Source organism: Tenrec ecaudatus, chromosome 9 (assembly GCF_050624435.1).
Source record: "Tenrec ecaudatus isolate mTenEca1 chromosome 9, mTenEca1.hap1, whole genome shotgun sequence".
NCBI lineage: Eukaryota > Metazoa > Chordata > Mammalia > Afrosoricida > Tenrecidae > Tenrec > Tenrec ecaudatus.
The window spans coordinates 57,434,501-57,562,436 of NC_134538.1; the positions used below are offsets into that span (position 1 = coordinate 57,434,501).

Sequence of the window (127,936 nt, forward strand, 5' to 3'; positions counted from 1 at the left end):
TCATATATTCTCATTGGACTTTGGCTTTATTCTGAGTAAGTTGGACGCTAACTGCAAGACCAGAGTTCAAAGCCACCAGGAGCTCTCTGTTCTCAAAGATCACAGATTCAGAAACTCTACAAAGCAGTTCTACTCTGCCCTACAAGGTCTCTATGAGTCAGAATCGACTCTATAGCAATGATTTTGGAGGCTGTTCAGTATCAAGTGCCACTCTTTGGTGTGGCATTTGGCCAGGAGCTCTCTGAGTATTGTGATAGGCAATAGTAGGAATAAGAGACTCATCAAGAGACCAGCGGTAGATTTGCTGATGTAAAATGATAGTAGATTGGGCCAGTATCGAGAGGAACCAGTGAGAAGAGGTTGGATTGTGTGTGCTTGTTGGAGATGGTGCCAACAGAATAGATGGGACGGGAAGAGAAAGAGAGACATCAAGGAAGCCTCCGGTATTGTAGCTTCGGCAGTTTCCAACTGCCATTCAGGGAAAGGAAGAGGGCTGCAGCAGTGCATGTTTGAGCGGGGAGAACTGTGGCTCAGTTTGAGAACATGGTAGACATGAGACACCATTTTGCTACTAAGTAAAGATGTCAAGGAGGCAATAATATCCAAACACATGGCTATTCAAGCAAGTTTAACTAGAAAGATAAACATCGGAGACATCAGTGAGGAGATAACATGAAGAAATGGCATCCAAAAATGCCTCCACAGGACTGACTACAAAGAGCCATGCCCAAGATCTCTTCTGGGAAACTTGGGAATGTTTGGAAGAGAATGAGGAAGGATGGCCAATGCCACAGGAGGAAATTAAGTGGGTTTCCTGACTGCTTTCCTCATTTGTGCGTCTCAGATTCCAAGAAAAAAAGTAAGTGGATGCTTTTGGAAATTTGAAAGTGCTGGATCAATACAGGTGTGCTTCTTACTCCTGGGATTACCTACACTTTGGTCCAGCCACACCGAGTTGTCCTTCCCTGCTATTGTCGATGAAGGAACCCTGGGATGTAGCAGTGGTTACTCATTGGGCTGCTTGTCAGAGTCAGCAGTTCTACATCACCAGCTAGTCTGTGGGAGGAAGACATGGCTTTCTACGCCCACAAAGTTTTAGTTACAGTCTCAGAAACACACAGGGGCAGTTCTATCCTGTCCTGCAGCATCACTATGATCCAGCATCAACTCAATGGCAGAGAGTTTGGGTTTTCCCTGAGTATTGTCAGATGAAGAAATGATCGCCTTGCATCTGAGTGAAAACTGTTCCCAACAATGAGTGTAATAACATTTTTTGGCATATTCTGAATCCTCATCTTCTCTCTGCTAGACGGCACCTTCCAAGAATCCTCATGGACACCTTTAAGCAATGGAGATGAGGGAACTGGCATTGAGTGCCAGACATTACCACTGAAGGCTGTATTTTTGCCTTCATTCAATCCTTACTACAATCTTCATGATGCAGGACTCATTTTTCCTACATAGCAATGTAAATTTGGTGCCCAGAGACAGTAAGTCACTTGACTAACTTTATAGTGAGCCCAGGATTTTCAGGATTCTTCCCATGTTTCACTTACTTCCTCTGCTAGAACCGTCTCATTCCTTAAAGAGTAGGCGCAAAGTATGTTATGATCCCATAAACTCCAAAAAGAGTTACTTTAATATACAAATAACTACATACAGTTTCTCGCTACTTCAGAATTTGAAAGCCAATTCACAAACCTTAATATTTCCTAGACCTACTCCTCCCACACTTTTACCAAGACTAATGCCTCCCAATCTGTGTTGGAAGAAGCAAGGCCAGAGTGCTCCTGAAAGGCAAGGATGGCAAGACTGTGTCTTATATACATGGAACATCTTGTCAGGAGAGGCCAGGCCCTGGAGAAGGACATCGTGCTTGGTACAGTGGAGGGGCAGCAGAAGAGGGGAAGGTCCTCAATGAGATGGATTGATACAGTGACTGCGTCAGTGGGCTCAGGCCTAGGGACAATTGTGAAGGTGGAACAGGACCTACAGCAGTTTGTTCAGTTATGCATTGGGTCACTATGCACCTCTCAATGGCACCCAACAACAGTGCCACCAAGCGAGGCAACTGACCTTCAGGTAAAGGAAACATTTAAGTACCAGTTGGAGAAGGGTAACTTCTGTTGATGTCCTAAAATGTTCAAAATAATGGAAGTTCTCTCTGGAAACAGGTTGCATACAATTGGATTGAGGCTTGCATGGGACATTGTGCCAAGGACTAGAGAGGAATGACTTGGAACAAAGGAGCCAGCAGGGTTTGAAAAAGGAATTTGAAGAGAGTGTGTGCGCAGCATGAAAAACTGACGAGGATTTGTGTTGTAGCCCAACCACTGAATGACTGATGACTACAGATGTCAACAACACTCTGGGGATTTGATACCTCCCAGAGTCCCATCTAAATATGCTCAACATTTATTTACTCACTCAAACTGCACCCATGTCTGTAAAGGAAGCACTCTCATCGTTCCCATTTCGCAGGAATGAAAACTGAGACCTAGAGTAGTCTGGTGACTTGCCAAGCCACTGAACTAAAGTAATTTCACTCCTGAGTGTGTGCGTATCTCAGTCTTTCACTAGCCCCCAGGCAATAGTCACTTTTCCTTAGCTTCCATGTGCTGTCGTCAAACTAAGACCAGAGTGCCAGCCTCACTGCATTATTTATTGTTAGGTTCCATCAAGCTGGTTCAAATTGATCATGAGTCCACGGATAATAGAAGAACGTATTGCCCAATCCCGTGCCATTTTCACCCGGATTGTTCTGGTTGAGAGAAGCACGTGAGACTTGGCTGAAACAGAGTCTCTCTTCAGTTTCTTTTTCCCAGTTTTCATGGGAAAACTGGCTTCTGCTTTTGCTTCAGCTGTTCTTGAAAACGAGAGGATGTGGGCCAGCAGCAGCATGTCTTACCTTTTCCCCTGGTGTTCACTCCTTGGGCTCGATGCTTCCTAAGCAAAGATTCCTGGAGTGTGTCAGAGGTAAAGGAATAGAACCCGAGGGAGGAAAAAGGGGCCTACCAGGATCCAGGACTTTCCAGTCAGGGCAGTGCCTGGGTAGGAAATACCAGGTGAGCCCTCAATGAGATGTCTCGGGGGTTATGTGTCCTGTAATGTGTACATTAAGGCCCTCTCTGGAATTTTTGCAGCTTCTGCTTTTCAAGTCCGCAGAAATTCAATGCACTACTCACCATTCAGAGGTTTATTTCTAAATGCCTAATACAAGGACATTCGGCTACTGATGCTTCAGGATAATGCTTTCATTTTAATCCATTTAGTGTTTATGAGAAATCCACCCAGGTTCTCAAAAACAGTGGATTTTTATCAATATCTTTTGGTTAAAAAGGATGAAAACTGATTAAACTTTTTGATGGAACACTTTAGAAAATGTTTTGGGTGAGTTGAGGGAAAGTAAGTATTAATCTGACCTAAACAGATCAGAATAAAGAAAGGCAAGGAGGAGTGTATATCTTCCGATAAAATCTACTGTCTAGGAAGGGGGTGGCAATCTTACTCCTAGAGATGTAAACACTTCTGGCGGTAGATGCTCATTTATTCAGCAAGCTTGCGTTTACTGATGCCTACTCTTCCAGGTGATCTTTGAGCTACAGTTTGTCACCAAGAAGCCTCCAGTATGGCCTTGATTGTGCTAAATTGTGATGCAAAGCCTAATGGAACACAGAGGGAGATGCAATATGGTTCTTAGAAGAATTCCAATGTGATCCCATTGGAAGAAGCGAGAGGTAAAGGTTTTATGGACTCAAAAGGGAGCACTGCTGTGATCCTGAGCAGAAGCAAGGAAATAAAAGGAGGCATAAGAACATGGTTCTTTCTTCCACATCAGGTGTGTGTGGTGAGGGGGGCGGGGGAGGGGGCTCTTAAAAAGATCTCTTCCCCCCAAAATAAATGAACCACTGAAAGCAGTAAATCACACATTTTCATAATCCTAAACGAACTGTTTTCACACCTGCCAGAAAGAAAGAATTATCACACATTCTTTATCGTGAAGGAAAAGTCCCAAGTCCTTGACTCATAGAACATTATTCCCATCTCAAAGGGGTACGAGTAGTTCACAGGATTAGTAATAAGAGTCCCCTTATTTATCAGGCATATAGACAGAGCTCCCTAGATTTTCTACTTAATCCACGTACACACAAAAAAAGTCCAATGAGATAGTTCATATCCCTGCTCCCAGTTTACAAACAGCGAAACCAAGGCTTAGAGAAATCAAGGACCTTGGTGAAGATCACACAGCATAAACTCTCTGGGCTCTTAATCTAGTCACATGCTCCACTGCCTCCAATAGGATCTGCATTAGCCACATCGGCATGTTTAAAGTTTTGACAGCCACTCACCTGGAGACAATGGTACCTCATTAGCAAGACATGACTGGGGGATACAGGCACTGTGGGCATTCCAGAACTACAGGGGACAGACAACCACTTCAGCCTTTTAATCCTCCTTTGGGCCATGTACCTTATGTTTATTGCTTCATCCATTTCTCACAAGGACCAGTTAGGATAAAGCATTTCCATTTTACAGACAGGAAAGAGAAATCTCAGAGAGAATTGAACGCTTGTTCAGGGTTCCATCACTAAGGGAAGGACTAGGAACTAAACCAGTGGACTCTGTACTAGCCTCCCCTTCTGGGCTTTAAGCTGTGAGTTAACCAGCGCAGGTTCATCACAATAGAATTTCTTTCACATCAAATTGAGTAGGAGGGGTGACCTATGTGATCCAGGAAGAATTTAGCCAAGATGCTGTTAGGGAGTCTTGCTTCCAGGGATAAAACAAGGCAAGGAATACCTGGGCCGTGCCACCAGCGATGTCCTCAGCTAAGCCAGGACCCTCCTTGGTGGCCACCATTTCCAGCCCACCTCAGTGCCTTGGCCTCCCTCTACTAGCCCCAAGAAACATTTGCTGCTTGTTACCCTTGCTCTCGACCCAGGCTGGTGTAAGAGTTTAAATGTGAGACTACTAATCAAAAGGTGTCTGGTGGAACTCACCCAGAGGCACCTGGGAAAATCGTACTGGTGATCTGCTTTGTAAAGGCCACAGTCTTGAAAACTCTACAGAGCATCGTTTTACTTTGCACACATGGGGTCGCCCTGAGTCAGAATCCATTTGCTGGCAACCAAGAATACCTCTGTGCTTTATTCTTCTCCCTGGAATGACTGTCTTCCTCTCTGTTCGGGCATCCTGTCGCCTTTAAGACCCTACTTGAGATTTTCTCTACAACGAATCTCCCACTCTCGACCAGCCCTCATTTGAGCTATCAGGATCAGATTTTCTCTGTCCCGCTCACCATGATGTTCCCCATCCTGACCTCTCCTGAAAGTCTTCAAGGGCCGAGGACCCATCTCAATCTAATTATTCCTCCACAACTCCCTTCCCTGTGCCTGGCAAAGACCCAGGACAGTTGTCCATGAAACTGAGCCCCCTATGCTCCAAGGAACCAAACTGGCCAGCATCTGGCTAATCAGAATAAGGGATCCTTTCCAAAATGAGAAAGGAGTCTGGTGGTGCTGTAGGTTAGCTTTGGCATGCTAATTGCAAGGTTCAAACCCACTCAGAAATATGTGAAGAGAGTGCACGCCTATAAACATTTACAGTCTCAGCAGTTTTATATAGGGTCGCTCTGAGGAAGAATCTGCTTGATAGCAAAGGATTTGGTTTGGGTCTTGACGTGAGATGAGAAAGCATTCCTGTTTTAATGGTGCAGAGAGCATCCTACAGATAGCTAAGTGTCAGACGTGCAAGATTTCCTTTGTCACCACCTCCCCAGCCACCCTTTCACGTACAGCCAGGCCAAGATGGAAGGCAGGATCCTAAACTCTGCCTTGAGCAGGTGGGAGGGAAGACAGACAAGAGGTATTCCATTGGTTGTCTGGGAAAATCGATTGCACCTTCCCGTTACTGGCGGAGGAGCAACTTTTCCCACCTTTGTCAAGTCCACAGTCCTATCCTGGGATTGGAGCCAGAACCTGGGCGCAAAGTTGCCCGAATCCAGGGAAGTCAAGCGGGGCTGGGAGCTAACCCTGCTTGAAAGTGCAGAGTTGTTTCAGGTGTCCCAACCTGCTCGTGTGCCCGACGTTGCGCGAGCCTGCCGGTGCCCACCCGAGTGGGTCGAGCCGCGGGGCGGCAGGGCTCCGTCGCGCGCCCCCCTTCCCCCGGCGGCCCGCACGTGCCCGCGCCCAGCCCCCTCCTCGCACGCTCCCGCGGCGCCGGCTCGGGCCCCCGAGGGTTCCACGCGGGGCTCTCAGCGAGCGGGGCAGAGGTTCCGCCGGCAGGTGCGGCGGCGGCGGCGGCGGCGCACCTCGCCGGCCCCCCGCATCCCGCGCGCGCGGGCCAGCCGGCCGCCCGCCGCGCCGCGATGCTGCACTGGAATGAGGAAGTGCCGTGGCGGCGAGGGGAGGGCCCGGGCGCCGCCGCCGGGGCCGGGAGCAGGCTGCGCGCGGGGGCGGCGGCGCGCGGAGCGGGCCCGGCTCGGGCGAGCGGGCTGCAGCCGGCGGCGGCGGCGCGAGCAGGTACGGTCCGCGCGCCTCCGCCGCCGCTCCGACGTCCTGGGGCGGGAGGCACGGGCGCGTGCCTGGCGCGGCGCGGCGGCAAACTTTCGCCGGCGGGGGCCCGACGCGGCGCCCCCCGCTCCCGCCAGGTGCCGTCGGGCGAGCGGCCGCTGAGGCGCCGGCGAGCGCCGCCCGTCCGCCGGCTTCCCGGCGCCGCCGCGCCCCTCCACCCCCCACACCCCCCCCAGCCCGCGCCGAGCACCGGGCGGGCGGCGGAGGTCGGGGGCGAGGCGGCGCGCGGGCGGGCTGCGGGACGGTCACGCGGCGCGGAGGAAGTGCGCTCCGCCCGAAGTTTGTTGGCGCGCGCGAAGCCGGGCGTGCGCTCGCGAGGAGCGCGCCCCGCGTGGGCAGGTGGCGGGCGGGCGGCCCTGGGGCGGGGCGGTCCCTGCGTCCCCGGCGCGCGGCCACCTGAGGGTCCCGGGCGGTGCGCGCGGCCCAGGTGCGGCCCGCGGGGGCACGGCGGCGCGCGGGGACTCCCGGGCCCAGGGTGAGAAAGTCCAGGTCGGAGCCCGCGGGGGGCGGGGGCGCGGGCAGGAGAAATGGGGAACAAAGCGAGTGAGCAACTTCAGGAAGTCATTGTGAAAGACGGCACCCGGGACGAGCACCCGGGCGCAGGGAGCAGGGCGCTCTGACAAGTGCCCGCGCCGCCCGCGCCGCCGGCTCGCCCGCGCCCTGGGGAGGCTGCGCGCGCTGGCGACGGCGGCGGCCGCCCCTCCGGCCCTGCGGAGCGGACCCGCGCGCGGACGGGACGCTCGGCTGCGGCTGCGGCGCGGCGGGCGAGGGACCCCTGGCTCCAAAGTTGCTCTGCACACCCCAGGATCACTTGTGGCCCCCAAAGCCCGACGCAAAAATCCACGTGAGTTTTTCCGCATTGCACTTCAAAAGGAAAACTTGGGCAAGTGGATTTAAAAAATAAATAAAGAGAGGGGAGCAAAGAAAGACAGAGTAGCGGTAGGATTTTTGACATCCTGGTTTCCCCAATGTCCACCCTCACCTTCTGGGCGACAGGGAGAGCCCGCACTTGTCGGATCCCCCACGGCTTTAGGCTTTGACCTAGGGTTCCCGGGCTGGCCGTGGGAACACCTGTGAATAGACCTCGCGGTTCCCTTGAAAGGGATGTCCCAACTGCAAGTCCGACAGAAATTTATATAGAAGTCAACGGTGAGGGCAGAGGAATCCGAACTTTTTCATATTGGGGAGGCGAGAACTTTTTGACTCAAGTAATTGGATTGGGTCATGAGTCTTAACGGAAATTCTACTAGATGGGCATTTTTCAGGATTGGAAAAGTTGCCAAACTTTTGCAGACTGCAGGTTGGCTATAGGACCCAACAGATCTCACACACACACAAATACACCCAGTAATGACGACTCCTCTCATTCGTGATTGTGTTTTTTAAGTGCATTTAAAACATTTGTCAAGCATCGCTGATGGTTTCAGATGGGAGTGTTAGGTTTTGTTTCTCCGATTTTAGCGAAGAGAGCGTTTCCCTAAGTTTGGCGTGGCCCGGCTTTCAAATGTAGTTTCCATTCTCTTTTGGGAGCTGGAGCCTCCAGCAAGAGGCTCTTTCAAAGCACTGTGCATTGCTGCAGTGTATTTCAGCTTTGAGTTATCTTTTCCTGGTGGAACGCTCGTTTTAAACTTTCAGCAACAAAATGGTGTTGAAGAAATAGTGTCTCCTTGGTAGGGAGTTGAAAATGTTTAATATGGATAATATTTAAACTTTCTGAGAAATTCAAATGTGTTTCAGGATTTGTTTACTTTGGTTATGAGTCTGAAGGAGAGGGAAAGCTGGGAGAGGTTCCCAGGCCTCCTGGGTTTCTTTCTTTGTTTAAAGGTGTTATTTATAATTGGTTGCCCATTTTTCCTTTGGGATTTAAAAGAATAACAAGTCCATTGTAGAATGGAACATTTGTATTAGCATGTATCAGATACGTTTCAGTAACAAATCAGATGATTTGGGTATTTGGTTTAAAATATGAATTTCACTGACAAATATTTCCAGTGACTTTAAAATACTGATCCTCAGTGGTCCCAGTGACAGAGATCCACCTGCTTGTATTGGCATCATGTCAGAGGTAGAACATAATGATCTGTACACAAAATATTACTGGGCACAAATTGCTTTTCAGATATAAATAATAATGGTACATTTTAATTTTATATGCGATTCTGGTTTGATATAACACCTCATTTCAAAATTTTAAGGGAACAAATGTGTACATTCTTCTTCTCCGTAGAAGACAATGCACCTTCTGGCTTTTGCAGTCGATCAGGGCTGATGACCAATCATTGTATTGAGTTAAATGGATCATATTTCCTTCCCCTTTATCTTCATGATGCTGGTTGGAGGCTGGAGTTTTAGAGACCTCGCCTTGCCTGTTTAACACAGCAGGGTTTTAATGAAAGTCTTGCTACCTTGCAAAGCACCTCGTCAAAAATCCAGGAGCCCCTTGACAGTAACTGCTCACTGTCCTGGTGTTCCAGGATGAGGCCACCAGGCTGGTCAGTAAAAGTTTGGATGTGCTGTGCTTAACTCTGGGGGGAGGTTTGTACCCAGTAGCTTAAAAAGAAGGCAAACTGCAGATATTCTTTCAGCATTTGACCTGTTAAAACTCCGATGGTATAAAACCCAGCTGTGTTGCCAGCGCCACCATGTTTCCTCCTTGACTTAGCATTTCAGATCAGAGATTTTTTTGCTTGAAAAAGATATATACGTATGTATATATGCATACACAGGTTTATTGATTTATGTGTTCTCTGTTACTTAATGTGCAGTGTATTAGTATAAGTATCAAACATTTTGAAATTATATAAATATGGTTACCTACTACATGTCATGCTGTGAAACCTCCCCCCACATTATATTTCCTGTAGTATCTATTAATGGGCACCTAACATTGAAATATATATTTACATGCATAATCTAGATTGCATAACCTTTATATGAATAAATGTATATTATAGGATGATGTGTAGATTAATAAATGTAGTAAGTTAATGAATAAGTACGTGTATGTGCATATGAACACACAGAGTACACACGCATGCACGAATCAGAGGGCATAGGGCAGTGTGGGAAAGAATTTTAACATCAAATAGCTCTCTGACGTAAAAAAAACCTTTAAAACAGGATGGATTTTTCTGTTTATGGTGGTGAATTTAGGCATAAATGATGTCCATGTTTTAATTGGCTGCCTAATATTATATGTTCATGTAAGATAATTGCAGTTAATTACTAATTTATCAAGGATAGTACCTTGTAGTAACTTTTTCCCCCCTCTGTGGTCTTGTATTTGTTAAATGAGTTTACTGTAAAATACGACCTAGTAATTGGTGCCTTGTTCCAGAAGAGAATCATATGAGTGAATCTAGCTCATAGAAAACAAACCCAAACCTTCCTGGATTCTCTGCTAATTGGTGCTCGCAGCTATTTCTAAAACTGAGGAATATTTCTGGCCATTCTGTCTCCTGGTCTTAGTGAAACAGCCACTGCGCCTCCTGCCCTGACTGTTCACCATCCCTCCCTGCCTAGTGCCCATGTGTTCGCCTTTGCAGAGACCTCAGAGATGGGGTTCTTCATGTGTGTACTGTAGTAGCGTTTTATTTCATGGGGAGAAGAAAAGCCAAGACAGAAAGCAACAAGTGACCCATCCTCTGAGGCTTTCAAAAGGAGAGGCATTAATTGAGTTCATATCTTGAGACATCATTATTTTGCTCAAAAAAAGGGCACGTGTAACCTTTTTGAGCTAGGTTTTAGAAAGGTTGAGCTTTGAACTAGCAGCTGCATATGTACACACACACACACACACACACACTCCTTTATTATAATACAGATGAGCAGTAAAATTAGAACAAGTTTCCTGAAGGATTTAGGCCACCCCAGATCCAGACTACATCAACAGTAGCAATGGTTTTTATGGTGGTGTTGACCAAACACTGGTTTCCTCCTGGAGACGCACAGCTTCACTGTGGGGATGTTCATTGCTTAGCTTTTTTTTTTTTTTTGTAGCTGTTGCTTTAATAGCTTTTGATGAACTTTTCAGTGTTTGATAATATTCTAAAAGAGGATCTTTAAGACAAGATGAAACATTACCATGCTGCTCGTTACATGTGAACTTCAGACAGCCTCCTTGGTGGGTACTCCAGAGAAGACCTGAAAGGAAAGGATCTGAGGTCTAATCTGTAAGCATCTGCCACACTGCTTCAGTTGACCACCCCCTCTTCTCCTGCTTGACTGTGATAAATAGTGGACGCCTGAGGTGTCTTCCATGACCACCTGGCGATAAACTGTTAACTAATGGTAAAGACCCAAAGTCACAGGTGTGGGGTGGTGTCTTCTCTGCTGTTACAGGCCGGGTCTGATTTCCTCTCGCCCTGGCCATTTCTCACTTTGGGGAACTCACGATTCCTGTTGACTAAAAGAGTACATTCTCCCACCACAAGCCTGACAAATCAGACGTCCAAATAATTTCTGAACTCACTCTGGTTAGAGCAGGAAGCACAGGCTTCTTTCCTGTCTCTATTTTCCTGCGAGAAAACTTATCTTCCCTCCTTTTTTGCATATTTGGCAAGTTGTTTGCTTGCACCCAGCCTGCAGGCAGCAGTAGGACTTTGGGGAGGCGTGAGCAGGCAGCTCTGCAGCTGGGTTCCTTCCCAAATGGCCTGAGACCAAGGGGATTCCAAGAAGCCCTGGGTCCAGCAGCCCCAATCCTGAAAGTTTGGGTTTGAGCAGGAAGCAAGTTGCAGTTCCCCTTCAGACTCAGGAGACACAAGGTCATTGGTAAGTGCCATGAAGTTCATTGCTGGGCTTGTGTGGATCCTAAGGGTCAGCGCTTGCGTCTCCTCTCTTCTTGGGGCTTTTCCGAGCTGCTCTGAGCCCTGTGGGGCAGCCTCCCAGCCAACCAGGAGGGCCCAGGCAGGCTGTCTGGGGGTGATGGAGAGCATCATTAGGCTCCATTTTCACGCTCTGCTTTCTGGTTGTCCCTATGCCCCACCTCCTGATAGCTTGTGGCGCGGGGCCGTGGCTTAACGAATTGCTTAAAACGGGCCTCAATTAGTGGAAAAGGTCTGTCTTCATATTTTCTCACTCGAGTGTGCAGTGATTCATTTTTCTTTAGCAATCAGCTCACTGCTAAAGGAAAACCTGACTCTCTTCCCACCAACCCCCCCCCAAAGTTTACCTTTAATGGGGGTGCAATTGGTGCAGAGCTTCTGGCGAATAATAGCAAAGCAGACGAAGGAGGAACCTAACGTTTTTGTCTGTTTTCTCCCTCTTTCTTTTAATTGTTCAGTCAGTCTTTCTGCTGCTTGGAGAGCATTTCTGAGATGAAAGAATCAACAAAGCTCAGGACTGCATAATGTGTTTTAAGATGACCTTTTCTACAGGGGGGCTGCAAACAGTTGGTCTATAAATCCCATAATCTTCCCCCCCCCCCCCGCCAATATCTTTAAATTACATTTTCCCCACAAATTTTTCAAAGTACCTTTGTATGTATTAATGTGGATTTTTTATCCTCCATTTAAAATATCACATATTAAAATCTATATATTAAAACATTTTCTGTTACCTTAGAACTCATTAAAGTGAACAGGATGGGTTGGCTCAGAGTCTATGCTAAAACTAGACGTGGAATTATGAACATTATTTACAGTTTCTGATAAATTTTTGGTCTTCAGTCAAGTCAGACAAATTTTGAATAAGCAAAATCTGACGATACCACATAAGATACTGTTCTAGACCTGATGGGGTAATGTTTAATTTAGAATCTTGAGGAGTAATGAAGTGAGGAATCGATCTTTTTATAAGCTTACTTCTCAGGCACTCTAAAATTTCCTCCAGAGTGTCTAATGGAAACTAGAGACAGTGACCCCATGGGGTGAGCCCCACTTTTAGTATGAAAAAGTGACCTTTTCCTCCTTTTTTGTCCCGAGAATATATATAGACCAGAAAATTTGGTGAAGTTGAAAGAGATTCAAGGGGTATGCATATTGATAAAATTGTGTATCCCACTTCATAAAATCAAAATTACACAGTTAATTATCTCAGGTTGTTAAAGATAAAACAGTGCATTACCATTGAAACATTTTCATTTAGAAATTTATGTACTTTTTCTGCATTCAGTTTTCTCAGTTTAGTATGTGACTATATGTTTATCTCAATTTACAGAATTTTCACTTCCAAAGCAGACACGCTAAAAAACATAATTTCCTCTGAAGTATATATAACAAAATAAAGTTTCAAAATTATCTAAGTACTCGGGATATTCTGATTATAGCATTTAAAATGAGTTTTCCTCTATTTTTCTCTCTGAGAGGCATGAGCATTTTCTGCCGGATTAATAAAGACTTACCAGATTTGGGCAGCCATAGAAATAGGGAACTTCTAAGCTTCTATGGGGTCTCCCCAGTGAAACCTCCCCTTCCCCTGGGTTTGCATGAGGATCATGTTGGCTGAAGGTTGAGAACTGCAGATGTTTCCCCAAGTAATTCTGAGGACTCTGGTTGGGTCTGATACCCACATTTCACATAGATTTTGCCACATGTTTCATGGTGTTGGGTATGAACCCCCTAAGGATGCACCCATGTGTGGGAGCCAGGGCCTCTGGTGCTGAGCTGTGCATGTGTCACAGAGTACATAGAAATCTAGAACTTTTCTGGCTAATTGATCCAACTAAAAAGATAATCCAGAAAATTAAGTGATAATCATTACAGTAATTATCTGGTTTATTGCCCTTACTAATCACAGTTGCCAAATAACGGACACAATTATTCTTTCCTTTAGCCTTCATAGACACTACTTAATTTGACTTCAGCTGATCCATTTGAATTTGGGGTGAACAGGGTGACATTCCAAAGTACTGAAGCGGTTAAGAGATGGAACCACAATCGAAGGAGCCTAACTTTTTAGTCCACCTTCTATGCACAACAAGCATGGTTTTAAACTATGAGCCGTATCAAAATGTTACTGTTTATGAAAAAGACAAATCTAATTTTAATTGATTATAGTTCATAATCCTTTAAGTGTTGTAAATAGAACTAAGTTAAGAAGACCAACGCTTGAGGGAGAAATTCTGATTAGCTCAGAAAGCTTATGACTTCCCCTAACATGCAGACTTCAACATGAGCTTAACCTGAATACCCCTTATATGAGTTTGGGGGAAAAAAATCATTCTTTTATATTTCAAACAGTAAAAGATAAATGTATAACTTCATTCAAATGATGACAATACAATGTGGTAATCTGCTTCCATGAAGTTTACTGCCATGAAAACCCTAAGGGGCAGTTCTACTCTGTCCTGTGTGAGTCTGAATCAACTCAATGGCATCAGGTTTGGGCTTTTTTTGTTCTATGTAAGGGGCATCTCATAGTGTTTCCTCTATATATTTATATTTTTAACAGTAACATTTGTCATACCACCAACTAGGAAAAAGTTTAAAGTACCCAGAACAGTATTCTCAATGGGAAAAGCAAACTTAATTTTTCAGTGAATTTTAATAAGTAGACACACATGGGTTTGTAAATAATTTAATATTCATATGAAGATTTGCATAATTTTAGTTACTTGGAAAATATACGCTTGCCAGAGAAAGTCACTCAAACCTTTCCTGTAACATACGTCAAATGACATTGGAGAAACAACAACATGCCAGGTATACTTTTTAAAGTCTTATGAAAAATATTTTAAGGTACAAAAATGGATTTTATGCCTTTTATTATTTTAATTGTAAGCTATGGAATGCCCACCAGAAATTATCTATTTGTACATTGCAATAATTTCACTGCTGAGAAGAAAGAGCACTACATTTGTTATTTATTTATGATAGCATATTGAGCTACTGAATAAAAATGTTAGTGGTCTAACTTTGTATTATCTCATAAGAATTAGGGGGAAAAACTTTGAAAATATTAAGAATACAACAAATGTTTCTTAGGCCCTTTTCTTCTTTATAATAATAAGTTCCAGAATATTAGCCCTTCTGATGACATCTTTCAGAAATCATGAATTGGGCACTCAGAAACCTCAGACTCACTGCCATCACGTCGACTCCCACTCGACTCCCACTCGCAGTGACCCTGGAGTCCAGGGTAGGACTGCCCCGGTGGGTGTCCAAAACTGCAACTGTTTCCAGGAGCAGAAAGCCTCATCTTTTTCCCCAAGGTGTTGCTGGTGGATTCAAACTGCTGGCCTTGTGGTTCGCAGGCCGACCGGTAGCCATATTTTGAGGACAGTATCTATGTATTTTTGTGGAGATACAGGTCTCATTTTGTTTGCATTATAACTCCTAGCCATGTGTGAGAATCTTCTAAAAATCATTTTTTGGCATTTGATGGCAGAAAAAGTGAATCTAAACTTAGATTTTCATTCAAGTTGTGAAATGTAAAAAAGCCATTTATATTTGAGGAAGTTACTTACCAAGTAACCTATGTTGATAGTGAGAACGGGGGAAAGTCTAGCAAAAGTGGATGTAAATCATGCACATGATTCTTTCCCATGGGGACCCACTAAATGGTGACCAGTCTTACTGTTAAAAGTTTGAATTCTGACAGTATAGTAGTTGAAACAATCTTAACTAGGAACTCTTCCTCCTCTGTATCTAATCACACAGAAGAGTGTCTGTCCACATGATGATTTACTTATAGATTCAGGGGCTCCCCCGGCCACCAGACAATCCTCACCTCTGGACGTATTGCCATGGTACATATGTGAACCCAGAGAAGTGTCCATGACTCCATTTTCTCTTTCTCGCATGTGTTAATCTGTTGCCAGGTTTAAAGTCTTTTTTTTTTTTAACACATCACTTTGAGACTGATGGCTCTATAATGGTGTTGGGGGAAAAATCCTTTGATTCATTTCATTCTGTATTCATGACTTCTTTATTAAGAATGCTTTAAGATAACGTGGTTAGTCGTATTTTATAAGGCGTCCTTAGTTCCCTTTGACTCTTCCTCTTTTGCATATCAGTTCCTGTCCATAGAAGAATTGCACATCTGAGCAAGGTTGCCCTCAAAAAGGTTCATAGTGGAACGAGCCAGCGGGGTTCTCTGGGGCTTAGTTAAGTATGGAGAGGCAGGTATGGATATCAAATTGGATTCCTTGCTTTCCTGTTTAAATCTTGTTTTCCATTGTTATTTGAACCAGCGCTGCTCTGTGAAATCATAAAAATGTATAGAGTGGCAGCTAATTTTTGAAAAATGAAAAGAATCAGAAATGGAATGAGAGTTGCCTAAGTTTCTATGTTCTTTCAACCTGTTTTGTCGAGTTGTTAGGAAAACCCATAAGGTCCCCTTGGCTGGATACAAAGACCTTGCATATTGCCTTCACTTTCTCTTTGAGCATTTCTTTTATAAGATACCGTGTATCTTATAAAAGTGATAGGACGGACTTGCAAAAATAAAATTACCAATATTAGGATGAAAGAACTTGTCTCTCAGCAAGCATAATGGGTTTTATTCAGGAAATCTGTGACCTAAGACATCTTAAATAGATTATAGGTTATTTCATGCCTGCCCCTCCCCCAATGCCTCCACTCCCTTCCAAACAAGCTTCGTAGGGTACAAAGGAAAGAGCCTAAATGTAATTCCTGTGCAACTTCACCTGTCAGAAGGTGGAAAAGACTAATGCTTCAAGTCTGACCAAATGGCCAGAATTTACCTGGATCATACTATAAGTAAGCTTGCCTTAATTCCAGGACAACACATAGGGCATGCTTAATTTCTAATTGCTATTGTTGTCACCGAGACAGTAGACGGTACCCATGCTTTTGTTTGTCGTCAACTTGGAATGAGTGATCCCTGCACTGGGACTGTGGAATTGCGGACGGAGTGGCAAGTGAAAAAGGCATTGCCACAGGACAAGTCGGACCCCTGCTCGGGCTCACGTCGCAGTCTGCTGTCTGAGCTCAGCTCTATTACATACCGAGCCTTGGGAAGGTTTTTCTCTCCACATATATAAGCCTCGGTTTTTTTTTTAATCTCTAAAATGGAAAGCTATGGTTTCTTCAAGGTTGTTGTGAGGATTAAAGGCATACACTTAATGAGTAGATCTTAAATGCAAGCTCCATCTATATGGGATACCATGCTAGAGACTGGAATGAAATTATGAGCAAAACAGAGGAGGTCCATGGCCTCATGTGGTTTAGCAGTTTGCTTGTAATATAGCAAACACAGAGTAGGTTGTTTACATAATGCTCACTAGTACATTTATATGTTCCTTTACTGTATTTTCCTAGCATACTTAAGGTACTCAAGAAGTTCTGGTGAACAGAAAAAAGAAACACCATTGTAGAGAAAATTGACTTTACAGTGTCTGGAGGGGAAAAACATTGGCTGGAATTTCTTTTAATGCTTATGTGAGAAGGTTGTTGATCAGAAAACTCACTTACTTTAAAGCTGGTGTGTGTGTGTGTGTGTGTGTGTGTGTGCTTGGCCCTTGCGGGTTGTTCTCTCTCCGCTGAGTACTGAGTGCTAACTCACAAGCTGGAAGCAGGCCTGCACAGAGGAGGTGGGACAGGCTCCCCCCACTTGGAAGAACAGTTGCCTAGGGCTGTTGGGTGTCCCCCCAGGAGATAGGCAGCTTCTCATCTCAGTGTCAGGAGAAAATAAGGGCATTGCATTCCGTTCTCAGTGTCCCCAAAGGATCAGCATGAAAAATGAGAAAGCTGAACCAATAACCCTGGTTTTCCATAAGATGGCCTTGTCAGACCATATATGCTGTGCCTTAAACTGCAACAAGCCCTGGTCTCTTAAGTGAAAGCTAAGCCTGGGGAGCTGGATAGAGAGCTAGAAGGCTGGAACTCTGAAACAAGGAAAGTCTCCGCTAACCCTCCCTGATCAGTAGAGGAGAGAGAGGTTGCTTGACAGATTGAAGAGGAGGAGATAAGGAATACACAGGCCTTAGAACGTCCAAATCATTGATTGATCCTCAGTCAGACGGGCAAATGGTGGATTGGGTCAGCAGGTTTAGCTTCTCTCCTGTCCACAACAGACAATCAGTGACAGCCCTTGTCAGCCTGTCCATCCCTTTTCTTTGCATCTGTTCCCACCTGTACACGATTCAGAACTGCTTGCTCCAAAGAAACAATAAAAACAACCATGTTTATAAGACTTAAACAGAGGAAGTATATTTACTAATACTGGAGGCCTGCAGGGGACACGTTTAGCTGTTGTCTGCAATCGGTTGGGTTGCCTGTGCAGTGTTGAAAATAGGACGCTTCTGTGGTATTGTTCTTTCTTACGGCTTCTCCCTTGACAAAGCTGCTGACGTTGGGTCTTCTTCAGACCGGCACTGTGGTGTTACAATGGTGGAAGCTTGGCTGCTGACAGAGATTGAACCCACCAGCAGCTGCACAGGAGAAAGGTCCCGCTGATGTGCTGTAAGCTTGCAGCCCAGGGAACCCTGTGGGCAGTCGTCGTCTTCCCTGTGGGGTCGTGGTACGTGGAATGGACTCACTGGACAGAGCAGTGGAGGTTTACAAAACATGCCTCTAATTCGCTCTTGTGACCGCTTTCTCTCACCAGTGGTAAGCTTCTTTATGACGGAGACTATGGTACACGTATGCTCCATTTTCTGCTTGATACTGTGTACTCACTCCATGGAGGACAAGAGGGCCCAGCAGAGCCTGTCCTTACATTCATAACTAGGGGAAAGAAGGCAGGGGTGGGAGATTAGTTCATTGCCCTTAAAATACTGCAGGGCTGTCTTTTGTAGTTCCTGTCTCGGAAGAGGCCGTGTGTCCTTCCTCTCAAGCACCGTTTCCCATAATTGGATATTTCCTTTCATCTTTCCATAAAAATAAAGCCATTTTACCCAGAGCCATTGCTTTTTCAACACAAGAGGTGCAAAGTTGGAGCTTGGGAAGAACTGTAAGGAGCTAGCGGAATTACCCCCACGGTAATAAATCTTCTAGGTGTAGAATTCGCAGACTCCATGCAGCATGGCAATGAGGCCAGAGTGGCCCCTTCATAAATTAGTGCGAATTGCACGATGGCAATGGCAGCCCATTGGCCGAGAGAGGGACCAGCCGAAATGAAGGTCAGACTATAGCTGGTGAAGAATGGGTATGAAAATGTGAGTAAGGTCAATTAGATAGCAATGCTCCTTGTAAGTGGGGGGAGGGCCGAGGGAAGGAGTGCCCACTTGGTACAGGAAAAGAAGATGTAGTAAAAAAAACAACAGGTACTTCTTTATTCACATCTGACATGCCTCTAGCCTGGTGTGTTCAGCTCTCTAATACTCTCTGCTGTCCTAAGTGTGCAGCGTCCTGCTGAGAAGAGAGTTGTTCTGGGAAGAGCAGCCGCCATGTACATTACCTGCCTTTCCCAGGTGTGTCCCAAGGGACCTTGGCATTAAACATGCAAGGTGGCTGCACAGGGTAAGGGGTTCCCACAGAGTATGGCCCAATCTGGGACCAGGCTGGGCATGGAGCTCTCGTGTCGTCCCTTGTGATTGATGTATTCTCTCATAGTACTCCATGAAACACCTATGTGGTAAGCGGAATTGCAATGTGCATGGATTCCTCTCTGTTACAGCAAATGGAAGGGTGGCCCCGGATCACCCTTGGAAGGGGTTCTCTCCAGTTGTGCTTCAGTAGCTAAGCCACCAGTGAGTGGAAAGCTGGGCTTTGGGAACTCTTTAGAGTGGGATCACTGAAGTAGAGCCAGCAGGGCCCTGGTAGCATTGGACTGCAAGCCAAAACATCGGCAGCTTCAAACTACCATCTGCTCCACAGGAGAAAAGTGTGAATTTCTACTCGGAAAGATTTACCATCCTCTGTCCTGTAAGCCCACTATGAATCAGAATCGACTCCATGACAGTGAATTTGGGTAGAGTGAGTGCAGAACCATTAAAATGCTGATACAGATGTTTATTTGTTAAATTAAAGACAGTTTTTATATGAAATAAAAATATTTTTATAATACTATAGTCTAATATAGTTGCATCCTATTTTTGTTAGGAATTACATGTATAGCATATTCAATATGTATATACATATACAGTTTATATTATGAATATATGTATCAGAATACATGTGTGTATTGATGTATATGTATATACGTGTATGTATATGTACATATGCACACACAAATATATATATATATATATATAGAGAGAGAGAGAGAAACCTTAATATTCCTAAGCTATGGAAAAGCAGCCCTGGTGGTGTAGTAGTTATACATTGGGCTGCAATCAGCAATTCAAAACCCACCACAGCTCCTTGGAAGAAAGATGTGCATGCTTTCCACTCTCATAGGATTATACCGTCTTGGAAACTCACAGGGACAGTTACACCCTGTTCTATGGGGCAGCTATGAGTTAGGGTTGACTTGACAGCAGGGAGAAGTGATGGAAATTGTAGACTGTTAAAAAATAAGCTTAAAGATGTATTATTTTTGTAATAGAAACATTTAAAGTCAGATTTTAAAGTTTTGTGTTGGAATGGTATATGTGCACAACAGGATTTGAGTTTATATACACTTTATACAGCAATTCAGGGACATTTTTAAACTGGGTTGTTCCATACCAGAGTACAATATTAATACTTACCGTCAAAAATCCAAAACTCTAGTTCTTAACTTTCATACTCAGGTTGCACGTTGACTGTGAACCATGAGTTTTCACATTTGAATCTACGCTTTATGATTGTTTCGACAGGCTCAGAGGAATTGTCACTTTTGTGTATGAGACCTAAGGCACGCTGCTCTGAAAGTAAGATTTGCTTCTGCATGTTTGTGTCTGTTGCTCAGCATAGTTAATCTGGCTGTAGAATGCTCATGCAACCTCGGTGGGGGAACTGAACCACGTGGGCCATGGGGCCTTTCTGTACTGTGGTCACAGGCTAGCTCACGCACTCACCACGGAGATTCACGTTGCCATTCAAAGTAGTTAACTGTCGCTCCCAAGGAGAGGAAAACCCTTCTTATTCAGTTTAAGTAATTATCATATCTTATTTGTAACTTATGCTGATATTATTAAAAGGAAAAATAAATATTTTCTTAAAAACCCCAAACCAAAAAAACAAAAACCAGCCTCCATTCCCACCTGGGCTGACTATCCAGTCTACCTGGAGAATCAAATCACCTGAAATCTCCACCTGTCTCAGGTTTCTTCTGAAAAAGGCCTCACAACAAAGATGCACACATTGGGACCAAAGAGGCAGAAGTACCCTCCTCCAGTAAAAAACGGCCTAGAGTGACCTGGTTTAGGTTTAGATAACGTTGCTCCTGGCGGTAGTGCCTCTTCCAAAAGGTATCTTTGGTGGGTTGTCAGCAGAGCACAGCCCATGAGCAGGTCTTGCTGAGGTTACTGTTTACTGGACACAAATCTTGCATCCATGGAACCGCCAGATGCCACCGACAATGGGAGCTGTTGAGTGGCAAGCCAGGACCCCAAGTGCCCAACTCAAGAGAACCCTTTATTCTCCACTAAAGCACAAGATTTCTCCCTCGTGTTTGTGGGAGCCTAGGTGGCAATCTATGGAGTACACACTGTTGCAACAGAAGAGCCTTATCTTCCCAGTTGTGCATTTGTTTTGTTTGTTTTTACACCAATCTGTGGAGCCAGCCATATGTCAGCAGGACAGGAAGGTTTGGACCCCTCTTCTCTCTCCAGCTTGTTTTGCTGTTGTAGGGAGCTTCACTTCTGCCTGTGCCAGAGGGCTGGTGAAGTGAGGCAAGGGCCTTGAAAGAGTGAGGGACAAAGACAGAAGCACCGGCGTGGCCCATCTGCCAGGCTCGAGGTGTATTCATTATTGATGGAAGTAGTGCGGTTGCCGCTCGGCTATGCAGCCCTGCCTGGGTAAATGAGACATTCTTCAGCAAATTGCTTCGTTTTTTGATTGCTGATTGTACGCGTGTCACCAAGCTGACTCAAGGTTCATCGATGCATGCTCAGTAAATTAGAAAGAACATAACTATGGATCAGCCAAGAGAATGAATTCTGTGCCTACAATGACCCAGGGCCATTTAATTTTCTGCTTAATTTTGTTGCAGTCAGTTTGCATTTTGGGTTATTATGCAGTAGGAAATTAACAATAAATAACAAATTTGGTCCTCCTGTGCTTGTAATGATATTTTTATAAATCTTTGTAATGCTGTTTTTAAAAGGATCAAGGTCTGTGCCAGTCTGATACTTTAGCAAGTGTGTGAGGAAGAAAATACATTATTCTTGCTAGATAACCTTGTTGTTAAATAGCATATGGTTTCTTTATCTTTTTCTCTCTTTCATATCTTATTAGTGTTTTTCTTTAAACTAAAGTCCCTTCCTCTCTTTCTCAGATACCCTGAGGACAATGGAAGCAGATGATGGTCAAGACATGTCCCAAATTTCAGGTGAGACACTTGGGAGAGAACTGTAATTGGAAGCCATGAGGACTGCCCCACCGGGCACCAGAGCTCCAAGTGCCCATGCTGCTCCGGTGCCTAAGTCAAGCTCCAGATGGGCTTTCTAGCCTCGCTGAACAGCCGCCCTCAGCAGTTGTCCCAATTGAAGACCTGAGCAGGAAAATCTTCGAGATTGTGATCAGTTCTGTTAAACCCACAGCAACTGGGGAAGGATAAAAATATGTCACTCATGGGAAAATGGTTGATTATCCGCCCAGACCCCAGAGGTAGCACTTAAAAGAGAGACAAGAGAAGTCATTTGAATAACATAGTGTTGGGGTATCATTCAGAATTTTGGGGGGCATAGAGACACCTCTTCCCTTTGGGATCTGTTTCTTCAAGCCATTGTCGGAAGAGTTCTGCTCATCAATAGAGACCTAGAGCAGCAGTTCTCAACCTGTGGGTCGTGACCCCTTTGAGGGTCAAACGACCCTTTCACAGGGGTCACCTGATTCATAACAGTAGCAAAATGACAGTACGAAACTGATTTTAAGGTTGGAGGGGGTCACCACAACGCGAGGAACTATTAATAAAGGGGAACGGCATTAGGAAGGTTGAGAACCACTGTGCTAGAGGTATGGTTGGCGTCCGTTTCAATGGGCCCTGAGGATTTCAAGATGTTATATTTTAGAGTTTCACAGACTCCTCGCCAACCCCAGAAGACTGGCCTCTATGTAAGAACAATCTGCACATGTCATCTGTGCCTGTTTCAGAGAAAACACACCATGCATGCCACCTCCATGCGTGTATCATAAAGCTCTGAAAAATGATGACAGTGAACGTCTAGTAGTATAGAAATATGCCCAAGGTATGTGTTCCTGTAGAGAACATCGCAGAAGGGTCTCCAAAGTATGACCAGTTATTTGAAAGGGGGAACAAAGTATATGTAGCTTTTTAGAGGCCCTGGTGCTTCTAAATCAACCTTTTGTGTGATGCATTTGAAGAGAATGCGACCGCTTTGGTGAAGAATGTCCAACAGTGACAAGTGATTCTTGAGCGAAGGTAGCATCTCTAGAATGCTTTGTCTCTGGAAAAGCGGACCAACCTTCTGATCTCGTCACTTAGTCCCAAGAGTACAAAAGCCACATTTCCTTCTGATCTTTTGCTTGCCCTAACTTTACTCTAACAATTAAATTAATCCGGGATTGGACCTGCTTAAAGTTGATGGTAACCAGGGGTGAGGAGAAGATTGAAGGAAGACCTTGTTACACATAACATCCTGAAGAAGAAATTTGTTTTTGCTTAAAAAAGAACTTGTAAGGTTTGATCTGAAATTGAGTTTGCACATACTTAGCAAAGGAATTAATTTTTCTAAAACATCAAAAATACTTTGATTTATGGCAAAATTTGGGTATTCTAAACAATACTTAGGATATTTAAGGAGTTGTGTCATTTTAATAAAGGGAAGATTGGAAGCCTACTTTTTCTGCTTTTGTGAATAGGATTGCTTTTTCTCCAACTAAAACCAGTCATCATGTTTTGTTTTTCCATTTCTAAAATTGGGGGAAGTGGGTAGTTATTTTGGGAATAAGAATGATACATCCAGATATATAGTAGCTTCGTATAGTAAATAGGAAATAATATTACTGAATCAGTTTTTCTCACAGAATTACTCAGTGTTGTTATTTTCTGTCCACAAAAGGAAAAATGTATTTTTCTATGTTGAATCATATGAAATTAGCATTTTCATAAGTGAAAAAATCTCCACGTATTGGCAGTTTCCCTACTTCCCTTCCTTTCTTCTTTTTACAATTTTTGGTTGTTTTAGCAGACTTTTAAAATAGTTTTATACGTGTATATTATTTTTCACTGTGGTTTCTATAGAAAGAGTTAACCTGTGGCAGTGGGAATAGGGACATCTGTACCAATATCCCCTCTCACCAATCAGGGGACATATGGCAGGGTTCTCTACCTCATGAACCTCTGTAGTTGTCCTTTGTTATGAATGACTTGAACCAGTTGACCCTAAATATATATTTGATGTTTTCTGAATTGTGTTTGTTGGAACCAGAAAATAAGAAATAATCCTCTAGTCTAGACATACATAACCTCAGTAAGAAAATACGATTTACATAGCATCAATGGAACTACTGTATATAGTTAATCATAGAATATGACATTGAATGCTTTATATTTACCAGATATTAATGTAAAAATTTGTGTCATTATAGTCTTATTACAGTTACATGAAAAAGACACAGCTGTCTACAGCAGAGGTCCTCAAACTATGGCCCACGGGCCACATGTGGCCCACCGAAGACATTTATCCAGCCTGCCAGGTGTTTTTGCCCAGTTTGGTTTTTTACTTCAAAATAAGATATATGCAGTGTGCATAGGAATTTGTTCATACTTTTCTTTTAAAACTATAGTCTGGCCCTCCAATGGGTCTGAGGGACAGTGAACTAGCCCTTGTTTTAAAAGTTTGAGGACTCCTGGTCTAGAGGGACACAGTACAGGGAGTGTAGATTCAGAAAATTTAATGACGTACCAGATATCCCAAAGCGAGAGATGATGACTGGGGTGTGATCCCTTAGTCTCGGGAGCACAGACTGTTCCACTTTTCTACAGAATTGATATTCTATACTCTGAATGTTTATTTACTACAGAAAGTATGTTCAGGCGAGCAAATGCATGATTTAAAAAGCGTGCATGTCAGGGAAGTGTAATCTACTTGAGAAACAATTTACTTGCAGTTGACAAACTGGTTATTTAATATCCTCATCTAAACCCCCCCCCCAAATCTCACAGGTAGTGTGTTACTTGAAATTTAGCCAAAATTGGTCACTTGGCATCAAGTTGATTTTGATCCCATGTGTGCAGGCACACTGTTTCATAGAGGTTTCCAGTGGATGGAATCTTTCAGATCAACAGACATTTCTCCTAAGATAGCTCTGGAAGGGTTCAAACTGCCAACCATTAAGTTACTAGTCAAGTGTTGTGTGAGTCTGGATTGACTAGAGAAACAACTCGAGAGACACTCATATGTGGGTAAGAGAGAACTTTATATCAAAGAGCAATTGTACATTAAGAAAGCATCCCAGCCCAGTCCAGATCAAGTCCATAAGTCTAAGATTACCCCATATGTCAATCCGAGTCCTTAAGTTCCTCACTAAATTCACAGTGATGCTGAATACAGGAAGATCCCAGGCCAGTGGGTGGAAGTCTTGTGGATCCATTAGTGGTGAAAGCATCTCAGCACTGGCATGGGTCTCCATGTGGCTCCTCCAGCTCCAGGGCTCTGCCTGCCTAAGTGTAACTCCATGTGGCTTGTCAGCAGGAAGACAAAGCAGAGAGTGTCTCCCATCTCCAGGGAGGAAGACAGGAGTTCCCAGAATCCTCAGGAGAAGGCCATGCCCACACGGAGGCATCATTGACTATGACCTGATTGACAGGTTAGACTCCACCCCTTTGCAAGGTGACAGGAGATTATATAACTGCCACAATTGCTTAACTGCATCACTGAGTTCCTACATCTGAAGTGTAGACACTAGGAAATGCAAATATGAATTGGGTACATTTATAACTTAGCTAGAATTTTTATAATTTTGTGAAATTTTATTGCATATTCCAAATTACTCCATTTAAATGCATGAGTTCTTACTCTTCAAGGTATAGTATTTATATACATTATTGTACTATTGTACATGCCCTTATAACTATACAACTTTTAAAATATAGGATCTTATAGTTTACAATGAATTTCCATGCAGTTATTTTCTATGTTCACATTCATACATATTCTTGTATTTTATTTGTATAACCACCCAGTGATAGAGACCAAAGTCATGTTTCCTTACCCACATGAAGAAAGTAGTGGCATATCTCCTGGTCCCTTACTGTAATTGACCAAGCCAGTAGTACATCAAATATCAAATAACTCCTAAGTTCCCTGTACTAATATTTGCGACATTTACTCAATTTCATATTTTATCTCATTTTCGCCTTATGAGTCATTGATATTGTGTGTGTGTTTTAATGACCAAATGGTTGTTTTAAAGAATTTTTAAGAGTTCACATGTAAAAGTATTTCTAGGTACCTTGAACGTTTCCATGAAGTGGTAAAATTTCATTGTGAGTCTCCAGCATGGAGAATGTCAGGGTCCTGGGGCACAAAGGCTCATGTGTGTGGTTAATGTCACAGCCACCATGACTCAAACTGCAGGGGCTTTTAGGCAAATCAGATGACTTCTTAAAAACTATCCCCAAGTTAAGGCCCAACTTTGTTGAATTAAAAGGAGTTCTTGGAAGGGAAGTATGTGAATATATATAGCTTTGTTATATTCCAGTTCTGACTTGCTATCACCATACACACTGAGACTAATTTTTATTCCCCCTTCTCCCCATGTGTTCCTTCTGCATAGTGAGCTCCTATTGATCCAGTCTAACCCATGGTATTTTAGCATCATGATCCCTACTGGTTTCATTATTCCTTTTTTTTTTTTTTTGCCACATAGAGAAAATAAAAGTTCTGAAATGTAGGATAAGGAAAAGTGGAGAGCTAGCATTCAATTCTGTGCAAGAGGTCCACCAGGCTGATGAGTTCTAAAGAAGCACATCTACCTGACTTGAGTTGAAAACCAGACACTCTTTCATGCGATGAATTGTGGGCTTTTTACGAACCTTCCTTTGTTCCATGATTGTTATTTAAAACACAATTTGTTATTTAAATTGATCCCACAGCACAATGGAGTGTTACAGAGTTATAATAGGGAAGGAAGATCCTAATAAGAATCCGAAGAAAAGCATCCCATGACAGTGTTTGAAACACAAAGGCACCCTGCAGACTCCCTAGAAGCATGCAGTGACTGTGTAAGCTTGTTAGTCCAGTGGTCTTCACTGTGGATTAGATGGAGGCGTCTTAAGGATTCTTCAAGAAGGCAAGTGGCCTAGATTTCTGAATCTTCCAGCTTCTACACTATGCAGTGATCCCTTTTAAATACAATGTCATCTTATAAACTTTGGTGTGAGATTATCCTCACACACAAAAAGAAGAGTCCTCTGACCTGCTCACCCACCAAGACCCCTCATGTGTGAGACCACTACTCTAGACCAGTCATTTATAAGAAAAACTGCAAAATGTTTCATATATGTTCTGTCTTCACCTGCATAGGTTTTCCCCATTTTAAAAATAATTTGTGAAAATAATACTATAATATCTAGGTGTCATTACTTTTAAAGTCTACTGTTTAAAGCAATGAAAATTGTTGCTGACATCATGCGCATTTACAGAAAGGTTAAATCGGTTTTTCTCTGGCCTTTTGTTTTTCCTTGGGAAATTCTTACAGTCCTGGCCCATCTTAACTATTCATCTTGTATTGGCTACCCAAATATACCCAATAATGCTCTTTCTGAAACTATGCCAATTGTGGTCATTACAGCTAAGCTAGAATATTAAATTGTGATGTATCTTTCCTAAAGAAATCAGTAGTATTCCCCGAAGTACAGCCCCAGTACCTAAGGACGTTCTATTTTAAATTGTTCCAGTAAAGACTGTTTTATATACTGGGGATGATTATACTGATCTCTTATAAATCCTCTAAAATGTTTGTGTGACTCTTCTGGGAGATTCAGTCAAATGAATAAGGACATTTTGCATTATATCTAGGCATGTTTACTAAACCCTTAAATACGTGCCTCGTTATTTGTACACTCTTAAAAGTGTGGGATTCCCATTTTGCTTGGTAATCAATTTGCCATCTTAGCCACAGACATGAGATTCCAGTCTAAAGATCCTTGTTTTGGATCTTAATCTGAACCGGTCTTCCACAAGCAGTTTGGATAGATTATTTTACATCCACTGAGCTCTTTATCAGCACTTTCTCACATGTAGTTTATTGCTCATGACAGTTTAAAGCGAGGTCTGAAAGATGGCGGCTACAGGAAGCAGTTTTCCACTACAGTGGGCATGCATATAATACCATTCATGGCTTTCCAATCTTTGATTCCTCTCGTCAAACTTAAGTCAAAATAGATGTATAAGTACCCCATGGAATCCTATTTGGTAAATTCTAAGTGGGATTTATTCTAAATCCTTTAAACTTTTTTGTGCTCGTTATACTTTAATCTAAAATTTATAAAGAACGTAAAACTTCACAAATGGGCCAATAAATGACATCACGGTAAGTGGAGAAAACGTCACTTGTTGAAGATTTCCTTTTACTTACATTCACAATCAACAGCTATGGAAGCAACAGTCAAGAAGTCAAATGAGCTATTGGGCAAATCTACTTCACAGTATCTATTTAGTGTGGCAAATAGCAAAGATGTCATTTTGAGGACTAAGGTACACCTGGCATCCAAGCCATGGTATTTTCAGTTGCCTGATATACATGCAAAAGTGGAACAATTAATAAAAAAGGCTGAAGAAGAATTGATACATTTGAATTGTGGTATTGGTGAAGAATACGGAACATACTATGAGGCTAGAAAAACAAGCAAATCTGTCTTGGAAGAAGGACAACCAGAATGCTGCTGAAAAGTGGGTCGATTGTGACTCCACCTCATGTACTTCATTTATATGATGAGGGACCAAAACCAAACTCACGGCCATGGAGTCGGTGCCAACTCACAGTGACCCTATAGGACCAGGTTTCATGTGAGTTTTCATGACTAACTCTCTGCAGGAGTAGAAAGCCCTGTATTTCTCCCTTGGAGCCACTGGTGGTTTTGAACTGCCAACCTTGCGGTTAGCAGCCCAGCATGTAATCACCACCCCACCTGGAAGTAGTGTCTGGAGAAAGCCATCCCGCTGGTTAGAGTGTCGGTGTGAGAGACGAGATCCTCCGTGAGATGGAGTGACACCATGGCGACACACGGACTCGGCATAAGAATGACGGTTACGGTGGTGTCGGTCATTCCGTGTTTTCTTATGTCGTGCCTGGACCAGCTAGCAGTCAAAATCACCTCCACCGCACATACAGCCTTTGAAATGCAAACAATAGTAGTATTTGTGTAGAGTTTGCTTTACTATTTCAGAGATAAACGTTGATGCTTGACGCTGGTGAACACTTTGACACGGGGGTAGGTTCCTGCCCATTCTCTCCCCAACGATTCTCCCTCCCAAGTCAAATCGAATTAGGAAGCAGCCAAAACATCCCCCCTGCTGGTATGCCCTCAGAATAATAAAGTCAGGGTATGGGAAAGCAGGCCTGAAAGAGAGAACGGACCTGCCTTCCAGGGGGTGGAAACTGCCAAACAGCTCAGGAGCCCTAAATAGGTTGCTGTCATTCAACCCAGCCATAGACATTTATACCATGGAGATTATCGAGAATACGTGAAAATTTGGCAGAACAGAAATTTGTCATTTTTAAATTGGTTAAAAAACAAACAAACATTCCGAATTAACAGAAGGGTTTAAAGACGTTCTAGTCAACTCATGCAATGGAGTATTACAGTCAGTTCCAATGTAACAAACAGGCATGAGAAGCTGTTTACAAGGCTTGATTAATTTTGAAACAGAAAAATGTGTCTTCACATGTTATCAATGATATATAAGTGTACACATGGAAACAAATATACCATAATTTTAAAATGTTAATCTCTAGGATTGGATTTTTATTTTCCTTTATCATGGCTTCTTCCTCTCTCTTCCCCACTCACTTCTTTCTCTCTCGAGCTCTTTTTGCCATTGATTGTTATTTTATAAACTGAAAATTCACACATTTTTCCTACTTATAAAATAACAGTCATTGTGCACTCCAATAGTGAAGTCTGGATTCAGTTCATTTGCTGCCGCCTCATGCAGCCTCCTTCTCTCTAACCAAACTTGGAGGAAACCCAGGCACCTGGAGCTTCCCTGGCTGCCTGCCCTGCTAGCAAGAGCTGACCATCAGAACTCAGGCTGCTGCTTATCTCCTCAGGAAAGGAAAGCCCTCCTATAAGTGATACTCCTGATGATGGCGACGAGCCCATGCCTGTCCCAGAAGACTTGTCCACCACTTCTGGAGGGCAGCAGAGCTCCAAGAACGAGAGAAGTGTTGGTAAGTCAGCTGATCCCGGTATCCTTTTTGCAAGCTAGTTCATGCACTTCTCCTATGACGGTGAGTGGCTCAGTGTCTAGAATCATTTTATCTGTTGTTTTCCCTCAACCATCACTTGAAGGAAACCAGAAATTAAAATCCGCAAGAAGGAGCCCCCTTTCTGAGAAAGGGGAAAGAGAACTCACTGCGGCGGAGAGACTCACGTCCTCCCAGCGATATAGCTGAGGCACACTTGCTGCTGCAGGAGCGCAAACATCTTTGTCAGTGTCCCCCTCTGACTGTATCTGCAGGGATAGCAAAAGTCAGGGGTTGGGTCGAGTGTTAACTGCATTTTACGTGTTGTGGCATTATACTATTTGTCTCTAGAACTTTAAGATAGTAGAGCTACATCTGACCATTTTATCTGACTCTAAACCATAAGAGTGCGGCTCACACATCATACTTGAATTGTGTGAATAGAAATCTTTTTTAATGTGAAAAAATATCTGGATTATATAATTTACCAACCATTTACATACCTTTATCAAAAAAATTAATGGTCACTGGGCATCAACAATCTTTCCAGTAGTTAACTTGCACATGCTGCAGTTTATGCTTAGAAAATTTAGGGGTCCCCTATTGATTACAAGCAAACAGAGGCCAGGAGACGAACTTCCGTGAATTAGCTTAAGATCAAATGGCACAATCGTAATAAGAATCTCTGTTTCTGAGTAGTTTGTATTCCACCAGACTACATTTCAATGAGCTGAGGAGGTCATCGAACTGTTAACCACACAGTCAGGAGTTCCGCCCCACCAGACAATTCACGGGAGACAGATGAGTCTTTCTGCCCCTGTACAGATTCCCAGCCTCGGAAACCCAGGGAGACAGTTCTACTGTGTTCTACAGGGTCACTCTGAGTTGGAATTGACTCAGTGGCAGTGAGTTTGAATATTAAGTAAAGAGTCAATCGTTCCTTAGAATATATCTTTTGCTTTTGCACTAAATAATATAAGGCAGAGGGTATACGACACAATAATTAGGCAAAGTGGACCATACATGGATCAGCTACATGAGCTCCGCAGTCAGAGAGAGCAATTATGTGTCAAATTCTCAGGGTTATGGGTGTCATTGCTATCACCTTTCTGTAGGACAATCTAGAGCAATAGCTAAATGCATATTTTATGTGTTTATATACATTAGAAACCAAGTTGCCTTTGTGTCTAATAATTTCATTTATAAATATAGAGAAAGACAGACAGACAGATAGATGGATAGATGTAAGTATTAGAATTAATTGTGCTGGCAAATAGGGATAGTGGCTAAAGCCATTCAGTATAGCCAGGGCAAGAACACAAATACGGGAACAATTGTTTCCAACTAGAAAATGAATGCTATTTATAGAAAGGTAAGTGGAAATGTAGGATACATTTTGAATCACGTAGGACATCGACATTAATCCTTTCAGGGTTTCCCAAAATTAGGATTTAGAAGAACATGCTTTCAAAGAAATGCGTATTTATCTATAAGATTGTCTTTAAGATTGAAAGTGATAGTTGTTTTATCCTACTGTGCAGGTTCCTTTCCAGAAAATAAAAATGGTAAGCTGAAGACAGACCCTATGTGAAAAAGTTTGCAAAGGTGTCCTGTGGACACAAACCAAGGAGCTCAGAAACCAGAATCAAAAAATTATATAGTCTGTGAACCATTGCAGGGAACTGTGACCCCAACTCCCAGAGTTACGCAGCTCTAGGCTCCTGACAGAAACTTGGTGACCTCTCACCAAAATCGCTGTACAGCATGAGGCCATCATGGCTGTGTGGGCACCCTTTAGAGAACTGAAAGTGAGGCGAATTCCTGGAGAGGAGCAAACAATACACAGCTCATTTTATGTAACTAAATTAGTAGTTTTTATAAAGGTCTTATAAGATATACTAAAAACATTGCCCCCTATGTACTTTAGATTGAAGATTACTTTGCCATAGAGATCAGTGAAGTATTCCTGAGTGGTTACCAGACTCTGTTCTTTGTTTAGCTCGTGCTCTAAATTCTAACATATACCAAGTGCAGGTGTTATTTTGGGGTTTGGGGTAGGTTTGCTATTTCCTGTGGGTGCCTCCTAATGTCCCCTTTTCATGTGTGACAAGATACTCAGCCTACTTTTCCTTTCAAGATCAAGTTTATAGACTGTGCACTTCAGAATCATGAAAAACGTGAGAATCTGGGTCCAGCCTCTTTGCTTGATTTGGAAGTAGTATACGTAGCCTCGGGAAAAGGCCAGGAAAGCCGTGTACGCATTTCCCAGAGCTCTGAACCCTATTTCTGAGGTTGTATTCCATCCAGCGGACTAGGCCGTCAGAGGGCTTAGGGGCACCCCCGCTAGCCTGTGCAGAAGCCCAGGTGACACCCCTGGCCTAGAGAGGGCAGAAACTTGAGGAGAGGGAATAAGAGAGCCCCAGGGACAGAATGGTAGAAAGAAGCCTCAAAGGAAGCCTCAATTGTCTTCCACAGTAGCCACATTTTAGAAACTGCCATGTGTGAGTATTTAAAAGGCGTGAACTAGCTGTAGTATTTAATAGCATGCTATTAATTAAAGTGCTTTTTAAAAACATAGTATTTCAATAAGGAACTATGCAAATCACCTTAGTAGAAAAAAAGATTGGTAAATTATGGGAAACCTATTTGAAGCCATGTTTCATCTGTACCATGGGAATCAGCCAGAAGTGCAAGAAAGTATAAAAGGACAGACAACAGGAAACCAGAAGAAACCCCTCCCTTGCCCAGAGGTTGTAAGAAACACAGGAGGAAGTGCAGTTGTTGAAATGTTAAGATGTGTAAATAGGGTGGAAGGAACATGGCCTGAAAGCAGACTGGAAGAAAATTTATCTTAGGACAGAACTGGTCGTGGCTCTCTGGGCAAGGCTCTCAGCTGCCCAGAGCCTTAAGTTTCCACATTTTCAAGTGGCAATGGCTATTCAAACACACACGTGCGTGCGCGCGCACACACACACACACCAACACCAACACCACACCACACCACCACCACACCACACCACACCACCCAGCCCCAAGGACAAGGAGCGGTGTTGAGTGCTGAAACATACTTTGCTGGAGACACCTAACAAAGCCATGGAGGGAAAGGGACAGGAAAGATGCATCGTATGTGAAACATCTTAAAGATAAAGAAGGGAAACAGAGACTGCGTGCCTTTGCTTAAAAGAAGGAAAAGAAAGAGTATACAACATTGTAGCGCTAAAAAATAACTTATTAAGTAAAAGAAACATTCATGGAATAAATAAATTTGAAAGAGAGCCCGAAAGAAAAAAAGAGGGAAAATTAGAATAGGAGAAGACCATCGAGGCCGTAGGCTAAGGGTGTTGGCCACTGCCAGATCCAAGCTAGCCACTCGCTACTACTATTGAGATTTCAAGGAGGGATAGTGTGATGGAAAAATACGGAAACATTTGGGGTGTTTGTTTGGAAATACCAAGAATGCTTTAGAAAATTGGTGAAGCCGGTCCCGGGCAGTTACTCTGGTACTGTCGCTCAGCTTTTGACAAATCTTATCTCAAGAAGCACTGCCCAATCGTAACAAGTCGCGTGGTGGAAAATGGCAGACTCAAATACCTGTGACAGGGAGGAAGGTTTAATGGTAGCAGCATATCAAGAAGGAGACATAAAATGGTTTCTCACCTCAGTGCTTCATCCAGTGTTGAAGGAACCCTATAGTTTTCGATAGAAATCATCTCCCATGTTACGCTCACGTTGTGTGTACATACACACCCATATGTACATATGCACTATAGTCTTTACTCTGTGGTTTGTGTGTGTGTGTGTGTGTGTGTGTGTTTAAACAAGCATAGACTACAGGAATGGTCTTGACTGAATCTTATTTCTTTGACACCACCTGTGTCCATATATATGAATATATTTATATATAAACTTCTGGTTTTTCTTGTTCCGAATAAGAAGCAACAAGGATTTAGAATGTAGAAGAATATACTTAACTGAGATGCAAAGGAGAGCTTTGGCAATGAGGGATTTTTATGATCAGAATGGTCTATTTAATGAGAATATAATTTTTTTCCTGAAATGGTTGTTTCAAAAAAAGAAATATCATCTCTGAAGTGGTGATAGATGAAAATGCTTAATGCAGAAGAGGTGCTTGGCGACCACTTAAGGCAAATCATAGTTTTATTCCATAAAATATAGTGCTCAGTTTAGAAAAGTGGGAAATAAATTAAGATTGATTCTGAAAATTATAGACTAAGAGATCTCAAAAGTGTCTAATTTGGGTATTACATCAGGATTGGTCTACAAAACAGACGTTCGTTGGAAAAAATCTTTACTTTTTGAAATTCATTATTCCTTACATTTATTTCTGTACATCATGAATTGTTAAGTCACTCACCGTTCTTCCTTGATTTGTACACATTTCTCTATCCAGAAGGAGGCCTAGCGGTGCTGGGGCTAGGCATTGGATTCAAGCTTAGCAGTTCAAGCCCAACTGCTCCCTGTAAAGACTCGCAGTGTCAGGCACCGTATGAAGGGTCCCTGTGCGTCTGACTTGACTTGATAGCAGTGGGTAGTTAGTGCTCACCACTAATGTCACTGGCATTCTGCTGACAGCAAACAGACCTGGAGGGACGTTCCCAACTTCAGGAAGCCAGAGATGGTGGACGGATGTCAGAAACAAGACAGGCTGTGGGTAGTGATGAGAGGCCACTCTGTGGATGCCGATGGTAGGGCAAGAGGACTGAAACAGAGGAGAGAGGCAGCACTGAAGGTTATAGTTCCAGGCTTAGAGACACAGCCCGAGTTAGAGTTTGATGACCACTCCTGGGAAGCCTTGTGCTGTAAGTCCCTGGGCTATGAACTCTGGTTTACAGTGACATCCTACTTGCCCTTTAATGTTAGGTAAATCCACCCTCACCTTTAAATGATAGCGGAGCCCTGGTGGTGTACTTGTTACACGCTGAGCTGTGATCCATGTAGTTGTCAAAACCACCAGCCACTCCGTGGAAGAAAGACTGGGTGGGCTTTCTACTCCCGTAAACAGTAACTGTCTCAGAAACCCACTAAGGGTCCCTGTGAGTCAACACTGGCTGATGGCAGTGAATGAGCGAGCTTAAGTGATTGCCCTAACCCCTCCTCGCAACAGTTTCTGCATCACAGTCAACTTTATCTGCTGCCTGCGCAGCTGTTCACTTACTGAGCCTTTCCCTGCATTAAAGTAGGTGAAATCAGAATGCCCTGCATCTGCTCTGACTTCCTACAAATCCAAGTCAAAGCCACATGTAGGAATAAATGTCATTAATAACCTGGAGCTGTCTATATATTTAAACAAACAAGCACCTATGGCAAAGCATACAATTACTGGAGTAGAAAGATGACTTACTCGAGCTTGTAGGGAGTGGTTGAGTCAGTGGAAGAACTGATACCGATATGGGGCCCGAGCAGGATTTAGCAAACGGCTTGACCACATGACAGATAATCCAGACGATTTTGTGTAGTAGTAGCTCCTGTGTAAAAGGAAATGTGATGCCTGCCAGGGCGTTGGACATAGGAAGATCATGCGTGATCTGTGTACCTCTCTACAGTCTAGAAAGGATTTCTAGGGGTCCAAACCAAATGGTTTATATGTTACTAATCCAAAGGTTGGCAGTTCAAACCCATTTAGCAGTGCTAGGGAAGAAATGGTCATTTGCTTGGTAAAGATTACAGCCAAGAAAACGTACGCTGCTCTATGGCACATGAGGTCTCCAAGAGCTAGCGTCAACTCAGTGTTACCAGAATGGTTCCGGTCTAGAACGTGCTTCCTTTTCTTTTACTTTAATGAAACACTCCCACGGGGTTTTATTGGGATCCTGTAGTTCAGGGTTAAGCAACATCCTGGGATTTGCTATAGTCACAAGACTGTCTGAGGAGTGGAGGAAAAAGCATTCTCAGCACTGAGTCTGCAGACCTGTTGGGTCCGTCACTTTTATTCTCCTTGAGCAAAAGCTGGGGGAAATCTAATTTATCACTGAAATCCAGGAAAATGTGCATAGAAGTATAAATCTTCAGAATTTAAACAGAAAATATTTGTTAAACCTAGAAGCAGTTCTTTTTGAAGTTCAACAGAAGCAATAGCTTTCATCAGTCCTGCGTTTCTAGAACTGAAACAGGAATGTGCATTTCTCAGAGTCCCTGGTGGTGCAGAAGTTGAGGCACTCAACTGAAAGGGTGGCGGTGCGAGTCTCTCCACGTATGCTGTAGAAGAAAGGGGTGGCGGTCTATTTTCAAAAATTCAGCCACCGAAAGCCCTTTATCTATAATACACCATTCTACTCCGGCACACCTGGGGATTCCTGAGGCCATGTGAGCTGAGTGGCAACTGATGGTGATATTTTTGCCATTGGTTAGCCAAACCTCACATTCTTTTCCATCTTGAGGCATACCAAGACATTACTGAAGAGTACTGAGGTTAGATGCACTGCTTGGACAAGCTGGCAAGGTAGTACTGCTCAGACAGCCTGGGAGAAGAGCAGAGAGGAACTCTTGCTGTGGGGTTGTGTTTAACTGGAGATTGGGCAGCAGCTTTTGGGTAGGATCTCAAGGCTGCTTATCTAATCAGCAGTTAGAGGAAGTCATTTTTATCTGTGAAATGCATCTCCTCTGAACAGATAAACCCCGTTTTTTTGCTAGGGAGAAGCATTATCTAGCAGCATCTGAGCACTGGCTGCGGCTGAGCTCCAGCCTGCTCAATTGTGAAGTACTTTATAACAAGAGCCTCAGCAGAGAACTTTGCTGAGCTCCAAGCCACTGACTTTTGTGTTTGGTTGGGGTTTTTCTTGTTTCTTGGTTTTTCTTTATTTAATTTCCTTAAAGAGGAAAAAAAAGAACCCTGAAAGCATATCATTTGGAATATTGTTCAATTCCCCTTTTCATTCCTGGATTGTTGAGTTATGATGTAGTGGATTTGATGAGAAAAATTTTAAATACTGTATTATTCACTTTGCTGGTTACTTAGTATCCCTCTCTTAGAATGCTTCAGGAAGATGACAGTACCATTACTATGAGCATTCCCAGCCCCAAATGAGCCCAGTGGTAAAGTCTTTCATTTTCTTAGATTTCATGAGACTTATTCTTTTGAATTAAAAACTATATTTGCGTTTCTATTTCATCTACTCTCTTAAATCTTTTAATTTTTGAAAAGGCTGTTATGTAGTAGGTACATTGCCTTCCCATTCCAAAATCCACTTTATTACCTCTGGTTTATAAAGGAGCCTTTTGGCACACTGAACATTCATTGTGCTGTTAACTTCAAGGTCTGCAGTTCATAACCACCCGCCACTCAGAGGGACAAAGATAGGACTCTCTACCCCTCAAAAGTATTACAGTCTCGGAAACTAACACATCCACCGTATCCTCGAGGGTCACTATGAGTAGTGGGCTTGAGTGGGTAGCAGTGGATTTGAGTTTTCTCATAAGTTAGGATAAACTACGTAGAAATCATGATCATCTTTGAAGACATCCTGATGCACAGCTATGTTAAAATCGATCATTGTGTGTGACATCTGAAGCCATCTTCCATTAGGTTTCAGTATGGACAGTAGGAGCAGACAGCAGAAACGTTTTTAAAATGTTCTTCAGGGAAAAGTGAAACTTGTGTATGCTTCTGTACGTGTGTGTGTTGGTATGTGTGGTAGCTGATTTGTGTTTGTGGTTATGAGTTGTGTGTATGTATTGTGTGGGGGGAGCGGTAGTTGTGGAAACACCACAGCTGTTAAAATGTAGGAACACCTATCTGGACCTGGAAGCATACTTTGCGGGTAGTTATGGCCCCTGTGTCTGTTCTTTGCTAGCTCATGGGCTCTGGCCAGTGACTTAACAACCACTGTCTAACTAGTGAGGTGGGGAAAGCTCCTTGCTCAGTCACTGGCAGGACATCTGGGACCTCGATGAGAGTGGGACACAAAGCATATGGTCATCAGTGGGAGCTGCTGTTCACATTATACCCATTATCATTGTGACATACTCAAGCTAAGAGAGTCGGAGACGTCTGACGTCTGGTTTGATAGGTGCCCATGTGTTGAAATCTACCTTTTAGGCAGGTGACTTCAGGTAGAAATACTGATGCACTGAACTGTAGAAAGTGCTTAAAACCCATAAGTGATAAAGCTGTATACAGTACCTATAGGATCTGTGAATCAACTTGGTCAGCAAATGTTACATCCTTCCTAGTTGTTGGTGATGTTGAGATACAGAGAATATTCCAGCCCAATTCTATGAGGGGTGGAGAAGATGGCAGAGGGGAATTCCTTTGCTAAGTGTGTTAGTGGTTCTGCCCAAAGGCAGAGAGGGACAAAGGGCGCGGCAGCATGTTATGGGTAGTAAGATTGAATTTAGGCAGGAGAACATTCAAGTCATTTTGATAGGGGGAGTAGCACTTTGCGATCCAGGCGTTACAAATGTAATACTCTGGTGGCAATTACCAGAAGAGATCAATGAGTCCTTCCGTCCAAAAAATAAATGACTGGGGCCTGACCCAGGAGATTCTAGTAGAATAGGAGGCAGATAGAATTGTTTCTCCACGGGGGCCGTGTGATTTGCACTTACGTAATGTGGTCCATGACAGAAATGGCTGTAATGTACCCCTGGATGATTGGGACAACCGTGACACTCTTGAACATATCATGAAATTTATAGAATGTTGAGGTTAACTTGAGCTTCAGTAGGCTGTGCGACACTGGTCCCTAGGCGGGAAGGGATCTGGAATGCAGAAAATGTAGATGGAGTGGGAACCCTTTCAAACTGTGAATGAGATCAGCTGAGGAGAAACAGTATAGAAAATGCCAGTAACTCCAAGGACCCTGGGGAATAAATTAATTGTCTTGAAAAGAGAGCAAGGAAGAAGACAGAAATGAGTTATTTAATTTTGAATTAGTTAAGAATAGGGCAGATAAGCCTAGAGAAAAAGGATTTTAAAGAAGGCAAGATCAGTCAAAAGTTAGAATTCTACAAATACAGTAAATGGGATGGTGCTGGAAAAGAGAGATCTTTTGACAATCGAGGGTGAGTCCCCCATAGGTGGATCCATAGAATTGCAGATGCAAAGAATTGCAGAAACAACAGCTGAAATGTAGAGGATTGGCATGTGACCTTGTGTGTGCGCAGTTGGGACGGGTGTGGTGGGCCACAGGGTGGCAGCAAGGATGGAAGGCAATTTATGGACCTAGTAGAGGCATTAAAATATGAAGGGTAGGAGAGAAGGAATTGGGTTGAAGGTCTGGTAAGCCTAGGGGAATAATTTCCAGATTGGCCTTTTCTGTCTAAGAGGGAGATGTTTAAATATGGGTGAAAGCCAGTAAGAATGGGTTACCAAAAAAAATAAGTTGAACATATGTGCGAGCCTAAGAGGAGAATATGGGGAGGAGGGAATCAATCCTGGAAGAGCAGACAGGAGGACCTTTGTTCTGTTTCCTGCAGGTGTCTTTGTGGCTTTCCGCGTCCTAACTTCAAATCTCTAGTCAGAATTCCGACATGACCGAAGTCTTCCTTGGCCACATGCTCTTTAATGGTAGCCTTGTCCGTCTCTATCTTGACAGTGCTTTATTTTCTTTACAGAAGCGCTTACTACCGTTTCTGTGTTGAAAAACTTGCCTCTGCTTTGCCCACTGTTGGATCCCCCGGACCTGCTATCCCCTTAGCATGTGGTAGATGGCTCGTAATGATCAAAGAGGAAATAGGATCAGACTATTGCTGTCTCAGTGACACAAGCGGAAACAGAGAGTGCAGGACAGTAGAGAGAACCTTACGTTGAGTAAGGAATTTAAGGGCAAATCCGATATTCATTCTACCAACTAAATTGCTGTTTCTCCTTGTGCACAACTGATATTTTGAGTAGATATAATTTTGATTTATGAGGAGTATCTCACTCATTGCCAGATGCTTAGCAGCCCACACTATTGCCCTTTGAATGCAAGTGACACTACTTCATCCCAGACAAGACACTTCAAATATATTTACGTATTTTCAATATCCCCAGATGACAACCTCCATTGAAGTGATGCCTCTTTAACTTTCATTCTCTCATCGTTCCTTCTATCCCATGCTTAAGAGCTTTGCAAATGTTGAAGGCCAGTATTTGCATGACTCTTTGAGATATTTTTAAATAGTCACTATTATGGCAGAACCTGAAGTATGGATTGAAAAATAATAGGGAAACCTCTAAAAAAAAAGTCACAAATCCTCCACCACGCATCTAGCTTTCGTTATGTGTGCCAAGAAACATGTGGGCTTTGAAAAGTTGTGTGTGTGTTTTTTTAATTCTGACAATTTCAAAATTATACTGTACATAATTAATGTACTTAAGGGGAATAAAGAAGACTCTTAAGTTACAGATGCTATCAGAGTAAATTGATAAATAATATTTTCTGTGGCTAGGTTTCTGGTCCCAGTTTCATGTTGAAAAGAGGAGCTTGTTCTGTGTGTCAAACAACCGACCGACATGTCGTTAACTTTCCTTCTACATGGGGTTTCAGAAAGAAATGGAAAGAAAAAAAAAAGCTTGTGCTGTGGTTGCCAGTTGCCACCTGTCCTCCTCTCTGGTTAGGACATTTTCTGATTTGGAAAGTATAAATATAGCCCTTCTCCCATTAAAAAAAACACACGCACAACCCTGTTTGTATGCAAAAGTAGAGCAGAGGCCTGCTAATTGCCTTGAAAGTTCCTCAGAATTAGTTGAATTAAATAAGGACCTTTTCGGTAGTGTGCAGGCCAGCTCAGGAAGTTGCCTCTGCTAAGTCGTTTGCAGGGAGCAGAGCGTGGTTGGCTCTAGAGTGCTGTACTCCACCTGATAAGCCCAGGTTTCTTCAAGGTTTTAACAAGGACTACATTTCACAGATCACTACCGATCTTTTTCAAAATTATGAGCCCCTTGCCTGTTAGGATTTATGTGGTAATAGAAACATATAGGGAACTCAAAAAGTGTGCTCAATGTAGTGGTGTGCCGAAGACGGCTAGAACCAGCTGATGGACAAATATTCAGAAAACCTGCAAGTGTTAAACTGTTGACTGTTGCTACCTTGAAATCAAGTGTGGTTGGAACTGGACAGTGGTATAAGCTACTTTTATTTTTCAGAGCTGGTTATGTGAACGTTATTGGTTAAATACAATGCTAATGGCTTGACAACTACAAACAAGTTTTAAAGAAGGAATAACGTTGTAGGTGGCAATGTCAGTCTGTGTGTGTGTTTGATGGAGGAGTGAGCCTATAGGGTGATGTATAGGGTAGAGCAGTAAAGGGGGAGTAGAGTTTGCCCAACAACAAAAGAATTGGTTCAAAATGATTCTTTGCTCTATCGTAGCTGAGAAATGCTGGCCTCAACCCATTAATAAAAAGATTGCTCCCTTGGCACATTTTAGTTTTGTTAAGTGAGTGTGATTCGAAGAGGCTTGGATATTTTATTTTGAATATATTATTATTACTGTTATTTTCATTGGAAGAACTGTAAAATGCAAAGCGGCCTTGTTTCTATTGAAGTTTCATTACAGTGGTTTTTCTGTTTCTGTTTGGTTTGTTTGGTTTTTCTAGAAAAAGTATAACCTCAAAATATCCTTCAAAACATGGGATTGAACTTGGTTCTAGAAAAAAAAAAGGTTTTTTACTTAGCTTTTAAAAATGTCTGACGACCACAGGAAGTGTGTAGTGTGTACAAATGCCGGGGTGGCTTCAGTTGCCCCTGTGGATGTGCTGGCTACATTGGGGCGCTTTCTCCTGAAGTTCTTAAAACAACCAGTTGTCAATGAGCTGATTTCTCTCTCCCAGAACACCTCTGAGCAGATTCATACTTCCAAACTTTAAGCTAAAGAGGCAAGTGGTTAACAGTTTGCACACCCATAGATAATGTGCCAACGGTAGGGAGGTTCTCAGAATGCTAGGTCTGGTTGGATGGCTGTGGACCTCTTTTCCTAAAGTGTCTTCCCCACCCATCCTGGGCTCTGAAGCACCTGCCATTTGCAGGAACTAGATTAACTGAAGAGTCGTTGCTGCCCCACTTTCGGCCGAGGGGCTCAGCCACAGAGATCTTCCCCGAGCAGGTCAGGGTGTGTCTTTGCAAGGCAAGCTGCCAGAAGAGGACTTCCGCTTCAGGGGATGTGGCTGCAGGCTGTTGATTTCCACTGAACTGGCTGGGGAATGCATCCAGTGACGAACACTCGGTGTCTTTCTCTAGCAGGCTGGGTGAGGGATAGAAGGCCGCCAGCAAAGGTCCTGCTGCAGTTACAGAACCCTGAGTAAATACAGCCATTCTCCTTTCAGCATGAAGGACCATCACACTTTAGTGAAAGCCTGCTGAATTGAGAATCGGACTTTTTATGATAGCCCTGGAGGTAGCTATATGATTATTTTTATTATTAGTCTTGGAATCAGGCAGGATTTGGACGGCTTTCTCAATATCTCTATGGTCTGCAGTTGAACACCGTGGCAATAAAAGTGAATCTGCCAGTGACCCAAAGCACATCTTTTGACCTCTGTTCCACCATACTGCTAAATAATAGCAACGAATGGTTAGCTGGCTTAGCTACTGTTTAATCTTAGCATTAGAGTTTAAGTAGTATTAAAATCAGGATTGTTGAAATTAGGATTCAACAGAGAATGCTGTGGTTTGAAGTGAAGTGGCTTTAATCCTGTGAAGATAATGGAGATAAATTTTGTCATACTTACTGCATTGACTATCATTTTTAAATTATTATAACTAATATGTAGTCTTAATGCTGATGTCTGTGCTTCACCTTATAGCTGAGGGTGTGAAAGATTCTCTTAAGGGTTTGTGTTTGTAAACTGTCTCTCCAATTTCAATAAGCTTTTTTTTAAAATAACTGATGGAATGTTTTCTGAAATCCTGTCATTATAGACAGCCAGCTCTGTTTATTCTTGCCCCAAACATGTTGTTCTGGGTTATTTCCATCCAAAGCTTAAGCAGAAATTCCAAGTTACAGTCACTATGAGACATGGAAACCCTGGATAGTCTTTGGAGGATATTTTAAAATGAATGTTAATCACTTTTTCTGAGAAATACTAGGGTAAATCAAAAAAGCATTTCTAAAAAGCCATAGACTACTTCACTAAACCAAAGATACCAAAACTTGAAGCTCTTGTTGCTTGACGTGCCCTTCATCTAAGTCTATGCATTTCTGAGGGTGGTTTTTCTAGCCCTCCTCCCAGGAACCTTGGTGGCATAGTGGTTATCTGTTGGGCTGCTAACCACTAGTTCAGGAGTGTGAAACCATCAGTCACTCCGAGGGAGAAATGTGAGGCTTTCTACTCCTAGAAAGAGTTAGAATATCAGCAACCCACTGGAGCAGCTCTACCCTGCCGGCACAGTTGATATGCGTTGGAACCGGCCCGGTGGTGGCTTGTGCTTTGGTTTGGAGCCCTCACCTTGAAGGACTCTGCACTTTCCAGTTGGTACCATATCACCAGTGCTTTTGACATCCTTGATGGACCCATATTGTGTTGCTTTTAAAATATTCTTTGAGTTTGGGGAACGGAGCACAGTTTTGAGGGGCAAGATGAGAGCTGCAGGGAAGGTAGGGGGAGGTTTTTCAGTGAAACCATTCTAGGACAGGTAGCCTTCTAACATGCCTGGTTGTAAAGGAAAACATTCTTTAACAACTTCCCTGGCCGTTTTCTTACCAAAGCAGTTGCGCGTTGTCTTAAATTTTTTTCCCTAAAAAGTTCCCACTATTGTCCTGTGTCTTCTGAGAAAATCTGTCAGGATGACCCCTTTGGAGTCTCCAAAACAGCCACCAGGAGTTTCTGAGCCTTCTCAGCTGGACGGCTCTCAAAGTACTCAATGACCAGCCTGTCTTCAATGACCAGACACAGCAGAAATCCCCCTCAGAAGCCATGGTTTTGACTGGACCTCGCTCTCTGAATGATATTGAGAAGCCCAAGATTTCTCCGCAGTTATAGTTCATTCCATAAAATCATCTTCACTAGCTTCTATCTTGCTGGTAAAAAATATATAGAAAGATCAACTCTTTGAACTAGCTGATCTTTGCTCATCACCCTTGTCACCTATCAGACTGAATATTTGCTAAGGCACGATGGTCCCTTAAAATTGAAAATGCCACATTTTAAAGCAATGAATTCACTCTGTAGGTTACTGTAATGGTAGACACTGTATCTAAGTGACCCTAGAGGACCCAGTAGAACTGCCCCTGTGGATTTCTGAGACTTTTTGAATATTTAGGGGTGAGTCATTCTTCTTCTGTGGCACAGCGTAACGTTGAACTGCTGACCTTGTGTTTACCAGCCAGTGCATGGCCCACTATGCCACCAGTACATCAGTCAAAAATATACCTTTGTCAAAATCCATACATATTGGATGAATCCCAATATAACCTATGAAATTTAGCTAGTAATATACTAATATTGACTCATCCATTTGAATAAATATGCTACCTGAATGGAATATAAATGTTAATCATAGGAGAAACTGGCGGGGAGTGGGGGTGGCAGGGGATCCAGAAAGGAACTCTATATTATTGCCACAATTTCTTTGTAAATCAAAAACAAACCATGTGGGCCCAACTTCAGTGGCTTTTACCCACTGACTGCTGCTGCTGAGTAGCTTATTGTGCCCCTGACAAAGTGTAGGACAGAGCAGAACTGTACCATGGGGTGTCCAAGCTATAAGTCTGTGCAGAAGCAGGCGCCTCCTTTGTCTTCCGTGTAAGGTATGGTGAGTTCACACTGCCAGCCTTTTGGTTAAAAGCCCGAGGCCTATCCCACTGCAAGAGCAGGGATCTTCGTAGCTGTCACAGCAGTATAATTCTTAGGTCTTACTCTACCAGTTTCTGGACTTCCGCCATCATTTCTTCCTTTATTGAGGATAACAGTCTTCCTTACCTTCCTTAAAACATGTGATCTATCTAAAAGCTGCAATTTTGTGTGGGGCAATATTTCTATAAAGTTTTGCAAAGTTTATAGAATGATTTTTACAATGATTTGGGAAGTTGTTGACTTGAATTTTGTTTAAAATGTAATATTAACCCTGACCTCAAAAATCCCCCATGGCAAAAAAGTATCCGTTTTTTAAGGTACCCTAATGAGACTAAGGAGTCCTAGTGGCTTGGTGGGTTAAGCCTTGGGCAGCTAACTGAATGGTTAATGGTTCGAACCCACCAGTTGTTCCCTGAGTGACGAATGCAGCTGCCTGCGCCTATAGAGAGTTATAGCTGTAGAAACCCAACCCTATGGAGCAGTTCTATTCTATCCTGCTGGGAATAGACATGATAGTGGGTTTGAATTCTTTTTTTAAAAAAATTCTTATTCATTCACTTATTTTTAAGCCATTATATTGGGGCCTCCTACAACGCTTATCACAATCCATACTTACATCCATTGTGTCAAGCACATTTGTAAATTTGTTGCCATCAACATTCTTAAAACATTTGCTTTCTACTTGAGCCCTTGGTATCAGCTCCTCATTTTCCCCTCCCTCCCACTTCCCCCTCCCTCAAGAACCCTGATAATTTTTTTAACATTTTATTAGGGACTCATACAACTCTTATCACAATCCATACATATACATACATCAATTATATAAAGCACATCCATACATTCCCTGCTCCAATCATTCTCAAAGCATTTGCTCTCCACTTAAGCCCCTTGCATCAGGTCCTCTTTTTTTTTCCCCTCCCTCCCCATTCCCTCCTCCCTCATGTGCCCTTGGTAATTTATACCTCGTTATTTTGTCATATCTTTCCCTATCCGGAGTCTCCCTTCCCCCCTTCTCTGCTGTCCCTCTCCCAGGGAAGAGGTCACATGTGGATCCTTGTAATCAGTTCCCCCTTTCCAACCCACTCACCCTCCACTCTCCCAGCATCGTCCCTCACACCCTTGGTCCTGAAGGTATCATCCACCCTGGATTCCCTGTACCTCCAGCCCTCATATGTACCAGTGCACAGCATCCGCCCTATCCAGCCCTGCAAGGTAGAATTCGGATCATGGTAGTTGTGGGGAGGAAGCATCCAGGATCTGGGGGAAAGCTGTGTTCTTCATTGGTATTACCTTGCACCCTAATTAACCCATCTCCTCTCCTAAACCCCTCTATGAGGGGATCTCCATTGACCGACACTTGGGCCTTGGGTCTCCACTCTGCACTAAATTATTATTATTTTGTCATATCTTACACCATCTGACGTCTCCCTTCAACCACCTTTCCGTTGTCCATCCCCCAGGGAGGAGGTTATATGTAGATCCTTGTAATCGGTTCCCCCTTTCGACCCCACCTTCCCTCCACCCTCCTGGTATCACCACTCTCAGCACTGGTCCTGAAGGGGATCATCTGTCCTGGATTCCCTGAGTTTCCAGTTCTTATCTGTACCAGTGTACATCCTCTGGTCTAGCCAGATGTGTAAGGTAGAATTGGAATCATGATAGTGGGTGGGGGTAGGAAGCATTTAGGAACTTGATGAATGTTGTATGTTTCATCCTTACTACACTGGACCCTGACTGGCTCATCTCCTCCCCACGACCCTTCTGTAAGGGGATGTCCAGTTGCCTACAGATGGGTCTTGGGTCCCCAAACTGCACTCCCCCTCATTCACAATGATTTGATCTTTTGTTCTTTGATGCCTGATAACTGATCCCTTCAGGATATCATGATCAAACAGGCTGGTGGACTTCTTCCATGTGGGCTTTGTTGCTTCTCAGCTAGATGGCTGCTTGTTTACCTTCAAGCCTTTAAGACCCCAGACTCTATATCTTTTGATAGCCGGGCACCATCAGCTTTCTTCACCACATTTGCTATGCACCCGTTTTGTCTTCAGCAATTGTGTTGGGAAGGTGAGCATCATGGAATGCCAGTTTAATGGAACAAAGTATTCTTGCATTGAGGGAGTACTTGAGTGAATGCGTTTGAATTCTAAATGAGAGCGCTATATTTCTGAGAGTCCTTGCCTGCAGCCATCTACTGATTTTAGAGATTGTACTGATTAACTCAGTTTGTTTGGAATAAACCCACACCTGTGTGAACTAGAATCGTAGTAGTAATAACAATATTTGATTTACCATCTTATGTGTGAAATAAAAGAAGCAATTAAATGCTAATTCTCAATTTTCCAGTAACTATATTTTAACAATGACATTAATTTTAATGCATTTATGGTACTTTGATCCAGAATACCCAAATAGCATTTAATTTAATTTAAAATTTTATAATGAGCTCTTTTACACTTTTTGGACTGTTTGGAAGAACCCAGGTGGTGTAGTAGCTACTTATGACAAGGTTAGCAGTTTGAGACCATCAGCTGCTTCACAGGAGAAGGCCAGGGGCAGGTGGAGCTTGAGTCAGGCTTTGGAGGGTCAAGGAGTCCCTGGATGGAGCAAATGGGGCACATGTGCCGCTACTAATCCAAAGATTAGAGGTTCACTGCCACCCAGAAGTGCCTCAGAAGAAAGGCCTGGCAGTCGGCTTACAAACAGATCACCCATTGGAAACCGTTGGGTGTACAGTTTTTCTCTAACATACAGGATGTCGCCATGAATTGGCGTCAACGCAATGGCCATTTTTAAGACCTTGGCTGAAGGATCAATTGATAGGACAGCTACTTTTGACCGCCTGCTGTGATCCAACAAGCCTGTGTGCAGGCACGGGGGTGAACAGGAATGATAACGTGCGCAGTGACACAGAGATTCCCTCTAGGCAGAGAGATGCTGTGGTAAAGGAGAAAGACAGAAGCAAAATTGACGATCAGTTATTTCCTGCTTGGTCTCGAACATGTTCAGCTTAATTAAAGATTTGGCTTGATGCATTGCCCTTCGTGACTGCTTGGATTGAAAGTACAGATGGCGAGAGAAGTCGTGAAGAGTGGCTTCTGTCGGAACGAAACAGAGGAAATGTAGATGAACTGCTGGTGCAGACAGCTTCTCACCTCAGCACCCACAGAACTAGCCATGTGCATGCTTTGTTTTTAACGAGGTTGCAGAAAGTATACTTGATGGGAAGTCACTGGAGATCCTCAGGCTAGCTGCTAAGACTTCACTTCTTCTTCAGCATCCTTGTCAGGTGATGGCCCAGACTGTCTGCGTCCCCTCTCACCCCCCCAAGATAACCCACTCTAGTTAGAGAGAGACACTTATAGTAGAAACGACTTAAATCTAGTTCCATCCCTGGAACCAAACACAGAATAACTGCTTTTCCTTTAAGTGAGGGTACTTCCGTTGAATACTAGGCCCTACATAGTTTTCTTCTTCTGGTGAAAATCCACTTCATATCATGGGCTACAATGAAATAAACCTCATAATGCATTTGCTTTACTGCTTCTCTGTTCCTACTCAACCCTGGGAATTCTGTACAGCTGTGGCATAACACCCGGAGCCAAGTGCCTTCTTGGCCCTGGAAGAAAATGCAGAACGAAGCAGAAAGCACTCGCTGCTTTCCAAGGAGCTGCCCTGTGTCCAGATAGCCTTTTGTCTTCAAGGAACAATGAAAAACACATGTCATAGTTAATTTAGTAATTTTGCAGGACTCATTGCTTTTGTCTCATAGAAGCCCAGGATATTGAACAAAGTTAAAACACTTTTAAGCTTCATATAATCTAGTTCTAGACAGCACAGATCTGAGTAGGTATAGAAGCTTCCTTGTTTGGATGCAGCGTTCTCTTATTACACCATATGCGCACACTGAAAATTGTGTTAGATCTCGCAGCCACAGCCCATGCTAACCGCCAGCTGAGAACTCGTGAGTCAGTTTCTCAGGAACAGCTACGGAGACATATCTGCTTCATCTTGTAGTTGCGCCTTTGATATTTGGATCTAAGGGTAGGATATGGCAAGTATCGTCGTCTTTTTGAATCAATCTGTACCTTTTCAGCCTGTTCAGATGGCTTTGGAACTGCTGTATGTGCCAGATGCAAATACAGTGATGAGTAAGACCTAATTCCTACCCTTGAGATCCTCATGCCCACAATACCTTCATGAGATGCCTGGCTTAAAACACATATCCTGTTCACGATCTTATATACAGCCTGCTAATCTGCTTACAAAAGAAAAGCAATGAAATTAGTCGACCTGACTTGCTAATGAATCTACTTTTTTTTCTTCTTCTCCTTTATGATATCTGGCCACTCTGTCATTAGTAGACAAAAACACAAAGCCACAAACCCCTCAGTGCCGTCAAGTTGATTTCTACTCATAGCGACCCTATAGGACAGGATAGACTGCCTTGTGGATTTCCAAGACTGAAACTCTGGACAGGAGGACACGACCTCAACTGTCTCCCTCAGAGCAGCTGGTGATTTCAAAAGTATGACTCTGTTGTCCACAGACTAGTATGTGACCACCATGTCACTAGGGCTCCCTTGATGATGTTTGGCCACTCTATCACTTATAGAAAGAAATGGTTAATAGTGGACCAAGCTTAAGGTCAAAGCCCTGCTCTTTAAACCATTGAACACTTTGCAGGTTCCTTAAAGGGGAGCCAAATGGCATCATGCATCTAAGCATAAGGAGAAAGTATGCGATTTTTCCTGTGGGCACACGCCTTTTATTCTACTTTATTACAGGTAACTCTCATCTTACTAGCAGTGTCTTTATTGATCAGGTTTTTAACTAAGTTGACTTGTTTCTTTTCCAAGTGGAAATACATCTGTAGACAAAGCTGCCCTTTCATAATTTCAGGATCTCGGTTTAAATGTTTGATTTTGTGTTTTGTAAATGAATCCAAGGGCAACTGATAGACCGAAGGTAGAGGGATTTCTTTGAAATGTTAAGTGAAAGGGAACCAAATAGAAAGGATGTTTAATGATAATAGGTATGTGAAGAACTCGCTTTGTGATGGCTTGTGTGTAGCCTTCCTGGTTGGTCCTTAGTGATGTGGGGCTGGTGCTATGCGGGGGGGGGGGGGGGTTTGCATCCCCATTTTCCGGACTCAACAGTAGCCATGCTTCCGTACCAGGATCTACAGAGAAAGGGCTGAGAGCCTGGATGATAGGGAGTTTTTACTATGACAAAAGCATGCAAAATGCCTTTTCTTTTTAAGTTTAGAAAACCAAAAAGTATCCCAAAATTTTCCTAGGTTTTGCTATGAATTTCCAAGAGAAGCTTGTCTTAGAGAAACATCTCTAGATTTCCCACTTGACATATTACCATTGTAACAGAGTGAAAGAAAAAAATTGTTTTTCATTTATCAGAAAACTAGATTATTGAAAGTCTAAATTTACTGCCTCTGATAATGACAGCTGGGTTTTCAGAACCCGTGGAAATGTGTCCTACCACAATAATCATTACAAATAGAAAGATGGCTGATTTAATAAACTCATATGTCCCACCAATTGATTATCAGGAAAATTCTTTACCTCAAAAAAGTAAAAAGTTTACATTGATCAAGAGTTACTTTTGGCTCATTCTTTGAGGCAAACTGCCTCTTTAGATGCCGCTTTCTTCTTGCTGTGCTTCTGAGGTGAGAGCATGAATGGCAGCACTTTGAAATCATGGAGTCAGTCATAGCAACTATAAAACTATGCCCTATTGAATAATAGGGAACAGGGCACTATTCTGCCGGAAGAATGAATAAAATTAATCACTAGATCAGTTACAGTCAAAATCGAACTTTTGAGAATAACCATGGAAAAATAAACAAATGCAATAGATAAACAGGTGCTTGATACAAAGGAGGTATGTATGGATATGATAAGATTTGTATGTATGGGTTGTGATAAGACTTGTATGAGCCTCCAATAAAATGATTAAAAATGGACATGTACTAGAGCTAACTGAAAGCTTGGAGAATTGATTCCACCCAGAAGTACCTCAGAAGAAAGGCCCGGTAACATAGGCGCATTTCTAAAACATCAGACATGAGAAACCCTACAGAGCACAGTTCTCCTCTGATACACATGGGTTCCCCGTGAGCTGCAGTTGACTCAAAGTCAACTAACCATGACAACAGCATCATATTGAAAAGATACCCAACATCTGCTCCTTGGTGACTTGCAGTCTGTGGAAGGATAATAGCATGTACTGGTACTGGTAATGAGGGCTAAATTAAATCCAGCTAATACAAGTGTGAGTAGACATTTCTTGATTGCTTGATTCTCTTGGTTGCTTAATTGATAAACATTATGTAACCGATCCCCAACACACACAACTGATAGGAAGGCAGGTTTTCTGATTCTGAATCTTTTGCTATTTTAATTCTTAGATGTTACCTTTTATTTTAAAAATTATATATTTATGATGTTGACATCAGAAGAGGTCCCTCAGTTGATCTCAGAATTTGCTTCTGGAAGATCTTAGCCTTGAAAGCTCTAAGGTTCTGCTGTGCCCACGTGGGGTTTTGGTGAGTCAGAATCAACATGGCAAACTGGTGATAACAAACAGTGAAGATATAAGTGGTTCATTGAGCAGCTTGGGCTCCATCCTCATCGAACCTATGTACAACTACCATTTGTCTGGCAGTGGGGTGGTGGCTGTTGCTGATAAACAAACAGGTTTTAGGGGTGTTTCCAAGGTAAGACTGATGCAGTAAGGAGGCCTAGTAATTTACATCCAGACATCAGCCGATGGATGACAGTCTACCTCTGGATATCAACCCTGTGGACCACAGTGGCCCGTTCCATTGCTCATGGTGTCAGAATGAATGAGTCGGGGACCAAGTCTACAGCAGAAACAATAATCGCATCTAAGTGACAGTTAATAGAAAAATTTGATCATAAACAATACTCTTCAGCTTAATTTGTAAGATATTTTCTGAGCATACCATGGGGAATCACGAGGATAGATGAGAGATACTCCCAAGTCTGCCAAAGGAGGGGAGAACATACAGAATGCTACAATACGGTTCCAGAAATATGCAAAAGGGAGGATTGGTTTTACCTCTAAGTGCATACACTTTGTAGGATTAATGGGAGAAAAGAAAATTCGTGTGGAAAAAAAATCATGGGCCTAGGAAGAGCAGGGATGGCCAAGGAAAATGTACATGTGGTCTGCACTGGGGTGCATGAGAGCAGAGTAGACATCCCCCGGAAGGAGGGCTGGAATCAGAGAAAGCCTTACCTGAGTGTTACTCCATGGCAGTCATAGCCAATTTATAAGCGGGGTGGAAGGCAGGGGTGGCAGAAAAGGGGTTGAAGACTGATGGCGTAAATTAAATGATTGCTAGTTTGTACCCATGTGCTCCCCATGAGTCAGAATCAACCTGACATCAACGAGTGACAACAAATAGTGAAGATCTACAGGGCAACTTTGAACCATTCATTCTATTGATTTTTATCAAGAAATATCATGCGTCACCATAATTGAACCGCTTTTGTATTTAAACTCTTAATTCCTATACATGAAAACAAAGAGTCTGTGAGAAACCAGAGCACTCTCTGCAAAGTTTCATTCAACACTTTGGGAACAAGACAGCTAGTTGTGTAAATCCATTCAGAAAGCTATTGGTTTAAAAATAGTAAAGTCCAGTATAAGAATGTATTAAAACAAATGAAATTACCCCTAAGTGAATGCAGGTGTCTACACAATGATAGGAGGACAAGGAGAAGCTGTGGGAAGTTGGGGTGGGAAGACAGTGGGGCTTGGGGACAGGTAGACCTAGGCTTGAAAACACTAGCTGCACAGCTGGGCCCTGTGGGACAATGGTCTAGCCCCACTTCTCCGGGGAGTCAGACGCTGATGCCGCTTGCTAAAGGACTGTGGTAGTGGCAGATCCAGGGTACCTGCTCAGGTGTAAGCACTCACTGGTTTCTTCCTTCTCCCCCTTAAGGAGGCAACCTTGCCCAGCTGTTAAGGCCCAGCTCTCTCAACTGACTTTCTCAAGTAAACCTTACAAATGTTCCCTTCTTACTGCAATGCCTCCCTTATTTGGTTTGCATGGAGTACGTGGCAGAGTGGCTCTTCAGGGCTCATCTTCATTTGGGAATTTTAGTGGGGGGAACAGGTTGTTTCTGAGCCCACCAGCAACTCATCCCTCGCTCCTTGCTTTCACAAAAGAATGTGATTGCAGGTAGAGGATCTTCAGGCAGGAGTTCTGCAGACAGGAGGATAAATGGAGCCTCGATACTGCATTACATCAAGAGAATCGCACGATGACCTTCAATCACGCACAGATAACTCTACCTCGTTCATACCCGTTAGAAATGTGCCGTTGAAGTGTGAAAATATTTATGCTGTTAGATTTCCCATCATTTTCTGTTCTCTCATTCCCTCTCATTTGCATTGGTTACTCATAAATGTAGATCTTTGGCTTGATTTGTACAACAGCTCCTTGTATTAATCTGTGAAAAGAAATTGCAAGCTGAGCTATTTGTACCACTTCTTCCTGGTTTGCCTGGCTTCGATAGTTACCTCAAAGGTGGGGCGACACAGTATACTCTGCCTGTGGGAGGAAGAAAGGCACAGAACGGGCTCCTGTTTACACATAGACCTCTTGCTTTAAAATATATATACATATATATACATTTAGCTGTGCTTTAGAGTATAAGAGGTTTGCCTATAATATAAAAACCCTAGTTTTTCAGAAAGTCACGTTTTATTCCCCTGAATAAATTATAGATACTAACCAATTATAAGCCATACATTTTAATTAAAGATCATTCAGATGTTTATCCCACCATAGTTGTTTATAAGGTATTTTTTTCTTTAAAAAAATTTATAAATCTATTCATAGAAAACACCCAACCATCAGCTCCTTGTAGCTTAGGGTCACAGGCAGAGGGAGTGGATTTACAGTGATACTCATTAGGTTTTTAATCTGTAAAGAAATCATTCTAACTTGAAGAGAAATCCTGTGTCTTAATAACCTTGATTTTAAAAGTTTTGCATGACTACACCTTAAGGTTGAAACACATTTTATTTCATCATTTCCCAGAAGGGGCACCACATTCACCCATTTCCTGTTTTTAATCTCAGAATGTTCTCTATTTCCCCTCCGTATCTCCTTTCCTGGCAGCAGGACCTGGAAGCAGTCTACTTCTGCTCCTCCCTGAGATCTATGTACTTTTTACAGAGCTGCGTCCAAATGGACATTTTCTTTGCACAGAATTTGACGTGGGAGGGACATTTTGCCATCTAAATCCTATATGAAGCCGGTCAGCGACCGGTGAGCCCTCAAGGCAGCAAACGCTGATTGCTGGGCTATGCCTAGTCTGCACTTGTGCTGTTCGCACAGCTCATGTTCAGAGCCCACAGATCAGCAAGGCAGCCTTTGGAGAGGATGCATTTTATTGTTACTAACTTGTCTAAACCACTTGATCTTACTCCGTTTACTCAGGTATATTGTAATTCTTTTGAAAAGGAAGCTTCCTAAAACATTAGACCCACCCCGATTCTTTAAAGAATATCCCAAATATATTGGAGCTTTTGCTGGGATAAACCAAGTTCATACCTGGAAATGGTAACTCTTGCATTATAGAGCAATGTTTTCTGGGAACACTTGGTAAATCACAACCCTCTTCATCAGGTAGGAATGCATTGCCAGTTTACTCACTTGCTCATCAATTCCTGTGTTCACTTGCCCGGCAAGCATTTCTTACATTTTCAGAGTAGCCCAGGAGTTCACATTCGCACATGCACAGAGCTGGATTCTACCCTTTGCACACAGCCCTGGTTTCAAATATGTCGTCTTGCAGCCAGAAGTCTACCTGCTCTTGCGGACCACATTTCACTTCAGCAAGTCGCTGGACACACAGTGCTCGTTGCCCGTACCCTAAACGACCCTGGCTTTGAATTCTCTTATGGTGTGGATAGTGTTTTCTGTTTCTTTCTCTGTTTGAATTTTCCACTTCTCATCTGCTGGTGATAAAGTGAAGAAAAAAATCTAAGTCAGGGTAAATAATTTCTGAGTGAATGTCTGAGGGACTCTCCCGGGAGTAAATTTTAGTTCAAGGATTTTTACTTCTCTTTTTTGTTGGCTGCCTCAGAGGTCAGTTTTACTTTCTCATTCTTGACCTCTTGCCGCCAAGTGAAGAAGATTGAGGCATTGCTTCTGAGTAAGTGTAATGTCACTTGCATGCATGAGATAAGCTAGTGATGCTGTTGATCTTCTCAGGTTGACATACTTAAATTTGAGCATTTCAGGGTGAGGCAGAGGGATTCATGTGTGGTAACCCCTGTGATCTTTATTCAGACCACTTCTACTAAAATTTCCATTTTGCTTTTATCCTTTCAGCCAGCAGCCTATACATAGAAATAATATACTAACAACATTCCTTTATTTGATGTGGAAGTATGCTGTTGGGATTTCTTTACCAGAAATAGTATTTTATTAGGCCCTCAACCATAGTACACCTTAAAATAATTAGTAATCTAAATGGCACAGTGTACAACTTTCTATGAGTACTGTGCAATGTATACTTTCCCCTTTACATACTTGTAGAATTTTTTAATACATTCCTGAAAATAAAATACTGCTCGAGCCAAGACAGCCGTCGTTGCGTTGGCTCTGACACAATGACCACATGTGTCTGTGGAGCCCTGTGCTCCCCAGGGCTTTCAAGGCGATCGCTAGGGTTCTTTCCTGTCGGGTGGACTCAGCATCCTTGGCCAGAACTGAGAGTGAGCGCCTGAACCATGCATCACGACAGAGGCTAAACAGAGGGTTCACCTATGAAGAATGCCAGCGATCTTGATTTTCAGTGTCGGGTTTGAACAACCTCTGGTGCCACACACCTCAAGTCAGAAACACACTTTGGGGCATAAGCAGTGTGTAATGCAGTGTGTAATTCGTCCAGAAGGGCCCTTATAAGGTCTCGGGGTGAGATAAGGAGGTGATCTGGTACCTGGGTAATACAGAAGTGACAGGTCTCAGTGTTCTCGTCTCAGTAGCCACCGGAGAGCGTCTCCTGGGGCAAATCTTGGATAAGCCTTCTAGATTCTTCAAGGAAAGAAGTATAATAGCCACATGCTCCTTCCCTACCAAGTAGATACATAAAATTGATTTCAGGAATCAGCTCTGATATCCAGCTCCTTTATAATCAGTGTGATCAGAGAGCAGGTGTGAGTGATTGAAACTAGAGTCTTTCAAGGATGCCATACAAGGTGGGGAGGCACCATAAGGAAGGTGTCATGTGTACGTTGTGGTCGGGCTCCCGCTGCAGGAGGTCTGACCAAATAAGAAAGGCGGACGGGGAGCAGCAGGAATGCTCTCCTCACATTTACAGCCTCCCCGGGCCAGGCCATGTCAGTTGAAGCTCTGTGCCAGCAGCAGAGTGTGTAAGTCTGCTTAGTTGTAGACCGTGCGTGCAAACCGAAGCTCATGGTTTAGTCTATATTCAATGTTAAGCTTCAGATATATAAATCTTTAGATTTGGGGTGTTTATGTAGCAAAGTTCCATTTGTTTGCTTTAAAAAAAATCAGAAAGAGAAAAATCCTTCAAAGGTACCACTAAAATTTGAAGTAATCAGTTATTTTCTATGAAACCAGTGATCATTCTTAGTATAAGTATTTCTCTTGGAAAATGAGGAAGAGGGAACATTGCATTCATTTTAGGACCCTGCACCTGTGTGGGAACTTTCCATCCAAACTCAGAGTCGTCACTAGATACGCCAGGCGGGAAGGCCCTCCTCAGCCAGGCAGCCACCTACTAGTGCTGCCAGTCTCTGAAAGGGGCAGATAAGGGTTGTTGTTTTTTGGGGGGAAGGGGTTGTCTAAATAACCTCCAAACAACCCTGGTAGGGCAGTCTTCAACTCAAGGCTCCACTCCTGGTTATCTTCACAAACAGAAAATACCAGTTAATGAGTTAATTCCAAATTACCCCCCTCCCTCTGTTTTGTTTTGTTTTTAAAGATTTCAGGCTCTTCAGTCTTTTGTCTCTTTTCCTCATTCTAAGGAAGGTATTTGGAGCATCCTAAAATTATCTACGTGAATATATTTGACTTTGTACCATATTTCCATCCTCCTTCAAATTGAGTTGTTGATTATAGTCAAGAAAGTGTTACCCTATTTACATTTGGACTTTTAAAAACAGGAGAAAATAACTGAATGGCCTCCTAGCAGTAAAAGGAATTTCTATTTCTAATAGCACTTGAGGGCAGACGAGCAAGGAGACACTTGGCTGGATGTCTTCCGCTAGCGCGATTACAAAGTAGACTTGCCCTCTCTGTGCGGCTGAAAACGAAGAGCTTGTGCTTTGGCAAGTTTGCTTTGGATGCAGACATGCGCATATGTGCACACTTTCCTACGGCACCAAAGGCAATTCCTGACTCTTGCTTCCCTTTCTGTCACTTCTCCATAATTCTTGGTATTTCAGTTAGACTGGTGTCTCCGGCTACTTCCTCTTTCCCTGCAGTCCTTTCATTATTCACCCTGTTCCTCTTCCAGGGCTTTTACAGCGCAGCCAGGGGGATGTGGAAACCCAGGCACAGCGTGACACACAGCAGCGGTGTCCCAACGCCTTCAGTTGGCTCCATCTCATGGAAGTGGGAGGGCGGGCATGGGCTGCAGGCAGGGATGTGGAGGGGAGGAGGAGGAAGATTAAAGCATGGAGTAGGACAAGAGCAGAAGGTGGAAGTTAAGACTTCTGGCAATGGAAGTTCTAACAGAAGCTTGGGAGCATGGGTTATGCAAAGGGTTAGTATTGTGGGCTCCTAAACACAGGTTTGCAGTTCAAAATATCCCGTGGTGCCTTGGAAGAAAAGCCTGGTGATCCACGCAGCAAACAGTGACACGCTGAAAACTATATAGAGCACAATTCTACTCTGACATGTGGCGAGTTTGCCTGAATCTGTGACAAATGCTTGGTCTGTAGCCATAGCGCAGATGCGTTTCCTCCCAGCCTCGTTTTCTCCTGTAGCAGGACCGCTGCCTGCTGGAGCCCAGCACACCCCAAACTTCTCAAGTTTAACTCCGGAACCTCCTTTCACCAAATGCCCACCTGACTCCCAACTTCCCTTTTTCTGTTTTGCCAAGGTTGTGATAGTCTGGGTTTATCTCCTGTGTCCATTCTCTCCCTTCCTCCAGGGCATCGACATCTAAGGTCGGAGCCTGCTCCCTAAATCAGCGTGCACCACATGATTCCATTAGGTAGTCGCTTTGGACAGTTTTCTCCTTCGCTGGGGAGTTGATTTCTATTAGAACCTGGCCACAGCCCATACGCTTGCATCTCCCTCGGTGCCACTGAGCAGGGAGAAGGACCACCCACCAAGCAGTCCTGCCACTCAGTCCATGGGACTGGATTTTCCTCTGCCTGTTTCTCTTTCCTTGGGGGCCAAACTGAGAAGTCCTCTCTTCTGAAAGGCCTTCCCGGATGCCCTCCTTCTAGGGACTCACGCTTGTCTCCCTGAGAATTGAAGAGTCCTCAGGGCATGCTGTATCAGTGCTCGTAGGACATGGGTGGTGTTTTGTCTTGAGTTGTGTGGTTATACAATCTCCTCCTATCCTTCATAGACTCTAAACTCCCTGAGGTCAGAGACGACAGTTGATTATATGTATCATTCCTTGATGTCTCTTACTGGGTTTTGCATGTACACTTGTGAAATTCCTGAAATAGAAACCACTCCTTAAGGCTCTACAATGTGGCTTATCCTAAGGGCCTTATTTTCATAAACCCTTTAACTGCCAGAACATAACATTCGTAAGAGTCAGTTCAGACCAGGTCACAGTAAGATGGCCCAATGGAAATGACCCAATAGATCCCATCCGGCTTTACAATTCTAATTGTGGTCACAGTGTTTCAATCAGACTGTGAAAACTTACACCCTGTGATTCTGACAAATATAGTGACCTTAGAATGGCAGAGGTGAGCTAAGGCCAGAGAGGAAGTGTAATTAAGAGCACAGTCTCATGAACGTAGATGCACATCTTTGTGCTGCCATGGTCTTAGTGGGTCACCTTGGAAAAGGCACATGCCCGCTGAACCTTAACTCTCACTTTTGAAGTGGAGTAATATTTCCTCACAGAGTTGCTTCCGTAATCAAAATGTGTATGTATTTTCTGGTTTATCATAGTACCTAACAACTAGTAAAAGCTCACATATGGATCAATACAGGAATAGCTATTTTGAACCCAAAGCTTGAGTTAGATATTATATGTTTATTTTTTTCTTGTGTGTGTGTGTGCGCGCGCATGCGCTTAAAGTGGAAAAAAAATGGTCTTAAACTGGCCTTTTCCATATGATTCTCAGTAAATGGTTGTTGACTCATAAAATTGGAACCGGGAAAGACAGTAAGCAACCTCTCTTATTTCCAAGAAATAGTGCTCAAGGGATGAGCAGGACTTTTTGAAATACACTAACACTAAGAAATAACTGATAACTTCTACGAAAAAAAATGTGGTATTTGAAGGTTATTACCAAGATGTGTGAGATGTAAACAGAAATGCCAGGAAGCTATGCCTTCTGAGTAATCAGTGGGTCTCAGATGACACTCACATGGCACAGAGAGAAGATGGGTCTAACAAAGGGCCAGTAGTGGAGTGCCAGGCGTTTTTGATCTCTGACTACATGGTCTCTTTCCACTCTCTTAACCAACTCCTGGAACCAGCCCGCCTTCTGTTCAGTTACATTTGAGGTAACGGAGATGTGGTGAGGTTGTATAACCCTCTGAGGACCACACCATCACCGAAAAGTGGAAGAAGGCAAGGACTAAGCTGCCCTTCCATCAATCCATTCCAATGATCATTTGACTAGGGATCAATAGTCAGTGCCTTAAACTGTTAATAACACCCCAAAGATTTGTGCGTATCAAACAACTAATCTGTGCCTAGCATTTATCAAGCAGAGGACTGAAAGCTAGAGCATAATTTTAAGAGAGAAAGACTACGGCCGTGGGGCGGAGAAGTGGAAGAAACCAAAGTACAGCGTTCAAATAAAAACCCGACTCAGAGGGTGAGGGAAGAGCGCGGTTTCATGGCGGAGATTACAAGTCACATGACAAAAACATAATGGGGATAAATTTTTCGATGGAAAACCAATTTGTCCTATAAATTTTCACTCAATCACAATAAAAAACGATTTTTAAAAAACAGAGTAGCAATGTAATGAGGGTAAGGGGGAAATGATCCCAATGATCAACATATAACCCCACCCCCAGGGGGACGAACAACAGTTAAAGTGGGTGAAGGGAGACAGCAGACAATGTAAGATATTTAAAATAAGAATTTATAATTTATCAAGGGTGCATGAAGGTGGGAGGGGTGGGGAGAGAGAGAAAAAATGAGCTGATAGCAAGGGCTCAAGTAGAAAGGAAATATTTTGAAAATGATGATGGCAACAAATGTACAAATGTGCTTGACACAATGAATGTATGTATGGATTGTGATGAAAGTTGTAAGAGCCCCCAATAAAATGATTTTTTAAACAAATTCCAGCAAGCCATGTATAATGGGTATATTACCATGATTTATTTACATTAAATGAAAAGGGACATTTACATATGCAATGAGGCTTTCTTCAAGGACTCCCAGGAGCTGTATCACACTGGAACTAGGAGGTCAGCCTGGGAGTGAGGAGCCAGAACTTCTTAAAACTTTGTATCTGCAGATACCCATTTGCTGCTTGACTTCAATTGATACGCTTATAAATGAAACCATTTTAAATGAAAAAGAAGACACATGAGAGAATTATAAAATGCAGAATATTTAGAGCTTATTTTACAAGGTGGACAAGGGGTTAATATTAGAATTCACAGAACATTAAAGATCCGTAACTACTGCCTTATATCTTTCAACAGCCTCTAGGTGAGTGTATTATCAAGATCTAGACTTAATAGAAAGTCACCTTGCTCTGAAACCTGCTAGATAATATTCCTTGTTAGATAGTAAACCTGCTAGATAGTATTCCTTGTTAGCAAATGGAAAGAATATTAATTCTGTTGTTACTTGAAAGTACTTAAAGACATAAGCCTGACTCGCTGTGTTCTTTATAGAGCCTTTAGACACAGAATGTACAATCCATTGAGTGTGATGCTAGCTTGTGTTCTCAGGAGGATGGAGAAGCAAGTCCAATGCTCAGCCTATGGAAACTGCTGGTTACCACTCAGCATCACCTTCCCTTATGTAAAACTCCCTGTGCGTAGTAGTCTGACCGTCATAAGCAGTCTATTTTACTAAGCGGCCTTTGGAACTATACATGTATAAAGACCATCTCTGTGTGTTAGCTGTGGCATGCATACACGTACATGTGTACACATACATGTGTGTGCCTCAAGCCAGATACACTCACCCTAATCCACATGCTTCGACTGTTAACTACCACTTGCAAGCCCATGCCTATCTTCCTTTGCAGACTGCTGACTCTAGCTAGGACAGAGGTGCTCATTAAAGGATAGTGAGCTCTCTAAAGTGAACTATATATATATATATATGTGTGTGTGTGTATATATACATGCATACACATATACATATATATATACACCATCAACATATGAATAGATTTGGGGCTCACACTTAATTCTAGTCCCAACATGGGAACAATTAGTTCCAATGATGTGATTCTACTCCACACTTGCTCTCATGAAGAGCTCATGAAGCTATGGATGCTATAGCAAAATGTGGTGAAGAAGCCACATGGTGGCCAGCCATCAGAATTTTGTCTGGGGTCTCAAAGGCTTGCATTCAAACAAGCAGCCATCTAAGTGAGGCATCAACTAAGTTCACATGGAATAAGCACACCAGCCTGTGTGACCCAAGGATTATAAGTAAAATCCGAATCTGAAGGAGGGAATGATAACATCGGAGTTTAAATTGTGACCACCTGGTTTGCTGAAGGTTATGGACGGTGGAAACTTAAAATCCATCGGCAATGTCTCCGACGTGGGATAAGCCTCTAAGCCCTTCTAGCCCTCGTCCCGGGGTGTGAATCGCCTTGCTGTCAGAGAATAATGGAAAATTGATTGTGGCAGATGTCACCAGGCTTAAATGTAATTCTTTCTCATTTGACCTCTCTTTTGACTCATTTTATAGCTACGTCAGTTTTTAATATTTCCTGCTTTTTGATTGAGGTTTTTCCGTGTTTTGTCTGGTCATTTTTGTTAGTTTGCTTGTTTGTTTGTTTCCTGTTTGTGTTTTGGAAGATTTTCTGTACATTAAAATCAAGATAGGTAGATCTCTAGAGAGGAACAGGGGCGTAGCAGAGGAGGATGGGGACCATGGGAAGCTAATAGCAATGGCTATGAGAAGAAAATGTTCTGAAATTGTGGTGAGAATTGCACAAATCAAATAATCTCAATAGGACTGAATAATTAAATTGTATGTTATGTATGAAGTATATGTCAAGAAAACTATTGTTTTAGAAGCAGGACAGATATGCCATGGGCTCATGGGCTTCTGCTCTTTATGACCATAGTGTTTGCCAAGCTGGATCCTAAGAACTACAATTGTCGGGGAGGTCACAGGGAGAAACGGGAAAGTCACAAGCAAAGGCTTTACCTTCCCTTGTATGTGAACATTACTAGAGGCACAGTTGATGCCTAAAATGCCCCTTGCCTTAAAAGCCAGTGTCCTGTTGGGAAGATATGAAATGTAATAAATAGCACAGCATCTGTGGACTGCAGGGCCCAGAGCTCCGTGTCACTACAGTAATTGGGCTGTTGGTTTCCCTCCTTAGTTTTGCTGAGTCACTTTTTCCTTGGAATTCCGACAGGGACCCCTTGAGCTTCTGGAAGGGCAGGACAGCAGGGGACCCACCCTGTGTGTGTCCTGGAGATTAGCTTATCTGTGGCCTCCCTGGAGTAGGGAGGAACTGGGCTTCAGGAATGGTCAGGGCTTAGACAGAGCTCCTGAGTGGGAGATGAGCGGGAATGCCTGGTTGTCGGTATCCCCTTGATCTGATGCCTCTGGAGATGAAGACAACGGAATCTGATTTAGAGTCTCCACCCATTTCTTCAAATCCGTCCTCTTTTAAAATCATGAGCAATATATCCTCACACATCACTCAACCTCATGAATGTGGTAGATGTAAATGTGGGAATGACATTTCAGAAAGTGTCAGAGGAAAAATATTTCCTTCTGTTTGAAATGGTTTATTTTGCCTGACTGCCAGGAGAGTTTTACCTGTTGCTTCAGTAAGACCACGGTGTCAAGAGAAACCCTATCTAAGACGTGCGAAATGACATCACTTAAAGCACTTGCCAAAGAAGTTGATAAAATACGCTGGCTTTCTGGTCCATGCAGTTGCCACTCCGATGACTATTGAGTTTGTGGTTCCCATCCATTCACTGGTACCACCCTCTGATGTGAATAGACAGTCACCAGTGCTGGGAGATACCATCTCTATCATTTTGAAAAATTTGGTTATTGTTAGTTGCCTGACTTTTTAACACCCATAGACATTGGAGCTTTAGTTGACAGGAGTATAGGTGTCTTCTTTTCCTATGACTTTCTCATCAGAAAAAATAGCGACTGTTGACCTGCTAAACACCAAGGGCCTTGTAAGCATTGTTATGAATATTGTATACAAACTTTGCAAAATAGACATGATTATTCCCATTCGATAGATCAGGAAACTGAGACCCAGAGTACTTGCACCTGACCGCATCCACATAAATGGCAAGCGACAGAGCCAAACATCAGACGATGTCCTCTGGCCTAAAGCTCATGCCGGAGAGTCGCCTCTTCTTATCTCCTAAGTAAACGGCACTGTTGTTGCCTGCTGACTTATGGATGCAACAGTGGGGGGTTGCTAGTAAGTAACAACACAGGCTGAGAGAAGCAGAGAGCCCATTTGGACAGAAAGTCAGTCCACATGTGCTCTGTTTGTGTCCAATGCCACACTGAGTGAATAAGTGGCAAGACTGGTACTCCACGTTTCTAACCTGCTACAAACGTACTGGGTTTCTGGGAACCACACTAGCAGCAGACATTGTACAAAAATTGTGAAAATGTTCTGTTGTGGTTATCTTCAGAGAGCAACGTTGGGAAGTGAATTCAAGCACTCATCCCACAAGGCATGATCTAAATGGAAGTCGAGCAAAGTCTGTGCCTTAGATGCGAGGCCTCTTGACCTCACAGATTTCGTCGAGAGACCTGTGTTCAGAACAGCATAGATCCCCAAGAATCTGGAAGTGAGAGCAAAGGCTACAGTAACCGAGAATGAGGCCCAATTTCTGGGTCAGCCTCCCCAAACAGAGTTAAGTGGCTTGGGAGGGTGTGCTTCCCATCAAAGCGTGGCGAGCACTACTTCCTGGTAAAGGACAGAGAAGAATCGAGAAGGAAAAGCAGCTGGACCTGTTTTCTAGACACGGAGCCCTGCTCACCCTCGGAGACAACATTCATGTGCTCATCAAGGTTAGCGACGAGATAAGTAGATGAAGAACAGAGTACAAGCAGCATGGTAGTTCTCAATGAGCTCTGGTTGTAGGTGTTTAGCCTTTTTCCATAAGGCTCATCCATTTGATTTTTAAGTAGCGTTCCCCACGGAGAAATTCATTGTCTGTGCACACCCATGGTGAAAGGATTTTGAAACAAGACTTGAGATTGTTTACCATCACAGTAATGCGGAGCCCTGGGAATCTTGGAAGTAGACATACTCTGATGAAAGTAGCATTAAAGATGATTGATACAATATAAGGAATAGGGTGAATGGAGAGCCTAAAAATTATAGGAGACCAACAAGCAAACCTTTTTGCCAGATGGTGCCAGGAAGTCCCTGGCAAAGAATAACTGGACAGCCAGTGCCACGGACTTCAGGGAGGTGCTGAGGGCTTAGAGATAAATTAACTACCAAAAGTGAAGAATGGAGGTGGGACTGGATGTACAGTTTGAAACATAAGGAATGAAGACAACATGATCATTAGCACCTGTGAGAAGGGAAAAATTGCTGTGTCCAGGGAAAAATGGTGATTTTAGATTTAAAAAAAATTTTTATTAGGGGCTCATACAACTCTTATCACAATCCATAAATACATCAATTGTGTAAAGCACATTTGTACACTCATTGACATCATTCTCAAAATATTTGTTGTCCACTTAAGCCCCTGGCATCAGCTCCTCATTTTTCCCCTCCTTCCCCGCTCACCCCTCCCTCACAAACCCTTGGTAATTTATAAATTATTATTTTGTCATATCTTGCACTGCCCGACATCTCCCTGCACCCACTTTTCTGTTGTCCGTCCCAGGATGTTACATATAGATCCTTGTAATACTTTCCCCCTTTCCATCCTACTCTCCTCCACCCTCCCGGTATCGCGACTCTTATCACTGGTGCTGAAGGGATCATCCGCCCTGGATTCCCTGTGTTTCCAGTTCCTGTCTGTACCAGAGCCCATCCTCTGGTCTAGCCAGATTTGTAAGGTAGAATTGGGTTCATGATAGTGGGGAGGAGGGGGAAAGGAAGCATTTAGGAGCTAGAGGAAAGTTGTATGTTTCACCGTTGCTACCCTGGTGATTTTGGATGTAGAACCACCTATTAGATTGTGGAAGGAAAATATGCCAAATGGCAAAAGTATGCCAAGGTAGGCCCCTACAGTTAGTGGTCTGGGTAGGTTTCTGCGTTACCTATATGGGGGTAGCCCCCCAAAAAGAGATTATTTTTTTAAAAGCTACATATTTTAATTTTCTTACAAAACAAACTTGTCACCTTAAAAGACTAACTACACTTAAAACGGTTGTCAAACCTGCAATTCCATTCTTAGAAATATTTTTCAAACTCGTCTGTTTGGGTGGCTGACAGCACCTCCCTCAATTTTTTCTTCACCTCTTCTACTTCATCAAATCGCTGTCCTTTCATGTGATAATACACACTTTTTATACTCAGGAGTTGGTGTATTTTTTAATGTGTGCGATACAAAAATAAAAGGGATTCCTACCCGTTCCGTTTTCCTGTGAAGGAGGAGAGCAACTTCATATCTACAGTTAGGCTTTGTCTTTTACAGTTTTATACCTTTCAGGGAATCAAATAGTGAAGGACACAAAAAGTTCATTTGAATGCTCTAGAATAAGAACTCTTTGTCTTGAAAAATATCTAACATGCATTGTCTGATTATCTGATACAGTTCTTTTATTTTTTTTTTTAATTAATTTTTTTTACATTTTATTAGGGGCTCATACAACTCTTATCACAATCCATACATATACATATACATACATCAATTGTATAAAGCACATCCGTACATTTTTTGCCTTAATCATTTTCTTTCTTTTTTTTAAAATCTTTTTATTGGGGCTCATAAGGCTCTTATCACAGTTCTTTAATGGTACTACAGTCTGACAAACTTAGGTATTCCAAGGCTTACCCTTTGCTTACTTGAGAGCTATACAAAACTACGCTTTCTAATGTTGAAATTATTTGAGACAGACTGTATTCCTTTGTAACCACAGAAGAGCCATGAGCGGCTGCATGTATCAGTACACGTGCAGTGTATCAGTACACATAAACAGCCCCCCACATGGGGTCCTCGTGATCATACACCAAACCAGGAACAGGGCCATTGCTTGTAAATCTGAAATGAGGTCTTAATTAACTTAAAATTAGACTCCTATTCAAGCACCATACTAGCATTGCTAACTTCATTACCCCCTCAGTTAACTGGTCTTCTGCTGTATAGCTTGTTGTACCTTTTTTTAATAAGGCAGTACCTTTTTAAACTTCTTTGCCTTCTCTCATATTACCAGAGCTGGTATTACCCCATGAAACACAGTGACAACTGAGGTTGAGAAGAATGAAGGCAGTAAGAAGTAATAACGGTTATAAAAATGACAATATGTTTCTGACTGTAGGGCTTTTAATCACCTCTGTATTTAGGAAAATTAATTTGTGAAAATGCTGTTTGATGCCATCTATGATATTTGCTTTTCCTATTAAATTTGATCTCTTAGGGAGCAAAATTAGTAAAGGAAGAAAGATTGTTTGCTAGGAATTAAACTAATTAACAGCTTTAAAAGTGCTTCTCAAAATCTATTTGGCCAATATCCCAATATTTTACTGTTTTCCATGGGAAATAAAAGGAATTTATTGACAAACAAGTTTAGAAAACACTGGTTTCAGCAAGGTTAAAGAGCTCAGTCTCCTGCAGGACACTTTAGACGCCACCTTTCCTCTGCTGATTCATTCATGCATGCAGCCAGTGTAATTGAAAAGTTAACTTATGAACTTAACTGTGACGGTTAGGATGATACGAAAATGTGTTCTCACATAGTTTCTTGAAAAATGCTGTGTGTGCCGCGTGTGTACTATCTGCTAAAGTCTTAAGAAAAGGGAACATGCTGGGAAACGCTGACCTATGAAACAGAAGGAGATTGTGAAGATTTAAGGCAACGATAACATTGATGACAGTAGATGATAAGGAATATTACTCATACAAAATGATAGCTCTTTTGAAATGAGGGAAAATGTATCTAATCTTGAAACAAGGTGAACGAAGAACCTGTTTCTCCTTCAGAACGCAACTTGTATGTGATCCTAAGGAGCCCTGATGGTAGGGTATTGGAAATACTTACCTGTAGTCAGAAGGTCGGTGGGTTTGAAGCCACCAGCTGCTCTGTGGGGGAAGATGCGGCAGTCGGCTTCCAAAGATGCACAGCCTTGTCAACCCTGGAAGGCACTTATATTTTGATCTATAGGATCATTGTTGACCTCATGGCAGTGAGCTCTTTTCCATCAAATGCAATTAACTTTAAAATATACCCTTCTGTGTAATAAGTGCTCTCTCAAGAGGTACTCTGCTGTGATGTTGAGTCCTCTGACATTGCCTGGATCAATTCTTCTGAATGGTTTTTCCCATTTCTAGAATGTTTTATGTTATTACGCTCTAAGACATTTAGCATGTCGTAAGGTGTTCAAAGACACTGTAAATGAGGTAATGCCATGAGCTCGGATCGGCGGCAGTCGCAATCCCTTTTCTGAGTATGTAATCACTGTGACAGCTTTTCTATTGCCTGGATGATGGCAACGGCAATAGCAGAACAGCAATAGCATAATCTTCGCTAAGTAACAATTTTGAAGCAGTAATTTAAAAAGAATAATGCTATCTTTTAAATTCGTACTATATATTTCTAATGATATCACAACCCCGCTTTCTTTCTGCCTTCTTTATTGCAGTGACATATGGGGCTGATGGCTTTAGGGGTTTTCACGCACTCATTCCAAACTCTTTCTCTCGTAAGTATATATATGCTTTGCACCCGGAAACAGCAGTGTGTCCGTTTGTGCTTGCTGCCATAGTAAGAATGTGATTGCATGCTTTCTCCATCCACTCCTTCCTTCACGCTTGAGAAAGGAGGTCAGTTACCTTCTGCTCATTCATTATCCCCCATCAGGGACGCCATGTATACACTATGATGCATAAGTACAATCGAACTTTCAGTGATGTGCCATAGAACCTACATTTTGTAGGGGTGGTGATAGTAAGAGTTGGCGTAGCATGAATGAATTTTTTAATAGAAATTGGTTGGGATGAGGCAAATAATATTTTTAAAATATTCTTAATAGCAGTTTTGTTACTAATGTTTTGATTACCTCCTTTTCATGGGGCACGATCATAAAATGGTCATACTTTTGTCACCATAAAACAACCCAACTTGATCTCAAGGTAATTTTTTGTCATTTTGGAGGCAGGGGGGGGGGCATGAAAGAGAGCGGTTATGCTTCTGTTGCTCTGGAGTATGAATTTCAGAACTGAGAGGAGACACTCAAGGCTGTCACTCTACAAGGCCTTACTGCATGAGCAGACAGACAGTTAATTCCTAGTACCTGGGGGATCTTCTCTGCTACATGCTGTTAGACCAGCAACAGATGTTAATTTCATTTTTCTCTTTGAGGCATTTAGAGCTGATAAATGTATGTGTTAATAGAAGGAAAACTCTAAATAATGGATTGGGATTTTTGTTGTTTTTCCATTCAAAGATAACTAGATAATTACAAGTTAGCAGTCCCCTTAAAACTGATTTTCAGAGCATCTTTAGTAATTTCTGTTATAGCTGAAGGTAACAAAGCAGATTATATTTGTTTATACAGACACCATTACTAATCCAGGCTCTAATTTAAAGGGGGTGGTGCACAGTTAAGGGCAGGTTTTTGGCACATTGTTATCAAAAATTATTTTGCATCTTCTCAGGATCTAGTAATATAGATCTCAGTTTGCTCACAAACTAGACTAACCACTTTTCCAGCAGATTAAAATTATATAAGTCAAAGTTATTGCACTTAGGAATAAGATATACATTCTAAGTCGTGTATAAATTACATCTGAGGAAGGTTGAGACTCAAGCATCTCATAAACTAGATCCTTTGATAACTTTAATATGTAAAAAAAAAGTCTACCTAGAAAGATAATGGGACTTGAAGCTTTTTTGAGTACATGATAAACATTTTGATACTCTCAGGATATTAATACAAATATCTACAGCATGAGCATATTAATGTCCATCCCCTCACACACCCTTCTCCTTCAGCATATTCAAGCTTAATTACAACAAGTGAGTGGCTGGCCTTAAAGACTTGACCACCCAAAACAGCAACCACCCAAATTGGTTCAGGTCTAGATCACCACCTTGCGGTAATGAGATGTTGTCTCTCTCACGCTTCTGATTTTCTCTCCTGAAAATTAAATGCTTATCTCTGTTGAGCCCCTTCTCCTTCTCTAGTTTCGTTCCCACCTTCTCCCCAGCACTGCACCATCACCGGCAGAATCTGTACAGCCTTGCCTTTGTCCTTCTTTTACATTCCTTCGCTTTCTCCCAGCTTCATGCCGCTCAAAGTCTTAAAACACCAATCTGAAGAAAATATTGCTAAGCTTGCATGTTGACAAAAAAAGAAAATCTACATTTTAAATTGTAGTAATTATAATAAATGATTCCATTAACCACTAGAGTGCTTAAATGTTTTATAAATCCTTTTTAAAAGCATACAAATTATCTATAAACTCCTCTTCACAAACATTTAATTTAATTACTACCATTCAACGTCTATCTTAAATATTTTTATTCTTCTTGATATTATCAATATCGCAGAGCTATTTCTGCCTCTCCCTTTTTCATTTAAAACGCCTTAGCACCTAGAGAGGCCCACTCTAAAAAGAGAAGGGGATGAAGAGGAAACGTAACCCATTTGTGTAAGGTGGGAACTGCCAATGCACATTATACCTCTGCATTACATCTTTAATTATTCAGGAGTGCATATGCTCCTTGGCAGACAGTTCAGGTCTCTTGGCTGCTATTGACCCTGGAGTCTCCTGATTCTTCCCTTCTAAACTGTTATATATGCTGTGGGCCACCTTACATTCAGGGACATGGAGTCGTTTTTAGGATTTTGCTACATTACTTGTAACATGGAAATCCTTTAAACGGTATAGCAAGAAGATTTGACTTTTTCCAAATTTTAAAGCGTATCTGGGAAGGCCAACTAGCTTTTGACTTGGAGTTTTAAAACATCCCTTGTCGAAATATACCCCATTTATTAAATAATAAAATCGGACCTGTCCATTATCTGTTGTTAGACAGTGGAAGCGCTTCAAGGCAGACTTGAGCCGAATGTTCAGGGAAAAGAAATGTATAACAAAGTCTTCATTTCGTGTTCTATATTTAATAAGTTCAACTCAGCATGTTACTGAGTTGAGCATTTTTCTAAGTACTGATGGCGGGGAGGCGGTCACAAAATATTTATAAGTGTATTCACTATAACCAGAGAAAGTATAACATTTAATTGAAACATTATCCTAAGCAAGCACTTCTTGGTCCAAGTAAATGAAGCAGATTGAGTGTTTTAAGAAGTGAGGAGGATTTTTTTAAATTTCTGTACAACTGATTTCTGTACAAAAAGTTTCTGTACAATTCATGGAGCTCCCATGTGTTTCAAGCTAGAACTACCCCCCACCACCCCAAATAGGATTTCCAGTGACTGTGGATTTTTTCCAGAGGTAGATTGCCAGGCCTTTCTTCTGAGGTGCCTTTGAGTGGACTGAGCCATTCATCTAAATAGCCCAGTGTTTAACCCAGGTACTCCAAAGAGAGGGCTGAAGACCATTAATTTGTGCTCAGTATCTTTCAACAGGGGGTACGTCTAGGGAATGGATAAAATGACAGTCAGTGCTCACTGGGGTCCCATTATCTTTTTCTTGGACCGTGTTCGTGTTCTGTGGTTGTCCTACTTTGCACTATCTAAGAAGTTACCCATTGGGCTGCCTACTGAAAGGGGGGCCATTCAAACCACTGGCTGCTCCATAGATTCAAGGTGTGGCCAGCTGCTCCCACGAAGATTCCCAGCTTCAGAAACCCTGAGAAGTCCTTCTCCTGTGTCCTGCGGGGTCACTCTGAGTCAGAATCAACTGCCCAGCAGCCAGGTTTTTTGTTTGAATTGTTTGTTGGAAAGGGAGAGCAGTCGTTACATGGCATTCCCAACAGAATAATGTGTGAACCATACATGTACCAACTGTGCGGTGAGCACCACGAGAGTTTATCTGAAAGTGCCAGGAAACGAGGAGCTTAAGTACATGTTGGCTATTGCTCCCCTTCCCTGAAGCAATCACCTGATGGCGTGCGCTAAAGTAATAGGTCTACAAAACAATCACACCCACGTACCTCACGTGTGTGTGCACTGCCCAGAGGGCCCAGCCAGTCCCCTTCTTTTTTCCACTGGGGAAAGCGGAGTAAATAACGGGGAAAGCCCTCAGGCTACGTGCCCTTTGCTTCGTACTAAATGGGAGCACTTAAGGCTGCCCTATGCCCGCGGTACTGGAGGACCCTCGCGGGGAGCTGCTTGAAGTGCTCTGTGGATAAACCGGCTCACTGGGAATTGCCTCCTTAATCTCTCCATGTGGGAATCTTCAAAGACCCTGCACTAACCCCCAGGGTCTTGCTCTGACCCCCACTAACCTTCCCTGGACCTTTTCTCCACTTTGAGAGCCAAGCAGGGAAAGCACTGATCCAATTTCCAGAAGAGGCTTCAGACATCAGGCTGTTGCCTTGCACAACCTCTTCAGCCCCGAGGCCTCAATCCCTGAGCCAAGTGAGACAGCCCCTCCACACTGCCTCTTACAGAGCCATCTCAGTCTCCCCTGAACTTCCTTTGAACTGCCGCCAGACTCTCCTTGTCCATAGGAGGTGTGTGCCCTGGCCTGCACAGAGGACGATGATTGAATTAACACGCCAACCCAAGATTACATGTGCCCTTTGTTTCTCTTTCTGCCACATCACTGGAACTTACTCTCACTTAAACCTTCAAAGCTTTCTTCACATTTTCATATGTTAAGCCAAGACATCCTGGGCTTGGGCTTTCAAAAGTGCATTTTAACTGAAGTGAATCTTCCCTGTGTGTCTTTGAGATTTCAGCTGCTGTGATTCAGTCTGCCTTTGCCTCTTCAGATGTCTTCAAGCCCTGGCTTGAATAAGCAGGTGACCTGATTCTCATTCTGGACAGAGACTCCTCTTATCTTGACCCTCTACCCTGGTGAAAGGAATGTCTTAATCATTTTTGTATAGCTAGTTCTGGTGGGTGCAGTGGTTAGGGCTGTGCTGTTACCTAAAAGTTCGTTGGTTGAAATCCACCAGCTTCATGGGAGAAAGATGGGAAAACCTGCTTCTATAACTATTATAGCCCATGAAACTCTAGTCTGTGTCATAAGACAGATATGCGTAGGAATTGATTCAAAAGCAATGGGTTTTCATTTGGGAGTGGGCGGGTATGGGGAAAAGATTACTCATATATTTGTGGACAGATGTAAAATGGATACCAAAAAAAAATTTTTTTTGCTCTTGATCTGATTCTAACAGTGACACTGGAAGTCGGTGCAACTGTCCCATCGAGTTTTCTAATCTTTACGGAAGCAGTTCTCCATCTTCCTCTGAAGAGCCACTGTCAGGTTCAAACTACCAACCTTCCATTTAGCAGCGGATGACTTTTAACTACTGGGCCACTAGGGCTTCTTCCCCACCACCCTCTTATTTGAAAACAGTTGAACACTTTGAATCTAATATGCTCCCAGAGGTGACAGTGTCACCCAGTTTGCTTACCAAATAGCTTTTGTCTCTGGTCATCATTCCTCTCTTACTTCTCATTCACATTTGTTAGTATCACAGTATAGTCTGGAATTTGTTCTCAGAGGACTACCAGGTCTTCAGCTCTGACATGTAACATCTGTCCTCTTAACTCCGACTTAAACATTGATGTTGTACTTGCTTCTAGTGAGTCACCTCTTGTGAAGTGTCAGCCCTGCCTACGGTGCTGTGAGGATACTGTCGGCACTCTTTTGTCCAGAACCATAAGATATCACAGAATGTTTCCAATTTTACTTTGAGTTGAACGCTGAACATATATATATTTATACCTCTCCATCTTTGTACAGGAGCCCTGGTGGCAGCCTGGTTAAGTACTTGGTTGCTAACTGAAATGTCAGTGGTCTGAACCCCCAAGCTGCTCCCCGGGAGAAAGCCACTTGACTGCTATAAAGATTACAGGCAGTTCCTGAGTTCCATCAAGCCCACAGTGGTGAGCCAGCCCCTCAGTCCTCAAGGACAAAGCCCATTATATTAAAAATTTGAGGTACATTTGAGGATAAGTCAAAAAGTATTGATTGCCACAGCATCTAGTTCATACATTAGAAATAAATCCCAGAGGATCTGATACCAAGGGCTCCAGTAGAAAGAAAAATGTTTTAGAACTGCTGATGGCAACATATGTACAAGTGTGCTTCATACAATTGATTGATAAGATTTGTAAGAGCCCCAATAAAATAAAAATAAAGCCCCCTGCCATTGAGGTGGTTCATTGAGGTGGTTCCAGCGATTCATAGCAGCTCTCTGAGTCCAGGTGTGCTTATAGGTTAGTCAGTGCAAAGCACGTTCGAACATGTCTCTGATCCATGGGGCTGCAGACAGGTTCTCTCAGTGATAGTCTAGCTTAGTTTCATGAGGGTACCTTCAAAAAAAAAGCTTGATAAAAGTTGTTGCAAAAAAAAAAATTCCCCCCCCCCTGAAACAGAGTGGGTGGCAGGCCAAATATGTCTGGAAACCTATATATTAAAGTTTAAACTTTAGATCTCTGAGACAAAACATGGACTTGAAGGTCAGGATAATGCTCCCAACTCAAGGCTAAATGGAAAAAGGCAACAATAGAAGTATATATTTATGTCATTTTCTATACTTATTTAATAAGGCTTTACTTTCTTCCAGGGGCAGGGAGGGTGAGAAGCAGGGAGTAGATTGTGGCTTCTGAGAACTTAAGGACCAGTGAAACCCAACGCAGAGGTCAGACAGGTTGACTCAGAAGGTTAAGGGGACTGTTTTTCAGAATTCTAGAGAGGTCATCTTTATGGATTTTTTAAGGGCACAAGAACATCACAGGGGCTTATTAGGAGGAAGTTTTAAGAAATTAAAAACTGTGTTGGTGAGAAAAAGGCCAGGAATGTTGTGCTGAGGATTTTTTCCCCCTCCGTGCACCTGCTCATTCTTCAAGGGTAGTAAGGGCTAAATTCACTGAGAAGTCTTCCTCCAACCACCCTGAAGCCCCGATATCCATTCAGACTGATTGTGTTCCCCAACTCAAATGCAGATTTTGAAGAACACAATATGAGTCCCTTAAGAATGCCCACCTTGCCGTGATATAAATTGAAGCGCACAGACTTCTTCAGGTACGGATTACAGATGGAAACCCCGCCTTCAGACGTGTGTGCACTAAGTAAAGGCTCTATCAAGAATGAACGCCTTCACATTTTGATATTCTTAATATATGTTTATGATTTTTTGTAATGATACTCTTTTATTTTCCCCCATGCAATGGTTTTTAGCTTCTTTGTGATATGCATCAAAATATTATCAGTATATTATTATGTTAAAGATATTTTGGTGCAGTTGGAAGTATTTTTTTAAACTATTTTAGGCAGAGAAATACCCATTGTGTACTAAGACAAATATTTGGGTAACTGATGTTAGATACAAACCTTACCTAACCCAAACTGTTTAAATTTACATGCAAATTGCTTGAAGGCAGATGTAGTCACAGAATTCATTTGTAGTTCAAGGGCTGCCCAGACAGCCTTCGAAAACCTATAGGGCAGCTCTACTTTGTCCTTTAGGTCAGGGTCAGTCAGATTGACTCAGTGGCACACCACAATAGTTCATGCATATCTACCCATGATTATGCCTAGGGCAAATCCTCCTTGATCTCAGAATAATTTATGATTTGGTGCTCATGCCTTATTGAGCCCCCGTTTTGCTTTGCTGTGCTTTGTTTTTACAGCTCTTAGGGACAGTATCCTGTTAGGCGTTAGTGACTGAGTCATGCTTGCAGGAACCACCTGTCAGCGTAGCAACTGGTATCAGATCTTCAGGAGTACTTGAGTGTGGCAAACAGTTAACATGCTCAGCGGCTAACTGAAATGTTGGCAGTTCCAATCTGCCCAGAGGCACCTCAAAAGAAAGGCCTGGAGATCTACTTCCAAAAGCTTGGCCACTGGAAACCCTATGGAGGGCAGTTCTGATCTGAAACACGCAGGGTTGCCATGAGTTGAAATTGGCTCTGTGGCAAAGGACTGGTTTAGCTTTTGTTGTGTCTGTCAGATCTCCTGTTTCTGAGCCCCGATGACTGGACTGCAGACTCAGCAGGGCGCATGCACTAGACGCTCCGTGAGAGAGAGATGAAGTTAAGATTGATAGCCTGAGAAGCCCTGGGCGGGGCCACTATAACTCAGAATTGACTCCGTGGCAGTGGGCCGTGGTTATGGTGGCTTTTAAGAGCAGCCCCATGCTTCCTGCTCGCACTGCCCTCCTCTTCTTCCTTGCTGACACCTCCTTCTGCCTCTAGAAGCAGCCTGCAAGCAACCCTTCCCTGTTCCCAAGATATCTGACTCTCAGGATTATCCCTGCTGCCTTCACACCATTCTGCTCAACATACCCTAAAGCAGAGATCAAGTAGGGCACCGGTAGTTTCACGTCCTTATTGCTGCAGAACAACAGCTTGCAGTCACAGGCAGTTGCTAATGTGCCAGTCACTGATGGGTATCCCTGGGAAAGCAGAAGAATTAAATTTAAATTTCCTTTACATTTGTAAAATCTAGCCAGAGGAGGGATCTGCTTGGTCTTCTGTGTAGCTTTTCCAGTCACAAGAGTCTTTGACTGGCAGACACCTGCATTGACACCAGTGGCTGACATACCCAAATCAGTGACTTTTCTGTACTCATGATTGCCCTGATTTCATTTTTCAAAACCACAAACACATGATTTAAAATAAACCCAGGCTAAGAAACTCAAGAATCTTCGAAGCTGGGTGATGTAGGGTCCGGAGCTTCACACAGATACTGGATCACAGTGAGTAGTACGTGAGTGTGCTTGCCTCTGGAAGACACCGTACAAATCTGAGAATCAGATTCGAGAGACTGGAACTTGCTTCCATCGACTCCCTTTACTTACTGTGTCGGGAGGGCGTGGTCGTTTGTGCCTGGCATCTTGGATAAGTGAGTACGAGCTACTGAGATCCAAGGCTACTCTGCATCTCAAGTCATCAGAAACTCTCAGGGAAGAGCATTTTGAGAATTCCAGTTGCTCGCTGTCTCTGAACGGATGTGTCTCATCCAAGGAGCCTGTGTACTTTTGAGGCCTGAGAGACCACTGTTAGGACTGAGGCCTCTGTTCTCATGAATTGATCACATTTATACCTTTACTTTCTTCTTTTGGTAAGTGTTGCTCCACTGACCCAATGGAAAATTGGTGGTGGTGTAATGGTTAGCTGTTCAGGCGCCGCAGGTAGACTTCCTGTAGTCACCCCCCAGCTCAGCCGCTTACTAGCTTTGTGACCTCAGCAGCGTTGCTTGACCTTTTTTGCCCCTCCGATTCTTCAATCTAAAATAGGGCGATGTTAGTACCTCCCGTATAGGGACCATAGTGACCCTGTAGGACGTAGAACTACCCCTGCGAGTTTCCAAGACGAACTCTTTACAGGAATAGAAAACTTCATCTTTCCCCCACAGAGCAGCTGCTGGTTTCAAATTGCTGACCTTAACAACCAGCAGGCAGATGCATAGTCACTGTGTCACCAAGGGTCACTATGAGTCAGAACTGACTGGTGGCAGTGAGTTTTTCTTACAGGGTTCTGGAGGATTACATAACAGTACAGTTAAAATGCTCACATGCCTATTCATAAACCTTACTGTGATTGGACAGATACTCCATCTGTGGATGGATAGTGACATTTAGATTGGGTTCAGTGTTCTAGTACATCTCCTCTATTAAACCATTTAATCCTCTCAACTCCTGGTAGGCAAGAACTATTATTAATTGCCACATTTGCAGGTGATGAGACCAAGGCACAGAAAAGATTTGACTTGATTAACATCTCGGAATTAGCAAATGACGAAGTTGAGATTCCGAGCTAGTTATTTTTATGTCAAAGGCTGGATTGTCAGCCTTTAAAGCAAAAGGCATGTCCTGAATGAAGCACCTTGAAGGGTTTGATGGTAAATTGCTATTCCTCAGACCGGAGCAAGCAACAGTGTGCCACGCGGGATCCATTCAAACACAGATTGCTGGTCCAAGCCCGTTTCTGATTGCGGAGGCCAGAGCTGGACCTAAGATTCGTTTTTCTAATGTTCTCCCATGATGATGATGCTACTGATTCAAAACGTGAATCAGAAAATAGGTCATCTCGATGGTCATCGATTTTTTTAGATTATTTGACTTGACAAAATTTACTATCTATAAAAACCATAATTAAAATGATAACTGTCAGGGTAACCACAATCTCACTTAGTTACTACAGTATTGGTTCCTCGATGCTTAATCAGTCAGTGTTTCAGAAACATGCAAACTATCTTTTGTTTTCTTTTTGAGAGAAAATATAAAAATGACACAAACATTAGCCTAGATGTAACTTAAAGGAAGTGAGCAAGCCAATATCATTATATTCATTAATACCAGCAGTTCACCTCCTCCCCCCATATCCCCTATACCTAAAACCAGACTCACTGCCATGGAGTTGATGCCAGTTCATACAGACCCTATAGCAGTGGTTCTCAACCTGTGGGTCGCGACCCCTTTGGGGGGTCAAACAACCCTTTCACAGGGGTCGCCCAATTCATAACTAGCAAAATGACAATTATGAAGTAGCAACAAAGATAATTTTATGGTTGGGGGTCACAACATGAGAGACTGTATTAAAGGGCCGCGCCATTAGGAAGGTTGAGAACCACTGCCCTAGAGGAAGGGGAGAACTGCCCCTTTGAGTTTCAGAGACTAGCACTTTGCAGAAGTCGAAAGCATCGTCTCTCTCAGGAGCAGCAGCTGGTGGTTTCTAACTGCTCACCTTTAAGTTAGCAGCCCCACTCGTAGTCACTGCGCCAGGGCTCCCCACCCACTTCTGTCAACACGTAGGTACATTTTTCCCCCTTTGAAAAGTTATTCCAAAGCTCTTAAATTTAAGAATTCATGCTTTTACTTTAGGACACTGGTTTCATGAATAACTTGAAAGGAATTAGGAATTATAAAAAAGGAATTAGGATGACCTCATTTCAGAGAAACAAGAGTACTGCAAGAATCTGTGGTCAGGAATCTGAGCATGCATTGCAAGAGTTTTATGCAAAGTTTGATTATTAATATTTACTTGCAATAAGGAAAGATTATATTGCAAAATAGAGATACTTTTTCTCACTTGGTAGATTCTTACTAGGAATTTTTCCAAAGATGTTTACATACCCTAGGGAGTTGGGTAGAGAGGGTAGTAATGGGTCAGTGGAAGACTCTTCATTTTCCATGCCAAGCTCATACACTGCCATTTAGTTGATGCTAACTTACAGCAACCATGTAGGACTGGGTAGAACTAACTGCCCCTGTGAGTTTCTGAAACTCTTAATTCTTTATAGGAGTAGAAAACCTTATCTTTCTCCTGCAGAGCAGCTGGTGGCTTTGAACCGCTGCCCTTGGGGTTAGCAGCCAAATGCATAGCCACGCCACCACCATGCCAGACAACCAGGTTTCATACCTAGCCAATGTACCTAGTGTGCATATATTACGTGTCTTTCTGTGGAGGCTTACATACTGCTGTGATACCGGACAGATTTCAATTTACCATCCAGACTAAAGCAGACTAGGAAGGAAAAGCTGGCAATTTACATCCAAAAATAAGTCAGTTAGTTTCAGCAAGTTAGGGCCACAACTAACAACAACAGCAGGAAAATGGATTATGTGACCCAAAAGTCGACATCTATGGGGAAGAGGGAACTCCTCATCCTCTGGAGAGGTGTAGAAGTCGAAATCTCTCACTCCTGAAATGCCCCAAGCTGTGACCTGCATCTGCATAAAGTAAGGGTGTCACTTTAAAATGGGAACTTTATAGATCGCCTCTCATGCATTTTCAGACACTCCCATTGGGGCCTGTGGTAAGGGCAGGCAAGGCGTTCGTATGGCCATCTATTGCATGTCAGCCATCAGCACCCCTGCAGGTGAACACATCTCAGCCCAGGTGCTCACCTCATGTACTGCCGAGACCCCACTGTTTAGTAGCACTCTGCATCTGTTTGATTGTCTTTTTGCTGCTATGCTGTTTCTTTTCTTTCTTGTTTTGCAATGACACTGAGTGGCCTCCTGTATTGTTTCTTTCAGCCAGTAATGTTAAAGTAGAGACTCAGAGTGATGAAGAGAATGGGCATGCCTGTGAAATGAATGGGGAAGAATGTGCGGAGGATTTACGAATGCTTGATGCCTCAGGAGAGAAAATGAATGGCTCGCACAGTGACCAAGGCAGCAAGGCTTTGTCAGGAATTGGAGGCATTCGACTTCCTAACGGAAAACTAAAGTGTGATATCTGTGGGATCATTTGCATCGGTCCCAATGTGCTCATGGTTCACAAAAGAAGCCACACGGGTAAGGCTGGGCACAGTTTTTTCTTTTAGTATTTTGGAAAAGGTCGCAGGGGGTGTTACACGAGGCAAATATGTGTTTTAGTTTAGTGAATAATACCTCATGGCTGGTATTATTCACAGCTACCACAGGTTGATTGACTGTTATCGGCTGCTGTTGCAACTGAATGACCCCAAGAAGGAGGCGTACAATTCTTAGCATGCCACAACATGTACAAGGACTTCTAACCATGCACCAGTTCTACCCGATAAATCACAGCAATAACTGAAAGGAACATTAACAGCATTATACTATTATAAGTCCTGCTATTGTAGATATTACAAATTGTACATGCTAAATAGTTTCAACTACACTCTTGTGCTTCATGTCACTCTTAAGAAAACTAAAGAAGACAAACAGATGTTGACAGATCAAAATGTACTCCTTCGACTTTCCACGGAGAAGTCATTTAGTAAAATATTGCATTTTAATTAGATTCACACTAACAAGCCTTGGCTTTTAGAAACACTGACAACTTATGGAATAGTAGCATAATTTAGCTTCCCAGAAAGTGTTCAGATCAGCTTTCAGAATGTCTCATCCTACCACTGGTGTGGTTTTACATAAAATTATTTCATTGCCACCTATTTTTATCTGAAATTGGTATATAATTAATGCCGAAAAACCCTTATCTCATTGGGTGACTTAATTGAAAACTTCAGACATAGAGTAGTATGTAATACTCTGTCTAAAAATGAAGAAATGAGGCCATGATAGTTACATTCCAACTTACACTGTGTTCTCGACTTTTGAGGTATGGGTAAGTACAGGGTAGACCCAGCTGGTTCCCATTAGGCCTGGCTCTGTGCATCCCTGGCAGGCACTTTGATTGAACTGCCAGATACTTTTCTAGTAAAACTGTTGAGTCACTACCACTCATGGTGCAAAAGTCGTAGAAATAAAATATTAATGGGGCAAAAGCTACGTTTACATCTGTGGTTTCTTTTGAGCTGAACATAAACTTGGCTCTTCTTTCAATGAAAAGTTGTCCCAAAGTCAGACACTGGTGCATTTCCACATTTGCTGAAATGAAGGGTCGCTGCAGTCTGGTGAGCATGAACCATGTAGCCCTGACCCACCGCTGCCAGGAGGCTTCTTTAGCAGATCTACTTCAGCCACTTAGTATCTGTCACACGGAAGTCCCTGGGGGGGGGGGGGGCATACTTTGGAGACGCAAAGATTTTATAAGATACCTCAGGGAAATACCTGAAAATCAGAACCTAATTTAAATTTCACTTGGGTGGGGCAAAAGAAATGTATATTTATCAGAATTAAGCAGGGATTCAGAAACTCCATTGCAAAAGAAATGTTGGGTTATCAGATAGCACATATCTTTTTTGCAGATAAAATTTTTATATTTGAACGAGGGTAGTTTATAAAATTAAGAACCCCACTTGTAAACTGTCTGAAAAAATATGAAAATGTGTTTTAATTAAAAAACTAACTTAGATAATTAAGTATATTTTGCTTTTCCTAACAATCTTTTGCTTTTCCTGAATCTTCCAATTATCCAGTGAAATAGACATGTCACACCCAGTCCTAACTAAAAGCTTGTGGAAGAGTAATCACGTTCTCCCCTTTTGTAATGATGTGGAAATTAAAGTGAAAATAGGATACCCTGTGACAGACACTTCATAGAATGCGCTGGGACCCATTTTTATACATATTCCTGATGAAGGAATAAACCTCACAAATGAATTACTTTCCTGCTAATTCATGTAAAGCCTGGCCGTACGGTGAAAATTCTCTTAAATAAATATTTGATAAATGAATCAAATTCTGGCATACTAAATTGCCAAAATATAATGACTGCCTGACCTGATAAAAAGAATAATTACATTTAATGAATAAGCCTGCTAGGGACAGATATGCAGAGGAGCACCTGCTTGACCCTGCCCACTCCTCTTCAGCGTAGTGGCGGAATGCCAAGGGCGCACCATTATGCCTAGTTCTCCCACTTCTGCAGAATGAGGAAATTCCGGGAAAGTGGGTATTTTTCAGCAACTGGATCATTCCTGCCTTGGCCTTTATTTAAAATACAATTTTAAAAAACATGAAACCTAAACACATAACCTTTCTAGGGCGTAGCCTTTCTAGGGCATTTCCACTTGCATAAGGATAGAGGTAAAGCCAGAAGTACCTGGGCCAGACTCCGTTTGAGTCAACAGCAGTCTGAGCCATGGCTTCCTGCTCAGGGGTTCTTACTGAAGAAGGTGTGGGCTGTTCGCCAGCAGCCCTGCCCTGAGCTCTTGAAGTGCCGGACTTTTCTAGAGCAGTGGTTCTAACACTGAAGGGCATGGAATTCCGTGAGGGGGTGGGGTCAGCTCAGATTCTGCGATGAGCTCGGAGAAGTGTTTCTCTTCAGTGTCTGGGGATGCTGGGGCTGCCCTCCAGGATCTCATGAGGGACCACACCAGTTACAGATGGTCTGTCCTTCGGGAGCTTAGCTATGACAGGGCCTGTTGGTGATCCTCTAGAGAAGCGAAGCCTTGCCCCACAGCCTTCGCCTCTCCCCCATCCACCTACAGGGTCCTTCCCCGATCATCTGCCAGGTTGAAGTCAGTGCCATTTCCTACCAGGAGAACGCAGGCCCTCTGCACCCATCCCGAGCGTTGCGTGCAATCCTGTGTGCCAGGACCCTTGTCTTCTAGATGGGTCGTTGACATCTCCACGCTTGCTGCTCAGTTTTGTATTGTTAACTGAAGGGAAAACGTCGAGCTTCCCCTGAGATTTGGCAAGCGTAATATCAAAGAAATATGAAAAGGGGGGGGGGAATAAAACCTACCACGTGAAGGGGATTTTGTTGATAGGCAAGTGTGTGAGCACCGCACATGGCTCGGTCCTCATTCGCTGCTCACGTTGGTGCGGTGCTTGGGGTAATCACACGAGTCTTGACTCGAGTTGTTAAATTCCAAGTCAGTTTTTTTGTAGTTCCCTTTTCTCATCCATTCTCAGAAGCCCTATTTGATGGAGATATATATGAAAGCCATATATTTTTACCCAATTAAGTTATTAAGCATGACTCATATATTCTTATGCTGGACCCCTGACATATAACTCTGTAAAGTAACTGGGATTGAAAACTAGAATTAATAATAATATTAAACTCATCACTCCAATTAAATAAAAATAAGATCTTAGCAAAACTTTTATCCTCCTTAGCTTTAGTAAGCAAGATACTGACTCGCAGAAGTCATCCAATTGGACCTTCGCTGCATGGACATGGCCCCTTGTCTGGCAGCACCTCTCGGGGTAAGCTAAGTACAGCCCGCCTTTGAAACTGTAGTGGCGAGTCTCCTCAGCAGTCCCCGTGTTGAGCGATGCATATTCATGCCAGCACAGGCAATCAGAAGCAAAGAGATTTCCAGTAACCCTTGCCAGCAGGGATAAAGACACATGGCACGGCAGGAGGCACAGAGCTGTATAGAAGACAGATTTTATTCTCTAAGAAAGAGTCGCTGTTCTTTCTTTCCTGCAGAAAGCAGGCACGTGTGTGATCATTTGCCCTCAGCGAAGGCACTGGTTCCACTGTGTGGTCCCACTTCCGGATTTCCCTCTAGTCCTGCAGACCTAGGAGATCACGTCACCTTTCCTTGTATGAAGGGAGGCACACATACCTAGATATGGGTTCGCTTGCTCAAGCATCACTGTGTCACCAGTTTTGCCCATAGCGTTATCTTAAGTCTTTTCATGATATATTCCCCAACTGACTGTCTTTCCAATCCGCCCAAGGTTCCACCCAAAAAAAATGAGAGCCCAGGACTGGAAAGAGGATCATTTCCTTTTAACCTGCCTGGACTTCTTGCACTCTGCACACAGTGCTCCACCTGTTTTCTGTCCACTTGAAGTTAAACGCATATCCACATACATGCAAACCAACGAAGGACTGGCTGGAAGGAAGCCTTTCTAATGAACAATTAAATGGTAACTCTCTGTTGAAAGCTCCTCGGGGTTACATGGCAACCAGCTATTTGAACCTCCACCCCATTCAGTGTCAGCCACTCATGTGCTGTGTAAAGCCAGATCTAATTAGTTTGGCGGTTCCCTCCCAACCTGCTTCCTCGCTGATCAGTGAAGTTTACTGTAATTGGATCTGCAGGAATACCAAACATCTCCTACTTAGTATCAGGATCTCTACTGTCAGTATAAAGTCCCTTTTCCTGGTGTCTCAACACCAGGAATGCTGCTCACATCACTCTTCCTTTAAATAAGGCACTTGTTTAAAAAAAACTTTAATATTTCCTTAAACCTAACAAATGTGTATTACCTTTTGAAGAGTTGAAGGAAATGTTCACTTAGATTCCATGATTTAGGACTACTTAATAGGACAGTAGTGCATTTCTTTTTCTTAGATACCCATGTGCCCTTTGTTAGATCCAGAAGCTAGGGACATGAGCTAACACACACACACACACACACACACACGAGGTTCCAACATTCTCTTAGTTATAAAATGCCACCTCTGAAATACACAAGGTCCCCCTCTGAAAGAATTCCTTAATAATAAACTAAATTGCATCTTTTAGAATATTTGTACTTTAAATATACCTTGTCTGTGGCTTTGGACAAACAGTAGCTTAAAGGTTTCAGGATTTGGGAGGAAAGAAAAAGCAACGATGTTGAAGCTCTGCCCCAGGGAGACTCAGGACTTTTCTTTGGAAGCTGTTGAGCTTCCTTCACAGCATCTTAACTTCTCATTTATTCAACCTCTCTCTCTCACCCTCACACTCCCTCACTGTCTCTTCCCTGATTTGCCTGCTCAGGGACAGACAGGTAATGGAGAAGAAATTGAAAGGGAAAATACAGGGAAAATGTAAATGAAAAGAAGTTATTATAACTGTTATAATGAAGTGCCTTTCATTTAAATATAAGAATGTAACGCTGAAATGAACTTGTGATCCTGAAATGCATTTTTAATGAGTTTCCTTTTTATTTTGCTGCTTCAGTGGCATATTTTAAAGACCCTTTGAAAAAAGCCACATTAAAACCCCACCAAATGCCACAACACGCAAAATTGGATATTGGTTTATTCCAAAACTGCTGATCAGGAAGAGTGGCTCTTCATCACAAAATGTTGCAGTCACTTTATTTAAATGAGTTTGAATTTGCATTGTGATGTGCCATTCTGATTTAGGGGAAAAAAATTAGATTTTCAGATCAAATTGACCCAACCAGTGAAGCGTTAAGAAGCTGGCAGGTTTAGTCTGAAAGCCTCATGTTCTATCAAACCTGCAGCCGGTGGAAGTCACAGAGCACCAGTGGGAACAACTTTCTCACTGAGACCCTCCTTGTTCCCGCGTTAGAGTTTTGTTCTCACACACCTCTCTCCTCCTCCTCGTCCTCCTCCTCCTCCTCCTCGCAGGAGAACGCCCTTTCCAGTGTAATCAGTGCGGCGCCTCGTTCACGCAGAAAGGCAATCTCCTGCGCCACATCAAGTTGCATTCTGGGGAGAAGCCCTTCAAATGCCACCTCTGCAACTATGCATGCCGCCGGAGGGACGCCCTCACGGGCCACCTGAGGACCCACTCCGGTAGGTCCCCTGGGCATCCTGGGTGCTGGGCGGCCCCACTTTGCCAGGGTGGTGCCTGGGTCTAAGGACACTGTCCTCCTTGACCAGCCTCAAAGCTTGCACCCCAGTGTGAAGTCCTCCATCTGGTATTGCCTGTCACTTATATTGGAAGGTGTTTCTGAGTGGCTCAAATGGTTAGCGCACGTAGCTGCTAACCAACAGGGTCAAGACCACTGAGAGGGACCGTGGAAGAAACACCTGGCAGTCCGCTCTCCAGCACATTGGCATTTGAAAGTGTTAGAGCGCACAGTTCTGCTCACACAGCCATCCAGAGTCGAAGTGGCCCCAACAGCACCTGGCTGTGACTGGTTCCACTGCTAGAGCTGCCCCTGCATCCTCACATGTGCTGCTTTTCTCAAGGGGCTAGAGGAAAGGGGCTAGGACATAGACTCCCTTTTCCCCTACCTCTCACACGAACATCAGGACACCTTACTTGAAGCAGAACCTTTACAAAGAGGGTCCTCACTTCATTTTGTCAAGTAACTGGGCTTCTGAAAAGACTTCTCCAGCTTGAGTTTTTACAGGGTGCGCTGCTAATGCTCAAAACATTTCCAAATACATTTCTTAATGTTGATTATTAAACCCCACTCGTTACTACTTGGCGCAGAGTATTTTTAGTGTCGTAACAGACATTTTCTTTGCAAAGATGAGAGTTGACTGGGACCCTGGGGCATCTAACCCTTTCTAAATGAATTATTGAGACCTGACTCCCTGGCCTTTGGCCCTCATACTGGAAACTAGTTGAAGCCCTTGTCAGGAAGGCTGTTTTGGAACTGTTGCCAGATTTGGAATGACAGCATTGCTTTTTTGAGTGAGATATCAATAGAATGTATACTCACACTATCCCGCGTCTCAGATAGATCAAAATTTGCATAAATGCTCAGTAATTCTCTAAAATCTCCCTACCTGTGAAGCAAATCCAACTTTAATTAAATTAAACCTTATGCTTCCAGAGAAATCTGCTTCAATACTTCATTATTAAATATCTCTAGAATAATCTAGAATCTCAAACTTTAGAGGAAGGATAATTCCTGGCTAACCATCTGCTCGTATGTTTTTTGATGAGGTTGGCCTTGGTGATCTGACCCCACAGGAGTTTTTCCACAATCCTCAGACAATAATAGTTGAAGAGGCACACTGTGCAGCGTATTTGGAACCTGGGAGATTTCTGGGGCACAGGCTCCTGCTCTCACAGAATTTACAGTCCCAGCCATTTGTTCAGCCCACCTCGGTTGAGCACCCGCTGTGAGCAAGGCCTTCAGGGAGACAACATGCTTCAGAAGCTTCCCTCTTGAGCTTGCCATCCCCAGGGAAGCCTAAGAAGGAGAAACCTTCCCCGAGGAGGGTAAGGACTATGTGTTCCTTTCAGAGAGCTTTTCACGGCCTCTGTCCATTTCTTTCCCTGAAAAAGATGAGTGTATTTAACAGTCAGGCTTTCGAGAGCTCTTCATCTTGTCCATCTCTTCGTCGCACATTACTCAGCACTGCAGGGAACTCAATCTGTGGTGGGGAAGACAGATCTAAAGGGATGGAGGGACTATAAGGAAGGACAATAGGTGTTAAGAGACACTCCCAGTAGGCTGAGGGGTCTTGTGTATACACGGAAAGGTACGTTTTTAAAGTTTACCTTTAAAGAAGTTCCAAATAAATATGTAATTTCCTTTGTGACCTTAGAAAGAGGTGTGGTACAAATTGGTGAGCAATCCTAGCCCGTTGGAGACAAGATCGAGGAGAATCATAGGGAGGTCCTTGGACTCCTAATTATGTCACAGACACCCAACTAAACCATCTCCTCATTTCCCATCTTCTTCTAACTATTAAACACAGGAGCAACTTCCATGAATTCTCTTAAATGGAAAATCATGACAATTTGGGATCTTTAAATCCTCCCCCAAAGGAGTGACATATCAGGGCACTGCCTTTCCCATAAATCATGACAGCCACTAAAGCCGGACAGTGGAGTGCGAGGGCTGCTATATCCCATTACACATGCTCAGGGCTAGGGAGGGGTTTGCTGCCAGTGGGCAAAGACAATGACAGTATGATATTGAATATGTTTAAAAGTCTACCTGTGCTAATTAATGTTGTTGTCCTACCTAATGCTAAAGGTGGGTAAGGTAATTAAACGATGAGCAAGACCCCCACACACTTCAAGTGTGAGGATTCTATAGTCTGCCAAGTGCTCAACAGATGATTGTGGCAGAAGTGGGGGAGGTGGGAGCTGAAAATTCAGATTGGTAAGATCTCTATAGATGGGCATTCAATTGACTATAATACTGTGTTCAAGTTGGTAGGAAGCATAGTTCCCATGTAGGAAGGAAACACAAATTCTTGTTCATTGGCAGTGGTTCCATGCTCTGTTTTCCCTTCTGTAAAACTAGCAGCATTCGGTGCTGTAACTATGATTTAATGTTATGCTGGCTGCTTGCCTGCTTACTTCATTCAAGGCCTGTTGGCATCTAGCCCTAAGGATGACTAATTACTTGAGTAATTATATGTAGCAGGTGCTGGGCTGTGGACAGTTTGTTTCTATTATGGATGCACTGACGAGCATGTGAGTAATCATATCGTGAGATAACCCAGGGATTGCCTACTCTGGTGATCCTGCTTTCTTCGATGGCACTGTCACCACACTCTTGGGGTGGGGTGGGCGGGGACAAACACGGTGATCTGTATTCTATGAAACATCTTCAATGGAATCAAGCCTTTGTTTGGCAAACTCAGATATGGCCATAATCTAGTCCATTGTGGCACTGCCATTTACCCATTCCATTAAAATCCATGATTAAATGTCACAACTTTCTTTGCCAACTGGTTGTGGCCTAAGGTTCCAGAGCCCAACATATTAATGGTGATTTGGCTGTAGAATCTGACCTATATTAAATGTAAAAGTAGTTTGGCTGATCTTACAGGGTAGAAAGAGAATCCCCTTTCACTGTTTTCCTCAGAGGGTGCAAGCTTGGTTAGGAATGCCCTTTCCTGCAGAATATTAAGCTATACCATTGTTTCCCACCATGGGCAATACCACACTCTGGGGGCACTGGAATGGTCCGGGGGGTGGGGGTGGGACTGCAAAAGCAGATAAACAGAACTTTATCCTGGATTATAGGTTACAGTACAAAAGTTTCCAATTGCCAGGGGGATGCTAAGTAATGTTCTTGTTTTCTGAAAAAGGGGGCAGTCTATAATATTAGTTTGGGAACCTATGGTACTCTAAGATACCCTGAATTCAATTGCGTTCCATAATCATGGTTCGTACATTCCTGGGGCAAAATCAATCATTTGCTCAGAAGATGGCTACTTAGATGCCATGATGCCCTGGAGGCACACGGTGGTTCAGTGCTCAGCTTCTAGCCCAAACATCGCTAAATCCAGGTGACTGCCATCCCCCAGGGAGGCGGGGAAGGGAGGAAATGTAGTGGTCTGCTTCTGAAAGCATTACAGCTTTGTTGGCCCTGGGAAGCAGACCTACTCTGCCCCATTAGGTCTCTAGGAGTTGGAATCAACTTTAAAGCTGTGAGTCCACCATTTATAAAGACAGGTGATTTTGATCATGATATTTACTAAAGTTAAAACATTTCAAATAAAGGTCAATTAGAGGCTCTCTGCACTCCATTAATGCCTAATAACAGAGCTCAATAAGGTGCGCTATTAGGCAATATTTTATATTTCAGCATTGCTTCCTGGTATTGGGAGTGCATCACTTAATATAGATAAAGAGAGACCCTTTTCTTCAGTTTGTAAATGTTTCAGAAGTCCAATTTTTGTTTTCATGTTCATCTTAAATGGCAGTTTCTTTTCACATAGGAAAGAGATTTAATTGGTATATGCACATACATGCTTGCATGTGTGCGCGCACACACACACACCAAACTCCACTCCATGAAGTGCCTCCTGGCTCCTGCTGACCCCAGAGGGCAAAATAGACTGCTCTCAGGGTAGCTGAGGCTTAAATCTTCCTGGTACACGGCTTCCCTTTCTTTGCAGAGCAGCTGACGGGTTTGAACCACGCAGGTCTGGGTGAGGCGTCCAGTCCATAAACCACTGCATCGTCACAGTCAGTTCTGCGGAACAGAGCTGAATAGAGCTGATCAAGAAATGATATCCTTATAATGGCCTTTGGGGAGACAGCATAGTTTTTCCTCATCAGAACCATAAAAGACACTTTGGGAATAAATGTTCACTGCGTAAGGCATATTTATCTGTCCTGGTTTCTTAGAGACCTGTTGTTCTGTTTCTAACATGGAATTGAAGTTTTTCTTCACCAGCTTAGACCAAGGTTGCATTTGAGCCCATACCAACGCTGTCCCAAGCCTGACCCAGCATAAACCTGACCCTGAACCTCGCCTTAGAGGGGCATCTGAATGGAGCCAGCGGACACAAAATCTCCTGAAGGCCCTCCCTGGTTGTTCAGTGTCCTCATTCTAATGCTACCTTGGTTATGTCCTCCAGTTACAGGGAAGGTTGCGGCTAGGGCATTCAGAGGCCATTAGTAAGCACGGTGGGCAAGGGAAGAGGAAACAGGAGTCCCACGGATTAGCAGTACCATCAAGGAACCACCTGGTGGGCAGTCAGGCATTTTGACCAAGTCCATAATGCTTCTAGCTCTCAAGAGCAGAGTTTTCGGTTCAGCCTTTCACATTTTTGGAAATAAGTGTGTTGCATGCATTCTCATGACACCTAAGGCCAGCATTTAATTGGGGTCTTGAACTCAATTGTGTTTTCTGCAGTTGGTAAACCGCACAAATGTGGATATTGTGGCCGAAGCTATAAGCAGCGAAGCTCTTTAGAGGAACATAAAGAGCGCTGCCACAACTACTTGCAAAGCATTGGCCTTCCAGGCACGCTGTACCCAGGTAAGCGCGGGGAGCTGGCAGGGCCCTGGAGCTGGCTCTCTCTCTTCAGCAGCCCGGAGAGGAAGAGGGCTGTTCGCACAGGGTTTTGTAAGCGGTCCGCCTTGCCCGCACTACTGGCATGCAAGAGGGACACTGGTGACAATTTCACGGAGCACATTGTGTGCCGTCCTGTTTTAAGTCCTTCTCTGCCCCATCGTCACCTCGCCTCTAGAGAGCTTGGCTTTAGGACTTCCCCTCTTGCCATATGAGGAAACTTGAATGCAGTAATGACTGTCCAGAGTTGTAGGATTTTTACTATCATTCATGTTATTTTCTTGGGGTTTTTGTTTGTTTTAATTGGGATTAATACATACATCATATCATCCCATATTTCATTCATGTCCAGCAGAATTGTACATTTGCTACCAAAATCCGTTTCCAAACTTTTTTTTTCTATATGGACCCCTTGATGCCCTCACCCCTTCACCCCACCACCCCCTCCCTGTCCCGCTCCCTTAAAAAACCCTTATGTCCCTTGCTGACTCCGTAGGTTCACTGGTTCTGGTTTTCATAACCCCCCAAAAAATGCATAACCACAACTTCAAGAAGATGACCCCAATGACATAACACTCCTGAGATACGCCCTAATATGTACAATTAACACCCAAACCAAACTCACCCAAAAGACATGAGATTTGGGTAACTAGATCAGGTCCAGTATGCATCCTAGGGGGGAATCTACTAAAAAAAAAGTTTTTGAAAACTTAAAGCATAGGTGTTTTTTTGTGCTTCGTAATCAGCAAAAGCCTTGTTTTAAAACATTTTTTCCCTAACGATGATCGAATTATGAGCATCAGCTCAGACCAAGGGCACAGTATTCCTACCTGCTTGGCATATGAGACTGAGGTTTGTTATAGCTCTGTGTTTTACATATACGTTTGCCCTGACAGTCAGTTACTTGAGGCTGCCAAATGATCGAACCAAAGATTGCTTTTTTCCTCTGAGCATCGATGTTTGCTTGTACGTTGCATAACAAGATCGCACTTGATTCTAATCTCAGATGGTGTAAAGTGAAAGATGTACAGAGAGTGCTGAAGAAGGCGAGGTTTGCTCAGAGGATGGCAGTATGATTAAAACGTGCCCTTCCAGCTCATGGAATTTATAAATAGCTCGACTGAAGCTACTACCGTCTTTCATCACACAACGCGCTTAGCCCTGCTGCTCACAGAATTATCATTGGACCCAGGGGTAGAAGTTAAATTAATAGTTGAGGACTTATGAAGCCTCATCCGGCTTTCTGACTTGATAGAGTGTTCTTAAAGGAAAATTCACCAGCACACACTTAGATGGAAGGCAGGTGAGAGCAAGGAGAAAAGGGCGGTCAAGATGGAGTCCTAAACACTGGTTCACGTAAGTCTTGGTGTGGAGAGGGAGTGCATTTATCATGTCAAGAGGTCTGCAGTTCCATACGTGGCTCTCCCACCAGTTCACCATGAGATGGGAGCTGACGACTGTATTCTCTTGGCCTTAATCTTCTCCTCCGTGAAATGATGAGCTCTCATTAATTTGTCATCTCATTTCCCTCAAAGTCGAAGTATCTGTTTCCAAACTAGAAAGGTTTCAGAGATGTGTGGGAGAGGAGAAACTGACTGTAAAAGGAAATATATATATTTATTAGCGCCCCCCCCCCACCAAATAAAACAGGATTGTGCTGGGCAGAGTGGAGCTTTCGTAGTATGCATTTTTCCCACTAGGCAAGCATCAAGGACTATCTCTAAGTGCGCCCAGTGGCGTCACCTGGAAAGGTACTCTCTGGTCACAGTGAATTTTTTTGTAAAAGCAGTTTCCCTAAAACCTTGTTTTTTGTGATGGCTAATGTAAGAGAATAATATGTGGCTGTGAAATTTTGTTTCCTCCTTGAGAAAAATACCACAGAAACTGTTGAGATGTTGAACACAGCTTACAAGGATAGTGCTGTGAGAAAGACTCAGGTATCCAAGTGGTTTTATCATTTCAATAGAAGTGAAATGTCAGTTAATGACAAACCTTTTTCTTGATGTCTGTCAACTTCCCGAACAGATGAAAATGTCAACTCATACTGTACTTGGAGTTCGTTCCACCAGGTCAGACTGTTAATCCTGCTTTCTATTTAGAGGTCCTGAAAAGATTGCTTAACAGTGTGTGACACAAAAGGCCTGATTTGTGGCAGATGAGAAGCTGTTTTGCCACCACAACAATGCACCTGCTCACACAGCAATCTCAGTGTGCCAGTTTTGGCATAAAACAGCATGCCTCTCTAGCCCCACATACCTGATTCACCTGACCTCACTCCCTGTGACTTCTTTTTGTTTCCGCGAATGAAGAGAGACATGAAAGTACAGTGGTTTGACGACATAGAAAAAATAAAGGAGGTGCTGTCAGCCATCCAAACACATGCGTTTGAAAAATGTTTACAAGAATAGAATCGCAGATTTGACAAACATATTAAGTGTAATAGAGAGTACTTTGCAGGTGATAAGGTTGTTTTGTAATGAAATTTAGATCTATAGCTTTGGGGGAAATTGTTTTTAGTACCCCCTCATATATATTTAAGTCACTATTAATTTGTGATCATATTCCATAACAGGAGATTCAAAGATGAGAAATTGGTTGTGTTCCTGTAAACTAAAATGTAAAAATCCAGATACTGTGTTTTTCTCTAAAGAATGTTTCTGATGAGATATTTTATACTGTTGTATTGTTATACTGTTATTTTATACTGTTGCATTTTATACTGTTGTATACTGTTGTATCGAGTTGGTTCCAACTCACAGTGAGCCTGTGCCCACCCCAACAAAACACTGCCTGTCCTGCGCCATGCTCACAATTGATGTGTGATCAAGCCTATCGTTGCAGTCACTGTGTCAATAATCCACCTTGTCCAGGGCCTTCCTCTTTTTCACTGCACCTCTACGTTATTTGACACCATTAATGTTAAAATCAGCCATCCATTTATTTAATAACTATTTATTGAGAACATATCAGCTAAGTCATCAAACTGTTGAATACAATGATCTGAATTATCTTTTGAAATTATACTCACGGAACTGAGATAGTCATATGTACAAAAGCAGTGGGCAGGTAGATTGTTTTTCTCTGCCCTTTGGTTACTAAAGGCACTAACTGCAATGAAGTGCTTCTTCCACAGGAAAATGAGCACTGTCTTAAGGAGACCTTAGATGTGAGTCTCATCTCTGAAAAAAACTGCTCTTGGACATGACCTTAGCCTCAGTACTGAAATTCGAACAATTTTGGCCTGTCCAACAGATGGAAATTACCTAGGAGAAACATGAGATACGAGTAGATGGTTAGCTCACTGAAATACTGACACTTTTTAAATTTCATTTTCGTCAAGTGGCTATGTCCATAAATTTGAATGTCAGGCAGGTATAGTGAGTATTACCCTGTTGGTAGGATGACTTTAATCCCAACGCAGCATTATTCCCTTTGGTAATCAAATTATTTGGGATAAAAAAATAATGCCTTTACATTCCCCTACTGGGAAAACTAGAAAGCATCCCATAGAGACTGGTCTCATTCCAGGAAGGGCCTATCCCCTGTGTATCAGGGAGAGGGGGGCAGTCAGGCGGGGCATGTGTGGTTGTGATTGGTAATGCAGCCGATGTGCAAAGTGACTGACACTGGTGGACAGGGACATCTTTCATTGGCTCCTCGCCAACACCTCGCTCCAATAGATGAGCCCTAAGTGTGACTTCAGTGACGAGTAGGAAGAGGATCCTTAAAATCATGCAATTCTAAGTCCTCCAAGTCTACATTTAGAGTTTGAAAGACGGGTATCGGTGTTACATGAGCTGCTTTCCTGAGCCCGCTGTAACCTGTGCTTTCCAGTCATCTCTCATTCCTGTCTTGTCCTCCCATGGTTGCCTTCGAGACCAGTCTCATTGCTCACAGAAGCTGCAGAGTTAACCCCTCCCTCTCCAAGCTACCTTAGGCTGTGCCATTTTTCCCCATTTACTTATTTTGTGGGGGCTGGGGAGACGGGGACTGGGGAGAGCTAGAAAAAAACAAAGTATCTGATAGTGTAGGAAGAGATACATTTTTCTGAAAATAAATTTCTTTACCCAATAGTCACTCCTTATAAATTTTTAGTAACTTTACAAATAAAAAGTCAGTCTTAGACTTTAGGTAACAAGTTGTGTGACACATTCTAAAAGACAGCTAAGATCGGAGTAGCTAGTGATTCAAATGCTTTGAACAAATTTGCGCTTTGCTGCTAGCATCTCTGTAAGGCACGGCTCGTGGGAGGCCCTGGGCATGGTGGAGACACTGCGGTGCCCTGGCAGGCCACGTTTCCCTGCTGTCAGAGAAGGACAGGCTATTGAAGAGTTATGAGCTTGAGGGGTCAGTGTGCAAGGAATAAGGTTGGATTTGGGAGGGTTTACGTGTGTATCCTGAATAAAAACCAAAGTGCACAGTGTATTCAGTCTGTGCTATGCATATTTGTTCACTTAATAGCAAATGCATATTTATGGTATCTAAAAATTACATGTTCTAGGAATAATAACCAATTTTGTATACATGTTAGTAAACCAGCACGTGTAATAAAAATGAAGAATAAAATACTTAGAAACAATTTAGCAAATAACTTGCAGATTACATGAAGAAACATACTACTAAACATGCTTAGACAAGAAAGAAAACTTGGATAAATAAAGAGAGAGGAAGATTTTGCTGGTCCATAGAAATACAAGACATTGAAGTCTTCCAGTTTCCCCAAACCAATTCGTGGTTTTAACATAAACTGATTTTATAAATTTTATTGGAATTGGTAGCCTTATATTAGAAAATGTAGCTAAAAATATCTTTGCAAATTTTGAAAGATACTGTAATCAAATGTAGCTGTAATGTGTGGAAAACTGAAGAAGAGACAGAGAAATGCATTTGAGGGCTGGATATCTCCAGAAAAGGCTGCTACAAATAAGTATGCGTGAGGATAACGAAGAAAGCACTGCTAGTCAGGTTCCAGTTCATACTAGTATGAGTTTATTCCAAACTCTTGAAAACGTGGGTCTGCAGACAAGTCCTCTAGGGACACACTTGATAGACTTGTTTTAATTTCATTAGGATACCTTCAGAAAAGAACACACACAAACTCAAAGCAATGGTTCCCAAGGAGAAACAGCCTGCCAACTAAATTCAAGGCAGAGCTGTCAGCTCGGAATTTCATAAGGACTTCTGGGTTCTCCAAAGGCATATTCGCAGTAGACTTCCTCAAGGACACCGGATAATTATGATTATCATGAAAAAAATTCAAGACAATTGAAACTGCCTTGGTACAAGAGTAGTTGCATCATGGAGCTTTCACCCAGCAGGCCATGCACCTGCTCATTCTTCGAGCAAAGTAAGGGCTGCTGAGGAGAATCTGATGGAAACCACGACTCACCCACCCTGAAGCCCTGATCTTGACCCTCTAGACTTCTTTTTTGCTCCAAAAACTCAAAGAACGTGTTAAAAGGAAATGATTTCAGTCCCTTGGGGATGCCCAAACTGCATATATGAGGGAAGAATTATTTGGGGAAGGGCTAAAGAGGTAGAAATACTACATTCAGAAATGTATAGCCCTAGATGGGGGATATGTTATTTAAGAATGGTTTCTATAATTCTGTAGAAATACTCTTTGACTTATCCTCATATTTTCTGAGAAAAGAGGGAGCAAAGGGCCATGGGATTTAATGGACTGCTCCATATAAATATAGAAGAATTGATTAAGTTTTTGAAAAATAATCAATTTATATTTGTAAGAGATTCAAAACTTGTATTTTAAATAAATCTAACCATAAAAGCTAGCAGGAATGATAGATGTGCTGATGTAAAATACCAAATTCTTTATTGTTGTAAGGAAAAAGGTAACATACAGGAGGAAAACATTTATTAGAATTACCCCAAACATCTCTCTTTACCTCCATAATTTTTAGGTTTTCTACAGTATGCAGAAATTACTTGATTACAGGGGTTTCGCTGTGCATGTGGGCTTAAGGATACCTCCGCCCTGGCCCCACACCTGCTGTGACATAATAAGAGACCCTGGGCAGCCACAATGCTCTCTGCATCTTGGATTGTAGTGTGGACTGTTGGAGTTGGGCCTTTAGGTCCTTTCTAGATATATCAGTTCTTTTAATTCTCGAAGACGTGTCCTGGTGACTGAGTTGCTAGTTTGGGAACTATTTTAAACAGTTCAAAGGGGGCTTTTAAATGGAACATGTTATTTAATCACAGTTCAGATTCTGGTGGTAGCGGTGCTAGCGCTTGTGATTTTAGGGAATAATATTGACTTAGCAGGAGTCTGGGTAAGAAGTATTAGCAGTTGTTCAGCCATTTGTATTGCTATGATCGACTCTGTCTGGCTGTCAGGTTTGCTATTAAGATTATACCTAATCTCTATGAAGGGCCTGCATCCAGTTAGCGCTTATGTGCTTAATAAATGTCAGATTTCACACTAGACCTGGCTGAATACATTTTGAACGGAAGCATTTCTAAACTGGCCTTTCTAACTGTCTTTGGCTTTAGTCATTAAAGAAGAAACTAATCACAGTGAGATGGCAGAAGACCTGTGCAAGATAGGATCAGAGAGAGCCCTCGTGCTGGACAGACTAGCAAGTAACGTCGCCAAACGTAAGAGCTCTATGCCTCAGAAATTTGTTGGTAAGAGTTAAACGTTTGCTGTCTCTTAAAAAAAATACTTATGTGTTTCAGATTCAAGTAATGATGGGTCTAAATTAGTTGAGGATAGAAAAGGAGACAAAATTATAGTATTTTACAAAGTAAAATGTGATAATATGAACATTTCCAAAATATATTAGAGTTTCTTTTAAGTAAATGTCTTAAAAATAAGAAATTTCAAACAGAAGTGAGATGTATATAATGCATATCAATCAGACAGGCCCTACAGAAAATACTAATTAATAGTAGTTTTGTAAATAGAAGAGAAAGGATGCTTGGGAGTATTTCAAAGCTATTGATAAAAAGAATGATCCTTAAAAGGGGGAAATGCATCGATCGGTTGAGTTTTCTCCTTCATGTTTTTAACAACAAATATATAAAAGGCAAAGATAAAATTATGTCATCGGGCACGTGAAATATAGACTTAATCAATGATGACAGCAAAAGCAGGGGGAGAAATGGTACAGATATAGAATGTACTGTTTGTTCGTGAAACTGCACTGATAGCAACTCACCCTAGAATGTTATCAAACCCAGCTCTGAAATCTAGTATTGATGTTAACCACTTAGAAAATATATTTTGAAAATATACACAAAAGGAGAAGGGAACCAAAGGGCTCCCTATATTAAGTTAACAAAGTACAAAAGCCAGCAGTGCTAAAGAACAAAGACAAAGGAAATTTAAGACATGTAAAATATAAATAACAAAATAGAAGGATTAAGTCACTTTTTAGCAGCAAGTACAGTAAATATAAATAAATATAAATGGACTCAATGTTCCAATCAAAAGACAAGAGTAGCATAATGGATTTTTTTTAAAGAGCTTCCTTAAATTCAAGGGGAAAAATAGGTTGAAAGTAAAAGGTTGGGCAGGGTGGAGCGGTTGTCTCACATAATAACCAAAAGGGAGCTAGGAGTGGTAAATCTTAATATCAGATAACTTAATCCTAGATACTACTAGAAGAGATAAAGGTGGATAGTATACAATGTTATAATGGTTAATTGATTAAGATTTAGTAATCATAAATGTATATCAGGTTGTCTAAATATATGATGCAAACACTGATAGAATTAAGGGAGAAATAGATAGTACTACAATAATAATTGAAGACTGCAATACACTACTTTCAATATCAGATAGAACATGTATTAAAAAGTTCAGTAAGGAGTTTCACTCTAAACCAGCTAAATGTAACAGACATGTACAGAACACTTCATCCCCAAACAGTGTAACAGACACTTAGGATAGTACACATTCTGTAGGAATAGTCCATGTCTTAGGTCACACAGCAAGTCCTGATAAATGTTGAAAGATTGAAGTCATTCAAAGTATTTTTTCTGGAAATCAGTAACAGAAAAAAAAAACTCCTGGAAAATACAAAAGCATGTGAAAATGAACAACAGACACTATTAAACTAGGAATAAATCAATAGACAAATCAGAACTCTTTTAGAGTCCAAGAAAAATGAAATCGCAAAATACCCAGACATGGGACACTACCAAGGAAATACTCAAAAGGGAATCGATAGTAACACCTTTTTACACACACACATGAACAACCTTAAATGAACAGCCTAACTCGACAACTCCAGGAACTAGAAAGAGAAAAGCATCTAAGCTTAAACCTACTTAAAAAAAGTAAAATAACGAATATCAAAGCAAACACATGTAAAATAAAAAACAAAAAAACAGTAGAGAAAATCATTAAAACCAGAAGCTGGTTCCTTGAAAAGTTCAATAAAAATTGATAAACCTTTAGCCAGACAAGTAAAATATGCAAATAACCAAAATAAAAAATGGAAAGGGGGATATTACAGAAATGTAAAGAGAATGATGGCAAGCTATTATGAACAAAAGTATGATAATCTGGGTAATCCAGATGAAATGGACAAGTTATTAAATACACATATGCCTAAACGACCAAACTGTCTCAGAAGAGGAATATGTTTCAATAGACCCATAACAAGTAAAGATATCAAGTCAGAGATCAGAAACCTCTCAGCAACAAGAGTCTCGGACCAGATGGCTTCACTGGGGACTTCTACCAAATACTTTGAGAAGAAATGCTACCAATACTGCGGACGAGATAGGAAGACATATTCCCTCCTCTCTCCTACGGAGCAGGCATCACCCTGATATCCAAGGCATGTGCCCAGCACTTCGAAACTGCCAGCCTCTCCCCGAGAGAAAGCTGAAGCTTTCTACTACTTTTAAAGAAGTTCAGTCTCAGAAACCCACAGAGGCAGTTCAGTCCTGCCTTACAGGGTCGCTATGAGTCAGACGTGACTTGAGAGCAGTGAGTTTTGAGCTTATAGTGGTCTATAAATTTAAAGCAATCCTGATAAAAATGTTAACAGTCTTCTTCACAGAAGCAAGAAAACTAATCCTCTATACGGAATGGCAAGAGTTCCTGAATGACTATCGTTGAAAGAGAAAATCATAAAATAAGAATACTTATTCTTCCTGGTTTATAAACACTGTACAACAAACAGATCCGTCTTAGAGGAAGTCCATTCAGACTGCTCCTTAGAGGCAAGGAGAGCGATACTTTGGCTCCCAAACTTAGCATATGCTATCAGGAAAACTCAGTCCCTGAAATGGACATGGTGCTTGGTACGGGGTCAGTGAAACGACATTCAGTGCTCTAGAATCGGCGAGAAGGGGCTAACAGAGATGACTGTGAGGCGGGAGCAGGACTAAGCAGTGGTTGTGCCTGTTGTACATAGGGTTACCAGGAAACTCTGAATTCATACATAGTGAAGACCATCTAGTATCATGAGGGGGATCATTACCAGGAGAGAGGATCAATCAAACTTCTTAAAGCAGCCTGTATGTGAGAGTGACCTTGAAAAAGAAATAGAATTTCAAAAAGCCAAGCAGTTATAGATAGGCAAGCATTAGAGAGATTTCAGAAAAACAGACACAAATGAAAGAAAATTGGCTATGGTGCAAGAGGATATGGTGGAGACATGACCTTGGAGTTGAACATATTCCAGATCCACCTGCGGAAATGTTAGAAAAGTTACATTGATCTGATACTTTTGGATGAATGGCCTTGAGACACCATGGTGAGAATAGTATCATTAATTCAGGAAGCAGACAAAACTATAGGTATATTTTGATGGGAGCAATATCGAAGAAAAATGGAGTCAGCAATGGTGTCAAACATTGATTAGAAAATGGAGAGCTATAGTCATGTGGAAATGGGCAGGGAAAGAAAGGGTCCAGTAAAGACAATTGTCAAGTTCAAGGCAGTAATTGGATGAAGAATTGCATGTCATTAACAAAAACAACAAAAGTAACCAGTTTCTAGAAAAAGATAGAGGTTCGTTTTGCTTTGTTAATTTTAAAGTACTTCTTGGGGTGAGTGATTCTAACAGTTATCAATGAACCCTGTTCCTCCAAACCTTGGGGTCCCATGGGGTGCCTCTGGGACAGCAGGAAGGGGCAGGACATAAAGGAATTAAGTTATTGAGAATTCCAGCCTGCCTTTCATAACTTAGAATAGAGTTCCTTTGTTATCAGGTTTTAAATAAAGGTTTGACCTAAGATTGGGTGCTGGGACAGACGGGGGCCGGAACATTGGAAACCACAAGCTGGAGAAGCACTGTGGAGGGTGGCCTCCATATGTGTGAGGTTTTTGACCACCAGAATGAAGGAGACTTGTCATTGACCGGGGCATCAGGCGGCAAGGCCACTTGTTGAGAATAAGGCATGGGGTGGGTAGAATTTCAACTAGCACTGGGTCCAAAGATAGAGTGAAAAAGCTTAAATTACTCATATGCTCCTATCCTGGCAAGTATGGTCTTTTAGGGGACACCTGGGAAGTGTAAGCCAACTGAACAGTTGATAAGAGTGGCCATAGGTGATGAAGAAAAGATAAACCCCACGTCACTGGCCCTACCACCACCCATCCACCATTACCAGCCTCGTGAGACAGGGTGTTCGCTCTAGATTAGAAACTTTCCAGAAAATCTTAGTGCTTTTGAAGACTTCCAAGCCACATGATGCCATCTGTGGAATGTTATTGTAGTCACTTCTGGTGAGACTACAACTTAGGTGTTATCATGAGATTTAGCTGTTTCTATGCCTTTATAAAAAGATGACTTCTCTTGCTGTTCTTTATCGCAGCAATGCACCTGCTCGTTCTGCAGGGCTAGCTAGAGCTGCCCTCAGGAACTTCATTAGGAAACCTTGCCCCATCCACCCTACAGCCCAGATCTTGTCACTTTTTGTTTGCCAATCTCAAAGACAATTAAAAGAAGCACAATTTACATGATTTGAGTTTTACCTAAAACTGCCATTTTAGATCAAAGAGCACAGAATTGTTCAAGGAAGGGTTCCATGCTCACTGCCGTCAAGTCAGGTCGGACTCAGTTACCCTACAGGAAAGGGTGGACCTGCCTCTGTGGGCTCCTGTGACTGCTACACTTTATGGGAGTAGAAAACTTCATCTTCCTCCTGGTGATTTTGAACTGCTGACCTTGCAGCAGAAATATATAAGCCTAAATGGAGAATATGCTCAGAAATATGTTTTAAAATATGTATCTTTGTTAAAAGGGGCCGGATGATTTTTTAGCAATCATTTTTTATACATATGCAACATGAAGGGGCTTCAAAAAGCTCCTGGGGAAAAAAAGGAATTAAAAAATAATTTAAAATTTTCCACTAACTTTCTGACGTCCCCTGGTATCTAAGCCGTAGTGACAAAATCAGTTAAATGCTCAGCTGTTAACCAAATGTTGGCTAGCTGAAACCACCGAGTGACTCTGTGGACAAAGGCGAGGCAGTCTACTTCCATGTAGATTACAGCCAAGAAAGCCTTATGAGGCTATTGGAATCTACTCAACAACAACTATCAATAATACATGCACACATAACATGTAATATAGTAAGAGCTTAAAATCATTTAAAATTTTTCATTCGGTTCAACTTAGGCAGTGTATGTTGATTCTGCTTTGAAAAATAAGGACATGATCCACTTCTCAATGTCCACAGTTTTATGATCACTTTTACACCACCCATGTTTGTAACAGCCTCATCTTTTGTAATCATAATTTTCATGGTGATTTAATTATTTATTACTAACTCCATATTTTAAATGGACTCAGTGTGGTTGGGTAAGTGCTGGACTGATAACTGAAGATTAGACCATTCAAGCCTACCAGCCACCCGTGGAAGAAAAAGGAGACTATTCCCGTAAAGAATCACGGCCCTACACAGGGTCACGGTGTGTCAGAATCAACTCAATGACAGGAGGTCTTTATCTATACGTTATCTGCATCTTGATCCAGCTCTTGATTGAAGAGTTGCTTCATATTGAGGCAGCTTTTAAAAAGTGGTTCTGTATTTTCAGAATTGTTCTGTACTTGAAATTCTCTTCCTGCCGCCGTTACACTGTGAGAGCATATAGGTCCATATATGATCGTGGTCACTCTGGTTTCCACCTCACCCCCACCCCTACCCTCAACCTAGGTCATTTTGAATCGTATAGTGTCACCTACTGCCATTGTTATGTTGCTTTGGGCGGACTGTGAGACCAATCTGATATTTTTCCCTTGAAGGTGATTTACGTTTTCTCCCAAAATACTTGAAAAAATCGCTTTTTGTTTTTTAAACACTTTTATTGTGAATTAGATGGGAATCTACATTTCAGATAATCAATTTTGTGTTCAACAAGTTTAGCTGCTTACCAGAACTTCCAATTGTTTTCCTTGGCCTACTCCTTTGATTGATCCTCTCCCTTGTGAGTTGTGTTCTTCTTCATCCAAGTTAACTCTTGCCTACCCTATCGTCTATTGTTTTGCCTTCCCTCTTTTCGCTCCCCTCCCCTTGCCCTCACGACGATCAGTTTCTTTATTTTGGAATAAGGAACTTCTCTTGAGCTTTCCTTTATAACATGGTTCCATACAATATTTATCCTGTTGTGATTGTCTGGCTTCACTCGGCATAATGTTCTCCAAGCCCATCCGCGCCTTGAGGTGACTCACACATTCATCATTATCCTTGGCTGATCTATCTGTGATTCTATTGTGTGTGTGTGTGTGTGTGTGTGTGTGCCATGGTTCAGTTATCCTTTCTTCCACTGATGGGCATGAGGGTTTCCGTCTTCTTGCTGTTAGGGACAGTGCTGCAGTAAGCGTGGGTGTGCGTGTATCTGTTTCTGCTTTGGCTCACATCTCCTTGAGAGCCCTGCAAAGATATTGCTGCGTCATGTGGTATTTCTATTCCCAGTGTTTAAGGAAGTGACATAGCACTTTTCAGAGTGGTTGCCCATTTTTACAGTTCCACTAGCAGTGTATCAGGGTGACAATCTCTCCACACTTTCTCAATTTTTAAAACTGAGTTTCCCATGCCAGTGGAAGGTGGTAGCTCATCATTGTGTGACTGGCATCTGTTAGATGGCTAGTGATCATGAGCTTTCCTTCATGTGCTGTTGACTGCCCAGATGACTGCCGTGGTGGTCTGTTTGTGTCTTCTGCCCATTTTTAAATTGGAAGTACACAGAGCCTAATGAAGGTGGGATAATGGGATAAGAGAAAAGTAAAAGGAAATAGAGGGAAAAAATAGTAGGCAGAGGACATTTATAGAGATCTAAATGCAGGTATGTACATATGTAAATATGTTTATATAAGAATAGGGAAATAGATCTATATACGTATATTTATATGTTAAGCATTAAGGTAGCAGACGGGCATTGGGCCTGTACTCAAGTACCCCCTCAATGCAAGAACACTTTGTTCTAATAACCTGGCATTCTGTGATGCTCACCTGCCCAACACAATCACTGAAGACAAAATGGGTGCATAAGCAAATATGGTGAAGAAAACTCATGTGATGGTACCCAGCTATCAAAAGATATAGCGTCTAGGGTCTTAACGGCTTGAAGATAAACATGCAACTACCAAGCTCAGAAGCAACAAAGCCCACATGGAAGAAGCACACCAGCCTGTGTGATCATGAGGTGCCTAAGGGATCAGGTGTCAGGCATCAAAGACCCAGAACAAAAACTTGTATCAATGTGAATGAGGAGGAGGGCCAAATGGAGACCCAAACCCCATCTGTAGACAATTGGACATCCCCTCACAAAAGGGTCACAAGAAAGAGACGAGCCAGTCAGGGTGCAGTATAGCACCAATGAAACATACAACGTTCCTCTAGTTCTTTAATGTTCACCCCCGCCACCACTATCATGACCCCAATTCTACTTTACAAGTCCAGCTAGACCAGAGCATGTACACTGGTACAGATAAGAGCTCACAACAAAGAGAATCCAGGACAGATAAACCCCTCATGACCAATAGTGAGAGTAGTGATACCAGGAGAGCAAGGGAAAGGTGGGGGGAGAAACCAGGAAGACATCACAATAATCAACCTGTAACTTCCCCCCTGCAGGGACAAACAATAGAAAAATAGGTGAAGGGACACAGCAGTTGGTGTAAGACATGAAAAGAATAAGAGTTTATAAATTATCAACGGTTCATGAGGGAGGGAGGGAGGGGTGGGAAATGAGCTGATGCCAAGGACTCAAGTAGATAGAAAATGTTTTGAAAATGATGATGACAACAAATGCAAAGTGTTCTTCACACAATGGATGTGTATATGGATTGTGATCAGAGCTGTAAGAGCCCCCAATGAAATGAGTAGCATATATATAGCATCAAAATGTCAAAAAATGGATTTTGTATTTTATCAAATGCCTTTCCTATATCAATTGATATAATCATATAATTCTGATCTTTTATTTTTTGTTTATGTGGTAGATTACATTGATTGCTTTTCTAATATTAAACCATCCTTGTATACCTGGTATGAGTCCCACTTGATCATGATGTATTTCTGATACATTGTTGAATTTTTTGGGATAAAATTTTGTTGAAAATCTTAGCATTTATATCATCAAGGATATTGGTCTATAATTTTCAATTCTGGTGATTTCTTTGCCTGGTTTAGTATAAGGGTTATATTTGCTTCATAAAAAGAGTTTGGGTAATATATTGTCTATTTCTATATTGTGATTTAGTTCATGAAAGATTAGAGCTAACTCTTCTCTAAATGCTTGGTAGTAATCCTCAGTAAAACCCTCTGGTCCTGGACTGTTTGTTGTTGGATATTTTTTTTTTATCAAATCTATTTCTTCTTGTGTTATAGACTTGTTGAGATTTCCTAGATTGATCTGTGTTAATTTAGGTAGGTAATGCATCTCTAGAAATGTATCCATTTCTTCTAGATTTTCAAATTTTTAATATAGTGTTTATAATACAATTGCTTTTTTAAAAATCTCACTTGGCTCTGTTGCAATGTCACCCATTTCATTTATTTTTAATATTTAATTTTTTACCATTTATCCTTTGTTAGGGTTGCCAGTGGTTTATCAATTTTGTTAATCTTTTGAAAGAACCAACTTCTTGTCTTGGTGAATGTTTTCACAGTTGTTTTTTTTAATTCATTCATTTCTGCTCCATTCTTTATTATTTCTTTTCTTCAAGTGTCTGAAGGTTTGTTTTGCTGGGTTTTTCTCCAATTGTTGTAGTTGTGTCTTACTGATGTTTATTTTCATTCTTTCTTCCTTTTTGATGTACGCACTGAATTATCTAAAAACTACTTTTTCCATATGACAGATTTTGGTAGGTTGTATTTTTATCCTCATTTGTGTCAAGTAATTTTTTATTGTACCTTTTATTTCTTCAACTACCTTTTAAATAGCTTTTAAGTAGATAATTGTTCAATGTCCTTGTACTTGATATTGGGAGGTTGGATCATGCTATGATTGCTTTCTAACTTTATAGCATTGGGATCTGAAAAAAATATGGTCCGTAGTATCTGGATATTTTTTAACTTACTGATGCCTGCTTTATGGCCTAAAATGTGATATAAGCTGGTGTACATTACATGTGCACTAAAAAAGAATGCATATTGTACCTTTGTTGTACGTCTAAGAGACAAGTTTGATTAATTGTGTTGTTTAGTTCTTTATCTTTTTTCATTTTCTTTCCAGTTGATCAATCTTTGCTGGAAAGTGATGTGTTGAAGCCCCTAGTATAGATAGCATTGTGGTCCTTGTCACTTCATCTTGATGAGAATTTGAATAATACATTTTGAAGGTCTTTCATGTGGTACATAGATTTTAATTATGGTGATAGTCTCTTGTTCAATTGAAACTTTCACGATCAAACAGTGATCTTTGCGGTCGCTCCTCCAGGCATTTACTTTGGCTGCCTCTTTTGTCAGCGGTCACTATTGGTAGGCCAGCTTTCCTTTGACTGCTGCGAGATTGATCTGTTTTTTTCACCACCTTTGATTTTTAGCTATGTTTGACTTTATGTAACTAAGGCTTGATTCTTGGAAGTGGTGCGTTAAAGGCTCATGCTTTCTTAGCTCTTCTGTTAGTCTCTGTCTTTTAACTGGTGAGCTCAACTAATTTTCATCCAATGTTGTTATAAGTATGGTTTTATTGCTGTCGGTTTATTATGTTTCGTATGGTGACATTGTTTTCAAAATTCTTTTTGCTGCATTTTTTTTTTGTTTACAGATTTTTTTGGTATTACTTTCTTTGCTTTTCTTGTTTTTGTCTATTTAAAACGATTGTATGATTTTCCTCTTTTTTGTTTTGTTGAGGTTGTGACGTTTTCCTTGAGGATCATTTGTCTTTTGTGGTTTTCTTTCCAAATACCTAACAATTTTTTTATCTTTTGTAAATGACTCAATATCTTCTCTGCTCAACTATTAATTATCTCTTATGTCTCCTTTATTTTTGTTATTACTTTCATTGCAGACATTTTATCTGTGATTCCCTGTTCTGGTGGGTCTAGTTCTGTTTCACTTGGTGTATTACTGAAATACTGCAGTTTCTCTGTAATAACGTCTTGTCTGGTAATTTTCGGTTGCTATCTGATGTTGTTGAGTCTCTATCCAAATAACCCTTTTAAATATTTTTTAAAGGTAGTCTTGTTTTAGACATACTTTTTTTTCCTTACCTGAAAAACTTTTTAATTTTCCCTCTTTTATGAGGATAATTTTACTGGATATACAATTCTTGGATGGGTGCAGAGATTGCTGCTTTTGAGACATGGGTTTGCTTTCTTTTCTGTTTTTATTTTATCTCAAGGTTTAAAACAATTATTGTAGGTCCCAGATATGCAAGTGTGGCCAGACTGTTTGGCATTACACTACCCTAATCAGGAGTCAGAGGCAGAAAGCAAGTAAATACTGCCTTCATCAAAAATCCTGCCTTGGGGATTGACTATACCAAGTCCCCAGGGAATGATAGACAACCATCAATGCAGCCAACATGACAGGGCAGAGAAGAGACCATCTGAATCCTGTCCACGTGCTCGCCTAAACTAGTCACTAACCTTGTATCTGAGTTTCTGGCAATGTTTCAGTTCTTCCCAGAAAGTTTTCAGTGGACAATTCCTCAGAAATGGACACTCTGTTCCTTCTTCATAGTTTGTCCTTAGTCTAGAAGCACTTCTGAACCCGGTTCGCTTTGCGTGGCCCTGCCAGCATTTGAAGTGCCACTGACAATGTCTGCCATCACGGCAACACTCGAGCAACCTCAGTACAGCAAATTGACAGATAAGTGAGCTGAATGGACTGGTATTAGCCACTTTTAATCAGAAAAACCATATGGTTTATTATGCTGGGTATAAAACAATCAACAGTATTGATGTTGCATTCATCTTCAAAAAGTATATTTTAAGATCTAAAAGTCCAGTGTTGTCTGTGATAGAATTATATCTATCCGCAATCTCAGAAATCCAACCAATACAACTGTTATTCAAATTTATGCACCAACCACCACAGCTAAAGATAAAGAAGTTGAAGAATTCTATCAAGCTCTTCATTCTGAAATTGATCAAACAGGCAGTTAAGAAAAATTGATAATTATTGGTGATTGGAATTCAAAAGTTGGAAACACAGAAGAAAAAAACGGTAGTTAGAACATATAACCTTAGTGATAGAAATAAAACCAGACATCACATGATAGAATTTTGCAATGTCAATGACTGGCTTCTACATTGCAAATACAATTTTTCAACAACATAATAAATGACTATAGACATTAGCTTCTCCAGACTGACTAGGCAGAAATCAAATTTTACTACATCTCTGGGAAAACATGATGGAGAAGCTCATCAGCAGCTAAAACCAGGCCACGGGCTGAGTGTGGAAAAGGTCAATTGTTCATATATAAGTTCAGGTTCAAGCTGAAGAAAATTAAAAAATTCACCTGAACCGAAATACAACCTTGAGTATATTCCACCTGAATTGAATAACATCTCAAAAAACAGATTTGGCGCATGGAACACTAATGACAGAAAGCCTAATGAGTGGCAGGATGACAGCAAGATCATCATACACGAAGAAAGCAAAAGGCAATTCAAAAGACAGGAAAGAAAAGATTGACGTGGATGTCCAAAGAAACTCTGAAACTTGTCCTTAATCTTAGCATAGCAACAATATGAAAGAAATGATGACGTCAAAGAACTAAACAAAAGTTGTAAAAGGAAGACAAAGTAAATATTATCACGAAAGAGGCAAAGGCCTAGTGTTAGACTACCGAAAGGGATAACACACTCAGCATACCTTAAGATGAGAGAACGCAAGGAAAATCGCCGTGAGTTGAAATACTGAAAGATTCTATGGGCAAAATAGACACAGGTCAGCCCAATTCTACACATGTCTTCTTCTTCCACATGCACCAGAGAAGTCCCACTACAGCCCAGGCCCCAGGATTTCACCCCTTAGCATAGATTACAACTCACTATAAAGAAAACCAAAATCTTCACAACTGGACCAGTGAGTAACATGATACATGGAGGAAAGATGGATGTTTTCAAGGATATTTGTATTGCTTGGATCCATAAGCAATGCTCATGGAAGCAGCACTTAAAAGGTCAAAAATATGAGTTGCTTTGGGGAAATCTGCTGCACAAGACCTCTTCAAAGTGCTGAAAAGCAACAAGTTTGCTTTGAGGACTAAGATGCGCCTTACCAAAATCTGTTACTTTTGGTTTTTGCATATACCTGTGTAAGTCGGATATTGAATAAGGAGAATCACTGCGTTTGAATTATGGTGCTAATGAAGAATATTGAAAGAATCATGAAAGAATCCACTGCCAAAGAACCATCAATCCTTCTTTCATGAAGTACACTCAGAATACTCATTAGAGGCAAAGAGAGTGAGACTTCATCTTACATACTTGGAGCATGTGTTCAAGACAGTCCCTGGAGAAGGACATCATGCTTGGTACCATAGAAGGGCAGTGAGGGTACTTAACAAAACAATAATTGTACGTCAGAGCAAAACCCAGATTCTATTTGGGCATGGGCCAACAGGTAGGCAAATGATATCACTTTTTATTCTGGGCCTACAGAAAAACACACACACACACACACTCTTTCTCTCTACCTATCCACGGCTGGCCTGTCTCCCTCCACCAAACTCCCACCCACCCACACCTCACCTCCATGCTCCTGAAGCTCTGCTACAGCCCGCTCTCCGGGAGTCCCAGCTAGGCCCTGGGAGTCAGCTTGCAGCCTATCTAAAGCACCTCTATCTGGCCTAAATTCAGTGAGAAGGTCAAAACCTCTCAACTTCACATCCTGAGCCTGTCAGTCTTCCCACCCGTCGGCACTCAAGCTCCCCCTAAGTAAGTTGTGGGAGATGTGTTAGTGTGTCCTCCATTGTGTGTGTCAGGGGTGAGTGAGAAGGAGATGAACCCTCCGCTCACCATGTCCCCCTTCCTCTGCTAAGATCCAGGTGGGGGGTTGTGGGTAGCTCTGCGGTGTCCTGCTGAGCAGCACAGAATCCAAGACTTTTTTGAGGATTCTTTGTGTCAATTCTTCTCTCTGAGGTGACAATTTGTAATGAGCAGAATGTTCTGCTGCTCCAGGGAAGTCCAGGATTCAGGGAAGTCCAGGATTCGGGGTGCTGAAGCTTGTTTTCAAATTCCTTTACAGAGGGTTTCAGAGGCTCTGACTCCTAAGCCACATTGAACCTCTTCTCTGATGTTTTCCTACTTTGATTTATTATTACTATACTTTTTATTACTTTATTTTATCTCTAATAAATTCTCTACATAAATACATCTTTGTTATATGTAGTGTGACCTCTCTCTTTTTTTCCCCAAACCAGTTTGTTAGGAGCTAATCCATACATCGTATTGTACAATCACATCAAGCAGTATTGTACAATTGCTACCAAAATCCGTTTCAAAACATTTTCTTCCTTCTTGACTCCTTGATATCAGCCACCCTTCCTCCCACACCTCTCCTGCCTTACCCCGGGAATTCTTCTAGTCGTCTCTGTAGGTTCACCACCCCTGGGTTTCACGTGCTGGAAAAAACAAAGAGCAAAGATTCAAGAAGGCTACCCATAATGACATAATACAACAGAGATAAACCCCAATTTTATTACAAGAAAAACAAACATAGAAAATATTAAAAACCAGATCAAGCCCAAAGTGGATCAAGTAACCATTCAAATCAGATTTATCAATTTAATCTATTATAGCCATCTCTCCAGTATTCTCTGTCTGGTAACCAGTTTATTCCCATATGTGAATTATGGTTAGAGAGAAATCACAGGGGAGTTATTTCCTGTGTAGATCTTGCAGATGTATTTGGGGTTTCTACTGTCAGCTATAGATTTCTGCAACCCAGAACCTCATGATGTAAGCTCTTATATTGTTCCCTCCCTCAGATTTGGATTATATCATTTACAATCCTGGCTCACAGCTGATGGTGTGCTTCTTTCATGTGAACGTAGTTGACATCTCACTTAGATGACTGCTTGTTTGGAAATAAGCCTTTAAGACCCCAGACACTATTCTACTGATAACTGGGCACAATCTGATTGCTTCACCACACTTTGCTATAGCACCCTGTCTTCTCTTTCCTTCATGAGGACAAGTATGTGATCACTTAAGGATGCCAATTGTCCTTCTGTTAGATAATTTATCTTCCATGTCTGTTAGCATTCTCTACTTTTCTTGCTTTTTTAATACTTACTGTGAGTATCTTGTGGTTTTCCTGTGTGTCAATAATTCAATTTATATTGACTCCTTTTTTATTGATGTTGCTAATCCACTTATTATTTCTATAATAATACTGCTTTGGATCTCCTTTTGCTTTTGGCTGCCTGAAAGTTTTTTCTCATCTGATTCTGTTAAGTTAGCTAAAGCTAACTTTATGTTATATAAAGGCATTTATGTCTTAAGGGATTTTCTCTCTTCTTTGAATTAAGTGTTTCCCTAACATGGCCTTATTCATTACTGTCTCCCATGTTGATGTTAGAAAATATTTTCTGTTAGTATGACACTTCTTTCAATTTATTCTAGTTGGTCTGATATACATTTAGTGACTCAACATTGTTCTCACTGTGTCTGAGACATTTGTTTCCCTGTAAGAGTTCCCAACTTTCTGAATCCTGAAAATGCCTAGGATGGGGTGAGGGAGTTCCAGTGAGGCAAACTGAAATCTTTGCTACAAGACCCCCTCTCTGCCTCCTATCCCACATCCTGAGAGTTAAATTCCCCAGTTGTCGCTTTACCTAGTTGGGAAGGGTTTCCTAATCCCCACTCCTGTGATTTGGATAATTTCCCATGTCCGAGTACAGTATCAATGCCTTTGCTCTGCAAGGGAAGTCAACCCCAGGCTCATTTTCCCAGTGCTACCTGGCACTAGCTAACAAAGGTAACAGCTGTTCTTCTGCTATAAGAGGACCAAGATTAAGATACCAACCTGCCTTGTGTCTTGAGAAATGTAGGGATATCATGTAAAGGGCTAAACCTTTTGCTACTCATGTTTAAGGCTCTTTGAAGTGAAATCAGCAGTAATATTTTACCATATCTCTTATGCCATAATTCTCTTTTTCTTTCTTTGGTCTTGTTTTTTTTTTATTTATGCTTTTATTTCATTAGGCTATACTCCTTTCTGTAGCAATTTGATGAAAGTGAATTGGGGGTGAGGGGAGGTCTTTATTATTAAAGAGAAAATTATGGGCTTACTTTCAATATGTCAGAGTAATCTGGAATATATATTGTCTTTTACTATATTTATTTGTTATTAATTCTAAATTTTGAAAACAATAGATTTCTTTTTTTAAAATCATTATTTGGGGGCTCATACAGCTCTTATCACAACACATGCATACACTGTGTCAAGCACATTTGTACATTGGTTGCCATCATCATTTTCAAAACATTTTCTTTCTGCTTGAGTCCTTGGTATCAGCTCCTCATTTTTCACTCTCCCTCCCCTACCCTCCCTCTCTCACGCACCCTTGATAATTTATAAATTATGATTTTTCATGTCTTACACTGATCGATGCCTCCCTTCATCCACTTTTCTGTGAAAACAACAGATTTCAGTGGTTGCTTGGGAAACTTTAAACCATGATTTTGGGAGAAAAGGGTATTTAGGTAGGAAAGTACCATTTTTAATGGGGTCATAACTCTTCTATTTTAGCAGAATTAGTTAGATTAGCCAGAAAATAAAGTAAAACAAACCAAACACCTAGACAATAAGTGTAAACAGTCATTGTAATGATTAAATGTACCCTGTAGGCCATAAATTCATATTGAACTCATAAACAATATATTGAGAAGTATATCTTCAAGGAAATATATGTTTTTCTTTCTTTGACATTTTCATCTAAAGCTAATGAATGGCAAGAAGCCAATTCAGGTACAAAATTTTAGTTTCTGGATGTGTAAAATTTTCTCTGTCTACAAACCTATCGTGTTAAGCCATACGTTCTTTCAGACAGACGCTCGCCTGCTCATGAGTCACCAGCAGTAAGGCTAGTTCCCAGGATTCTGTGAAGCTCCAGTACCTTTGTACACAAAATCAATGCATGCTGTCATCTTTCCCTACGTTCCTTTGTTTGCTCCCTGTGGTTACTACATACTGCCCACTGTCTGCTGTACCGATACTGCTAATACACTGAAAGGCGAATGGGATTTTCAGATGTAGGAGAATGTCAGAGATAACATTTAAGTCATCATATCTTTTGTGTTCTCCCATTTGTCTTTCTGTTATTTATAAAGAACATATCACTAATCTATAAACCCAAAGCCCAAACTCACTGCTGCGGAGTGGATGCATACTCCGAGCAACCAGTAGGAGAGGGTAGACTGTGCCTGGGGGTCTGAGACTGTAACCCGTTCCCATCCTTCCCGCAAGCTCTCAAAGTGCTGGCTGTGAAGTGAGCTGCCCGGCAGGTAGCCACTGTGCACCAGGGCTCCTCTAAGTAGTATGTCATATATTTTTAGTAAATTTTATCTTGGAATATCAAAATTATATTTTTAATTACATAATTTACTAGCATCTGAAATAAATATGTTCAGCAAATGCATTAACCCATTGATAAATTGCATATATGTCACTAGAAAGGGAATACCTAATTTCAACCATTAATTTAAAATCAATTATAATAGGCATGTTATCCTTAAGGACAAATGGTTCAGTTAGTTTAAATGCGTGCTGTTTAAATAGACATACACAACTTTGGCTCATTTGCATATAAATCCATCTATCTTTTTTCAGTGCTGGGTGAGCGTAGGTCTCCGTGCTAGGTGCTATGAGGATAGAGATACATACTTAATATGGTGATGTTCTTGTTGCATACTTACCAGTATATTAATCCTTTTAGAACCAAATTATTTGCTGCTTCAGTTTGTTGTTGTTGTTGATACCATGTGCTTTCATTAATGGAAGGCATGCTAAAAACGAGGTATATAGCTACTCATTCAGTTATGTAGCCCACATATGTCCGAAGTGGACCGTGATGGTAGGAGTGGTGGGGTGAGACCCATTTCTTCAGATTCTCAGTTATGCAAATTTCTGCCAAGTGTCAGCGTGTAGTGCAACTGGGGTGGCTAAAAATATTAGTGAGGAATATATGCCCCACAGGTCAAGAACATGTTCACACCCCCAAGAGCTTGGGCTTCATTGCCCCTCGTGTAGATTTCCATGGTTGCCACCAGCTGCACTGACCACTGCCTCTTTCCACAGGAGAAAAGTGCCTGTCAGAGATGCCCTATGACAGCAGCACCAGCTATGAGAAGGAGAATGAGATGATGTCTTCACACGTGATGGACCAAGCCATCAACAATGCAATCAGCTACCTGGGGGCAGAGTCCCTGCGCCCCCTGGTACAGACGCCCCCTGGTGGCTCCGAGGTGGTCCCAGTTATTGGTCCCATGTACCAGCTCCATAAGCCCCCTGGGGACGGCCCCCCACGCTCCAACCATACTGCTCAGGATAGCGCCGTGGAGAACTTGTTGCTGCTCTCCAAGGCCAAGTCAGTCTCCTCGGAGAGGGATGCTTCTCCAAGCAACAGCTGCCAAGACTCCACAGATACCGAGAGCAATAATGAGGAACAGCGCAGTGGCCTCATCTACCTGACCAACCACATCAACCCCCATGCCCGGAACGGCCTGTCCATCAAGGAGGAGCACCGGGCTTATGATGTGCTGCGGGCAGCTTCTGAGAACTCCCAGGATGCCTTTCGAGTGATCAGCCCCAGTGGCGAGCAGATGAAGGTGTACAAATGTGAACACTGCAGGGTGCTCTTTCTGGACCACGTCATGTACACCATCCACATGGGCTGCCATGGCTTCCGTGATCCTTTTGAGTGTAACATGTGTGGCTACCACAGCCAGGACAGGTATGAGTTCTCGTCCCACATCACCCGTGGTGAGCATCGCTTCCACATGAGCTAAGCGGCCCTTACAAAAGCCAGTGGATTGTCGTGCACTCTTCTCCAGAGGCAGAGTGGCCGCCTGCCAAGAAAAGCACAATCACTCACCAACAGAAAATGGATAAAAGAATCGCTGCTGTTTCCCCTTATATCAGCAGCATGTAATCGATGATGATGTGTTGTGATCATTAAGTGTTTTAGAGTTTTTATTTTTGTTAGGGTTTTTGTTTTGTTTTAAGTTGTTTGGTTGGGATTTGATTGTTTTTTAATACAAAGACTTTTATTGTTAAATGCAGGGTTACATTTGGAATACTCAGAACTGTTTCTCTTACTAGACTTTTACATCGATGGCTAGATGAGATTCTGCACCCCTTTTATAATTCTCCTCCTCCAAGCAATTCCTCATTTTTCACAGAGAGTCATAGGGATATGGTTAAAGCCCGGGATGAGCTGCCCAGGTCCCTGTCTGAAGCACAGGATCCGAGTACTTCATGAGTGTTCCGAGCCCTATTCAACAAAGAGTGTAGCACATAAGGTCTGTTATTTCCCATGGAGTGAGCACTGGCGGTGAGCAGACAATAAGCGAGACCACCTGGGAGCGGCTGGCCTGGAAAGGGTACAGGGGCCACAGCATCAAGCACCACAAATCTGGGGCAGAATGGGGATCTTTTACCAAGGAAACGTTTAAAGGCTTTTCCCCATAAGAAAATAAATTGAGAAAAGTAGTGCTTCCCAGGCTCGCTTGGACAGAAAGGGGGCACTGGGAGTCGTTCAGACTCTAGGTCTTCAAGGTTGGAAAATGTTTTTCAGATGACTGAACTTGCTGCCAGGTGGAGTATACCCAGCATTCCTGTGCACACACCTGCAGAGCTCTGCCCTCTGCTTCTTGCCATCCAAAGTCTACCACAGCATCTTCAACTCCAGTCCCAAAATGTGCTCGTTAATTCTTTGTAGATAAAAGAATCCTGTTGGCCAAAAACCAAAGGTTTATTCCAAACTCCACACTTAGGTCTTTGACTCTGTAGCCTAGGGCTCTGAGCACATGTTCCTACGGAGGTCCAGATCTCACACCGCTGACCTCATTCTGGTGCTGCTTGTAGCCTGTAGGAGCCACAGGCCTGAATGTCTTAGCATCCCAACCCTTACGCTCTGTTACCATTGCTTTAAAATCCATAAAAGAATGACTTAAATGAATCTTCATTTTCAGATCAACATGACAGATGTTTCAGATCAACAAAATATGGCAAACGAAGCTCAGCTTCTCCTTCGCTAACCCACAATACTGAACTATTTGAAAGTAAACTTGCAAGACCCCCCCCCCCCCCGGAAACTCTGCTGCAAAGGCAGAGTGGCAGGCACTGTGGCGCATGGCCCAGTAGCCTCTGCCACTGCAGACACAGAGTAGTGGGCAGTCACACAGCTTACCCTGGGAAATGGCATAGCAGAAAGGAGATGGTGAGAACTCTTCCTGTACATAAAAAAGGCAGTCAAATGCGTTTCCAACGCCTGTGTTTGGAAGTTCTTATCCCAACCACGAAAGGTTTCCCCTCATGGTTAATTCTGTTTAATCTATTTACCATTAGGGTCATTAATCTCAATCACATAGGCAAAGAAGAGTGGATAATTTCAAATTTATACAGCACTCATCTTCGCTAAACATCTTGTTCCAAGAGGAACCTGAAAAACTAACTGAGAAAATGTATACATAAGCATGGGAGAGCTTTGAGATTAGCATTTAATCGCAATTTGAATTGCTTTTGTTCCAGCCATTGGCTGGATAATTCTTTGTTGTGGGGAGCTGCCCTGTGCATTGTGGAATACTTAAAAGCATCCACGATCACTGCCCAATAGATTCCAGCAGCACCCCCGACTGTGACAAGCACAATTACCTCCAGATAGTGCCAGGTATCCCCTAGGTGCAAAGTCGTACCTACTTGAAAACCACTGATCAAAATGAATTCTAACGCAAAGATCCGGGAAATCTTCACCAAAAAGTAAGGGATGCAAACAAGCTTCTCAGTCATCGAGTGTGACACGTTTTCTTGAAATCATTGTAAGCTTTATCATGGATTATTTCCCTCCAGTCTTCAGAAGTATTACTCCTGGGATATGAATTTCTTGAAGACACAGTGTTCACAAATAGGATTCTGCAAGCATGGATTTCCTTGCTAAAGAATGGTGACATTTTTAAGCTGGAAATAAACAAAATTGTAATAATCTAGATAGTGGCACAGTGCACTGACTAAAAAAGAGAGATGAGAGCTAAAACTGTCAATAGTTTTAGATCAGGATGTGATTACAGAGAATGATATACCTTATCCAAATTAGTATATTCAAAGTGAGAATCTTTCTGATTTCTAATAAGTTAACAAATGTTATATACCTGTTTTTTTCGGTTGTTGTTTTTTTTTAAACATTCCTCCCACAGAGTCGATTGGTTGAAACCAGTTGTTTTTTCCAGTGCCATTCAAACAGATGTTAAACCAGAACTGGAAGTAGTGGCTAAAGGAAGTCTGTTCTAAAATGCTCTCCCTCTTCCTTCTCAAGGTCTTTAAAGCTCACAGAAATGTCTCCATAGACATCTTTTATTGTGGTTTTATATTGTAACCATTTTTTGGAATTATTATATTTAATGTGAGACTTCATATAATGTCAGCCAGTAATTAAATTATGTTTGATAGGTGGCCATATTCTGTACCAAAAATTAATGTTTTTCTTCTAGCTAGTAAAAGTTGGATTTTGCATGACTTCATGCTTTTTTTTCCCTCCTGTGGTTTTTCTGTTTGTGATGGTTTGCGTGTGTGTCTCGGGTGCCCTTGTGTAATGAGATGTGTGTAGATTTCATGCACACTCACTGTGTGAAATATCAGAGAAAAGAGGTTTCACAGTAGCAGGTTGACCTGTTGATTACAATTAGAAATGGCTGATTCTTGTTCCTTCCCCTCTCACTCAACCCACCCCAATAACATGAAAAGCCTCAACACCTACTCCCTACCCCGAGTCCTGTGTGTCATAGATACCTGAAAATGTGTGAGTGTCCTAGTTGAAGAGTCACTAAAAATATGTGCATTGTCATTGTATTGCCACAGAAGGTTGGGCCCCGGCACCAATCACTTCAGATACCAGCATGTATGATTCCAAAGTTAGAAACAGCCACAATGAAATCGCAGATGCATCAGTGAGAAAAAGTGTTACTAGTAGGAAGATGTGGATTGTTATTTTATTATTATTGTGCTTTTTTTCTCATTTCATTTTGTTTTGACTACATTGTGATTTTCATAGTATTCGTACCAAGACAAGAAAGAGATGAAATGTGTAGACTTAGACAAATCAAGAAGCAAGTATATCTCTCCATTCTTTGCATAGATTCCAGCAATAATGTGGTCAGCTACTTAAAGTCCAGAAATCTGTCACTAAATGTTTTCATTTGTTTACTTTAAAATGAACCGATGAGACTTATTTAAGATGTACAGGCATCAGAAAAAGAAGCACATATGCTATTGGTACAATAGCATTCACTGTGAACATGTGTAACCAGATATTAATATGCAATATTGTTCCAATACTTTCTAATGTACTTTTTAAGATAATGTTGTGTGTGGTGATTGTTGAATTTGTTTATAACCAGTACAGAGTTAGGTCTTTGATTGCCTTTTTTGACAAGTACATGTACAGGACTGTAAATGACAAAAACGCAGAAAATGTATTTCCAATCTGCCTCTATGATTGTTAAATTATTTCTGTTTAGATGTGAACACTGGGGGATGTACAACTGGAGGAATAGAGTGTCCTCTTGTACACATTTTGAAATGCTTCTTCTGTAGTGATATAACAAATAAATGCACCAAATACTCGTGTCTGTCCTCTTCCTTGAAGGATACACTAGTTCGCAGTAAGGCCAGACGGAGCAGAAATCTGCTGTGGACACCCTCCCAGTGCGACTGCCCTGAGAAGAAAAGATGAGCTAAGCTGTGGGGTAGGGGCAAGACAAGCCGATTGCAGCAGAACAACTCAGTTCGGCACACTGACCTCCACCTGTCTGTAATGTGGCTGGGCGTCAGAGTAGTAAGATAGTCTTTGACCTCAACATGTGGGCTAGAGGGAAGTTGAACGTCAAATGCAACAAAAATACATCTGTAACTCATCCCAATTCACAGTTGTGGCCTCAGCTGTGGGCTCCCTGGCCTTCACACGCTACCCCCAGGGAGCTGCTCACTCACCTGCGCTCCTCTCAGTGCCTTGCAGTCCATCGCAGTTCTGCTTCAGAGGTGCAAGATTGCTATCACCCTTCGGTGGAAACCAAATTTTCTCTTTCAGATAAATAACTCAGACATCATCTAGATTCAGACGGAGTCGTTTCATGGTACATTTGGTCCAAACCTGGTGACACAATAATAAAATATAGAGATTATATCATCTTTCATACCTTGTCTTGACTTCATCCCCCAAAGACTTTCAAAACATCTTTTGCCCAGACAATAGCATCTTTCAAAGAATTTCTTAGCGTCTTTAGATTGCCTCTTTGGAAGAGGATGTCCCGCGCAACCATTTAAATTTGATGACAAAATTTCATATGTCTTGTATATGTCCCGATGCCAACAGATTAAAGAATAACAAATAGCTATACTCACTCGAGAGTAATTTGGCATCAAGCAAAACCATGAGAGCGAGAAACTTTTATGTGAATATATTTGTAAAACCATATGATATAGTTTAGCAACTTGATTTCTTAGGAAACTTGATATTTACTGACAGAATTATGAGAAAAGTCATTGTACAAATCAGTCACAAGCTGCCACAATTCCAAATTGAGTACTGACATGTTGAAGCGCTCCTTCTAGAGATAATAGTGACTGGTGAGAACAAGAATTCAGAACTTGTAAGACCAGTGGGCAGGGTGCACTTGGTCTTTGCTGCAGGGTAAGTCTCTAGATGCTCTGCCGCATGCTTGTCCTGTCTGCTTAGCACAGTCCCTTTAGGAATGACTTAGAAAAGGAATATGACCATTTTGAAGTTATAAACCTGTTATTTGAACTGAAGTTTCCCCCAGCAACCCCTGGGAGAAGCAGTGTTGCATCTGACAACTTGTAATAAGGTCTGTGTTCCAGGCATGGTGCTCTTGCCTGCTCTGTTGCCCTGCCCGCAACTCTGCAGCTAAACTATTTTTTAAAATTTGAAAGAGCAAATTTCAGCTCCAAATGCTGTCAACTAGTAAACCTTCAACTACTAATCAAAAGATCCTAGTGGTGTGGATCCACCCAGATGTGCATGGAAGAAAAACCTGGCATCTACTATCAAAAAATCACAACTTTTGAAAATCCCCACCATTCATGTGTCAGCTTTAAACGCTGTCAGGACATGCTGTGATGGCCTGCATGTTGCTGGGATGCTAGAAACTTTGCCGCTAGTATCTCACAGACCAACAGGTTCATCACGAATGGGCAGGTTTCAGCAGAATTTCCAGACGAGGGCTAGGAAAATGTACTTGATCTACTTCTGAAAACAAATCGCCAGTGAAAATCTAATGGAGCGCAGTGGAACTGCGTCTGACAGGGTGCCCCACTGTGAGCCCCACAGGTTGCACGGTCCTCAAAATACCACGTGGAAAGTGCTGCCTCCTAAGAGTACAGTGGACTTTACTGACGTGGCGCAGCCATGATTTCATCACTTCGTTTGCTGATGGGACACCACTCCAAGTGAGACAAAACTATAGGCATCCATTAATTATTAAATTGTCTAATATTCAAAGTATGAATCTAGAAAAATTGAAAGTTTTTAAAGTTTAAATGCAAAAAAATAGAAATCGTAAGTATTAATAGATGAAATGGACTGGCCATTTTGAATCTACTACACCAGGAATGAGAATTTGAGATGGCATTGAATTCATTGTCAAAAACATTCCAAGATCTCTCCTGAAGTACAGTGCTGTCAGTGATAGGATAATATTCAGATGCTTATAAGGAACACCATTTAACCTACTCAACTGTATGCACAAGCCACTCATTGCAATGATAAAGATATTGAAGATTTTTACCAAATTCTACAATCTGAAATTGATCAATTAAGCAATCAGGCTGCATTCCAAAAGTTGGAAACAGAGGAATGATCAATAGTGCCCATTCCAAAGAAAGAGGATTCAAAAGGAAGAGGAAATTATTAATCAATATCATTAATATGACTTGCAAATAAAATTTTTCTGAAGAAAATTCAAAATTGATTGTAGCAGTATAATCAACAAGGAACCGGCAAGAATCTGGCAAGAAAGACCAGATTGAAAAGAGGGCATGAACTGAGGGGTATCATTGTTGACCTCAGTAGTCTTGGCTAAAACTAGAGAACACCAGAAACATGTTTACTAGTGCTTTATTAACTACACCAAAGCACGTGACTTGCGGGATCATAACACATGATGGGTAACCTTGAAAACCATGAGAATCCAGAATACTTAATTGTACTCATATGGAACATGTACATGGGTCATGAGGCAATTTTTGAACAGAACAAGGGACTATTGGATGGTTTAAAATGAAAAAAAATATTCAGTCTGTATGCTGAGCAAATCATCTGAGAAGCTGGACTGCAGGCAGAAGAATGGACACGGCATCAGGCTCAGAAGAAGACACGTTAATGTGTGATATGCAGAAGACAACCTTCCTTGCTTGCTGAAGGTGCAGAGGACTAGGGGCCCTTACTGATGAGGATCAAGGACTACAGTTTTCAGAAAGGATTTTACTTCAAAATTTCCAAATTTTTAAATGCAACCTGATAAGCAAGAGATCGAATGCCCAGGGATGTCATTTTATTTAGGTCCACAATCAATGCCCATGGCAGCAACAATTAGGAAATCAACTCATGTTGTGCTGCAAAAGACCTCTCTCGGGGTTAAAATGCAGATGCCAGATTGATGAGTGTTTTCAAGCTCCTCACATGCATGGCAAGGCTGGACAATGAGTACAGGAGACAAAAGAAATACATGCATTTGAATTCCTGTGTTGGCTAAGACTTAACTATACAATGGACCACCAGAAGAATGAACCCAGGTGTTAGAAGACTCACAGCCAGACTAGTCCTTGGAAATACGGATGGCAAGACTTCATCTCCGTACTTTGGATTTATCTGGAGGGACTAATCCCTAAAAAAGGCCCTCCGTCTTGGTAAAATGGGGCAACGGAAAAGCAGAAGGCGATAAACAAACATGGACACCGTGCCTGCAGCCATGGACTCAAACATAACCATTCTAAGGCTGCCCCAGGAATGGACAGTGTTTCATCTGCTGTACCAAGGCTAGCAGGGGGTCAGAATGGACTTGAAGGCATTGACAGTAACACTGCAAACTACTGAACACAGCTTGACTTTAATATCCATGATTGCCACGAATTGTGGTTATCCTGATGGCAGTTTGGTTCACTCCCCCTAAAAGATAAAAAGGAAGCATTCCATTTGACTGTCAGGATGATAAAGGCAATTGCACCATCCCTGCTTGTCAGCCTAGCTCCTGGCTCCATCGGTTTTATCTCCCTTGCACGAATTCCAAGATATTGCCATTCCTGAGCTCCTGGCTGCCATGAATCTCCCTCCCCAGGCTAGTCTCCCAGACCACTAAGATTCTAACAAACTACTATGACTTTAATTCTCAAATGCACCTGGATGGTGGTTAAATAAGACAGTTTCCAGTGGCCCATCCCCCATAACGCCACAGCTGGAGAGCTTGCATGGGCTTACCAATCCATGCTGAGCTGACTCCCCAGCCCTCCTTCCTGATTCTCATTAGGGATTTATAACTTTCACCTTCGCAAGCCCCAATACGTTTTTGTTTGTTTGTTTTTCAGGAAGAAGAGAAAAATAACATTGTTCTTCCTTTCCCTCCTGAACTTGAAAACACAAACGTAGACAAGGGAGAGACAAAATTGTTAGCTTTATTACCCATAAAACTGTAGTCAGCGTGCACAGCTTTATGTGACCACAGAAGGTTTCTAACAACTTGCCCTGAGTTGGGCAGGCTTGCCGGCCGGACACAGGCAGCCCCCTTAACCCAAGTCTCCTCTGAAAAGGCTGGGGAGATGGGACCAGCACCCGTTCTCAGCAGGGAGTAGATCTCAAGGGGTAAGGGGAGGCCTCTGTTCTTATATCCAGTTCTCAAAATTAGTTAACTCTTCTCCTCCCTTGAGACTCAGGCGGGACTTCCCTGAAGTTACTCCAAATGAAAACTAGGAGGTTGCGGTCAGAGGTGAGAAAATGTTCAGTCCCCATCTGTGCCAGCTTTGTTAAGCTCAATGTTGGCAAGTTTCCCCTAATACAGAGGATCAAGATCATTCTATGTGAGTCCCTACTGCTTTCTTCCTCAAAATATTCTCATATTTTATTAATATGGAAGGCCTTGTACTATCATCAGGCTTTGCCGTAACTCTTTTACAATCAAGTCTCTCGGTTTGGCTGTCCTTCAGGCATGAGCATCCCAATAGCCTCCCTGCCTCCAGGGCCTCCTTACTTCATCCAAGCTTCATGGGTCTGAAACAGAAGACTGGCCAAGTGATGGACCCTGCTACCCTCCACAAGAATCGTGACTCACTTTGGACTGCTTCAACACAAACGCGAGCGCACTTCTCCGTTTGGAACATAGTGCCGCTCACTCCCCTGCTGTCCTTAATGGTGTCCTCTAGCGTGTCTCCAACCATATGGCATGGTGGTTACGAAGAGCCAAAGCCTGGGGGAAATCCCACTCTGCAAATCAAAGCTGTGCCAACTTGAGCAATGGCTTCATTGCCGTGGGTCCTGGTTCTTTTCAGTCAAACCCAGTGTGGTTGTCGTGAAGGTTAAGTCCTTAGTATCTATAAAAGCCCTTAGAACAAGGCCTGGCCTGAATTTAGTGTTTCTGAACACTTTCCTATTTTCATTTGATTTGCATAGCACCTTCTGGCCCCATTATCTCATTTCATCTCTATGAAAACCAGGACAAAGATAGAGATAATAGCCTCATATTAGAGTTAAACCAGTTTTGAGTTTTGGTGTGAGTGGGAAAGCCAAGGTCCCTTCCAATGTATGCATGCGGTTGATGCGCTTTAAATACAGGTCTCGGGTTTGGGACGCACTGACCTAGGAGTGACTGTCAAAAAAAGATGGGGGCAAGGGGTAGTGTGAAAGATACCTGCTGTTGCTAAGGAAAGCGAGAGGGCAGAGGCACCCTGTTGGAAGGGGGAAGGAGTCAGCACAGGAAACGAACGCTGCTGTTCCACTGAGAAGGAATGCCAAATCAGTACAACATTCAGATGGGAAAGACCAGAGGTGCTCCATAAAGCAGATCAGCTGAGGACAGCGCCGGGTAGAGAATGGTGGGTTTGCTGTCTAGGAGTTAGCAGCCACCTTCAAAGGAGCAGCTGCCAGGGGGCAGCAGCGGCAGCTATCCGGAAGGGTGGGTGGAAATGGCTGTGGGGTGAACGGTGTGAAGCTTTACATGGAAGAAATCGGAAAGCAAAGCTACCAGTCCCCAAATCTCACTTTCCACCGATGCTGGAAAAGGCTCCCGTTTCGAGGGCCATATTCTCTCAGGAGGAGATTGAACTCCTCAGTCTAGGTCCCCTTGCTCTTTTCCCCTTTCTGACCAGGCTGAGGCCAGGAGTGAGGCCATGGGGCCTCAGGGGAGGTCGGGCAGCGCTGGGCAGGAAGCACCCTCGTCTGGAAGCAGCCTCAGGTCCGTCTTCAGGCACAGATGGCAACCAGCACCACAGGAAGCAGATGCGCCCCACCTCCCACCCCAGCAGCCAGGGCACAACTGGGAACAGCTGCTTGGCACGGAAATTTGCATAAAATGGATCATTTCATATCAAGACTGTCCCCTAAAGTGAACTACAGGGATCTTGGTACCGTTACGAGATTTCACTTCTTCTTTCCCATGTTTTGTCAAGCCAACCAGAGTGTGGGAATTATCCTGAGACTTGCTTGCCCTCGTGAGTCGGTTCTAGGCTGTCCCCTCTCCTTTCTGCGGCACCCACACCCCTGGGAAGGGTGGAGCCCAACTTTACTGGGGAGTTCCAGCCCCTGGCCAGGGACGCCACCTCTAAGCCTCTGACTTGGAGCACAGCCTCGCTTCAGGCATCAACTGCTTCGTGCTTTGGAGATATCTTTTTCTGGCGCATTCCAGCCCACTGCTTCCCCAGCACCTGTGAAGGCTTCCTCATTGTCATTCTCCCTGGAGCTTTCTGCGGGCAGAGGCGGGGCCGAGCCCAGCCAAGAGAAGGTTCTGTGGTCTCAGGGCCCTCCATTCAATTCCCCTTTTGGGCCCTCCTCCACTCTGGGCACCACCCTCATCCCCACCCACAACGGGCACCCTCCTTTGCAAAATGTGTTTTGTGCCCACACCCAGTCCCCACCTTCTGAAGAATCAAGTTTCTTTTTTAAAAGAAGTTTCATTCCACCCACAGGAAAGCAGCTTACATTTGTAGGCAGTGATACGGACGCCGTATGAATTCAGGGCACATTCAGAGGTTTCCGTAGCATCACTGTGATCTTGAAAGAAGAGGAGTGTACAGACTCAAACCCACTCGTTCCAAATAGTGCTCAGGACCTGATCAAGAGCGGATACCCCACATCTCTCCCCAGTCTTTCTCAACCTTCCAATCATACAAACGTTCCTTAGTCCCCAGTTCCTTCTCTGCCTTGGCAGGTTCTGGAAGACCTTCTCCAGACTTCCTGGCTACCTGGCTACAGTGTAACATGTATGAGGATAGCAAGCTCATTGTACTTCAGCTTGAAACTGTGTGAAGACCAGGACTCTGAGTTCGTGGATCCCGTGTATAAGTCTACCTTGTGCTATCCGTCGCATCGCTCACAGAAATGCCTCTACAAGGGACTGGAGTCACTGAAAGGCAGAACCTCACATCAGTTCTCCCTGAACCTAAGGAACAAGCAGTGGGTCGGGTGAAGGCAGGCAATCTAGTGCTCTAGGTCAGACCCAGGAACTGTGAGTGAGCGAGGTTCTCCATCCCTCCTTCTCTGCCTGGCCCAGGGCCCCCAGGAAGGGTGTGTGGGGTGGGTCCCTCATCCCAGTGCTCTGCGCTCCCTGTGATCTTATCTTGTCCTGACCTTGGTCCTTGGCCCTTCTTCCTGAAACCTTTCACAGGGTCCGACTTGCTTCAGAACCAGCATCAGTCATTCTCAGGGGGAAAGGGAAAAAAAAGACAGGATCATGGAATGCATGCCCCTGGGCTCCCTGCGTACTACCTGTGACTCTCCAAGATGCCTAATTGGGGCATCGCATGGGACCTCATCCATGGAGCTTCTGAGTCACCCTAAGGGACAAAACTGCTGAAGACATGGAAAGAGTAGGCTGTGGCCACAGAAGCTGGACTGGGGCCCCCAGAGACAGGGAAGCTTAGTAAGTGCAGATGGCTTGAGAGGGGAAAGGGGGTTCCCCAAGAAACCTGGTGGCTTTTTCTTTTCCCAGTTTAAACTTTCCACTTACACACTTTCCGTGACTGGTCTCTTCCCTCTGAGTTGGAATCAGCTTGATGACAGCTATTGTTTTCCCACTTGCCCCAAATGGGACAAAGCCTGTGATCAAGAGGTGTGAACTGATCTGTTAAGTCAATGTCCCATAGAAGCAGGAGGTGGGGTCCATGAGGAACGCTTCAGGCAGAGCGTCCAGAGTCAAGCTCTGTGCTGCCTACAGCCTCTGAACCACCTGGTCCACTGGAAGAAGTAGCATCTTAAGAGGTTGAACATCAAGAGGTAGAAGGATAATTCAAGTAAAGGAAAACTCAAACCCACTGTCATCAAGTTGATTCCGACTCATAGTGATCCTATAGAACACGGTAGAAGTGTCCCCCATGGGTTTCTGAGATTGTAACTCATTAAGGGAGTAGAAGCCTTGTCTTTCTCACATGGAAGAACTAATAGCTTCCCAATACTGACCTTGTGAGTAGCCCAACACATAAACACTAGGCCACCAGAGCTGTCAGGTAGCAGAAGGGACAAGAAACTTTTCAGCAGAGAGGACAGCCTGAGGGAAGCTCAAGTGGCTGGGACATGGAATATTGCCTCCAAGTTCACTGTGTCCAGCAGCAGGGTCCTGGTGGGGTCCAAGGCCTAGTGTTGAGGGGCCTCACTACCAGGGAGGCACTGGGAGGAGGAGAGAGGCCTGCGCTCAGCTGAAGAAGGCTCTCTGGGCAGCAAAGCTCAACAGGGACTTGGGGGAAAGGCAGCTCCCTGTTCTGGGAGCTGCCAGGCTGTGTGCGGAGGCCAAGGCTCAGGGGAATGGAGGAAGGGTGGAGATGGGTGTGAGCGTTGATTTCAGGTAGTGAAACCAGGGCCAGGAAAGCAGAGCGCCCTTTTCAAGGTCACAAGGAGTCACCCTGGAGACAGTTCCCCAAGCTCTCAGGACGATACAGAGGAGTGTGGCACAATGGGACAGGCAAGACACACACTGTTGCCTTGTCTTGAAGAATCACAAAACGTTCATCTTTGAAATGCCCGAGAAGAATGGAAAATCGTTTATTTAATCCAGCTCTTAGAAAAAAAAAACAAAACCCGTATCTCCTTGTTCATTTGAATCACGCGCCCACACAGTTCCACTCCAGGGAAGGAGACACGGCAGCACAGGGCTTCCTGGCGAGCATGGACCAGCGGGCTGGCCCTGTTCTGGCGCACAGAGGAGTTCGCCCTCCCTGCTTCGCACCACCCACAACCCCGCCTGCAGCCTTCCTCAGGCAATCAGCCCTGACCTTTGCCCCGACATTGTTAGTGTAGGCTAACAACAAATGCAGTGAAACCTTTCTGGCAAAAAAATGTTTCTGCTGCCAATATCTGTGTCACCAGGTCATTTCAGAAATGAAATGGGAAGGTGTGGAGAGGCTCTGAGCTGACCCTAGGTGATGCAAATGCCTGAGGGCTTGACTCCTCACTGAAAAGTGAGCAGTTTACATTCACCCCAAAGCCCTTGGAAGAAAAGCCTGGCAAACGACTTCCCAGAGACCAGCCCCGTTCTACTCTGGCATGTGTGGGGCCTCTGTGAGTCCAAATTGACAGTGGTGACAAGTTGGTTGGTTTATGGAAAAGCTCTCAAAACTCACTCTCCTTCTGACAAAGGAGGCATGGCAGTCTCCTTCGAAACCATACTGCCACTTGGCACTGTAATGTGGGGCCAAGAGCTGAATAATTCAGGACAAACTGAGGTCCTGTGAAGCCCTGGTAGTGTAGTGGTTATGCGTTGGGCTGTGTTCCTCATGATCAGCAGTTCAAAACTCTAGCAGCTCCTTGAAAGAGAGACTAAGCTTTCTACTCCCGTAAACAGTTACAGTCTCGGGAACCCACAGGGAGTCACTATGAGTCAGCATTGACTCAATGGCAGAGAGAGAGAGAGAGAGACAGAGAGAGAGAGAGAGAGAGAGAGAGAGAGAGAGAGAGAGAGAGAGAGAGAGAATGAGGTCCTGATTGGCCAAAGTACCAGGGTGCTGTCTCTGGAT

At 42.6% G+C, this 127,936-nt stretch overlaps 1 protein-coding gene across 14 annotated transcripts; it reads left to right on the forward strand.

Annotated features, from left to right (window-relative positions):
- Nucleotides 1-21,850: 21,850 nt before the first annotated feature.
- On the forward strand, nt 21,851-114,501 carry IKZF1 (IKAROS family zinc finger 1). 14 transcript variants are annotated; one of them, XM_075557506.1, is made up of 8 exons: nt 21,851-21,890; nt 29,801-29,920; nt 67,866-67,925; nt 79,349-79,609; nt 85,008-85,175; nt 89,945-90,070; nt 96,617-96,751; nt 113,792-114,501. In XM_075557506.1, the coding sequence occupies exons 1-8, from the start codon at nt 21,851-21,853 to the stop codon at nt 114,499-114,501; spliced, it is 1,620 nt and encodes a 539-aa protein (XP_075413621.1). The 14 variants fall into 14 exon arrangements, with proteins under 14 accessions (XP_075413621.1, XP_075413622.1, XP_075413626.1 ...); XM_075557507.1 differs by lacking the exon at nt 67,866-67,925; XM_075557511.1 differs by lacking the exons at nt 67,866-67,925; nt 89,945-90,070.
- The last annotated feature ends 13,435 nt before the right edge of the window (nt 114,502-127,936 follow it).

What these genes read in the sequence shown, in the direction of transcription:
- IKZF1 (XM_075557506.1), top strand. Translation starts at nt 21,851, where the DNA reads ATGGAAGCAGATGATGGTCAAGACATGTCCCAAATTTCAG. An exon ending in CAAGAACGAGAGAAGTGTTG is followed by an intron (nt 29,921 to 67,865) that starts GTAAGTCAGCTG and finishes TCTTTATTGCAG; the next exon opens with TGACATATGGGGCTGATGGC. An exon ending in TATGCCTCAGAAATTTGTTG is followed by an intron (nt 96,752 to 113,791) that starts GTAAGAGTTAAA and finishes CTCTTTCCACAG; the next exon opens with GAGAAAAGTGCCTGTCAGAG.